Source organism: Rhinoraja longicauda, chromosome 18 (genome assembly GCF_053455715.1).
Source record: "Rhinoraja longicauda isolate Sanriku21f chromosome 18, sRhiLon1.1, whole genome shotgun sequence".
Lineage (NCBI taxonomy): Eukaryota > Metazoa > Chordata > Chondrichthyes > Rajiformes > Arhynchobatidae > Rhinoraja > Rhinoraja longicauda.
In genome coordinates, this window is record NC_135970.1 from 28,571,115 (window position 1) to 28,678,899 (window position 107,785).

At 43.1% G+C, this 107,785-nt stretch overlaps 1 protein-coding gene across 1 annotated transcript; it reads right to left on the reverse strand.

Annotated features, from left to right (window-relative positions):
* Positions 1-11,337: 11,337 nt before the first annotated feature.
* On the reverse strand, positions 11,338-98,207 carry ush1c (Usher syndrome 1C). The gene is made up of 27 exons (XM_078414904.1): positions 98,139-98,207; positions 97,753-97,820; positions 91,372-91,515; positions 88,528-88,666; positions 81,003-81,111; positions 79,681-79,705; positions 77,791-77,848; positions 75,780-75,883; positions 75,585-75,669; positions 73,174-73,233; positions 72,046-72,102; positions 71,452-71,594; positions 67,366-67,431; positions 64,141-64,277; positions 59,436-59,485; positions 52,484-52,636; positions 50,300-50,416; positions 46,845-47,381; positions 45,129-45,185; positions 43,706-43,822; positions 42,443-42,445; positions 37,976-38,038; positions 35,967-36,008; positions 29,008-29,061; positions 25,160-25,259; positions 14,606-14,715; positions 11,338-11,397 (listed from the first exon to the last, which is right to left on the reverse strand). The coding sequence occupies exons 1-27, from the start codon at positions 98,205-98,207 to the stop codon at positions 11,338-11,340; spliced, it is 2,727 nt and encodes a 908-aa protein (XP_078271030.1).
* Positions 98,208-107,785: the final 9,578 nt, after the last annotated feature.

Here is a 107,785-nt window from a genome sequence, read left to right on the forward strand (position 1 = left end):
CATGTACCTGCCCGTCTTTTACATGCTATTCATAAGTTCATAAGTCATAGGAGCATTTATAGGAATCTGAGGGGTTACTTTTTCACACAAAGGGTGGTGGATGTATGGAACAAACTGCCAGTGGAGGTAGTTGAGGCAAGGACTATCCCAACATTTAAGAAGCAGTTAGACAGGACTTTAATGGATAGGACAGGCTTGGAGGGATATAGACCAAATGCTGGAAGGTGGGACTAGTGTAGCTGGGACATGTTGGTCGGTGTGGGCAAGTTGCGCCCAAGGGCCTGTTTCCACACTGCATCACTCTATGACTCTATTAGCAGAATGAAGCCATTCGGCCCATCGAGTCTACTTCGCCATTCAATCTTGCCTGATCTATCTTTCCCTCTCAACCCCATTCTCCTATCTTCTCCCTTTGACACCCTTACTAATAAAGAACCTGTCAATCTCAGCTTTAAAAATCCCCAATGATTTGGCCTCCACAGCTGTCTATGGCAATGACATCTACAGATTCACCACCCTCTGACTCAAGAAATACCTCTTCATCTCCCTTCTGGGGTAAATTTATAAAACCCAATTAACCTACAAACCCGCGTGCCTTTGGAATGTGGGAGGAAACCGGAGCACCCGGAGAAAACCCACGCGGTCACAGAGAGAGTGTGCAAACTCCGCACAGACAGCACCCGAGGTCAGGATGGAACCCGGGTCTCTGGCGCTGTGAGGCAGCAACTCTACCGCTGTGTCCCCTGTGCTGAATGTGGACATGTGGGTGGAGGGGGGTGTCAGCTACCCTGGGTGAAAGCAGAAACAGAAGCTGGTGAGGTATTGCTGACGTGGTGAGGGGGGGAGGGAGGGGGGAGCTTCAATGGTGCTTTATTTGTCGTTTGTGCAACAGCAAAATTCCTTTTTGCATATTTGCACATGTGGGCGCCGCCATGTCCAAAGCCCGGTCCATCTGCACGCTTGGTCTACTGGACCGGCTCCCGATACAGGTAAGTCCCAGGCTCCAGTAAAGTCCTGATTAAAGATATCCGAGGGTCTCCAATGAGGTGGATGGGAGGTCAGGACTGCACTCTAGACGGTGATAGGATAGTTCAGTTGCCTGATAACAGCCGGGAAGAAACTGTCCCCCTGATGACAGAATGGTGGAGTGGTTGAGAGAGCTAGTTCTGAGGGAGAGCAAGGCGACACAGCCATGTTGAGATGCTGCCCCACCGCTCCAGGGACCCAGGTTCGACCCTGACCGCTAGTGCTGTCTGTGTGTGGAGTTTACATGTTCTCCCTGTGACCACGTGGGTTTTCTCTGGGTGCTCCGGGTTTCCTCCCACATCCCAGAGATATGCAGGTTTGTAGTTTAAACAGCCTGCGTAAAATTCCCTCTAGTGTGTCGGGAGTAGATGTGAAAGTGGGATATCATTGAGCTAGTGTGAATGGGTGATCATTGGTCACTCTGGACTCAGTGGGCTGAAAGGACTGCTTCCATACTGTTTCTCTAAACTACACTAAACGTTTGAGATATAATGTTAGGCCCTTACAAAATGCCACTAAAGTGTAACTTGTAGATCTGAAAAATAGGCTTGAGGAACCTTCTAGAGTAAAGGTAATGGATTGAAATGAGAAGATTGCTAGTTCCTTCAAGTTCATTTAAAGTGTACATTTCAACAGCATACCCTATTTAATTTACATTTATATATCTACTGCTCTTTTGAGTTGAAACTCACCTTCTACCTCCTAATTGGTACATCCTGCAAAAACCAATTTAATGACTCACTTTTGCCGGTTTCCTGAAAATGTCACCACATAACTTTTGCATTGTTATCATTATATTCTAGGTATGTAATCTTCTTTGTTTTTTTCTGCATGAGAATGATTGTCTCTTTATGCATTACTACCCTGTGGTTTAGAATAGTAAATAACCAAGCCTTTTATACGCAATACCGTTTTATTCTATTTTATTAAAAAATGTGCATGTGCAACAGGGCAATTGCACAGAATGCTGCTAAAGCTTAACGCAAGGGAAGAACGAATATAATAAATCGGTAAATTTAATATTGCGCAGTGCCAAATTTATTATTGAAAGCTTCAACAAGGGAGATCTTTAGACATGAACATACAGTTCTGGTCGCCCCACTACGGGAAGGATGTGGAGAGGATGCAGAGGAGGTTTACCAGAATGCTGTCTGGGTTAAAGGGGTTCATCTATAGGGAGATATTGGATACACTTGGATTGTTTTCACTAGAATGTTGGAGGTTGAGGGGAGACTTGATAGAGGCATATAACATTCCGTGTGGCATAGATTGGGCAGACAGTCATCCCAGGATAGAAATGTCCAACACTTCTTGGATGAGAACATACAGGGCAAGATTAGCAAGTTTGCTGATGATACAAAAGTGAGTGGTTTTGCACATCGTGAAAACGGTTGTGAAAGATTGTAGCAGGATCTGGATCGATTGGCCAGGTGGGCAGAGGAATGGTTGATGGAATTTAGTACAGAGAAATGTGAGGTGTTGCATTTTGGGACGTCGAACAAGGGCAGGACCTACACAGTAAATGGTAGGCCTGTGAGTAGTGTTGTAGGGCAGAGGGATCTAGGAGTGCAGGTGCATAGTTCCTTGAAGGTCGAGTCGCAGGTAGATAAGGTGGTCAAAAAGGCTTTTGGCACTTTGGCCTTCATCAGTCAGAGTATTGAGTATGGATGTTGGGAGGTAATGTTGCAGTTGTATAAGACGTTGGTGAGACCGCATTTAGAATATTGTGTTCAGTTCTGGGCACCATGTTATAGAAAAGATATTGTGAAGCTTGAAAGGGTTCAGAAAATATTTATGTGGATGTTGCCAGGACTAGAGGGTGTGAGCTGTAGGGAGAGGTTAAGTAGGCTGGGTCTCTATTCCATGGAGCGCAGGAAGATGAGGGGAATCTTATCCCAACGTTTAAGAAACAGTTAGACAGGTACATGGATAGGACAGGTTTGGAGGGCTATGGACCAAGCGCGGGCAAGTGGGACTAGTGGAGCTGGGACATTGTTGGCCGGTGTGGGCAAGTTGGGCCGAAGGGCCTGTTTCCACACTGTTTCACTCTGTGACGCTTATGACTCTTCTGATATTCTCAGCGTTTATACATTCATGAGTGTTATATTTGGTAGTGTTCGCAAACTAGCCTCATACCAAGAACCCTTATTACTCATGTAGCCCCTGGGGTGATATCCCTTCCCTTGATGGAGGGGCGTCTCCACCAGACCCTGGCCCCCAAAGTCCCGCTGGAAAGATGCCTCGACAGTGGTCCCCTCAACCTCCAGCATTCGTGAGAAAACAAACCACGTTTGTCCCCTTATAACTAATACCCTCTATGTCCCTCTCGCCTGAAAGCTGTGCTCTTTAGCCTTTGTTATTTCCACCTTGGGGTGGATTGGAGGAGGGGGGTTCTGAAATGTTATTTATGTTCCACACGGGGCTGCAGTTGTAAATGAGGTATGTGAATAACTCTTGGTTTCATCCCAGCTTTGACCTTTCATCATTCCACACTGCAACATCCTCGCCTCTGGACCTCCCCCTGCCTTTTTCTCATTGGGTCCAATATCTCGGTCACCGCATTAGTGTTGCTCGAAAACGTCATTTGGAGAAATAATCTTTTTTTTTTTAAAGCAGCTCAGGTTGAACTGGCACACTCCCAGACACCAATAGAGCTTTTAAATTTTAAAAAAAAATCCGGACTGTGCTTCAATTTAAAGTAGACATCTCTGCAAAAAGACGGCAGGCACAATCACGGTGAAAAACAGTGTGAAGATTCCCAACTCCGGGTAGGGGGGTGGCTGCATGTATGTGGATGCAGCTATCTGCAGCAAGCCTGCAGTCCCTGGACAGAGAGACTCTCTCCTGGCCGAGACAATGCAAGGTCAAGTCAAGTCAAGTCAATTTTATTTGTATAGCACATTTAAAAACAACCCACGTTGACCAAAGTGTGTTTCTGGACAGGCAGCGCACAGCGAAAGACATCACAAAGCATTCTTCCACACTGCAATCTACTTTGTCATTCAGATTTGCAACAACAACAAAAAAATACCTTTACTTCTTTATGCATGGGCATCATTTCCTTTGTTAATGGAGGGATTAGCTTTTAAAGACAAAGCCAAGAAGCGTTGCAAGAGAATATGAGCAATGGAGATACAAGCTGGTGAAATCTTGTCACCGTGTGTGCCCTACCTTGTCCTGGACTCAAACACCATTTATCCTCCCAAAGTCAGGTCGGCAGCGACTCTCCTTCATCCCCATTGCATCCTTCCACTGTGTTGCCATCGCTCTGAGTCTGTCTACTACACGGGATGGGGTTGGGAACCACAGGGAATCTCTCGGTGGCAGAGTCATAGGGAAGTCATTGACTCGGAAATGTTCTCTTCGGTGTGCCAGCCCGCGGGAAGTCCCCGTCTTGGTGCAGGGAGCTGCATGTTGGTTACAGTTTAATCTGATCAATAGGACGGTGGGACAAGGAGCGGGAGAGCCGTGCGATGCTCTCTCTTGGTAACTCGCAATCTGTAGCATTGAGCAAGGGTAGCGACGTTCAATCCACTACACCGGCTGAGCTGTTTACCGAATGTGAGCTCCTCTGGCTTCAGGTTTTAAACGCCCGTCTGCATTTGCGAGGAATTTGGAGGCTATTACCAGACCCAGGCCTCGGAAATGCTCAAAACACACGCAATTCTTAACCCAAGTTCACCCTCAGCGACACAAAGTGCTGGAGCAACTCAGCGGGTCAGGCAGCATCTCTGGAGGACGTGGACAGGTGAGGTTTCGCGACGGGACCCATCTTCAGGTTGAGTTCAGGTCAGGTGAAAAACCGCCCTTGTGCCTTTGGGACAAATTTGGAGTCTGCCACCAACTCCAGGTCTCGGAAATGCTCAAACTTCTATCTATATCTCCCCCCATATCTGCCGCCTGACCACGCAGAATCAGTTTAGTTTATTAGGATCAGCACGTGTACCGAGGTACGATGAAAAGCTTTTTGTTGCATGCTATCCAGTCAGCGAAAAACAAACTATACATGATTACAATAAAGCTGTCCACAGTTTACAGACACTGGATAAGGGGAATGATGTTTAGTGCAGGATAAAGTCCAATTGGAGGTAGTTCTAAGGCTTCCAATGGGGTAGATGGGAGACCAGGACTGCTCTCGAATTGTTGATAGGATGGTTCAGTTGCCTGATAACAGCTGGGAAGAAACTGTCCCTGAATCTGGAGGTATGTGTTTTTACAAATATGCTCCCTAAATTTCCCTAACTTGGGAAAAGGACTCTGCATTCACCCTACCTATTCTTCTCATAATTTTATGCACCATTATAAGATCATTTCTCAGCCTCTTACGCTCCAAGGTATAAAGATCGAGTGTGCTCAACTTCTCCCTATAGCTCAAGCCTTTAAGTCCTAGCAACATTCTTGCAAATCTCTGCACACTTTACAGTTTAACAAAATCTTTCTTGTAGCAGGGTGACCAAAAATGAACACTTCAAGTGTGACCTCACCAACATCTTGTAATATAACGTCCCAATTTATGTACTCAAGTTCCCTGACTGACGAAGGCTAATGTGTCAAAAGCCTCCTTCTCTACCTATCTACCTGCGATGCCACTTTCAGAGTACTATGCACTTGTACTCCTTGATCTCTCTGCTCTACAACACTACCCATGTACCTACAGCTCACTGTAAAGGTCCTACCCTGATTTGAGTTCCTAAAAACAGCACCTCACACTTATCTGAATTAAACTCCATTTGCCACTCTTCTGCCCACTTGCCCAACAGATTCCGTTGAAATTCTTGATAAATGTGTAAGGATTAACTGTAACATAATTGTCAATGGGCATTTCATCATCCAGTTATTAAACACTTTCAAGACATTTTTTGCTCTTAACAATAAATAGCTTTGAACCATTTTAATCAATATCTCATACTATTATTCAAGAACACCAAATATCGCTGCTTATTTTTAAGCTTAATTTTGTGGCAGATTTAGCTTCAGATAGAGGGCCAGAGTTGGGTCGAGAAGCAGGAAGGATGGGGATCGCGTGTAAAGGGTAAACTTTGATATGTGATAGTTTATGAGTGAGTAGAGTCATAGAGTATACAGTGTAGTAGTAGGGAGGCCCAGTGGTACAGCGATAGAGTTGCTGCCTTATAGCGCCAGAGACCCAGATTTGATCCTGACCACGGGTGCTGCCCGAGTGGAATATGTACTTTATTGTGGCCGTGTGCATTTTCTCCTGGTGCTCCAATTTCCTCCCACATTTCAAAGCCATACATGTTCATAGGTTAATTGGCTTTGGTAAATTTCCCCTAGCGTGCAGGATAATGTTAGTGCGCGGGTGATCGCTGTTCAGTGCAGACTCAGTGGGCCGAATGCCCTGTTTCCACACTATATTCATAAAGTCTAAAGACTTCTTCATCCTTTTATATTACTTTGCTAAAGCCTCAGTTGATCCTTATCCCTAGGCTTGCTGCTGTGTTCAAACTTTTTATATGGTTTTGAATCTAATATTATCTCTAATTTTCTTTGTAAGCCTTTCTTCGTGACTTATTCTTTTGCAGGACAGGAATGAAATACATTCATACATACGGACCAGTTTCCAACAGTGGAGTCCAGCACTATACGAAGCAATCAGATATAAACTATCTTGAGGAGAAGTAGTCAAAACTCAGGAACAGCTTCTTCCCAGTCCTCCCACGAGCTAGGGTGTAGTCCAGATCTTCCAACCTACCTCGTTGCTAATATTGGAGCTTTCTCTGTACAGATAACCCTTGTTATAATGTTCAACAGTGGGGGATTGATGTCCATTATTGCCGATTGTCTGCTATAACCAAGTAAGGGGGTAAATGCATGTAGTATTGGAAAAATATACACTAAGCAAGACGCACAATAAACAGTTGTAGGGCAGGTGAAGACAGATAAGGACAGAAAGTACATAATACTTTAAACTTTGTTGATACATTTAAACCAGTTAACATATTGTAATTTTACAGACTGAGCCAAGATTTGCTCCAATCACTCTGTGAAACAACAAACTCTGTCCTTTATTGTAGAAACAAAGAATTACAGATGCTGTTTTACACAAAATGAAGCAAAGTGCTGGAGAAACATAGCAGGTCAGGCAGCATCTCTGGAGAAAGTGGATAGGTGACATTTCTGGTCTGTTCTGTTCTGATCCAAAACGTCGCCGATCCATATTCTCCGGGAAATGCTTCCTGACCTGCATTTATTTCAGCATTTTGTGCCCTTTCAGTTCTTTGTTCCTGATATGAACGGACACCTCGGTTACATTGATTGCGTCCGCTATAACCAAAATCCATTATGAAGAGGTCCGTAATAAAGTGGGCAGATTGCAGTGTAACACTACAATGCTGTAACACTATAATCTGCACTCTGGTATTTTGATGTTGCACTTATGCATGGTTTGAATGTACTCATGTATGTTATGTTTTGACTTGACCGGATAACACGCAAACTAACGCTTTTCACTCTTATGTTGGTGTGTCATAGAGCATAGAAACAGGCCCTTTGGCCCAACTATCCCAAGCCGACCAAGATGCCCCATCTCCACTAGTCCCACCTGCCTGCACTTGACCCATATCCCTCTAAACTTATCCTATCAATGTACCTGTCCAAATGTCTTTTTAATGTCTTTTAAAAGCATAGAAAAGAACATAGAACTACGGTACAGAAACAGGCCCTTTGGCCCATAATGTCTGTGCTGAACATGCAGCCAAGTTAAACTAATCTCCTCTGCCTGCACGTGATTCATATCCCTCCATTCCCCCTGATGGTTTTCATAACACCTTTGTGGTCAAAACCATTTCCAGAAGCATTAATTCACCACGTATTTAACCTCACACATAATTACATTTTGGCAGTGGATTCAATAAAGATTTAATTCAAAAGAAATATTCCAACCAAATGATTGGACAAATTACAGCTTTAACATTAATAATATACTGTAGCACTGAATGTATTAGCAATAATTGCAACATTTGCTGAAAAACCTTGAAGATTTGTAGCATTGATTAGACATTTCAATGAAAGTTTAATAGAAATGAATGCATTTAATCATAAACAGATTAATTTACCATTAATTTATCATTATTAAATAATTAAAATCTATCCTCCTGCAATTTGTCATTGAACTAATGGCCTAGAGTACACATTGTCTAAAGGATTGCTGCATTAACGATTAACTAATGGTGTTCTTACTAAAATATAAATTACTTAATGCATTTTGCAAGTTACAGCGGCTGGAACTAATAAATACGAGTCCAAATCTGAATTCTCATCCCACAATTGAGAGTGTATAGTTTATAAAATAAGCCTTAATGTTTCAATCTTTGCAAACCCACGTGGTACGCTGATGTGCCATACTTGAAGCATGGGTTCTCAAGTATAATTGTTTGTTAAATCATCTGTAATAACACAGAGGAGTTGCAATCACAGATGATTGCATTTGTGTAAAGTCCCTCAACTCGCTGGACTTCAGTTCTACAAAGCAACAGCAGGTTATTAATCAGGCTTGGAGATGGTTTTTGGCTTTCAATACCCAATTTTACTTTTCGTACCTGGTATATTGCTTGAGGGTGAGACTGTTGCCTCGCCAACAGTCTGTCCTTTCCTTCTTTGTGTTTTAATTCTATGTGTTAAATGTATGTTTTTAGTGTTCTTTAGCTTGTTTTATGTGGGGGGTGGGGGGGGAAAACCTTTTCTAATTTCTTACCTCGACGGAGATGCAATTATTTTCCATATCGTATCTCTGTCCGCACTGTGGCCTAACATCGAGGAGTTGGCGGCCTTTACTAGAGAATGATTTTGAGAGTTCCACCGCGGTCGCCTGTGGACTTACCATCGCGGAGCCCGTGATCCCTTTGCCAGGGGTCGACCACGGAGCTCCAACCGTGGGTGCTTGCGGACTTAATGTCACGGAGCTCGCGGTCTCTGGTCAGAGACCGACTTCGGGAACTCCAAGCCGCGGGAGTTTCGACAGCCCCAACGCGGGAGTGTCAATCGCCACGACACGGGTGCTTCGACTGCCGGCTGTGGGGACTTCGACTGCCCTGACGGATGGTTCGACTGCACCGACCGCAGGAGAATAAAGAGGACGATTTTTTTGCCTTCCATCACAGTGAGGAATGTGGGGAATCCGCTGTGGTGGATGTTTATGTTAACTTTTATGTGGTTGTGTGTCTTGTTGCCTTTTTTTCCCGTATTGCTGTATGGTAATTCGCATATCACTGTACCTTAATTGGTACATGTGACAATAAAAGACCTTTGATCCTTTGAAAGCCAGATATCCCATCTTGTTTCATTCAACGTCACACCCGTTCAACAAGTTTAGTTCTTGTTTAGTTTAGACAAACAGAATGGAAACAGTCTCTTCATCCCACCAAGTCCACACCAACCATCAATCACACGTTCACTCCAGATTTGTGTTATCCCATTTTAGCTTCCATTCCCTACAGATTAAGGTCAATATGTTTTATTTTTACAGAGGCCGATTAACCTACAAACCTGTACACCTTTGGGATGTGGGAGGAAACCCACACGGTCACAGAGAGAAGGTGCAAACTCCACATGGACAGCATCTGAGGTCAGGATAGAACTGGGGTTTCTGGCACTGTGAGGCAGCAGCTTTACCAGCTGCACCACCGGGCCGACATGTTAATCGTGCAAGTTCACTCTCATCAAAGCACAGATGCGGAGCAGCTTTATGACACTATCATACGGCGTTACAACAGGTTCATGAGATTCAACGCATTTCTGTGTTAATGTAATAGTCATTTGAGCCCTTTTGTGTATTAAAATAGAGGTTCCATTGAAGAATATGACAAAAGTTGTTCCAACCATATAGTCTTCCATTCTTTGTTAAACCTACTGACATGATTTCTAACAGAAGTTAATTTGACACAGCACATGTAAGTCCATAATAATATTACTAAATAGTCCCATTAATTCCATGTAGCAAATACTACTTGTATTGATATTTACTTTGACTTGTAATTATTACCATTATAATTAATGCAGATTAATTAAGCAGATTTTTTCACTTCAATACTATTTTTGAACATTAAAACAAAGGACTTTATGATTTCATTCTTGGAGAAGTAGTCTTCATGATATCACATGTTGCTCCTTTATCAGAAGAATGTCCTATAAAAAAAAGAGTATTCAATGAATTCATGTTTTTTTACATTTTGAAACTAATAATATACTCAAAATGTTTAAGCTTTCTCAGATCTCTGGTTAAAGACTCCAATGATTTTTGTTTTAGAAAAATGGGAGTTTAATATATTATCAGGTCTCCTGCAAAGATGTTTTGTTTCATGACTCCATTTTTAGTTTACGTCTTCGCTGTCTCTGGGTCCATCTAGTATCTGTTATCAGGCTTTGGAACGGTCCTTCCACAAGCTGGGGTACTGTTCAATTCACCTCAACTGCAATGAGGACATTGAACTTTGTCTCTGGAACTGTTGCGCTACAATGCTGAAAACTACATTCTGCACTCTGTATCTTCCCCCTTGCTCTACCTATTGTACTTGAGATTAGCTTGATTATATTTATGCATTGTTTAGCATGCAAAATAAAGCTTTTCATTGTACCTCAGTGCACGTAACAATAATAAACCTAAAATAGTCGACAATCATGTATTGAAGGCTATATGTCGTTCAATGAAACATCATTTCATATCAACAAGGTGCCTCTTATATTTACACAAAATCTTGGTTAGATGAAGAACTAGAATAGCATTAATGAAGGAAGGATATAGAAATTAGGAACAAAGTTATCAATGAGGCACAAGGAAATAATGGAGGAAAACGTGTCCTTGGTTGTATGCACCAATTGTGTGCATTAATATCAGGGATCGATCATACGCATCTCTGAATAATCTGATCTATTAAAGCCTTGTGTGGGAAGTACACAGCATTAAGCACCTAGACCAATATAATGTTCTCCCCAGTATTAATGTCCAATTAAAGTATAAATTTACTAGTCAGCAAATTTGTTTTAAAGATAAACCATTTTACTCAGAAACACTTGCAAAGTTATTTGTTGTTTTTTTAATCTTAAAAATAGTATGTGTTAGAGTAACATTAAAAAGAGACAAATTATTTTAAATGTGAATCAAGAGTCAAGAGAGTAAAGAGTTTTTTTATTTGTCGTATGACCCAAAACGGAACAATGAAATTCTTACTTGCAGCAAGACTATCTAAGTGAATTTTTCAGTCATGTCTGGATGGATAATTTACAGCTTCAATTAGAAATACTGGAGTGAAGAAAGATTAAATCCCCCCCCTCCCCCCAAACACTAATTTAAACTTACACTTCATCGTCATATTCCTTTGGTGGAGACACAGCGATAACCAAATCTATCCAGTCCTGTAACAGAGATATCATAGTTATTGCTGGTGCAGCAATGCACTGGATTCAATTCGATGGATTCAATGCTACTTTATTGACGCCTGTACCTAGCTAGGTACAGTGAAATGCTTTGTTTTTATATACAATCTGGCAGTATACAAGAGTTGCCACGATTTGGCGCTGGCAAAGTTACAAAATTTCACCGAACAGTCCTTATCTACTGCCTGCAGCTGTACGTAAGAGCAGGCACCCCCTTCCCCCCCCCCTGTTGGGTTCCCCTTTGTTCTGGGCGTCCCCCTGTTAGGTCCCCCTTTTTTTTCTCGGCGTCCCTCCTGTTGAGTCCCCCTTTGTTCTGGGCGTCCCCCTGTTAGGTCCCTCTTTGTTCTCGGCGTCCCTCCTGTTGAGTCCCCCTTTGTTCTCGGTGTACCCCCTGTTAGGTCCCTCTTTGTTCTCGGCGTCCCTCCTGTTGAGTCCCCCTTTGTTCTGGGCGTCCCCCCTGTTGAGTCCCCCTTTGTTCTGGGCGTCCCCCCTGTTGGGTCCCCCTTTGTTTTCGGCGTCCCCCCTGTTAGGTCCCTCTTTGTTCTCGGTGTACCCCCTGTTAGGTCCCCCTTTTTTTTCTCAGCGTCCCTCCTGTTGAGTCCCCCTTTGTTCTGGGCGTCCCCCCTGTTGGGTCCCCCTTTGTTCTCGGCGTCCCCCCTGTTAGGTCCCTCTTTGTTCTTGGTGTACCCCCTGTTAGGTCCCCCTTTTTTCTCGGCGTCCCCCCTGTTAGGTCCCTCTTTGTTCTCGGTGTACCCCCTGTTAGGTCCCCCTTTTTTTTCTCAGCGTCCCCCCAGTTAGGTCCCCCTTTGTTCTGGGCGTCCCCCCTGTTGGGTTCCCCTTTGTTCTCAGAGCCCCCCCCCCGCCATGTCCCTCATCGTCTAATAGGTGAGAATCAACAGTGAAGTGAGAATTAACTAGAGAAAAAATAGAAATAATAGAAAAAAATATTCATTTATAAGGTTCAGGAATGAGAAGTCATTGCTTTTCTTCCAGCCTTTTCTTCACTCCTTCCATCAGAGGAAAGGGCATTATAAAAACAGACACTTCTATTATTAATTCTCACATCACTGTTGATGGTGACCTTTACAAATCAAGTTTTAGCCCTGCCTATTAAGAAAAAGGTATGAATAATACCCTTGTAATGTTTCATTTGCCCTCTCCACAGCTAAACATTTCCCGGCGGCTTAATGACAATTAAAATTAAAAAAGAATAATAATTTGAAGATTTGAACATTTTGAATTCGATAAAATATACATCACTCAGAAAAGGTTTCACCATCTGTTATTTGTTTTCTCTGTGACATTATATTCCGGTTAATGAAAATCAATATTTTATTTGCGTTCAAGGGGAAACTATGATAAAAACAATCCTTGGAACAATATCGTGCTCTATTGACAATGAGGGCAAACAGGAAAATGGATATTTTCAAAGTGTTCATTGTTTGTAATCACTCTCTAAACACTATTAACCTTAAAAAGAAATGCATATTCAGATCACCACCTATGGAACAGGTGGAGCCTATGCCCAGGATTGATGAGAATAGACAGAATATAGAAGAGTGGGGCAGGCAGAATAAACAGGATGGAAGGACTGTAAATCATCAGATCGACACAGAAACATGCTATAACAAAAAAGATGGTGACACACTGGCGCGGCTGGTAGAGCTGCTGCCTCACAGCACCAGAGACCCAGGTTCGATCCTGACCTCGGGCGCTCTCTGTGTGGTGTTTGCACATTCTCTTTCTGACCACGTGGGCTCCCTCTGGGTGCTCCAGTTTCCACCCACCTCCCAAAGACGTGCGGGTTTGTTGGTTAATTGGACTCTGTAAATCACCCCTCGTGTGTAGGGAGTGGATGCGAAAATGGGATAACATAGAACTAGTGTGGACAGGTGATCGATGATCAGCGTGGACTCGGTGGGCCAAAGGGCGTGTTTCCATGCTTTATCTTTCAGGCAATCAATCTTAATAAAAAGAGTGAGATAGAACATAACATTTACAGTGATAGAAGTCCAGAGAATATGTTAAAAACAAGGAACTGCAGATTCTGGTTAACACATAAAAGGACACAAAGTTCTGGAGTAACTCAGCGGGTCAGGTTACGTGGTAGAAATAGACAAAACATCACCTATCCATGTTTTCCAGAGATGCTGCCTGGCCCGCTGAGTTACTCCAGCACTTTGTGTCTTTTTGGAGAAGCACTGTAAATTGGATAGTGACTTCCTGCTTTCTTTATTTACCTGCCCCCTTGTGGACTCTGGATGTAATGTCCAATTTATTAGGACATAGAACATAGAACAGTACAACACAGGAACGGGCTGGATCCTTCAGCCCACAATGTTTGCGGGGAACATGATGCTAAGAGAAACTGACCTCATCTGCCTGTACATGATCCATATCTCTCTATTCCCTGCACTTCATGTGCCTATCTAAAAGCCTCTTGAACACCACAGTCATATCTCCCTCCACCATCACCCCAGGCAACGCATTCCAGGCCCCAGCACTCTCTTGTAATAAACTTGCCCCACACATCTCCATTAAACATTACCCCTCTCACCTTATAGCTACGGCCTCTAGTGTTGGACATCTCCACCCTGGTGAAAAGGTTCTGACTATCTACCCTATCACTGGCTCTCATAACATCATACCTAGCACGTTGCCAGGGGTGGTGATGGAGGTAGATACGATAGTGGCATTTAAGTGACTTTTAGATTGGCACATGGAAGTGCAGGGAATGGAGGGGATATGGATCATGTACAGGGAGTTTAACTTAGCATCATGTTCGGCACAAATATTGTGGGCCGAAGGGCCTGTTCATGTTAGGAATGGAGGGATATGGATCACGTGCAGGCAGAGCAGATTGGTTTGTCTTGGCTTCGTGACATTTGTGGGCTGAAGAGCCTGTTCCTGTGCTGTCCTGTTAAGCTAGTCCTGTTTACCCATGTTTGGCCCATATCCGTCTAAACCTTTCCGATCCACGTAGTAAACCTAAAATAATCACTGTCAACATAAAGATGACCATCTCTGAATGATACTGAAGGGGAAGCTTCTTTGATAGCGATGACACTTTAATAAATTTAGTGTCTGATGTTTGGTTTGATCTATTTTGCTCTTTTGCTGAAAATGCTGCCAATTCCCTCTTTGGGCAGGCAATAAATTAACCAACAGGATGGATAACAATACCTACTCCGCCACTGTTCCAAGACTTTGCCAACGTCGCCTGGGCCTCAGGTAGGGTGGCATCTATGAGGATCTTCCCATTGACCGCCATTATTTGATCTCCTTTCACTATTCCGCCTGGAAAAGACAAATTGTTGAAAATAACTACTGTTGCTTTCAAGGGACATAAAAAAAAATTGTTTTATGATCCAAGATCTGTATGTGCTGAGAAAAATCATTGTCACTGCCGTTTTTGCTGAGGCTTGGGGTCAGAGAATGGAAACAAGGAACAGCAGGTGCTGGTTAATACACAAAAAGACACAAGGCGCTGGAGTAATTCAGCAGGTCAGGCAACATCTCTGGAGGACATTTCGCAGCCCAGAGGGGGAGCAGTGAGAGAGGATGTTACTGAACTACACTGCAATGTCTGAAGAAGGGTCTCGACCCGAAACGTCACCCATTCCTTCTCTCCAGAGATGCTGCTTGTTCCGCTGAGCTACTCCAGCATTTTGTGTCTACCTCCTCTGGAGGACATGTTGTCCGGAGATCATAAGGCTGGAGTCATAGAGTTATACAGCGTGGAAACAGGCCCTTCAGCCCAACTCATCCATGCTGAGCAAGATGCCCCCATCTAAATTACTCCCACTAACCCGTGTTTGGCCCAAATTCCTCTAAGCCTAATGTAGGAAGTAACTGCAGATGCTGGTTTATACAGAAGATAGACACAAAGTGCTGGAGTAACTCAGCGGGTCAGGCAGCATCTCTGGAGGAAAGGAATAGGTAACATTTCGGGACGAGGCCCTTCTTTAGAAGTTCCAACGCAAAACCTCACCTATTCCTTTTTTTACCCAGAGACTTTGTATCCCATCTAAAACTTTCCTATCTATCGGGCTTGTAATATGAAAGAAATCATTAGAACTGGGTTTAACACATACAAATAATAATCTAATCAAGAAATGTAGGGTCACTTGACTTGATAGTGAAGGTAGACACAAAGTACTGGAGTAACTCAGCAGGTCAGGCAGCACCTCTGGAGATAAAGGACAAGTGATGTTTTAGGTCGGGATCTTTCTTCAGATTGAAAGTATGGGGGATGGGGGATAGTGAGGGGGGGAAAGAACTGTAGGCGAGAAAAGACCTGGGCAAATGATGAACATTTTAACTTCATGGTGCGTTTGTGAGAAGTATTGAAATGTTCTGCATTGAAACAAAAACTTAAGGAGATAACACCATACAGGAAATAGCAACAGAGCACTGAAGAGTCAGATGGTTCTGCAAACGGAAAACAATTATTTTCTGCCTCTAAATGACTATTTTATTATTAATAACTATTCATAGTCCTTACAAATTGAAGAACAAATGATTCACTGATACAGGTTTTGTTTTATTAAGAAATTCAATACTGATTGAGAATGATCAGCCATGATCACATTGAATGGCAGTGCTGGCTCGAAGGGCCGAAGGGCCTCCTCCTGCACCTATTGTCTATTGTCAATCTGCTTAATGGAACAGCAACCTAGTTTGAAGTTCAGAGAGGATTGAGTAAAGATTTACCTGCGGGTGGCAGTTCTGAATGTGTTCTATAGTCATGTCAGTGTGTTGGATGCCTCTCAAAATCATCACCATTGAAATCAATGCTATGGATTTTAAAAGCAAAGCACAGCACGCTGATACAGGATACAGCTTACTCAGTACTACGGAATGGGCTCCCAGCTGTAGTAAGTGTATTTTTGGTCTTGTGAAGAAATATGTCCGCAAACTCCCTGGTCTTGTGCGAATTCCACATACAAACAGTTCATATAGCACAGAATATGCCTTTTGGCCCAGAGCCAGAGACCAGGGTTTGATCCTCATAAGATCATAATATCATGTGATAGGTGTAGAATTAGGCCATTCAGCCCATTAAGTCTACTCCACCATTCAATCATGACTGATCTATCTTTCCCTCCTAACCCCATTCTCCTGCCTTCACCCCATAACCCCTGACACCCGTACTAATCAAGAATCTATCTATCTCTGCCTTAAATATATCCACTGAATGTCTCCACACCCTTCTGTGGCAGAGAATTCCACAGATTCACCACCCTCTGACTAAAGACATTTCTCCTCATCTCCTTCCTAAAAGAACGTCCTTTAATTCTGAGGCTATGACCTCTAGTCCTAGACTCTCCCACTAGTGGAAACATCCTCCCCATGTCCACTCTATCCAAGCCTTTCACTATTCTGTATGTTTCAATGAGGTCCCCCCTCATTCTTCTAAACTCCAGTGAATATAGGCCCAGTCCTTTCAAATGTTCATCATATGTTAGTCCTGACTACGGATACTGTCTGTATGGATTTTGTACATTCCACCTGAGACCGCGTGGGTTTCCTCCGGGTACTCTGGTTTCCTCCCACAATCCAAAATCGTGTGAGTTTGTAGGTTAATTGGCTTCTGTAAATTGCCCCTCGTGTGCAGGGAGTGGATGCGAAACTGAGATAACATAGAACTAGTGTAGAGATGATTGTTGGTCAGCGCGGACTCGATGGGCTGTATGTAGGGCCTGTTTCCACGCTGTGTCACTAAACTAAACTATAGTCTTTGTCATTTCAGCTAATCCCTTACTAATCCCATTTTATGTTCCCCACGTTCTCTTCAATTTACCACCCCCCCCCCTCCCCCCCACCCTCGACCACCCACCCGTACACTAGGGGGAATTACAGTGGCCAATGAGCCTACCAAACTGCACAATCCTGGAATGCAGGAGGAAACCGGAGCAGAATGTAGAAAAGAAGGAACTGCAGATGCTGGTTTATACCAAAGATAGACACAAAGTGTTAGAGTAACTCAGTGGGTCTGGAGAAAAAGGATGGGTGATGTTTCAGGTCAGAACCGTTCTTCAGACTGAAAGAAGGGGGTGGGGTGGTGATGAAGAGCAGGAGGCAGTGAAAAGCCCAAGACCATTCAGGATCGGCTAAAAATGACCTCAGGGAAGGCAGGTCTACTAAGCCCATTGTTGGCTAGGGAAGGTGGCATCCCAAGGGAAACTCGCGCACACACAGGGAGAACGTGCAAACTCCACACGGAGAGCATTGGAGGTCGGGATCACTGGGGCTCTGAGGCAGCAGCTCTACTAGCTGCACACCACGCCTCTCTGCATACATGTATGGGTACCTGAGAGTTTAAATCTACAATCTTCAGATGCAGAAAACGAGAAACAAAATCCAAGGCCAGAAACCTTAATCTTTCCTTCACCTGATTTCTTATAAATGATTCAAAAAGCTAACCAAATGGGCTGTAATTAAAGATCCCCTTAGCTATTTAAGCATAAATTATTCAGCCAGTCCAGCAATACAATCTATATTAAAATTGTTTGGACCATACATTAGCAGTTGCTAACTCACTGCTCTGACCTTGCAAATGCAATCTTGATTGATTGAAAGATACATCGTGGAAATAGGCACCTTTGGCCCACTGAGTCCACACTGAGCAGCGGTCACCCCTTCACACTGGTTCTATGTTATCCTACTTTCTCATTCACTCCCTGCACACGAGGGGCAACTTACAGAAGGCCAATTAACCTACAAAACCCACATGGCTTTGTGATGTGGGAGGAAACCGGAGCACCCAGAGGAAACCCAGTTGGTCACAGGGAGGACGTGTAAACTCCACGCAGACAGCACCCGAGGTTGGGATCGAACCTGGGCCTCTGGCGCTGTGAGGCACGTTCTGAGAGGAAAGACTTGAGGGAAGAGGGGGTCACCAGAGACTATTTCATTCATCATTTTGAAATAGTTGAATTGCTCACTACATGTATTAGCTTGGTGTGAGATTCATTGAAGATTCATGCTGAAGTTCTTTCTTAGTTGTATAACTTTCTCAGCTGTCCATTAATTGTTGAAAAAAAAAGTCAACTGCAATTTTAAAAGATTAAGATAATTTTTTTGACAGGCAAAGTTCAATGGAGATGAATCAAGGTTCAAAAGTGCCTTAACTGAATGTTAGAACAAGGTTGAATGATTAAATGCCTGCTTGTGTTCAAATATTTATAAAAGATGGAGACACAAGAAACTGCTGACGCTGGAATCTTGAGGAAGCACAAAGTGCTGGAGGAACTCAGTGGGTTTGGCAGCATCTCTGGAGCACATGGATCAGTAAAGTTGATGAAGTCAATGAGTTCTGCAATGACTCAGAAGTCTCAATTCTTCTCAAATTCCCTGAGTTCATGCAAGCAGGCACATTGGAAGCTACAAATATTCAGATATGCAGCGTTCATCTGAAATAGATGCTCTGCAGATGAAATAAGATAGCCTGGCACTCAGAGAACCACGATCGATAGCTGGCAACCACTGGGCACAATTTGTGCCGCACATGCACTGTCCAGATGTTCCAAGTAAGGAGCAGAGTGGAAGGACTTAAAGTGACCACCACAAGAACATAGAACAGAACAGCACAATCTTGGTATTCCAGGACAAGTTGGGCCAGAGGTTCTGTTCACATGCTGTATGACTATTAAACCTTGCGGGGAGTTGTGAAAGCAACCATGACTCAATTTCCACAACTTTTTACAACTTTGGACCACAGGCAGTAGTCCTTTAATGCACACAAATGTCAAACAAGCATTTCTAGTCAACTGCGCAGCTTACAATCCAAAGGTATTTTTGAGTTTAATTCATTGTCACGTGTACCGAGGTACAGGGAAAAGCTTTTGTTGTGTGCTAGCCAGTCAGTGGAATGATTATACATGATTGCAATCGAGCCATCCACAGTGTACAGATATATAATAAAGGGAATAACGTTTAGTGCAAGATAAACCCCTGTAAAGTCCGATCAAAGATAGTCCGAGAGTCTCCAATGAGGTAGATAATAGTTCAGGACTGCTCTCTCATTGTTGGTCGGACGGTTCAATTTTTCTATCTGAGGCAGCCTGTGTGCTGTATGCCTGGTCATTTTGCCTCTTTCCTGTTAGGGCTATCATCAGACCTCAATGAATGACCTCCAGGTTTAACTTCCACTACAGAAACTAGTGTCGCCGTTACTATATATTCACGACTGTCCCTCCTTGCACTAACTCTGATTCACATCATAATGAAACTGCAAGAGCTGTTTTATAATCTACAACTTCTCCTGCAGTCATTTTAAAGGAAGCTGAAGCTTTAAACAAAAATGATGGATTTCAACTGCTTCTGAATTAAGTAAGAATCCTTTTATAGAACTAACTTTTAACTTTTGTCCAACCATCTGGCTATAAAAAACATCCCCCTCACCTGTATCCACCGGGAAGAAGGTACAGGAGCCTGAAAACTGTAACGTTCAGGTTCAGGAATAGCTTCGTCCCTACAGCCATCAGGCTATTAAACACTACAACCTCAAATAAGGTCTGAACTACAAAAGATTATTATTGTTATTATTGCACTACTATTGTTTGTTTTTTGTGTGTATGTATGTGTGCATGTACATATATGTGTGTGTGTGTGTGTGTGAGTATGTGTACTGTATATATACACACTGGACGTTTTTTTCTCTCTCGTTTATTATATTGTTTGCAGTGTACTATGTTTACATATTCTGTTGTGCTGCAGCAAGTAAGAATTTCATTGTTCTATCTGGGACATATGACAATAAAACACTTTTGACTCTTGACCTATCATTTGCCAGGCTTTGTCCTGGTCTCACCTCTCTTCCAGCTTTCTTCCCCCCCTCCCCCACTACAAGCAGTCTGACGAAGGGACCCGACCCGAAACGTCGCCTATCCATGTTACCCAAAGATGCTGCCTGACCCGCTGAGTTACTCCAGCACTTTGTGTCTTTTATTTGGAAACCAGCTTCTGCAGTTCCTTGTGCTTCCGTTTTGTTCTCATCCCATCTATACTTACTTATTTTTATAATTGCATTCATATCTTTTTTCAGCCTGAGCATTTAACTTTTTATTGATGATTGTTTTTATGTTAAAATACCTGTCCTTTCTCTAGATTTTAACATAACTTCTGCTTATGAAAAACCTTTGGAACCATTTTGTGTAGAAACAAGGAACTGCAGATCTGGTTTACAAAAAAAAAAGACACAAAGTGCTGGAGTAACTCAGCGGGTCAGGCAGCATCTCTGGAGAACATGGACAGGTGGCGGTTCGGGTCGGGACCCTTCTTCAGACTGATTGTGTGGGGGGGGGGGGGGGAGAAAGCTGGAAGAGAGGAAGGGCAGGACAAAGCCTGGCAGGTGATAGGTTAATACAGGTGAGGGGAGTTTCTATGGACAGATAGTTAGACAAAGGTTAAAGATGAAAAGAACAAAGGTGTGAGACAAAAGGATCGAAGAGTTATGAAATGTGAAGCTAGAGGAAGGAATGTAGGTGGAAGGGGAGGGGGAGGGTAGAAATAAGTGCAAGTCGTGGTGGGGCATAGGGAGAGAGGGTGAAGGACCGGAGTCTCATATTCCGTTTGGGTAGCTTACAAGTAGGACACAAGGGAGGGGAAGGGGCATTGGAAAATTGCAAACGTTTCATAGTGTGAGCTGAGTATCCTTGATAGGTATCCCTTGAAGGGCAGCACGGTGGCGCAGTGGTAGAGTTGCTGATTTACGGTGCCAGTGACCCGGGTTCGATCCCAACTTCAGGTGCTGTCTGTACGGAGTTTGTACATTCTCCTCATGACCACATGGGTGTTGTTCGAGATCTTCAGTTTCCTCCCAGACTCCAAAGACGTACAGGTTTGTAGGTTAATTGGCTTGGTAAAAGTGTAAATTGTCCCGAGTGTGCGTAGGATAGTGTTAATGTGCGGGGATCGCTGGTCAGTTCAGACACAGTGGGCTGAAGGGCCTGTTTCCATGCTGTATCTCTAAACTAAACTAAAAGGCGGGGCTGGAGATACTAGATACTTTGGAATTCCTTTGCTTTAGACCTCATTAGTTTATCGATGAAGAGTGATAAATCTACTATCAGATTTGGGTCTAGTGAGACAGACATAATATTCAGAAGCACTGGGAGACTATATTATTTTACTTTATGCATTGTGACTTTTTACAAAGCAGTTAATTATGCAGTAATGCAACCTCTACTATTAATAACCACTAAATACGCAAAATGAATACAGTTCGTCAAGTCTGCCTGACACTTTATACGTGCTTCATTTCATTACCTGTAACACTATCACTCTCAGCTGTTACTGCATAAATGAAAGAAATTAGAAACTGATAATGTTGTAGTGTGGCCTGAAAGATGTCTCCAATTCAAGTGTCCAACATTTCAAATCAATAGCTCAAAAGGCCTGTTGGGAGCGTTTCCCTGTCAGGCATCATTGATTGGGGTTAGGGTGGCACATTGACACAGCTGGTAGAGCCATTGCCACACTGCGCCTGAGTCCCAGGTTTGATCCTGACCTCGGGTGCTGTCTGTGTGTAGTTTGCTCGTTCTCCCTATGACCACATGGGCTTTCTCAGGTTTGCTCCCACATCCCAAAGACCTGCAAGTTTGTAGATTAATTGGCCCTCTGTAAAGTGCCCCTAGAGTGTAAGGAGTGGATGAGAAAGTGGGATAACAGAGAACTAGTGTGAAAGGGTGATGGATGGTCAGTGTGGACACTGGGCTGAAGGGGCTGTTTCCTGTGCTGTTCCATTCAATTCAGTTCAGTTGAAAAATCACCTACAACGTTCAGTCATTCAAATGCAAACTGCTTTGGCATTGAGAGTTCCAATTTGTTTTTTTAACTCAGTTTAGTTTAGTTTAGAGATACACACCCGCAGGCATTGCCACTTTCATTTCACTGCACATCGAGTATGTGTATGTGACAAATAAATTTGACTTGACTTGACTTGACTTGACGGCATATAAAGAGGCCCTTCGGCCCACCAGGTGCACACTGACCATTGATCACCCGTTCACATTAGTGCTACGTTATCCCACTTTCTCCTCCACACCCTGCAAGTTAGCATCCGTGTATACAAACCTGTTCATAAGTTATTGGAGGAACATTAGGCCATTTGGCCCATCAAGTCTACTCTGACAATTAATCGTAGATGATCTATCTTTCCCTCTCAACCCCATCCTCCTGCCTTCTCCCATAGCCCCTGAAACCCTTACTAATCAATGTTATGCTGCTGCAAGAACGAATTTCATTGTTCTGTGTCGGTACACATGACAATTAAACACTCTCGACTCTTAACAATTCTACAGAGAGCAGTTAACATACAAGCCCGCTTGTCTTTGGAATGCGAGAGGAAACCGGAGCACCCAGAGGAAACCCACGCAGTCGCAGGGAGAACGTGCAAACTCCACACACAGGCAACACCCGAGGTCAGGTTTGAACCCGTGTCTCTGGCGCTGTGAAGCAGGGGCTTGACGAGATGTGCCACTGTGTTGCCCCCTGTGAATGCAAATATGTGCTATAGTCCACTTGTAATGCCCTTTGCTGTTTGTGGCTTCTACCCTCATTTTTTACCCTCTCTTCCCTGTGCCCTGCAGAGATGCACATCCATTTCTCCCATTATCCCATCCACCCTTTCCCTTTCCACCGCTCCTTTCCACCTATATCCCTGCTTCGGCCTTCACACTTCATGCCTCTGCTTTCCTTGTCTCATAGCCTTTGTGTCCATCTCAGTTGCAGATTTGGAGTGTGAATCACACTGACTGCCAATTGGGATGAGAGCCAAGGGTTGTTTTGCCAATGACCACAGCAGGTATGTGGTGCTGACAGATGGCAACGGCAATCAGCAGGTGACCCTGACGTTATTGCTGCTGCAACCAAATAGAGTTCAGTAAGGCCGCAAACACCACCTGTTCCCCTGGCAACGCTGAACACACGACCAGCGGGAGGGAGAGGCCATTCTGATTGATTGAAAGATACAGTGAGGAAACACCGGGTCCACGCCGACCATCCATCGCCCGTTCACACTAGTTCTATGCTATCTCACTTTCACGTCTACTCTGCACACACAAGGGGCAACTTACAGAGGGCCAATTAACCTGCAAACTCACCCGTCTTTGGAATGTGGGAGGAAACCGGAGGAAACACACACGGCCGCAGGGAGAACGTGCAAACTCCGCACAGACAGTATCTGAGGGCAGGATCGAACCCGGGTCTCTGCTTCCATGGGGCAGCGGCTCTTTATTACGGTATGTGCTGAGTATTGTGTTTACACCGCCGGTTGGGCTGCTGCAAATAAGAATTTAATTGTTCTGCTTCGGGATATACGACAATCCAGGTACTCCTCAGCTTACGATGGGGTTCCGTTCCGAGAAACCCATCGCAAAACGAAAATACTGTAAGTCCAAATGCATTTAATACACCTGATCACGTGGCCGGAGGCCAGCTGCGGCTCGCTACGTGTCACTGCCGATTGCACCATCGCAAAATCAAAATATCGCAAGTCGAAGCATCGTAAGCCGGGGAGCACCTGTAAAGGACACTTGGCTCTTGACTCTTTATGAAGAAGCAGGAGAGACAGAGAGGCTCTCATCATAGAAGCATAAAAACGCAGAAAATAGGTACAGGAGGAGGCCATTCGGCCCTTCGAGCCAGCACTGCCATTCATTGTGATCATGGCTGATCGTCCCCAATCAATAACCCGTGCCTGCCTTCTCCCCATATCCCTTGATTCCACTAGCCCCTAGAGCTCTATCTAACTCTCTCTTAAATCCATCCAGTGATTTGGCTTCCACTGCCCTCTGTGGCAGAGAATTCCACAAATTCACAACTCTCTGGGTGAAAACTTTTTTTCTCACCTCAGTTTTAAATGGCCTCCCCTTTATTCTAAGACTGTGGCCCCTGGTTCTGGACTCGCCCAACATTGGGAACATTTTTCCTGCATCTAGATTGTCCAGTCCTTTTATAATTGTATATGTTTCTATAAGATCCCCTCTCATCCTTCTAACCTCTTTCAAACTTTCATTCATGCGGGAGCATTTCTTGTGCCTGGAATAGTTGATTGAGTAAAGTAGATCTTGCTGAAACATGCTACAAACTCCAACCACAACTGTACAACTATACAGGGGCAGATTGCCAGCAATTTTGGGTTTGCTTCTAACCTGAAAGTGGAGATGCCTGCAACATCATAGCATGGCATTTGCAATGAAAATGGCGTTGAAACTATCAGCTCCCACTAGAGTTGGCTTATCTTGCCTCCTGCTTAAAATAATGGTTGCAGGGCGACACAAAGGCGCAGTGGTAGAGCTGCCACCTCACAGCGCCAGAGACCCGTGTTCAATCCTGACTACGGATGCTGTCTGTACGGAGTTTGCACGTCCTCCCCGTGACCGCGTGGGTTTTCTCTGGGTGCTCCGGTTTCCTCGTACTCTCCAAAAATGTGCAGGTTTGTAAGTTAATTGGCTTCTGTAAATTGTCCCGTGTGTGTAGGATAGTCCTAGTGTATGGGGTAATCGCTGGTCAGCGCAGACTCGGTGGGCCGAAAGGTTCTGTTTCCATGCTGTATCTCTTAAAAAATGATGGAATGATGCAGCATAAATGAGGCAGCACAGGTAGACAGGGTGGTGAAGAAAGCAAAAGGCAAAGAGCCGGAAGACCTCAGTGGGACAGGCAGTATCTGCGGAAGTCGACATTTTCCAAATCGGCTGGAAAGGGAAGAATTCAGAAAGAGCAGAAACAATCTCACCATGTTTGTCTGCGGCTCCTCCATCATAGATAGCAGACACAACTATCTTCCCAAGTGGAGAGCTGATGCCCCCTTCAACTGCAAGGTCCAGCGATCCATCCTGTACAACAGAATGAATTAATCCATCAGCTCAAAGATTGGGTTACGACTTCTACTGACTTTCAATGTCATAAGAAGCTTCCTTACGTGTAACTCTTGACGTGCAGGCCCTGATCCTAGCAGGAGCAACACCCGGGAAATTATCAGACACCAATAAATTATTTAACACCAGGGGCAATTTAAAGAGGCCAATTAACCCACAAACCTGCACTTCTATGGGATGTGGGAGGAAAGGAGATACAGCACGGAAATAGGCCCTTCGTCTCGCCGGGTCCACGCCGACCATCAATCACCCGTTCACACTAGGTCTTTGTTATTCCACTTCCTCATCCACTCCCTACACACCAGGGCAATTTACAGAGGGCCAATTAACCCACAAACCCACACATCTTTGGAGGAAACAGGAGGAAACACGTGCAGTCACATGGGGAGCGTGCAAACTCCACACACTGACAGCACGCCCGAGGTCAGGATCGAACCCGGGTGTCTGGCTCTACCACTGCGCCACAGTGACTCCGGCAGAATTGTGGTCCTTTCCACATTTTGTTCAACCAATACACTTTCTCTGTCAAAGTGAAATTGTGTAAAAAAACAATCACATATGAAACTTTGGAACAACTACCTTTGTGCAAGCATGCAACATAAGCGCAGCAGTAGAGTTGCTGCCTCACAGCACCTCAGACCTGGGTTCGATCCTGACTACGGGTGCTGTCTGTACAGAGTTTGTATGTTCTCGCTGTGACCAAGTGGGTTTTCTCTGGGTGCTCCGGTTTCCTCCCATATTCCAGAGATGTAGGTTAATTGGCTTCAGTAAAATTGTAAAGTGTCCTTAGTGTGTAGGATAGAACTAGTGAACAGGGTGATCGCTGGTCAGTGCGGATGGTGGGTCAAAGGGCCTGCTACCAGGCTGTATCTTTGAAGTCTAAAGATTTAATTTACTTCCATGTTTAAACACGTGTCACATTTTTGAGTAGTGCATCATTATGACGTACATCACAAAATGAATATAGACACAAAGTAGCTCAGCGGGTCAAGCAGCATCTCTGGAGGAAAAGAATAAGTGAGGTTTCGGGGCAAGACCCTTCTTCAGTCTGATACATGAAAAATATTTACAGGTACCTCGAAACGCTGCATAGGCGAGACCAGCTAACTGACAATACATTAGCTCAAGATGCAGAAACAAACAAAACAAAGTCTGAAGAAGGGTCTCGATCCAAAACTATTATTTTTCTCCAGCGATGCTGCCTTTCCCGCTGAGTTACTCCAGCATTTTGTATCTAAGAAATAGACAATAGACAATAGGTGCAGGAGTAGGCCATTCGGCCCTTCGAGCCAGCACCGCCATTCAATGTGATCATGGCTGATCATTCTCAATCAGTAACCCGTTCCTACCTTCTCCCCATACCCCCTGACTCCGCTATCCTTAAGAGCTCCATCTAGCTCTCTCTTGAATGCATTCAGATAATTGGCCTCCACTGCCTTCTGAGGCAGAGAATTCCACAGATTCACAACTCTCTGATTGAAAAAGGTTTTCCTCATCTCCGTTCTAAATGGCCTACCCCTTATTCTTAAACTGTGGCCCCTTGTTCTGGACTCCCCCAACATTGGGAACATGTTTCCTGCCTCTATCTTCAGTGTAAACCAGCATCTGCAGTTCCTTCCTACAGATACATCACAAATCCACTACTTAAATTCTTCCCCAATGCTGCCTCAGTGCAAGGTACAGATCCCACCTGAAATCAAAACCATTGTAAGTCTCAGAGCCATTTTGTATATTATTATATTACTTTGTATCCTGCTGTATTTTTGGACACTAAGGGGTTAATGCTATGCTTACGTATGGGCTGGGCGGAGCCAGAGAGCCTCCAGCTTCGACGTTGGTGGGCAGTTCAAGCCAAGAAGCGGCTGATAGAAATTCAGCCTAAAGAAGTAGCTGGTGTGAATCGTCTAAAAAAGAGCCTACTGACAAGATATCAGTAAGAAATCTGAGCTGGAGATAAGATCTGGCAGTTTGTATAAGTTACGTAGATTACGGTAGGATAATAGATTTTACCAAGCTAATCAATAACAAGTCGATGACAAGAGATATGCCAATATGTTATATTGCAACTTCAAATAAACGACTAACTGATTTAAATGACTAACGGATTTAAACATTGTGGAGATCTCTGTTGTTGTGTTGCTTGCATCAATAAAATATCGTTCCAACTAATCTACGTCGAAACAACAGCTTGGATCTAGATAAGATAGACGAGAAGCTGGCCGTAATAGCAAGGGTAGATCTACATCTTTCATTATCTTACATCTTTCATTATTGTCATGCTTATAAAAACACGAATTGAACAATAACATATTACAAAGGGTAGCACAGTGACTTTACATCTTGTTGTTTATGTGTTATATTTTCTTCTGGGTTCACAGACTGAAAGCTGGTTAAAAAAAAATCCAGCAAACATATCTTTCGAGTTGGAGTGGCACTTAAACCTGAGCCTTCAACATGCAACACTATAGCCTGGTGCCAAACATCTGACTGAACCAATTATCTAGATGATATTTCAGGGTTGTATTTATAGATGCTACGCTGGTTAAACAATGCAATGATCTTGCCAGCATGATCAGAGTCGGAGTCACATAGTACAGAAACAGAAAACTGAAGAAGGGTACCGACCCAAAACGTCACCCATCCATTTATTTCCAGAGAAGCTGCCTGACCCGCTGAGTTACTCCAGCACTTTGTGTCTACCTATGGAAACAGGCCCTTTGGCCCAACTCGTCCATGCTAACTAAGATGCTTCATCTACACTAGTCCCATTTGCCTGGGTTTTGCCCATATCCCTCTAAGCCTTTCCTATTCAAGTACTTGCCCAACTGCCTTTCAATAGACAATAGGTGCTGGAGGAGGCCATTTGGCCCTTTGAGCCAGCACCACCATTCAATGTGATCATGGCTGATCATTCTCAATCAGTACCCCGTTCCTGCCTTCTCCCCATACCCCCTTACTCCGCTATCCTTAAGAGCTCTATCTAGCTCTCTCTTGAATGCATTTAGAGAATTGGCCTCCACTGCCTTCTGAGGCAGAGAATTCCACAGATTCACAACTCTCTGACTGAAAACGTTTTTCCTCATCTCAGTTCTAAATGGCCTACCCCTTATTCTTAAACTGTGGCCCCTTGGCCTGTTTCAATGTTGTTATAGTACCTGCCTCAACTACCTCCACCGGCAGCTCATTCCATATACCCACCACCTTCTGAGCGAAAAGGTTGCCTATCAGATTTCAATTAAATATTTCCCCTCTTATGTTAAACCTATGCCCGCTTGTTTTAAATTCCCCTACCCAGGTGAAAAGACTTTGTACAACAACCCAATCTATTCCGCTCATGATTTTAAACACCTCTTTATGATCACCCCTCCATGGAATAAAGACCTCGCCTGCTCAACTTCCCCCTATAGCAGGCCCTCACGTCCGGGCAACATCCTCGTAAATCCTCTCTGCACTCTCTCCAGATTTCTGACATACTTTCTACAGCAAGGTGACCAAAGCAGAACACAATACTCCATGTGCGGCTTCACCAACATCTTAGCTGGAATTAAAAGGAATGCAGCGTGCATTTTGCCTGGAGATATTTTGTTGAAACTTGTAGATATGATCAATATAGAGGAAGAAATCAGAGCCACAGTGAATACAAAATACACATTTCACTGATAGGAGAATTGAACAGTAATCTTACTATTGCAATAAATCTTATTACCTTCTTAATTCGTAAGAGGCGAACATCTTTTCCCGCAATCTGTTCTGATGTGAACTGAAATATAATTATGTTTTTGATTAGTAATATGCCATCTCCTGTCATACTAATTATGATCTAAGCAGATAAAATTATTTCCTTAAAGTCAGGATTTACTTTTCATATAAATGATCTGAAATAAACTATGATATGACATAATACTTTAATAAAACTAGGACTTTATTTCTTGAAGTGCAGGGGGGCTGTGATTTGATCTTATTGAGGTGTATAACCTCAATGAGGGGAATAAATAGGGTGAATGCACAGAGACTTTTAATCAATGTAGAGGAATTGAAAAAAATATAACATTTGTTTCAGGTGAGTGGGGAAGGATTATATAGGAACCTGAGCGGCAACGTTTTCCACACAGAGGGTGGTGGGTATATGGAATGAGCTGCCAAATTAGGTAATTGAGATAGGTTCGAGAACAACATTTAAAAGACATTTGGACAGGTACATGGACAGGATAGGTTGAGAGAGAAATGGGCCAAATGCAGGCAGGTGGGATTAGTGTAGATGGGACATCTTGGTCAGCGTTAGCAAGTTGGGCCGAATGGCCTGTTTCCATGCTGTATGACTCTAAAACATAGAATTCTGTACACAATCCATCTCGGGATAATTTGATCTTCACTCTATGACTGATGCATCCACATTTCTCTTGTTATTTTTACATCCTGATCACCGTTGTTAAATTCTGCAAGTAACACTGTTATTAATCCTTCAATTACTCCATTTTCCTGCAGGAAAATTATGTGCTGCAGTTTTCAATTGACAGCAACAGTAGTGTGTGACTTTTGTGCTGTGTCATGGTTTGCCTTTTGCAGTTGGGAAATAAAAATGTATTCATCTGATGTGAAAGCTTTACCTAAACGCACATTTCCAATCACGTGCTTTTGTTCAGAATACGTCATTGTTAAACGGTAAACAAAGCCATCCAGGGAAAAGGAATAGGTGACCTTTCTGGTGTCTGGCTCTGTACAGCAGCAACTCCACCGCTGCACCACTGTGCCGCCATGGTTTGTAGCTCAACAGTTCCATAGACAAAGTCCAATGTCCACAATGGGGTAGAGGCGAATCGGACAGCACCATAGCTGTGCAGAGAGGAACCGCAGATGCTGGTTTATACCGAAGATAGACACAAAATTCTGGAGTAACTCAGGGGGTCACGCAGTATCTTTGGAAAAAAGGAATAGGTGACGTTTCGGGTCGGGTCTGAAGAAGGGTTCTGACCAGAAATGTCACCTATTCCCGCTGAGTTACTCCAACATTTTGTGTCCATCTGTGGTGTAAACCAGCATCTGCAGTGCCTCCCTGAACAAACCCATAATATGTATCTATTATGGTGTAGGTGTTGACCTGGCAAATTTATATGATAATAGTTTACGATACGATATAACTTTATTTATCCCAGGAGGGAAATTGATCTACCAACAGTCATGAAAAACACAAAATACATGAAACATGAAATTAAAGTGACGAGAGGGAAGGCTTGGAGGATGTGTCAGGGTTTAGATGCTTCTCTATGGACAGGCGGCCATGGGATGCCCTACAGCAGCCGGGCGAGCGAGCGGGCGGATCGAGCACAGCCTGCGGCAACTGCACGGAGTGGCGGTGGAAGGAGTCGACGGCACCTCGCTGGGCCAGACCCGCCCCTACTTCACCCATCCAGTGGCACTAGAAACACCGGGCCTTCAAGTGAGAAAATAATCGAATATCACCTTGGGCCGAGATCGTACTTTTCTGGGACTCGGAAGTTGCAAGGTGGCGCTGGAACGTGGAGACTCTCTGCGTGCTGTTCCAGATGAGGATCTCACGTATAGTTTGATTTGACTGGATAGCATGCAGACCAAGCTTCTCACAGCATCTCTGTGCACATGGCAATAAATAAACTAAACTATATCCTTTTCTGGCCAAAAAAACAAAAACGATGGATAATTAAGGGGAGTCAAGAACCAGAAGACAAAGATTTATGGTGAGAGGCAAAAGATTTAATAGGAACCTGAGGGGCAGCTTTTCACTCGGTGGGTAAATGGAACGAGTAAATGGAGGTAGTTGAGGCAGGCACTATAACATCACTTTAAATTAATTTGAACAGGCACGTGGATAGGAAAGGTTTAGAGGGATATGGGTCAAACCAGGGCAGGTGGGACTAAAGCAGATGGGATATCTTGTTAGGCATGGGTGAGTTGGGCCAAAGGGCCGGTTTCCATACTGTGTGACTCTATGACTGAATTTATTGAATGACTGACTCCGAATACAATGAATGAATGGTGTGGCACAATGGCACAGCGGTAGAGTTGCTGCCTTACAATGCCAGAGACCCGGGTTCAATCCTGACTACGGGTACAGACTGTACAGAGTTTGTATCTTCTCCCTGTGACTGTGTGGGTTTTCTCCAGATAGTCCGGTTTCCTCCCACACTCCAAAGTCACACAAGTTTGTAGGTTAATTGGCTTCTTTAAATTGTAAATTGTCCCTAGTGTGTAGGATAATGCTAGTGTATGGGGTAATCGCTGGTCGGTGGTGACACAGTGGGCCAAAGGGCCTGTTTCCACGCTGTATCTCTAATGTCTAAATTCTAAAGTCGAAAGACACTCAGTTAAAGTTGGTCAATATATTGCAATACACAAAACTGTTCTTATTGCTGAAGAAATTGTTGAGGACTTATTTTGTTAAAAATAAATTCTCATGCCCCATCACGCTGCCTGTGAATTGGCATTCACATCATTACTTTTTTAGGAGTTATCCGTGTGCAGCATTCAAAAGCACTGTTATATCTCCCCATCCATCAACCATCCTCTCTGTTCCATTAGGAAGAGATGAGTTTGAATGTGTTTTCACACCTGCTCCCCCTGCTGTGAGCAACACAGTCACCTAATGGTTGCTCCCTAACACCCTGTGGATCCAAACTTGTTTTTCCAGGCAAAGTCAGCCCATCACTCGGTCGGTCGATCGACACAGCGAGAGGCTCGGGAGATGCAAACAACACTGTCAACCTATGTGTGCGGTCCCTGAGTTTCAAATTTAGTTCAGAGATCCAGCATGGAAACAGGCCCTTCCCCCACCGAGTCCACGTCGACCATCAATCACCCAATACAATACAATATATCTTTATTGTCATTGTACAGGGGTACAACGAGATTGGGAATGCGCCTCCCATACGATGCAATAAATTAATTAGCTAGTCAGTATTAATTTAAACAACCCAATGAAACAAATTGGAACAGTTTTAAAACAGAATAAAGTGCAAGTAGATCTGTGCCGGTTCACTGTGCGATGTGACCATCCGGCTCAGCAGGACCGGTTCATAGCAGATATGGCCCTGGGGATGAAGCTGTTCCTGAGTCTGGAGGTGCGGGCGTAGAAGGCCTTGTATCGTCTGCCCGATGGTAGAAGTTCGAACAGACTGTTGCACCAGCTCCATGTTATAGACATTCTCATCCACGAGGGGCAATTTACAGATGGCAATTAACCGACAAACCTGCACGTCTTTGGGATGCGGGAGGAAATCCATGTGGGCACTGGTAGAACTAGAGAGCGGTCCCGAGCTACTATCTGCCTCATTGTACACCATTGAACTACCTATAATTGGACTTTACCTCGCACTGAACGTGATACCCTTCATCCTGTATCTGTACACTGTGGACGGTTCGATTGTAATCATGTATCGTCTTTCCGCTGACTGGTTGTTAGCAGGCAACAAATGCATTTTACTGTACCTCAGTTCACGTGACAATACACACGTCTTTGGGATGTGGGAGGAAACCGGAGCACCCAGTGGAAACCCACACAGTCATTGGGAGAATGTGCAAACTCTACATTTTGGCACCCGGCATCAGGCCCAAACCGTGTCTCTGGCGCTGTGAGGCAGCAGCTCTACCCGCTGTGAGGCAGCAGCTCTACCCGCTGCGAGGCAGCAGCTCTACCCGCTGCGCCACTATGCCGCCCTGCACTGTTGCTGATTTTTTAGTTGGAAGGGAAATTGAAAAACACTTTTAAGTGTGATTAACACCACATCATTTTGTGTTTTTTTCTCCATCTGTAGCTATTAATCATCTAATATGTACTTCTTGGTCCAAAATGCAAAAATGCCAGAATCATTTCATTGCATGATCAAGAATAAATTAGTGTTTTGAACGGACAAACATTTTAAAATTGATTGTGCTCAGATTGGCATTGTCACCTATCATTACATTTTAAATACATTAAGAAATATAGCTTGCTTCTGTTTATTTACATATTGTTGTCCCTAAACCAAAGTCTAAAGTTTGAAAGTCAGTTTAGCAACGGGAAAGTTATGGAAACCAAGTATACACGTACTGCTGAAATATGACCGTAAACACATTCTATCCACAAAAACAATGGCTAATTAACTGCAAATTCTCCGTCAGATCCATAAGGCAGATGAGCTAATTTAGTTCCATTCGGCCCATCAAATATTATCTGGACCTACCCTTTCTTTGTTAGACTTTACTTTAGACTTTAGAGATACAGTGTGGAAACAGGCCCTTCAGCCCAGCGAGTCTTTGCTGACCAGTGACCACCCTGTACACCAGCATTACCCTACACACCAGGAACAATTTACAGAGGCCAATCCATATACGAGCCCGTGCGTCTTTGAAGTGTGGAAGGAAACCGGAGCACCCGGAGAAAGCCCACGAGGTCACAGGGAGAATGTACAAACTCCGAACAGACAGCGCCCGTAGTCAGGATTGAACATAGGTCTCTGGTGCTGTAAGGCAGCAAGTCTACCACTGCGCTGCTCTTGTTGCTATACTCTTGCTCCTAATTTAGATTAAAAACAACATGGGATTTTCCTAAATCCTACTTACCAAGGACATTTTATGGCCCTTTTTAGTGTTTCCAATTACTAGATTAATTTCCTTCCTGCTTCATCTTTATTCCCCAAGGGCCACCTTTCATTTCAGTGTTGGATTATTAAATCTATCGGCGAGGTGTGACTTGATTTTAAATATTAATCATCTCTCTCATCTGGCAGTCACTCCAAACCCTGAAGAATCTAAATTGGTCACAGACAATGGTGAAAAGTGGAATATATCCAACCAATGATCTGTTGTATAGATATATATTGTTTAAAATTTTATGCAATGGAGTTAAATATTGAATTCCTGTGTAATGAGCAACAGATACAAAAGCAAATAGGAAAAATTGTACTAGATGGTTTACAAAAAAAGACACATTGTACTGCAGTAACTCAACAGGTCAGGCAGCATCTGTGGAGTACAAAAAACACAACCCCCCCCCCCCCCCCCAAAATATGACCTAAACATGATTCGGAAGGGTCCGGACCTGAAACGTCACCTGTCCATGTTCTCTAGAGATGCTGCCTGACAGGCTGAGTTACTCCAGCACTTTATATAACTGTTCTTAAAAACAAAAGCGCCTCAGTTAGGAGTTTATTTTCTTTAGCCAACTTCTCTCTTTCCAAGAAGAATAATGGTTTACTTTCAACCAGGACAATAGCTTTCTCCCAAGGTGGAAATGTTATAACTTGAGGGCATAGCCTTTAAAGCGAGGGGTGCAAAGTTTGAAGGAGATGTGCGCGCAAGTTTTTAAACACAGGGTTTAGGTTTATTATTGCCATGCGTTATTTATACAGAGAATGGTGAGTGCCTGGATTCTGCTGCCAGGGATGGTGGGGGAGACAGTGGCATTGAAGAGGCTTTTAGATAGAACTACATGGAGATGCAGGGAATGGAAGGATGTGGATCATGTGCAGGCTGAGGAGAATGGTTTATTTTGGCATCATGTTCGGCATGGACATTGAGGGCCGAAGGGCCTGTTCCTGTGCTGTTTCGATGTTCTACATTCTAGGTTCTAAAGGGCAAAAGCAGCTGTGATCAACATTAGGTGTCATTTGACCAAATTTGGTTATAGGAAGCTGAGCAAAACTGAGGTCAATGAAGAGTCAAAGGGGAAGGGCTGCTACGGTTGGTCACACCTGATGCAAGGAATGAGAGTTGCAGTTGGTGTAGATGACCCGTCACAGTCCAAAAACATGCATGCACAAGTTCCTCAGCAAAATGTACCTTGGCCCAACCATCTTCAATCACTTAAGCTGCTCGAAGCAGAACTGTTTGCTGTCAATGTCATTGTGTTTAGCTTCTGTGTTCATGAAGCACTCCATATAGCATTAATCTCATAATGTTACATACTTTTATCATGTCTCTCCGCAACCTCCAGAGAGAGCAATCCAAATCTGTCCAACCCCTCCCTGCAGCTGATAACCCTTCATCCAGGCGACATTCTGGTGAACCTCCTCTGCACCCTCACCAAGGCCTCCAAATCCATCCTGTAACGGGGTGACCAGAACTGCACACAATACTCCAAACGCAGCCTGGCCAAAGTCTTATGAACCTACATCATGACTACCTGACCAATGCCCCGACCAATGAAGGCAAGCATACCATAGGCCGTCTTTACTACTCTATCTACCCGTGCTGCCACTTTCAGGGAGTGATGGAATTGGACCCCAAGATCCCATGTACGCCAATGTTTTGGCTTTGGCTTTTACTTTAGTTTACCTTTTAGTTTAGAGATACAGTGCCGAAACAGGCCCTTTGGCCCACCGAATCCGCTCCAACCAGTGATCCCCGTACATTAACACTATTCTCCACACGAGGAACAATTTACAATTACGCCAAGCCAATTAACCTACAAACCTGTATGTCTTTGGAGTGTGGGAGGAAACCGGAGCTCACTGGAGAAAACACAGGTGGTCATGGGGAGAATGTACAAACGCCATACAGACAGCAGCCATAGTCAGGATCGAACTTGGGTCTCTGGCGCTGGAAGGCAGCAACTCTACCGCTGAGCCACCCTACTTCTTTTCCCTTTTCTCAAGGCATTTTGGCAAAGTTATTTTTGGCTCTTGTATTAACTCTCCAATATGTATTACTTACCATGGAATGAGGATCAAAGTCCTCCACATATTTCTGAAAGCCCTGGAACAACATAACAGCATGTCAGAATATTTCTTACATAACAAAGAACATTCTGGCAGGTGTGACGACTTACTGATACCACTTTGTTCACATAGTTACTCTTACAGAATACACATTTGGCATTAAACTCAAGCTTGGCAAGATGTTTTTTCCAGGTATTTATCACTTTGCATCCATCACAATAACTTCTGTAACTAATATACACACACACACAACTAATATACACACACACACATACACATATATATATATTTACTGTATATATAGTAAACCATTGATTAAGCTATATTACATACACTTATGCAATGATATTAAAGTATATCTATTTAATATCATTGTTGGTGCTCATAAGATAGCTTAATCAATATATAAATATATACATATATCTTTATGAATATATACAGATATCTTCAATATGATTGCGTAAGTGCACATAAGATAGTGCAATCAATGGTATTGTATATATATATTATATCTTTATAAGGTAAACCATTGATTAACTTATCTCATATGCACATGCAATGATATTGAAGATAACTGTATATATTCATAAAGATATATATATATATTTATATTTATACATTGATTAAGCGATCTTATGAGCACCAATGCAATGATATTAAATAAATGTATACATATCTTTAATATCGTTGCATCAGTGCATATAAGATAGATTACTCAATAGTTTATTCTACTTTTATTATTAAATATAAATTTGAAAGGAAATGGCAAAATTTCCCTAATAAATCCCACCATTAATGTTAATAATTTTGCTACTGAAAGTGATTATGCAACAATTTCTCCTTTGTAAAAATCAAACACTAATTTTCTTTACATCAGAAACAAATATTAAGAGCCGAAATAGAGACAAAGGAAACTCTCTCATAAGATTTAAAACATTCAATTTATAAGAGACAGTATTTTCCACAAATTTTACAGTAGACTATAATTCCACCTTGCAATCAAAGGAAAGATATGGTTCTATTTACCACTCCACTTCTGTATTTATTGCGATCCACATAGTTGAAAAATTTAATGTCCATATGATAAAATATGTTAGACATGCTGCTTATAGTACCCCTTGAAGTTTGCATTCTCATCCTTCAAAGGGTGCACTAAACATATATTAATATTTTGCCAATGTTCTTCCACTCTGTAGATTTTCATTTACGTCGTGCTTGCATCTTCCCCACTCCAGAAAAAGGTAACGAAGAACATCAAAAGGGTATAATAATGGGGAAAATTACTCTGATCAAATGAAGACGATAGAGGGAGGTAACCAAAAGCAGAGAGTTGTTTAGGAAGGAACTGCAGATGTTGGTTTAAACCGAAGATAGATAGAAAATGCTGGATTAACTCAGCGGGACAGGCAGCATCTCTGGATAGGAGAAATGGGTGACATTTCGGGTCCAGACCCTTCTTCAGACTGAAGGTCTGGATTGAACCCGGGTCTCTGGCGCTGTGAGGCAGCAACCCTAACAGCTGCGCCACTGTGGCACCTGCTTTTTAATTTAATTTTAATAATAATAATAATAATACATTTAATTTATATAGCGCTTTTCAGGAAACTCAAAGACGCTTTACAGAGCAAACAAGACATAAAAACAAACAAAAGATTTATCCAGACGGAGAAGCGGCGAACAAACAGCGCCAGCGTCCTCTCACGTCAGGGTCCGGCGTTAATGGTTGACAATAAACAATAAACAGTAAATGGTTGACAGTAAACAATAAAGAACACAAGACACACAATTACAATTTAACACAGACAACCATCACAGTGATTGCTCCAGGCACACCCTCACTGTGATGGAAGGCAAAGAAAAGCCTCGAAAGACTCCAATCACTTATGGAACAAGAGGACCAAAGAGATAAATGACGAACTCAAACATGCTGTACGTCTATTTCAAAATACATGCCTAAAAAAAAGGAATTAAAATAAATTAAGATAAAATGTCCTTATTATTTACGTGCTTTCCTTTAGAACGAAATGACGAATTGTAGACTACCATTCGTTTTAACATTTCTGGTTGCTGTGAAATGAGAAAAGTATTAAGAATCACAACTCCGATTTAAATTCAGCACTTTGATGCATTAACACCATCCCGAGTTATTTGACAGGAGCCTTATTATTTACCAAAGGGGATTGAAGGGTTGATGACCACAGGCTCTCTCAGTGAGTTAGACTTGGAGAAACAAGGAACTGCAGATGTTGGTTTACAAAGAACGAAGCAAAGTTCTGGAGTAACTCAACAGATCCGGCAGCATCCCTGTAGAACGTGGCTAGGCATACAAAGAATGACCCCAAAATGCTGGAGTAACCCAAGGGGTTAAGCAGCATCCCTGGAAGTCACGGCCCAGGTCGGGACCCTTATTTGAACAGAGAGTGGCTGGAAGGCGCTGCCGGGGGTGGTGGTGGAGGTAGATACGATAGTGGCATTTAAGGGGCTTTTAGATAGGCACATGGATATGGAGGGAATGGAGGGACATTGGAACATGTGAGATTAATTTAACTTGGCATCATGTTCGACACCGTCGTTGGGGGCCGAAGGGTCTATTAGTTTCTATGTTCCATGTAAGTAAGATCTGCTAATGACATTGTTAAGACTTTACTTATAGAATTGGAATAAATAATTAATTGGAAAGTGATTTAACCAATGATTTGATTATAATGGAGGAAATTGTGAAAATGACTTCATGAATTAACAGAAGATCATTAGATCGATAGACCTGGCACTTTTCATAGATCGCTATTCACCGTGCAACATTACTTAACTTATACCTCCATCAGTCAATATAAAGCTTCAAGGTTAATTCCACAATGCTAAAATCAATATGAAATGTTCTTCGTATTTAACGTCTTTGTTACAGCAGCTTTATACTCTCCAGCATTGCTCTGGTTTCATATGTACCTAATCCATCTCATCTGAGTTATTACAATGAATAATTAGAGCATGTGTGAAAAATAATTAGTACTAAGTAGAGCCTTAGGAAGTGTCGTAGAGCAGAGAGATCTAGGAGTGCAGGGACATAGTTCCCTGAAAATAACTTCACAGGTTGATTAGATGGTAAAGAAGCACTTTGGTACACTGGCCTTCATCAATCAAGATATTGCATACAGAAGATTGACACAAAATGCTGGAGTAACTCAGCGAGTTGACTGAAGAAGGGTCCCGATTCAAAATATCACCTATTCCTTTTCTCCAGAGATGCTGCCTGATCCACTGAGTTACTCTAGCATTTTGCTCGTATAAACCAGCATCTGCAGCTCCTTCCTACACAGATTGCGTATAGAAGTTGGGATGTTATGTTACAGTTGAGCAAGGCTGCATTTGGAGTATTGTGTTCAGTTTTGGACACCCTGCTATAAGGAAGGATGTTGTTAAGCTGGTAAGAGCGCAGAGAAGACTTACAAGGATGTTGCCAGGACTCGAAGGCCTGATCTTTAGGGAGAGATTGGACAAGCTAGGACTCTATTCCATGGAGTGCAAGAAGCTGAGGTGTCATGATCGCGGTGCATAAAATCATGAGAGGAATAGATAGGGTGAATGCACAGTCTTTTACCCAGACTAGCGGAATCAAGAACCAGGAGACAAAGCTTTAAGGTGAGTGGAGAAAGATTTAATAGGAACCTGAGGTTCAACTTTTTCAAAGAGGGGATGGTGGATGAATGGTACAAGCTCCAGAGGAGGTAGTTGGGGCAGGTCGTGCAAGAAATTGCAGAGTTGTGGATGTAGCCCAGGCCATCACATAGATCTGATTCCCCACCATTGACTCCATCTGCACTTTATGCTGCCTCAGGAAAGCAGTCAACACAGTCACTCCGGTCAATCATTCTTCTCTCCACTCCAGTCAGGTAGAACGTACAGAACTTTGAAAGCACGCACCACCAGAGTCAGGAACAGCTTCTTCCCCTCTGCTATGAGGCTTCTCAACGGTCCTACCATAAGCTAAGGCACAATTCAAATTCTCCAACCTACCTCATTACGGACATTGGACTTTGCCTCTGGAACTGTTGTTCTGTAATGATGAGAACTATATTCTGCACTCTGCAGCTTCCCCTTTGCTCTATTTATTGTACTTGAGTTTGACTTGATGGTGTTCATGTATAGTATTATATGAGTTGATTGGATTGCATGCAAAACAAAGCTTGTCATTGTACCTCAGTACACGTGACAATAATAAACCTAATCCTAAATGTCTCCCATCACACATGTGGCAGTGTCTGCAAATCGCACATTGGTCTTTTCATCCACCTTTGTATGCACACAAACTGAGAAGCAAACTGACCCCCGACTGAAAGATAGACACAAAAAGCTGGAGTAACTCGGTGGGACAGGCAGCATTTCTGGAGAGAAGGAATGGGAAATGTTTTGGGTCGAGACCCTTCTTCATGCTGGTTAGGGATAAGGGAAATGAGAGATATAGACGGTGAGGTGGAGAGAAAAGGAACAATGACTGAAAGAGTCAGCCTAAGAAGACAAGAGTAATAATGATGATTTGTAGTCAATAACCAGTTTTTGATGCACAGTATGATGTCTTGATACTATCCTTGACAAGGATGAATTGATTTACTCAGTGGTTTGTCGAAAATTAGATAACACAGGGAGTTTGATGAGCCAATTTTGGCATCTATCATTAGGCTAGATGATAGATTTCATAAGGTTCCTCAGTGGATGGATTAATATTAAGAATTGTTTGGCTCCTTGATATATCATCGGTACACTGAACTCATTCGTTTTTACAATGGGTGACAAAAAGTTATAATGCAGTAAATCATTTTCAGTAGGTAATGTGGTAAATCACACCAACAATAATGGGTTTTAAAAGATATGTGCTTTTGATTATGGACTCAAGATGGGAATTTGTTTAAATAGAACCAATTAATTCACTACAAATCATTCCAAGGCAAACACGTTACTGGGAAACAAAGCATATAGTAATGGTTTTGCACTTTGTGTCATCTTAATGTTACACATTGTAAGGCATGTCCTTTTGGTAGCTAAAGACATAATTCATTGATATTGTTTGTTCCACCAGAGAGGCTGAGGGGAGACGTGATAGAAGTATATAAAATTATGAAAGGCAAATATAGGGTACGCAATCAGAACCTTTTTTCCAGGGTGGAAATGTCAAAGGACATAGAGCGTGGAACAGTACACAACGTCAACAGACCCTTTGGCCCACAATGTCTGTATGATCTAAAGACCTAATGTACATCAATTCATCTACCTATTAAAAGTAACATAAAGCATTGGGATGCTACCAAAAGTGATTTATAGGTCTTTAAATGATTTGGGTAGAATGGATGAGATAGAGGGACAAAACATAATACAACATTCATTTTTTTTTTATGTCACCATGTATCATGAAATTGGTAAAGAGTGATAAAGGAGGCATATGGTATGTTTTCCTTCATAGGTCGGGGCATTGAGTTTACAGGTCAGGAAGTCATGATGCAGCTTTTCAGGACTTTGGTTAGGCGGCATTTGGAGTATTGCATACAGTTCTGGTCGCCCCATTACAGGAAGGATGTGGAGACTTTGGAGAGAGTGCAGAGAAGGTTTGCCAGAATATTGTCTGGATTATTAGTTACCGGGAGAGGTTGGATAAACTTGGATTGTATTTTCTTGAAAGCCGGAGGTTGCGGGGAGAGCTGATAGAAGGATTTAAAATGATGAGAGGCAGAGACAGTCAGAACCTTTCTCCCGGATGGGAAAATGGAATACTATATTGCAGAGCTTTAAAATGAGAGGGGCTAATTTAAACAAGATGTGAGGGACAAGTTTTTTTGACAAATAGGATGGTAAAAACCTGAAATGCGCTGACAGGGTTGGTGATGGAGGCAGATAGGATAGTGGCATTTAAGGATTTTGGATCGGCACATGGACATTACAGGGAATAGAGGGATATGGATTATGCACAGGTAGATAAGAGATGGTCTTGGCATCATATCCGGCACGGACATTGTGGGCCAAAGGGCCTGTTCTTGTGCTGTACTTTCCATGTTATATGTTCTAAATATGTTACTAGCAAATACACCTATAGCAGTCAAAACAGATGTTCCTGGGCAGGGACTTACTTCACTGAAAACGTTATGGATATTATTAAAAACAGCAAAGATAGCATAAATTGAATTATTTTGGAATTAGATGTTCTTGAGTTGAATGTTGTTGAGCAAGATGTAACAAATCAACCCCTTTTATGAAGACATGTTACTTAAGAAATAACACGTTGGGAGTACTGCAACAAGTTTAAGATTCAGTACTGCCCTTAGAATACACTGCAAACACTCACTGTTCATCCTTACTGTATTTGTATAGTAGGTGTATTAACTAATGAAAAATTCAAGAACATTAGAACAACATTTCCTTTTTTTTTGTTGCATTAAGTGTTACATTCACCCATTCCCTGGTACAACTCTGACTAAAAAACACAAGCTCAATAATTGGAGTTACAACAAACTGCAGATTCTACTTTACAATAAAAAAGGCACAAAGTGCTGGTGTTACTCAGTGGGCCAGGCAGCATCTCGAGAACATGGATGGGTGACGTTTCGGATCGGGACCCTGACCTATCCATGTTCTCCAAAGATGCTGCCTGACCTGTTCAGTTAGTCCTGCACTTTGTGTTTTTCTTCTCAATAATTAGAAATGTGTTTGAATTATCGGTTTAAAACTCATGCTGAATAGGAAGCCCATGACAACTTTCTAAAAACCTAATTCCTAAGTAGCATCCAGGACAGATCTTGAATGGCTGAAACTCTAAAATGCCATGCTATCGAACAATTGCCATCAAACTAAGCAGTTGACACCATGAGGCATGTTTTCCAAAGACTCGCCAGCAAATATATCCAGAGCTGTAGGCAATCACTGGATTTCCTTAACAGTTTAGCAATCCAAAAACAAGGAACTGCAGATGCTGGTTAATGCACAAAAGGACACAAAGTGCTGGAGTAACTCAGCGAGTCAGGCAGCATCTCGGCAGAACATGGATAAGTGATGTTTCGTGTCAGTCTGAAGAAGGGCCCCGATCTGAAACGCCGCCTATCCACGTTCTCCAGGGATGCTGCCTGACCTGCTGAGTTACTCCAGCATTGTGTTTCCTTTTCAGCTTAGGAATCGGCTTGCCTGACTTCTGATTTACCACACATTGATCCAGAAAAGCCTTCAATTCAAGGGATCTTCAATTCCACAATGTAGAGAAATTGCTTTAGTATAAAAATGATCCCAACACCAAATAGTTATTAGATCATAAGAGGAATAGATAAGGTAAATAGAATCTTTTACCTAGAGTAGGAGAACTGGAGGACATACATTTAAGGGGGGGGGGGGGGGGGGGGGGGAGAAGATTAAGAGGAACCTGAGGGGCCATTTTTTTCCCCACAAATGGATGGGTGTATGGAATGAGCTGCCAGAGGAGGTAGTTGAGGCAATGTTTAGAAGACATTTGGACAGGTACATGGCTTACGTATGACATGGGCCAAACACAGGCATAGGACTAGTGTAGATGGGGCATTTTCAGTCAGACAACACAGGAACAGATCCTTCAGCCCAACCTGCCCATGCTGACAAGTTGGTCAGCTTGGGCAATTTGTGCAGAAGGGACTGTTTCCGTGCTGCATGAATCTATGAATACAAAATACAAGTTAAGTACGGAGTACTTTTACAGGTAGATAATATGCGAGAAAACAAACTTACCAGTTCCGATTTAACCCATGTCTTTTTTATAAGGCTGGGGCTAGGAGGCAGCATGACTGGTTTGGAAACCAATGGGCCCATTGGTCGTGTTTGCATAGGTGGGCTTGGGGCAAGTTGCTGATGTCATGTGTGGTACATGATGAGCAATCATCCATGACAGAGAGAAAGGGAAAGCACAATGTATTTGTGAATAAACTAGTGGGTAATAGAAATTCCACCATCCATTTTAATAAGATACTTGCTGAAAGCCATATCGCTCTGACACAATACACGACAATAATAAACCTAGACCTAAACCTATTCAAAAATATATTCATCTGATACAACATTTCACAGTAAAATATATAATAATAATAATAATATAATATATTCCTTTATTTGTCCCACACCGGGGAAATTTGCAGTGTTACAGCAGCAAAGTGGATAGCAAGAGACATTCATTATAAATAAAAATAAAGATAAGGAAATTGTTATCATTTACTGTGTTTTTTAAAATATATTAAACTTTTTCAATTAAGCATTTCTGCCGAGGACCTTGAAATGGGAAACAGCACATAGTCTAGGTCTCTTGTAGAAACTATAGATAATTAGTCAATTAATTTTTGGAAATAAAGTAAAATTGCATTGTACCTTAAAAGACTAACATCGAGACGCAATTCAATAGGAAAGAACTATGAGGGAACAGCGGTTCTATTATAGCTCCAATTTCCCCCCACCTCCCAAACAAAATCTTCATTCTTGAGAAACATTTCCATATCCTGCCATGAGATGGATTTTTTAAAGTAATACGGTAATTACGTGGCATGTATTCAAGAGCAGTTTACTTTTAATTTAGTTTAGAGATACAGGGCGGAAACAGGCCCTTTGTACCATTGAGTCCGCTCCGACCAGTGATCCCTGTTAAACTAGCATGCACTACACATTAGGGACAATTTACGATTTTTACTGAAGCCAATTAACCTACAAACCCGCACCTCTTTGGTTTGTGGTAGGGAACCGGATCACCCGGAGTAACCCACGTTGTCATGGGAAGAATGTACCAACTCCATACAGACAGAACCCATCGTCAGGATCGAACATGGGTCTCTGGCACTATTAAGGCTGCAACTCTACCACTACGCCACTGTGTCACCAGGTCCAACATAGGAAGAGAACATGCTCCCTCTATCCAACGTTCAAAAGCAGAAAATGCAAATCAATTTACCATCCATTCTCCTATTTAAAACTGATCTATTTTCTATCATTTCTCCAAAGGTCCATCGTGCACCTTCTAATACTGGTCTTTAATGCTGCACATATTAGAACAGAGCAGTGCAGGAACAGGCCCTTCGGATCACAATGTCTGTACTGACAAAGATTTGTCTCTGATGCTAAGATTTTCCTAGGTCTCGCTGATTATTTGAGCTATTGTCTTGTCACATACCAATGGGTTATTGGATGCAGAAGAGATTTTGCTACCATGAGATGTATTCCTCATGACCTGAGACATATAAAGACAGATATTAATCATCAATCTTGGGAATATATATCACTACTATTGGTTGTAAATCACTTCAAACACATGCAGTTTTCAAAGTAAGCAACATCTGACCAGTAAATCAAAAGGTAAGGTTCAGTTAACCATTTTAAATATTAGATATTTATTCATTAATATATACATTCTAATTTTTAACTCTGTTGAGTTTTACCTTTTGTTATGCTGGTCACACACACAAAAGTTGGAAAGAAATATTCACCTCCATTGAACACAAACTTCACACTCCAACAAAGACAATCGTTATCAACAGGGAAAAGCCAAATGGCCATCTGCACTGAATTAACTGATTTACAGTTTTACCATGCCGTAAATATATCAGAAATAACACAAGTGCTTCACACAAAATGAGACGCAGGCTTTTATTCAGTGGCTTAATGGTCTGTAACATCTCCAAAAATGAAGCATCCACTCTACAGTAAATTGATTTGCTATCCAGCAGTCAGATTCTGAATTTGAGCTTTGAATTGATTGAATGCTACAGAATGGAAACAGGCCCTTCAGCCTACTGAGTCCACGCTGACCATTGGTCACCCCTTCACGCTAGTTCTATGTTTTCCCATTTTTTGCATCCAATCCCTGCACATGAGGGAACATTTACAGAGGTCCAATTAACCTACAAACCCACACGTCTTTGGGATGTGGGATGAAACCCACGCGGTCACAGCGAGAACGTGCAAACTCCACACACAGACAGCACCTAAGGTTAGGATCGAACCCGGGTGTCTGGCACTGTGAGGCAGCGGCTCTACCGGGTGTATCACTCTACTGTCCATTTGTATCCTCAGCATTCCGAATTGAAGGTGAGAATTTATTGTCAGCTGATAATTATAGCAGGTTTGTATTTTCTTTCACAAAAAAATGGCTTGTCCCATTGTGTATATATATATTTTTAAAATCTGTATATATACATGTGTATATATACATGTGTATATATACACACGTGTATATATATATATATATATATATATATATATATATACACACACACACACTCTCTTCGATTTATGGAAGGGTTACGTTTCACAGACCCTTGCATAACTTGGATATTACGCAAGTTGGAAATGGAAGTGCTGTTGCACATGTGTAAATTCTATTTGACACAGAGACTGGGGAGAAGCTCTGAGGTGGAGAGCAGGTGGAAGCTCCGAGGAGGAGATTATGGGGAGAGCTCCAAGGCAGGGACTGTGGGGAGAGCTCCCACCTGCAGACCACGGGGCAGCTCCCACGTGGAGACCACAGGGGGAGCTCCGACGTGGAGACCACGGGGGCAGCTCTAACGTGGAGACAACGGGGGCAGCTCCAATGTGGAGACCTCGGGGCAGCACCGACGTGGAGACCACAGGGGGAGCTCCGACGTGGAGACCACGGGGTGAGCTCCGACGTGGAGACTACATGGGCGTCAGTGAGCTTAAAGAATTGCTTACATTAGTGCAAGTTTCCATAAGTCGCCTGTTACCTAAGACGGGGAGTGCCTGTAGATCAGATTTACCACACGCAGATACATTTCAATATGTAGAGCAAAGGGGAGGATGCAGAGAGCAGAATATAGTTGCAGACAGGTTGACACACAGCAACCACAATAAACCTCTTGCCTTACAATACCTTGTGGCTGGTTGGATATGAACATTCGCCAGTCCGGTTGTAAATCGGACTGTACGCAGCTTTTGACCCAAAGTTCTGGGGCTCCCAGTCACGACCCGAGTCCGTGTCCGGCTGGGAGTAATAATTTGACTTGTTTTCCCTTCCATCGGGAATGGTGCCTTGGGAACGCGGGAAGGCAGTTTGATGGGCGGGCAGGGGCGGGGGGAGAGGGGTGGGTGGAAGCGGGGGCGCACGCGGCAGTGGAGGTGGCATCGGAGGCATCTTTGCGCCCGTGTGCAACGGCTTTGCGTGGTGCGGCGACGTGGTCGGGGGAGGTGGAGCGGGCTTTTTACGCGGGGTCAGGGCCGCTGGGGTCGGGAGCTTGGACGGATAAGGCGAGGGGGTAAAATGGGACGCCGGTGGAGGGGGTGGCGTCCGTTTCACCGGCGGATCAAACTGATCCAGGTTGATGTCGTCAAGATCCGTGGTGTGAAGCAGGAAACCGCCGGCAAATGTCCGCACCGATACCGGCGGAGGAGGAGGTGGTGCAGTAGACCCCTGTTTGTGGACAGCATTTCTTTTAATAACGTCACAAAATCAAACAATAAAATCCTCACTCCAATAATAACTAAAACCATTATTTTAAGACACAGTTTCTCAAACATTTACGTTGCTTTGGCAGCAATTACAGAAAGATCTCTTCTAAAATGTGAGCCTTCTTCTAGTGACTGCAGCATAGAAACACGAATTCAAGCAAATTCTGAACCCAAAATGGTCGCAAAGATGTCAACATTAAATGAATCTCTTCTGCATGCATGTGATCCATACCTCTCCATTCCCTGCACATCTAAACGCCTCTTCAATGGCCACGATTGTATCTGTCTCCACCATCACCCCTGCAGCATGTTGATACTTTATTAGGTTTCCTAACACTAGTGTTAATGGATATTTTTCATGGAAATGTTTTCCCTTCACCCTCAAGGTTATATGTTAACTTGCTAGCAGTTCTTCCCAACCAGATGCTTTATTATTGAATGTGTGAGGTAGCACCTCACTTAATTCTTTTAACATGCATGGATGCATTTCATCCTTGCCAGAGAGCTTAACCTTGTTGTGTTTGGTTAGCTAAATGCCTTCCTTATCCTAAAAACATAGTAGTTATCACAAATTCTAATCTCATCCATGACTTCCACTCATCTAATTTATCTTCCTGGCAGATACTGAAACAAAATAATTACTTAATGTCTCATCATTCCGTGATCGCTGTTGGCGATTTGAACTCTTCATTTTCTTCATGGTTCTATTCTCATCCTGATACTCAAATAGATCATTTAATTTTGTTTTTTTCCTTGACAATTTAATTCTTTTTGACTTCTCTCTTAATCTCTGAACACACCTCTGCTGTGGTCCAGATACCAAGTGCTTTAATCTCCCTTTATGATCGCATATTTTCATTCTGATTATTCATTCATATATCTCATTTTTGGTTTTAGCCATGGTTTTTATGCAGGACATATTTTCTTATAGTCCGTTGAACTTGCTTCAAATTTTTTATTTTAAAAATCTGCCAAGATCATTGGCCATTTTATTTTGTCCTCCAACTGACTTTTCTTCAACCTATCATTTTGATCTTAATTAAATTCAATAGAAAATAGGTGCAGGAGTAGGCCATTCGGCCCTTCGAGCCAGCACCACCATTCAATGTGATTTTTTTTTTAGAGATACAGGCCGGAAACAGGCCCTTCGGCCCACCGAGTCTGCGCCGCCCAGCGATCCCCGCACATTAGCACTATCCTACATACACTAGGGACAATTTTTACATTTTACCCAGTCAATTAACCTACATACCTGTATGTCTTTGGAGTGTGGGAGGAAACCGAAGATCTCGGAGAAAACCCACGCGGGTCACGGGGAGAACGTACAAACTCCGTACAGACGGCGCCCGTAGTCAGGATCAAACCTGAGTCTCAGGCGCTGCATTCGCTGTAAGGCAGCAACTCTACCGCTGCACGACTGGTGGCTGATCATTCTCAATCAGTACCCCGTTCCTGCCTTCTCCTCATACCCCCTGACTCCACTATCCTTAAGAGCTCTATCTAGCACTCTCTTGAAAGCATTCAGAGAATTGGCCTCCACTGCCTTCTGAGGAGAGAATTCCACAGATTCACAACTATATGACTGAAAAAGCTTTTCCTCATCTCCGTTCTAAATGGCCTACCCCTTATTCTTAAACTGTGGCCCCCTGGTTCTGGACTCCCCCAACATTGGGAAAATGTTTCCTGCCTCTAACGTGTCCAACCCCTTAATAATCTTATATGTTTCAATAAGATCCCCTCTCATCCTTCTAAATTCCAGTGTATACAAGTCTAGTCGCTCCAGTCTTTCAACATATGACAGTCCCGCCATTCTGGGAATTAACCAAGTGAACCCACGCTGCACGCCCTCAATAGCAAGAATATCCTTCCTCAAATTTGGAGACCAAAACTGCACACAGTATTCACGTATTCTTAATTATATCCACCCTTATTCTGATTGGTATGGTTCAGATTTGACCTAATTTACCTTGGCTATCTGCTCCTATTCAATATACCCAATCACAAGTCTGAAGAAGGGTCCCAATTCCAAATGTCCCCTGTACATTCCTTCCACAGATGCTGCCTGATCTGCTTAGTTCCTCTATGCTTTGTTTCACTCAGGATTCCAGCATCTGCAGTTCCTTGCGTCTACACATTTCCCCTTGCTGATCCTCCTACCTACTTGTTTATGAAGAAACCTGAAATTTATTGTAGAAATAAGGAACTGCAGATGCTGCTTTACAAAATCAGACACACAGTGCTGGAGTAACTCAGCAGGTTAGGCAGCACCCATCGAGAACATGGATAGGTGATGTTTTGGGTCAGTACCCTTCTTCAAATTGATTGGAGAACTTCTTGAAAGCAGGTGTATCCCCAACTCTTTCCAGCTTTCTACCCACCCAACTACAATTAGTCAGAAGAAGGGTCCTGAACCAAAAAGTCACATATCCATGTTCTCCAGAGATGCTGCCTGATCTGCTGAGTTACGCCAGCTCTTTGTGTCTGAAATATATTGTAGTAATCCTATTCCCTAATTACATTCGTACCTAACTAAACCTGGTAAACAGGGTCTGGATTCCATATATGTGACTATTTCAGGCTGAAATATTCTAAGGATAGAGAAAAAAAAAGTACATCAATGTTTATCGTATCTAAATTGTACAATCACTTTCTGCCCAAGAGTTCCAAACCAAGAGATCTTGCTAATTTGAGATTTCCAATTTTTGTCACTTGTAATAGTTTTATTGGCAAGTTATCACAATAAGATTGTCCTCATCAGCTGTTGAATTATTTCCACCCCCTCCCCTCCCCTCCCCTTCCAAGTTACTCAAAATAATAACAACAAGTGTATCACACAGTGCACAGATTTCTGAATTCTTGGATATCTCACACAACTATTACCTCAAGGGATTCATTCTCTGCTGAGGAGATTTGCTCTAACCGGGTCTGGCACAACTTCTCCACCCAGTGCTGGACTTTTGCAGATTCTTCCAAATCTTCCCGTTCTGTTTCAGAGACCTGAGGCAATGTACCGATAACTTAGCTCTCTCGACACTTCAACAGATTGCAATATATGTAAATGTTATTGCTGTTATGAGTGAGGGTGAACGTTATTAAAAAGAGATACCACATTTAGTCAACTACCCACTTCAAAATTTTCTCCTCTGTCTATTGCACTTTTCTTAATTTAGTCAGGGATTGAATGTTCAATTTTTACAGAGTCCTAGACTCTACGGTTCAAAAAACATGTGGGTTTGCAGGTTAATTGGCCCCTATAAACTGTCCCTAGTGTGTAAGATAGAACTAGTGTCAGGGTCATGGGACGAAGGCAGGAGAATGGGGTTGAGAGGGAAAGATAGATCAGCCATGATTGAACGACGGAGTAGACTTGATGGGCCGAATGGCCTGATTCTGCCTCCAGAACTCATGAACTAGTGTACAGGTGATCGATGGTCAGCATGGACTTGGTGGGCAAGGGCCTGTTTCTTGCATCACTAAACTAAACTAAACATATAGTCCTATTGGATGCAAACAAGTCCTTCGGCCCAACTTGTCCATGCCGGCCAAGGTGCCTCACCCATGCTATTCCCATTTGCCCGCATTTGGCCCATATCCCTCTAAACCTTTCATACACACCAACAACAGAACAATGAAATTCTTAGTTGTAGCAGCATAAGAGGCTTGTAAGCACAGCACCCATAAATAATATAATAAACAAAACAAAAAACCCAATAAATTAAAATAAATCCCAATATTAGTGCAAAAGGCTTGCAAACAAAACAGTTCACTGTTTAGTTAGTGTTTTGGTGTGTTCAAGAACCTAATGGTTGTTGGGAAGAAGATATTTAGTTTAATTTAGTTTAGTTTAGTTTAGTATTGAGAAGAGGAATAAACGAGGTTGTCTGATGAGTGGACTTCAGCAAGGATCAGTGTTTACCGGCTATTTACCACCTACACCTAGAATTTGGCTGAGGAGGTCTTTTGCTCCATTTCCTCCAATCAGTTTGAAAGCCCACAGAATATTCCTCAGCCGGTGCCCCCAATTACACAGTGCAGTCCTAAACTATCCTTCTCCCAACATACAGCATGTGCCGTGTTGCCCTCTCCTTGTGGGATTAATATTTGGGCATTATCAGGGAAGCTTCTCATTTGGCTGCCTGGCAGATATTGGATGCTTTATCAAGATACAGTGGGCTACAAATAATATGTTTGTTATATGATAAGTTAAAATTCTATTTCTGATTAAAAACATTACAATCTTGCCCCCAGAAGTCCTTTAAAAATGCAAACAGACTATTTATTTTCTCTGAATTCACTGACAACCATTTAAGTTTAGTTTAGTTGAGAGATACAGTGTAGAAACAGGTCCTTCGGCCCACCGAGTCCATGCCGACCAGTGATCATCCTGTACACTAGCACTACCCTACACATATATTTGTTCTATGATAAGTTAAAATGGGATTTCTAATCAATAATAATACAATTCCACCCCCCCCCCCCCCCCCCCCAAAGTCCATTCATTAGGTAATTAGACCATTTTCTTTTCTGTGAATTTGCTGACAACATTTAAGTTTGGTTTAGTTTACTTTAGAGATACAGCACAGAAACAGGCACTTTGGCCCACCGAGTCCACACCATGATCACCCCGCACATTGGTTCTATCCTACGCATTAGGGACAATTTGCAGAAACTGATTAACCTACAAACTTGTACGTCTTTGAAACCGGAGCACCTGGCGAAAACCCACGTGGTCATAGGGAGAAGGTGTACACAGTCAGCACCCGTAGTCAGGATCGAACTGGGCTGTAAGGCAACAACTACCGCTGCACCACCATGCTGGCACTATCAATGATACTTCTTATTTGACAGCCTAGCACATATTGAGTGCTTTATCAAGAAACAATGGGTTACAAATAATATGTTATATAAATTAAAATTATGTTTCTAATAAATAATATCACAATTTTGTCCCCAAAAGTCCTTGATTATACAATTAGGCCATTTCCTTTTTCTAAATTTACTGACAACTGTGTAAGTATTGCAGTCACACGGACATTCATCTGACCACTTGCAGTTCCAATGTACCTCTTGGACAAGTCGATTTATTTTCAATTGTTTTTCTTTCTCCATCATTTCCTCTTTCTCTATTGCAAGTTTCTGTTCAAATTCCAGTTCCTTCTTGTTCTTCCTCTGGTCAAATAATATCTCAGCCCTGGACTTCCTCCTCTCCTTCTCTTTCTGACAAGGTTTAATGCAGAGATTTAAAAAAAAAAGATACAAAGCGCTGGAGTGACTCAACGGTTCAGGCAGCATCTCTGGTGAACGTGGACAGGTGACATTTCGGGGTTGAGACCCTTCTTCAGACTGATTGTGGTGGGATGGAGTGGGTGGGGAAAAAGTAGGAATAGAGGTGGAGGCAGGACAAAGCCTGGTAAGTGATAGGTGGATACAGTTGAGGGGGGGACTTTGATAAATATATGGTTGGACAAAAGCCAGAGATGAAGAGGCAAAAAGTGTGAGATAAAATGGACGAGGTGCGAATTGTGAAGCAAGAGGAAGGAATATAGACGGAGGGGGAGAGGGGAGGGGCTGGGTGAGGGATAGAAATGGGTGTGAATCCAGCTGGGACAGGGAAAAGAGGGGATGGGGATGGGGAAGATGTTAGTAGGCTAGTTACCAGAAATTCAATGTTCATACCGTTCGAAATATGGAGACACATTTATGGAAAAACCGTCAGTTACAAGCACTGCAAACCACTCAAAATTGAACTCATCACAGCAACAGTAAAACAATAAAAAAATGTGCAATAACACAGAAAATTTAATTGGTGAACCCATGCAAAACCAAAAATAAAAAGCCCATTTAAAAGACAGAGGAATAGCTCAGAATATTTTAAATTTTCTACTCCTGCCTTCTTCGTCCTACTGATGAGTAATTGGTTCCATTTCAATGGAACAGAGCATCGAGCTGTAATAATTCAGGGGAAGGGATGGTCATGTGTGCCAGTTTAGGTTATAATTGCAGACATCCGGGCTTACGCAGAGTTTACTGCTCACAATTCCTCAAGTAACCAATACCATTTTATTTGACATCTTAAAGCATTGTGTTCAGTTTTGTTCACCATGTTATAGGAAAGATGTTGTCAAGTTGGAAAGGGTGGCAGCGAGGATTTACGAGGATGTTGCCAGGACTCAAGGGCCTGAGTTACAGGGAGATGTTGAGCAGGCTGGGATATGGGGTGATCTTATAGAAGAGTAGAAAACCATGAGAGGAATAGATCGGGTGCGCAATCTTTTGCCCAGAGCAGACAGCCGAGGTTTAAGGTGAGGAGGGAAAGATTTAATCGAAACCTGAGGGGTAACTTTTTCTTTTACACAAAGGGTGGTGGGTGTATGGAACGAGCTGCCAGAGGAGGTAGTTGAGGCAGATACTGTCATGCTTAAGAAACAGTTAGACAGGTACATAGGATAGGTTTAGAGGGAAATGGGCCAAATGCAGGCAGGTGGGACTAGTGTAGACGAGGCATGTTAGTCGGAGTGGGCAGGTTGGGCTGAAGGGCCTTGGTTCCAAGCTGATTCTCTGATTCTTATTGGTGATCAATACCATTTGAACATCTTTAAATCTTATGTACCAACTTCTTGCAGGAAATAACACTAACTGGGTGACCTCAATGTCCAGACCAGAAAGGTTCTGAGGAGATTGTGTAGGGAAAGTTACTTCCAATGGAGTCTTTGAGACATGCAGTAGAGACAGGGCATTATCTGCACCAAAGTTATATTGGTATAAATAGCAGAAAAAATTATTGGACTCATCTGATGTCATTGAGCCATTTTATTTTGTTGTACATTTTGTACATGTACTCTGGATCTCGATTCCCCTACTCTGGGCAAAAGATTCTGTGCATTTGCCCGATCTATTCCTCTCATGACCATACACCTTATAAGATTACCCCTCATCCTTCTGCATTCCAAGGAATAAAGTTTCAGCCTGTTCAACCTCTCGCTATAGCTCAGACCCTCGAGTCCTGGCAACAGCCTCGTAACTCTTCTCTGCACACTTTCCTGCTTGATAACATCTTTCCTAAGACATGGTGACCAAAACTGAATACAATGCTATAAATGTGGCCTCACCAATATCTTATACAACTGCAACAAGACCTCACAACTTCTATACGCAATGCCCCGACTGATCACTAAGGTTTTCAATATCTCTAAAAGAAGAAAAATAATCACATTTAGTGAAAGTTACCTGACATTTCTAAACACTGACAGCAGAGGTCAGCAGAGAGGCACTATCTCATATACTAAGCAGGGCAATTAATTAACTATTGATCTATTAAAATTTAACAGGATTGGTCAAAACTGGAGGAGCGCTCAAAGTATAGGGAAGAGTGCCATGTTTATTCATTAATAATTGAGTTTTGTAGAGTTCAAAGCAGTATTTTAATATTTTTAATTAAAAAGGGTCGCGACCTGAAACGTCGTATCTCCAGAGATGCTATCTGACCCGCTAAGTTATGCCAGCAATTTGTGTTTCATTTAAGAATTAATTACAAAGCTTTGAATATCTAGGAGAATCCATGATTGGGACCTGCTCAACTTTTCACAATGAATGAAAGAATGTGTAAAAATATGCTGCGGTTCTTTCAAAAAGACTTGGGCATAGAGTCATACACACAGAAACAGTGCCTTCAGCCCAACTTATCCATGCCAACCAAGGTGACCCATCTACGCTAGTCCATAAATGGGCCATCTTCCCCAGCCAACAATTGGCCATTTTGGGTTCCACCCTTCCTGAGGTCACCTGTTGCCAGCCCCGATTTGTTCTGGCTTTTTCTCGCCTCCAGTTTATTTCCCCCACATCTACTTTCAGTCTGAAAAGGAGGGTCCCGACCCTAAATGTTGCCTATTCTTCTTCTCAAGAGGTGCTGCCTGGCCCGCTGAGTTTCACCGGCATTTTGTGTCTATCTATGGCATAAACCAGCATCGGCAGCTCCTTCCTAAACAATAAACCTTCATTACTGTGACAAAGAAAGCTCTATGATTCTCTACGACTTACAAGAAAATTTAGCTCTCATCAAGAAATTCAGTTTCTACTTTGCAAAAGCAAATCTCATAGTTTGCATAAAAGCTTTCAAAATGATAATTTAGGTGGCTGACAATCTCATTTAGATCCCCGCCCTAGTGATATGACAATAGACAATAGACAATAGACAATAGACAATAGGTGCAGGAGTAGGCCATTCAGCCCTTCGAGCCAGCACCGCCATTCAATGCGATCATGGCTGATCACTATCAATCAGTACCCCGTTCCTGCCTTCTCCCCATACCCCCTCACTCCGCTATCCTTAAGAGCTCTATCCAGCTCTCTCTTGAAAGCATCCAACGAACTGGCCTCCACTGCCTTCTGAGGCAGAGAATTCCACACCTTCACCACCCTCTGACTGAAAAAGTTCTTCCTCATCTCCGTTCTAAATGGCCTACCCCTTATTCTCAAACTGTGGCCCCTTGTTCTGGACTCCCCCAACATTGGGAACATGTTATCTGCCTCTAATGTGTCCAATCCCCTAATTATCTTATATGTTTCAATAAGATCCCCCCTCATCCTTCTAAATTCCAGTGTATACAAGCCCAATCGCTCCAGCCTTTCAACATACGACAGTCCCGCCATTCCGGGAATTAATCTAGTGAACCTACGCTGCACGCCCTCCATAGCAAGAATATCCTTCCTCAAATTTGGAGACCAAAACTGCACACAGTACTCCAGGTGCGGTCTCACCAGGGCCCGGTACAACTGTAGAAGGACCTCTTTGCTCCTATACTCAACTCCTCTTGTTACGAAGGCCAACATTCCATTGGCTTTCTTCACTGCCTGCTGAACCTGCATGCTTCCTTTCATTGACTGATGCACTAGGACACCCAGATCTCGTTGAACTCCCCCTCCTCCTAACTTGACACCATTCAGATAATAATCTGCCTTTCTATTCTTACTTCCAAAGTGAATAACCTCACACTTATCTACATTAAACTGCATCTGCCATGTATCCGCCCACTCACACAACCTGTCCAGGTCACCCTGCAGCCTTATTGCATCTTCCTCACAATTCACACTACCCCCCAACTTAGTATCATCTGCAAATTTGCTAATGGTACTTTTAATCCCTTCGTCTAAGTCATTAATGTATATCGTAAATAGCTGGGGTCCCAGCACCGAACCTTGCGGTACCCCACTGGTCACTGCCTGCCATTCCGAAAGGGACCCATTTATCCCCACTCTTTGCTTTCTGTCTGTTAACCAATTTTCTATCCATGTCAGTACCCTACCCCCAATACCATGTGCCCTAATTTTGCCCACTAATCTCCTATGTGGGACCTTGTCGAAGGCTTTCTGAAAGTCGAGGTACACCACATCCACTGACTCTCCCTTGTCAATTTTCCTAGTTACATCCTCAAAAAATTCCAGTAGATTTGTCAAGCATGATTTCCCCTTCGTAAATCCATGCTGACTCGGAACGATCCCGTTACTGCTATCCAAATGTTCAGCAATTTCGTCTTTTATAATTGACTCCAGCATTTTCCCCACCACTGATGTCAGACTAACTGGTCTATAATTACCCGTTTTCTCTCTCCCTCCTTTCTTAAAAAGTGGGATAACATTTGCTATTCTCCAATCCACAGGAACTGATCCTGAATCTATAGAACATTGAAAAATGATCTCCAATGCTTCCACTATTTCTAGAGCCACCTCCTTAAGTACTCTGGGATGCAGACCATCAGGCCCTGGGGATTTATCAGCCTTCAGTCCCATCAGTCTACCCAAAACCATTTCCTGCCTAATGTGGATTTCCTTCAGTTCCTCCATCACCCTAGGTTCTCCAGCCCCTAGAACATTTGGGAGATTGTGTGTATCTTCCTCAGTGAAGACAGATCCAAAGTAACGGTTTAACTCGTCTGCCATTTCTTTGTTCCCCATAATAAATTCCCCTGCTTCTGTCTTCAAGGGACCCACATTTGCCTTGACTATTTTTTTCCTCTTCACGTACCTAAAAAAACTTTTGCTATCCTCCTTTATATTATTGGCTAGTTTACCCTCGTACCTCATCTTTTCTCCTCGTATTGCCTTTTTAGTTAACTTTTGTTGCTCTTTAAAAGAGTCCCAATCCTCTGTCTTCCCACTCTTCTTTGCTATGTTATACTTCCTCTCCTTAATTTTTATGCTGTCCCTGACTTCCCTTGTCAGCCACAGGTGTCTCTTACTCCCCTTAGAGTCTTTCCACCTCTTTGGAATAAATTGATCCTGCAACCTCTGCATTATTCCCAGGAATACCTGCCATTGCTGTTCTACCGTCTTCCCTGCTAGGGCCTCCTTCCAATCAATTTTGGCCAGCTCCCGCCTCATGCCTCTGTAATCCCCTTTGCTATACTGTAATACCGACACTTCCGATTTTCCCTTCTGCCTTTCCATTTGCAGAGTAAAACTTATCATGTTGTGATCACTGCCTCCTAATGGCTCTTTTACCTCTAGTCCCCTTATCAGATCAGGATCATTACACAACACTAAATCCAGAATTGCCTTCTCCCTGGTAGGCTCCAGTACAAGCTGTTCTAAGAATCCATCTCGAAGGCACTCTACAAACTCTCTTTCCTGGGGTCCGTTTCCAACCTGATTTTCCCAGTCTACCTGCATGTTGAAATCTCCCATAACCACCGTAGCATTACATTTTTGACACGCCAATTTTATCTCCTGATTTAACTTGCACCCTAAGTCGAGGCTACTGTTTGGGGGCCTATAGATAACTCCCATTAGGGTCTTTTTACCCTTACAATTTCTCATTTCTATCCATACTGATTCAACATCTCCTGATATGACTGGGATAATATGGGATGCAAGGAGGTTAAACACCAGAAAAGGGTAAAGGCAGGTGGGAGCAGGTGACTAGGGAACTGCAGGTGTTCACAAAATACAAACTGAAAGTTGACGTATTTGTCTGTATTTCTTAACAGAAAAACACTCGATTTTGACAAGCAATGATATGAGCTGAAAAGAAAGCAGAACCGAACCAAACATCGCACCAGAGTAATTCTGGTCAGAGTCACAATGTACGTGAAGTGTTGCAAAGCTGTGCTCTTGAATTAAAACACAAAGTGCTGGAGAAGCTCAGCAGGTCAGGCAGCACCTGTGGAGGGAATGGACAGGCGACGTTTTGGGTCAGGACCCTTCTTCAGGCTGAAACATTGCCTGTCCATTCCCTCCAAAGCTTCTGTCTGACCTGCTGAGTTACTTCAACACGTTGTGTCCTATTGTGCATGAACCAACATAGGCAGTTCCTTGTTCCTACAAGTTAGAAACACTATGGCTTTACTTCCCACTTTGACACTAAGTCAGCCACATCGTCTAATTGTTTTGATTATTAAACACAGGTATTCAAGCATTCAAGGGTTAACATATGATGAGCATTTGAAGACTGGGCGTGTACACACTGGAGTTTAAAAGGATGAGGGGGGACCTTATCGAAACTTACCGAATAGTGAAAGGCCTGTATAGAGTGAATGTGGAGAGGATGTTTTCACTAGTGGGAGAGTCTAGGGATAGAAGCCATAGCCTCAGATTAAAAAGACGAGGAATAAATGTTTTTAATCAGAGGAAATCCGTGGAATTCATTGCCACAGACGGCTGTGGATGCCAAGTACATGGATATTTTTAAGGCAGAGATCGACAGATTCTTAATTAGTAAGGGTGTCAGAGGTTATGGGGTGAAAGCAGAGGAATAGGGTTAAGAATGAAATCTAGGTTAGATCAGCCATGGTTAAATGGTGGATTAAACTTGATGGGCCGAATGGCCTAATTCTGCTCCTAAGACTTATGAACTTATACTTCTCTGGACATTCGATATGTCACGTCAAAGTGATGAACTAAATTTACAGGAAAAACTGCAGAGGTAAATAGCAGAATGAGGAGGATACAAACAAAAAAATAATAAATCCCAGTCCACAAAGAATAAACCAGAGCACGTTCTCACACCATTGTCACCCACTACCTTCGGTGTGTTGGGATATTTGCCTTCGTATTGATAAAACCAACCAATTGCTGAGAATAAAAGATGATAAACGCAGTTAGGATAATGAACGAGGATGCAGCGGCTCACCCACCAATATTGCTGTGATACAACTCTTCACGAGGTAGCCAGACTGACAGCAGAGAATCAGTTACTGGGAAAGAAAGTTCCCAGTTATGCAATGCTGAACACATGTTTACCTGCAATGTTTCTTGTGCATCAAAACATCTTAACATTCTCGTCAAGTCAAGTCAATTTTATTTGTATAGCACATTTAAAAACAACCCACGTTGACCAAAGTGCTGTACATCAGTGCAGGTACTAAAAAAGAACATACAATGGCACACAACCTTCTACCTGCATTCAACCTGCAAATATTTGTGCATTTTAATAACTTAACTTTTTACCTGCAATCTATTGTACATCTTTTCACTTTAACTTTTTACCTGCAATCTATTGTACATCTTTTCACTTTAACCTTTTACCTGCAACCTATTGTACATCTTTTCACTTTAACTTTTTACTTGCAATCTATTGTACATCTTTTCACTTTAGCTTTTTATCTGCAACCTATTGTGCATCTTTTCATCACTTTTCTTCATACACAGAATGTTTTAATTGTCTCACTTTTTGAAATTACTTTGAGCTAAATATCGGTGAAATTCTGCATGATAACGTCTTTACGTTGATGCCTACAACTCTCTCGGTGAGAGTTCTTTGCAATTGGAATCTTGCTTGGCGGTGGTGGATTCCATGGTGGAGATCAGTCAGGAAATCACCTGGGGAAGTGGACAACTGGCACTTTCACATACCGGCAAGCATGTGTGAGAATCCCAAGCTTGGAGGCACTTCTGTACCAGAATTCCAACATTTCTGGGTATTATGCTGGCACTTTTAAATGTAGAACTGTACAGCTCAGGAACAATGTCTGTGCCGAACATGATGCCAAGTTCAACTGATCTCATCTGCCTGTACATGATCTATGTCCATCCATTCCCTGCACTTCCGCATGCCTTTCTAAAAGCCTCTTAAATGCCACGATCGTATCTGCCTCCACCGTCACCCCTGGCAGCGTGTTCCAGGCCCCCCACCACTCTCTGTGTAAAAAACTTGCCCCACACATCTCCATTAAACCCCCCCCCCATACCTTATACTGTAGCTATGCCCTATAGTGTTGGATATTTCCACGCTGGGAAAAAGGTTCTGATTATCGACTCTCTTAGGCCTCTCATAATTTTACATTGTTCTATCAAGTCTCCCTGAACTCTGACGCTCCAGAGAAAATAATCCAAGTCTGTGCAAACTCTCCCTGTAATTAATACCCTCTAATCCAGGCATCATTCTGGTAAACCTCCTCTGTATCCTCTCCAAAGCCTCCACATCTTTCCTGCAATGGGGCGACCGGAACTGCAAATAATACTCCAAATGACCTTTTTTTGAATGTTGAGGTCCATGCTTTGAAAACTATGACGAAACTTCAGATTGCAAATTCAATTATGATTGTCACATTGTGAGAAGGTCTTATCATATTTGTAAGCAGAGAATTAATACACATTCATGGACATTTGTGATCCCTGGAAGATAGTAATGAATTTTGCCAGAGAAATTCTGTGTAAGAAAGCAGCGGGCCAGGCAGCATTTATGGAGAGAATGGATAGACGATGCTTCAGGTCGGGACCCTTCTTCAGTCTATCCAATCCCTCCACAGATGCTGCTTAACCCGCTGAGTTCCTTTGTGTTCTGATCAAGATTCCAGTGTCTGCTGCCTCTTGGGTCTCCGAATGAGAAATATTAGTTTCATACAATAGTGTTAGTAATTGAACATAACATAGAAACATAGAAAATAGGAGCAGCAGTAGACCATTCGGCCCTTCGAGACAGCACCGTCATTCAATATGATCATGGCTGATCATCCAGAATCAGTACCCTGTCATTGGTCAGGGCAAAACAGAATTGGGGGACATGAACATTGAAGTGTGGTTTGGTGAGTCTGTCACACACACCATCCCAACTTAACCTAACACTCCTTTTTGATTGCCAGGTGGAATTTATGAGTACAGCCCTCAGCTATGAAATTATCCACCAAACCTGATCCTTTATCAATTCCCCAGCTTGTTCTGTCAATTCATCCGCTGTTAATTGAGTGTGGTCGTCGGTCGTTGTGTCTTCTGGGAAAGAAAGGTAAAGGAAGGGCAAGAACAAGACTTGGTTCAGCACATACATTTCTCTCCTTCTAAGACAAAGGTGACCTGAGAAAGGTCACAGAACTGTGCATGGCAGATCACTTTGATGTTGGAGCTCATTTCTAATCCGAGAAAGCACTGATTGATCCAACACCCCATAAACCCCACTAGGGCCCAGCTGTTATCCGAGAAAGCACTGATTGATCCAACACCCCATAAACCCCACTAGGGCCCAGCTGTTATCAGGCAACTGAACCATCCTATCACCAACTACAGAGCAGTCCTGACCCTTGGAGACCACCGGACTATCTTTAATCGGACTTTTACTGGACTTTATCTTGCACTAAACATTATGCCTTATCCTGTATCTGTACATTGTGGACAGCTTGATCGTAATCATGTAGTCTTTCCGCTGACTGGATAGCGCGCAATTAAAAGCTTTTCATGTGCCTCGGTATTGTGACAAAAATAAACGAAACTAAACAATAACAATATTTCTACCCTCTATTTTCTCTGCAAGTATTAGTCCTAATGTAAGATAGAGGTCATTTTTTGAGAACTGATTATCCATCAACTAATGATTTTGAGAAACCAAGATTGGCAAAACATCTGACATGTTTCATTGTACTTATTGCAAGAAATTGAATTTAAAACGTGAATGAATGTTTAACCCTTTTTAGGTGTTTCGATAATATTTTTATCTTTAAAATGTTCAGTAAATTAAGCTCTCTGTATGTACGTAATTTCTTGTCTAGTTTTCTTTGTGTTAATGCCTATGGTTGAGAGTCAGGTACTTGAGGCGAGAAATTCTTTGCTGCAATAAAAGGCAAGTTAAATCAGGAGTCCTCAGCAGTTCAGAGGAGACCGGCTGTCAAAGATGACAAGGACAATCTACACGTGACTCCTACCGCCCTCCCCCACCCCACTGCATCCCACAACTTGAGGTGGCGCAGTGGTACGTTTGCTACCTTACAGCGCCAGAGACCTGGGTTCGATCCTGACTATGCATGCTGTCTGTATGAGTTTGCACGTTCTCCCCGTGACCACGTGGGTTTTCTCCGGGTGCTCCGGTTTCCTCCCACACTCCAAAGATGTACAGGTCTGTAGGTTAATTGGCTTCGGTAAAGATTGTAAATTGTTCTCAGTGTGTAGGATAGTGCACGGGTTTCGCTGGTTGGCATGGACTCGGTGGACCGAAGGGCATATTTCCATGCTGTATCTCTAAAGACTAAAGCCTAATTTAGTTCACAGCAAAAAATGAACACGCACCGTGAGTTTGGAAGGGAAAACAGATGCAACTTGACACCCATTCTGACCTCTCTTTGGTCAAGCTGGTTCTGCAAATTATTTTATATAATCTAAAAATACTAAGATTTATGAGCTTCAATTTGGCCTTGAAAAATACCCCAGAAACCAAACTAATCTCAGACGTGTTCAGTAACGTGATTTTTGCATTCCACTTTTTTCTTCCTTATTCCCTAGTGAAGATTGCAGACTGTTCTTCAACTGAAAGCCGTAAATTGAGGCAATCTTGTTGATTTACAGCCGTCTAATTCACTACCTGACAAGACTTCTAAATGTGTCATTCACTGTCTGAAGTCTCATAAACCAGTTGTTAGATTTTCTCCAAATTCGCAAAATCTTTCAAATTTCTTGCAACATTGGCAAATATGTAATTGAACAACTTTTAGATTGTGTTTTAGTTACTAGAAGCTGATAATGATTCATTTAATTTAATTTAGTTTAGAGATGCAGTGTGCAAACAGTCCCTTCGGCCCACCGAGCCTGTGCAGACCACCAATCACCCATACACTATATATGAACTACGGTAGTCCATAAATTCAATCTATTCGGCACACTAGGGGCAATTTACTGAAGACAATGAACTAAGAAAGCTGCACGTCTTTGGATTGAGGCAGAAAATGGGAGCACCTGGAGGAAATCCATACAGTCACAGGGAGAACGTGCAAACTCTGCATAGAAAGTACCTGTAGTCAGATCAAGCCAAGGTCTCTCTGCTGTAAGGCAGCAACTCTGCCGCTGTGTCACTGTGCCACACATCTGTGCCACTGTGCCATCTTTTACATCAGGATATAAGTTTGATTCTCCAAGTTTAAATCAATTTAAGACACATCAAAAAAATGTATTGGCGATAAACTTGTGATAAATGTAGTGTTTGTTAGTTTAATTTAGAGTAACAAAATGGAAACAGGCCCTTCGGCCCACTGTGTCCACACTGACCATCGATCGCCCGTTCACACTAGTTCTCAGTTATCCCACTTTCGCATCCTGTCCTTACACACTAAGGGCAATTTTATATTTTTCACATGTCTTTGGATTGTGGGATGAAACTGGAGAAAACCCACGTGATCACATGGAAAACGGGTAAATTCCACACATAGGCACCACCCGAGGTGAGGATTGGACCTGGGTCTCTGGCGTGCGAGGCAGCAACTCTACCAGCAGCGCCATTCCAAGTTTCTTTAAGCAACAAGGTATCTTACTTTTACTTTCCGGCGGAGGATGTGGAATTACATCAGCTCCTGTGGACATTAGACCTCTGGGTTGTTCCCGTCCCCGTTCCCGTTCTCCCCAGTCTTCATCCCATTCCTTCTTGAACTTCTGTTCTTGCACTTCAATCCTGCAGGCAACACAAATCACAATACTCCATACACAGTGGAAAAATCATTCTTGTGTTCTACACAGCCTCAAGTTTCTTCACCTTCAATGGCACGGAGAAAGATCCTGACACAAGAAATGTCAACAAATGGAATGGTTGTGACATTATCCAAGTGAATCCTTGAAATGAACCTAATGAAAGAACCCAGTGGCGTTTAAGAGGTTTTTGGACAGGCACATGGATATGCAGGGAATGGCGGGATATGGATCATGTGCAGGCAAAACAAATGGTGGAATGCCAAAGGTTTCGGGGACACCTGATAGAAGCATATAAAATTATGAGAGACATAGATAGGGTAGACAGTCGGAAACGTTATCCCCAGGGTGGAAATATCAAAATATTAAAGCTAAATCTAGCTTTAAGGTGGAAGAAGCAAAGTTTAAAGGTGACCTCGTGGGTTTCCTCTGGGTGCTCCGGTTTGCTCCCACATCCCAAAGACGTGTGGATTTGAAGGTTAATTGGCCTGTTAATTGACATGTGTCTGAAGAAGGGTCTCGACCCGAAACGTCACCCATTCCTTCTCTCCCGAGATGCTGCCTGACCTGCTGAGTTACTCCAGCATTTTGTGAATAAATGGATTTGAAGGTTAATTGGCCTGTTTAAATTGCCTCCAGTGTGTATACTCAGACAAGGCTCTAAAGGGCATTTGAGAAAATAAATACCATTCAAAAAATGGTGATGAAATTTTTTGAAGAAGAAGTGGGAAGAACCAGTAACACAACCATAACTAAATTTATTATTTTTAATTAAAATGTTGTGGCGGCTCCCAAGGGTCGGGCCATACCACTACCGACCCCTCAGCACGGGAATGGACCAGTCCAGGGGGGCGGTCCGGTACTACGTATATAAGGACAAGGTTTTGGGCGCAAAGCCATTCCAGCAGACTTGACCGGTGTGATAACTGAGGAATAATAAAACAGAACGTCCCGAAATACCCGGTTTCTCGCCTTTATTTCGGGCCTCTTCCGACGCGCCACAATGTCAAATAAAATTTTGACTCCAGACTTTAGATTTCAGAGACACAGCGCAAAAGCAGGCCCTCCGGTCCACCGAGTCAGCTGTGACCAGCGATGACTCCATACACTAACCTACATGCACCAGGGATAATTTTACAATTTACTGAAGCCAATTTACCTACAAACCTGTATGTTTTTGGAGTATAGGAGAAAACCGGAGCAGCCGTAGAAAGCTCACACGGTCAAAGGGAGAACGTGCAAACTCCGTACAGACAGCATCCGTAATCAGGATCAGACCCCGGGTCTCTGGCGCTGTAAGGCAGCAAATTTACCGTTGTGCCATTGTGCCACCCCGACTACCTGGGAGTCCACATCAAAGAGGATCTGACATGGACAACACACATTGCCGCACTGGTGGGTAAGGCAAGGCAGCGCCTTTACCACCTCAGACAGCTGAGGAAATTCAGTGTCTCTGAGGATCCTTCAATGCTTCTACTCTGGGGCGGTAGAGAGCATCCTGTCCAGCAACATCACAGTCTGGTTTGGGAACAGCACTGCCCAGGACAGGATAGCCCTGCAGAGAGTAGTGCGTTCGGCAGAACGCACCATGGGAACTACACTTGCCCCCCTGCAGGACCTATACATCAGGAGGTGCAGATCAAGAGCAAGCAAGATTATGGGGGACCCCTACCACCCCAGCAACGGACTGTTCCAGCTGCTACGATCAGGCAAACGCCTCCGTTGTCACGCTGTGAAAACGGAGAGGATGAGACGGAGTTTCTTCCCACAGGCCATCAGGACTGTTAACTATTAAATCTCCAGGAACTAAATTTTTTTCTGTATTAATTTTAATTTTTATGCTGTAATTGTAATTTTTTGCACAATCCGCAGGCATTGCCACTTTCATTTCACTGTACATCTTGTATGACTTGACTTGACTAAAAGCAAACTTGACTTGACTAAAAGCAAACATGACACAGGCCATAAAATATAGGAAGTTATTCAAAACTAAGTTGGAAGTTTTGATAATTTAAAAAGTAAAATCCAAAATAACCATAAAAATCAAATGTTGATCCTCTGCTCTAATCAGTCTGTAAGAAGGGGTCCGACCCAAAACATCGCATCCATTCCCTCCACAGTTGCTGCCTGACCCACTGAGATCCTCCAGCACCTTGTGTTTAGCTCAAGATTCCAGCATCTGCAGTACCTTGCATTTCCATCTCTCTGCCTAATCTAATGGTGTGTACCTGCAGTATTAGGTTACATGTGATTGTAGAACTGGGGTTGAGAGGGAAAGATAGATCAGCCATGATTGAATGGCGGAGTAGACTTGATGGGCAGAATGGCCTAATTCTGCTCCTATAACTTATGAACCACACAGTAACAGGTTACATAGGTCTCTGGCTTGTGAAAGACAGATCACAAATTACATCTAAACACCTTTACCATCAGCATTTTAGACTAAGAACATTTCACATGAAAGTAACACAGCTATGACAAAATATATTATTTTTAATTAAAGTGACAAATAAACTTTTGATTCTACTAAAACCAAACATGACACAGGCCTTAAATAGAGGAAATTATTTAAAACTTAGTTGGAAATGTCTATATTTTAAAAAATTAATATCCAAATGTGTCATTAATTGAAAGGATTCAACCATAATGCACAAAACACTGGGGATCTCATTGAAACTTACCGAATAGTGAATGGCCTAGAATTAGTGAATGTGGAGAGGATGTTTCCACTAGTGGGAGAGTCTAGAACTAGAGGCCACAGCCTCAGAATAAAAGAAAATTCCTTTAGAAAGGAAATGAGGAGGGATTTCTTTAATCAGAGGGTGTTGAATCTGTGGAATTCATTGCCAGTTGAATCTGTGGAATTAATTGCCAGATCTGTGGAGGCCAAATCAATGGATATTTTTTAAGTGGAGATGGATAGATTTTTGATTAGTACGGGTGTCAGGGGTTAGAAGGCAGGAGAATGGGGTTGAGTGGGAAAGACAGGTCAGCCATGATTGAACGGTGGAGTAGACTTGATGGGCCAAATGGCCTAATTCTGCTCCAGGAACTTAAGAACTATGAACACTTACTGCTCAATTTCTTTTTGAAATCTCTCTTGTTCTTCTGCAGTTTTCTGTGTTATCTCCAACTTCCTTCTAAAATACGAAAAATTGTTTTAAAAGTACAGCATTTTCAAATACAAATGCAAGATTAACAGCTGTGCTTTGTATAATCCATGCAACAGCTTCTTAAAACCTAGAGCAGTACAGTGCAGGAACAGGCCCTTCAGCCCACAATGTCAGTGCTGAGCATGATTTCAAGGCAAACTAGCCTCCTCTGCCTGTATAAGATCCATCCCTGGCCTTTCCATGTGCCCATCTAAAAGGTGCCTCTTAAACACCACTATCATATCTGCCTCCACCACTACCCCTGGCAGCACGTTCCAGGCACGTTCCATGCAAACAGGCCCTTCCCCCCCATGAGTCCATGCCGAGACATCACACTTTCTGTGTCATTCACTCCCTATACACTAGGGGAGGGCTAATTAGACCACAAAACCCCCACGTCTTTGGGATGTGGGAGTAAACCAGAGTACAGAAAGAAAACCCACGATGCACAGCGAGAACGTGCAAACTCCACACACAGACACCATCCGTAGTCAGGATCGAACCCGGGTCTCTGGTACCGTGAGGCAGCGGCCCTACCAGCTGCACCGTTGTGTTCTCTGTTCAGGATGATACAAAACCCTATGATATTAACAGTAAAAATCATTAGGCATCCCCGTTATTTTGACCAATTGGAACGACACAATGGCGCTGCTGGTAGAGTTGCTGCCTCACACGCCAGTGACTCAGATTCACTAGAACGCATTGTTGCCTATTAATCACACAGCTGTTTGTGGTATCCTGTGGCATATACTAGATTTATATAGAGAAGGGAATAGCCCAGAGTAGGGGAATCGAGAACCAGAGAACATAGGTTTAAGGTGAGGAGGTGTGGGGGGGGGGGGGGAAGGAAGATTCAATAGAAACCTGGGGTTGACTTTTTTTACACAAAGGGTGTTGGGTGTATGGAACAAGCTGCCAGAAGAGGTAGTTGAGGCAGGTAATATCACAACGTTTAAGAAATATTTGGACAGATAAATGGATTGCTTAGATTTAGAAGGGTATGGGCCAAATGCTGGCAGGTGGGACTAGTGAAGATGGGACTAGTGAAGATGGGACATGTTGTCGATGTTGCCAAGTTGGGCTGAAGGGCCTGTTTCCACGCTGTATGACTCTATGACTCTCTAAATGTCAGTGGTGTATTGTGTATAATCAGCCATGATCACATCGAATGGTGGTGCTGTCTCGAAGGGCCGAATGGCCAACTCCTGCATCCATTGTCTATTCTCTATTGTCTCGGGATTTATTGGCATCTTGTGAAATTTGGGGGCCGAGATACCACAATAAAACCTGACCTTTTCTACGATTATGAGAAACAAAACCTAAAACCCAATATAGAAATTCACTAAAGAGGGCACAAAGTGCTGGAGTAACTAAGCAGGTCAGGCAGCATCTCTGGAGAATACGGATAGGACCCTACGTCAGACTTCTTCAGGTGAAAGGGCAACTCTTCTATCATCTCACACTTTTTGTCTTTTCATCTCTGGTTTTGTCCAACAATCTGTCTATCAATCCCCTCCCCCCCCCCCTACTCCACCCCTCACCTGTATCCACCTATCACTTAGGATAGACACAAAATGCTGGAGTAACTCAGTGAGACAGGCAGCATCTCTGGAGAGAAGTGATGTTTCGGGTTGAGACCCTTCTTCAGACAGTCTGAAGAAGGATCCTGACCCAAAACGTCACCTATTCATGTTCTCCAAGGATACTGCCTGACCCACTGAGTTGCTCCAGCACCTAGCGTCAATACAGTACCATTCACCCACTACTTTTCTTCTCAGGTATGGCAAGTCTTGCGCCATGTAGGAATGATAGCAACTGTGCGACCACACACACACATCGCAGTTCTAGGGTGCACCCTGTTGGCTTTTAAACTGTTGACTTCTTCCACCGATAAATGTATCGCAAAAGCATTTTGTTGCCTCGTTGGGAATTTAAAAGAAGATGAGATTATGAAAGGTACTTTGTAAACCAAACACATTCATAGCACATTGAACAGTACAGCAGGGGAGCAGGCCCTTCGGCCCACATCTGTGCCAACCTGCACCTAATCCACATCCCTCCATTCCTCACACATCCAATTTCGATTTATAACAATATAAACAAATGAAACTGTTGTACATTCGTTGCAAAATCTTTCTTGTAGAATACAATAGCATATTGATTTGTTATTTTTTGTAGTTAGATTAGGGTAGAATGGAATTGCCTGCTGTTAGAATGAAAAATTATTGGACTGAACGCAAGTGAAAAGGAAATGAGTCATCTAGATTTTCAGACAACCTGCCATCTGGCTTAGATGAGAGTTTGTCAAGAGCCTGACATCTCTCAAAGTTATTGAAAGCCGAACAGTTTGTATAACGCACTGAGGGAAAAGTGCTCTATTAGGAAACGAATGCTGACATTTCCTCTTCTGAATACACTCTGTTACGCCTTCATGATAGAAATCTGTCACCATATCCGTGGCACAGTGATGCAGCAGGTAGAGCCAGAAACTGTGAGGAGTTTGCACCTTCTCCATGTGACTGTGTGGAGTTTGCACGTTCTCCCTGTGAATGTGTGCAGTTTGCACGTTCCCTCTGTGACTGTGTGGAGTTTGCACGTTCCCTCTGTGACTGTGTGGAGTTTGCACATTCTCTCTGTGACTGTGTGGAGTTTGCACGTTCTCCCAGTGACTGAGGAGTTTGCACGTTCTCCCAGTGACTGTGAGGAGTTTGCACGTTCTCCCAGTGACTGTGTGGAGTTTGCAAGTTCTCCCTGCGACTGTGTGGAGTTTGCACGTTCCCTCTGTGACTGTGTGGAGTTTGCACATTCTCTCTGCGACTGTGTGGAGTTTGCACCTTCTCCCTGTGACTGTGTGCAGTTTGCACGTTCCCTCTGTGACTGTGTGGAGTTTGCACGTTCCCTCTGTGACTGTGTGGAGTTTGCACATTCTCTCTGTGACTGTGTGGAGTTTGCACGTTCTCCCAGTGACTGTGAGGAGTTTGCACGTTCTCCCAGTGACTGTGAGGAGTTTGCACGTTCTCCCTGTGACTGTGTGCAGTTTGCAAGTTCTCCCTGCGACTGTGTGGAGTTTGCACGTTCCCTCTGTGACTGTGTGGAGTTTGCACATTCTCTCTGCGACTGTGTGGAGTTTGCACCTTCTCCCTGTGACTGTGTGGAGTTTGCACATTCCCTCTGTGACTGTGTGGAGTTTGCACCTTCTCCCAGTGACTGTGTGGAGTTTGCACGTTCTCTCTGTCACTGTGTGGGTTTCATTAGATATCGGCGTGGAATTCCAGCTTGGGCATTTGGATTTAGAAACAAGGAATTGCAGATGTTGCTTTACAAAAACAGAAAGTGCCAGAGTAACTCAGCGGGTCAGGCAGCATCGCTGGAGAACATGGATGGGCGACGTTTCAGGTTGGGACCCTTCTCCTGTAGACACAGTGGTGCAGCTGGTAGAGCTGCTGCCTCACAGCGCCAGAGACCCGGGTTCGATCCTGACTACGTTGCTGTCTGTGTGGAGTTTGCACATTCTCCCTGTGACTGTGTGACTTTCCTCCAGGTGCTCCATTTTCCTCCCACATCCCGAAGAGGTGCAGGTTTGTGAGTTAATTGGCCTCTGTAAGATTGCCCCTAGAGTGCAGGGAGCGGATGAGATAGTGGGATAGTGTGAACAGGCAATTGCTGTTCGGCTTGGACTCGACGGGCCAAAAGGCCCGTTTCCATGCTACATCTTTCATAGAGTCTTACAACATTAAAACAAGCCCTTTGGCCCAACTTACCCACACTGACCAACATGCCCCATTTACACTAGTCCCACCTGTCTGCATTTGGCCTACATCCCTAGCCATGTACCTGACCAAATGCTTTTTAAACGTTGTGATACGTTGCATTCAACTTGAGAAAGAGCGTGATGTAAAAATGATGCAGTTTGCTAATTATGTAGCATTCAGTTTGAAAAAGGGCATAATGTATAAAATTGCTTCTATTGTTAAAGATAAAGCAGCAAATGTAGAGGGGTCAGCTTACTGCCTCTCTTTCTCTAGTTGTTCCTTCACAATCTTGTTGGTTTCAATCGCAACCCTTTTCTGCTGCATTAACTCCTGCCGTTCCCTTTCATGGCGGTAATATTCATTCATTCGTTCTTCTTCGGACTGGAATAGTTCTTTACCCTGAATTGAACGGAGAAACGAAACGTCAACCTGGTTTTAACCTATGCGCCCGCACGTTTTTGGGATGTGGGAGGGAAGTGGAGCACCCAGAGAAGGCAGCGGATCTAACACAACACCACCGGGCCTCCCTACCATACACGACTACAATCTAGTCAAACTCAAGTGCAATAGTTGGAGCAAAGGGGAAGACACAGAGTGCAGAATATAGTTCTCAGCATTGTAACGCATCAGTTCCAGAGACAAAGTCCAATGTCCACAATGGGGTGGTGAAGCGGACAATACCCTGGCTTATGGAAGGACCGTTCAGAAGCCTGATAACAGAGGGGAAGAAACTGTTCCTGAATCTGGTGCTGGTGCTTTCAAGCTTCGGTATCTTCTGCCTTTCACTAAAACCCCAAACAAAACCTTTAAAAGCAACCATTCTCTCATTCTCAAAATGTCCAATACTTACCGCACCAGTGAGAACAACAAGCGTTAGGCTCCTGCTACTTTTCAATATTTGGACTGCCTGGAAAAGAAATAAAGATATATAAATCATTGCAAAACAAGCCTTTGCCACAAGATGAAAACCCAATGATTAATCCATCTGTTCAATATAGATCAGGTAATTTACAGGATAGCATGAGTTCCATCAGGGAGACACTGCGGATGTTTAGTTTAGTTTAGTTTAGAGATACAGCGTGGAAACAGGCCCTTCGGCCCACCAAGTCCGTGCCGACAAGCGATCCCCGTACACTAGCACTATCCTACACACGCTAGGGACAATTTACAATTTTTTTTGACCAAAGCCAATCAACCTACAATAGAATGTGGGAAGAAACTGGAGCTCCTGGGTAACACCCACGTGGTCACAGGCAGAATGAGCAGACTCCATACAGACAGCTCCCGTTGTCAGGATCCAACCCGGGTCTCTGGCGCTGTAAGGCGGCATCTCCACCGCTGCGCCACCGTGTCGCCTTCTGCTACCGTTGCAGAAAACATATAGTGAACCCTCATTATTACAGCCACAATTATAATGGATTTTGGTTGTAGCGGACGGACGGGCCGACCAAACATCACCCGCCAGGCCGGGATGCCGACACCCCCGGCTCGCACCACTACCTGCCAATGGCAATGCCATCGCTGTATTGAAACCTTGCAGCTTTGTAGCTAAGGTTTTGCTTTAATGTTTCAGCTGAATAAAAGGCACCTCTGTCACTGCAGTTCTTGCTCAGTCTAACGTTTTATTGCTGGGTCTCCACACATGAAATGATATATATTACACTGGGTTACAGCGGACAATTGGCAATAACGGACACCATTCCCCCCTATAGACCATTAGTTTTTAGTTTTAGAGGTACAGAGATATTTACAGTTATATTAACAGAGAGTATAGTTATATCGAGTGCTTACTGTATGTACTCTGCTTGTTCTCAGCAATTCAATATTGTTCCAGTATACACAGATACAGAAAGTTTCTGAACTATGGCAGTTGAACTTAATCCATGAGATTGTCTCTTAACACATTAATTTGGTGAGTTTTATGATGTAAAATGATCTGTCTGTAAACAAGGAAAAAAAAAACAGAATCGGTTTTTACCTCCTTGTGCTCCACATTCGTAAAATCAACTCCATCCACTTCAACAATTTGATCTCCAACCTGCATTAGAAAGAGAGAGACAAGACAGAACCTTTATCCCCAGGGTGGAAATGTCCAACACTAGAGGGCATAGCTATAAGGTGAGAGGGGAAAAGTTTAATGTAGATTAGACATTCCTTAATACAATTTAAAATAATACATAGATTACATTATTCGAAGACGAAATTAAATAAGATTTTTCCTAGTATCTCTCCTATTTGTGATAAATGTCAATTTCAAGAAGCTAATTTAACTCATATTTTCGTAACTTGTATAAAAATGCAAAACTTCTGGTTGGAGATTTTTAAAATAGTTTCTAAAGTTATTAACAAAAAATTGGATATGGATCCAAAATTAATTATATTAGGATTATCAGAACATACTACAAATTTTACAACAAGTCAGGTACATTTTCTTGATTACAGTCTAATAATTGCGAAAAAATTAATACTTAAATTTTGGAAAAAACCAATAACCCCCACAATTAAAATGTGGACTACGGAAATGAGAGACCCTGCATTTGGAAAAAATAAGATTTGCCTTAATTGACAAACCTGAGTTATTTTTAAAAATATGGTCTCCATTTATTGAATTTTTAGAAAAGTAAATGGGTTTGGCACAGGACTAAAATAAAAATTTAAAATTAAAAGTTGAAACTTGAGTTAGGGGTTGGATGTACAACTGTGGTTATTGTCTCCCAGATCTACTCCATCTACTCCCTTTAATTTTTATAGTTAGATCTCTTTTTTTTATTTTTTAATCCTCTTATTCTCTCTTCCCAATAGTTTATAGTTTTTTTTATTTTTACTTTCTCTCTTCAAAAATTTAAAAATTGAAGCTATGTAAGAACTCTGTAACAAATGTGTTTTTTCATTTCTATTTGTACATATGCTTTTCAAAAATTAAAAAAAATAAAATAAAATAAAATAAAAAAATAAAATAAAAAAAAAAGATTAGCGGGGCAAGTTTTTTTAACACAGAGGGTGGTGGGGTCTGGAACGTGCTGCCAGGCCTGGCGGTGAAAGCAGATCCAACAGTGGTGTTTAAGAAGCTTCTAGATAGGCACATGGGTATGCAGAAAATAGAGGGATATGGATCATGTACAGGCAGATGAAATCAGTTTCACTAGGTAGTGTAAGAAAATAACTGCAGATGCTGGTACAAATCGAAGGTATTTATTCACAAAATGCTGGAGTAACTCAGCAGGTCAGGCAGCATCTCAGGAGAGAAGGAATGGACGACGTTTCGGGTCGAGACCCTTCTTCAGTCTGAAGAAGGGTCTCGACCCGAAACGTCACCCATTCCTTCTCTCCTGAGATGCTGCCTGACCTGCTGAGTTACTCCAGCATTTTGTGAATAAATACCTTCAATTTAACTAGGTATCATGTAGAAACTGCAGATGCTGGTTTATACCAAAGATAGACACAAAGTGAGTAATTCAGCAGGTCAGGCAGCATCTCTGGAGAAAAAGGATGGGTGACATTTTGGGTCAGGACCCTTCTTTCATTCGAAGATGGGTTCCGACCTGAAATGTCACCCATCCATGTTCTCCAGAGATGCTGCCGACCAGTTGAGTTACTCCAGCACTTTGTGTTTATCTAGGCATCATGCTCAACACAAGCATTGTGGGCTGAAGGGCCCGTTTCTGTGCTGTACTGTTCTATGTTCTAATTTATAAAAGTAATCCATGCTCAAGCATTGTAAGTTGTCATTGTTTATTTAATGGAGTTTGATAATTTGATAAATTGCTGGAGATTCACACTCTCTTGTTAATCATCAGGTACAAAAATGTCGACACAAGATCACACAGAGATGACATATGCACCAATAATTCTCAATGGCCTTACACATGATCAAAGCATGACAAAGCATATAAAAATACAAAGCAAATGAAGAACAGTTTACAAGGCATTTGCATTTTGGAATGATTTAGAAGGGAGCAAAACTGTATGAGATGTTATTTCAGTATTTGCTACAACATGGAAAAAATAATTAGGCATTTTTAGCAAAGCACATAATACTAATCCTATGTAGAAGACAAATGCTGGAGTCAGGCAACAGTCAACGAGCCAGGCAACATTTCTGGAGGACAAGGAGAGGGGATATTTCAGAGTCTGAGAAAGAGTCGACCTGAAACGCACCTATCCATGTTCTCTGGAGACGTTGCCTGACCAACTGAGTCACTCCAGCACTTTGTCTTCTGAGTTGGATTAGTCTTATGTGCTTCTTGAATCTGGTGCTCACAGTTTACAGACTCCTATACTTTCTTCCCGATGGCAGGAGTGAAATGAGAGCATAGCCACGGTGGTGTGGGTCTCTGATGATGCTGGCTGCCTTTTTGAGATAAGATGGCTCATGGTAAATTCACTCACCTCTAAGCCGACCTCTGCAGAAACCGACCCTGGTTTAACATTACTGATGAAGATCCCTGGCTTCTGGGTCGGGCCACTGGATATGCTACATCGAGAGAACGGTCAGAAGAGACTTCAGTTTTGAGCATCCACTAAGTACACAAAATAGACTTTTTAAAATGAGTGAGTTGGAACACTGAGAAATGAATGGTGTACCTGCACCCCATGCCTTTTACACCAACCAAGCTAATGAAAACCTTCTTTTCCCTTATTTCCTTGTTTCCCAGTGAAGCCAATCCAGCTAAACTGATTTTCCCATCCTGCAACAAAAAACATGTTGGTGTAAATACAGCAGGCACGGTCTACGAACAAATGTCAATGTGCATTCCAGTGGAATGATCAGATGTGCTCAGAAATAGTTTTTTTTTTCTTTTTTTCTCTCTCTCTCTCTCTCTCTCTCTCTCTCTCTCTCTCTCTCTCTCTCTCTCTCTCTCTCTCTCTCTCTGTGTCTCTCTCTGTGTGTCTCTCTCTCTCTCTGTGTCTCTCTCTCTCTGTGTCTCTCTCTCTCTCTCTCTCTCTCTCTCTCTCTCTCTCTCTCTCTCTCTCTCTCTCTCTCTCTCTCTCTCTCTCTCTCTCTCTCTCTCTCAGTCTCTCTCTCTCTCTCACTCACACAGTCTTTCTCTCTCACATATTTAATTAATATGGAAAGGTGACATTTCAGGTTGGGACCCTCCAGATTGATTGAGGTGGTGGAGGGAGTGAGAAAGCTGGAAAGGAGAAGGGGCAGGATAAAGATTGGTGAGTGATAGGTGTTTACAGGTGAGGGGGGTACAGTATAGGAACAGTCTCTTCAGTCCACAATGTCTGTGCCGAGCATGATAGACAATAGACAATAGGTGCAGGAGTAGGCAATTCGGCCCTTTGAGCCAGCACCACCATTCAATATGATCATGGCTGATCATTCTCAATCAGTACCCTGTTCCTGCCTTCTCCCCATACCCCCTACATTATGTTAATATAATGTAGCCTTGTATACTTGCACATTACCGATATTCCTCAATTCCCTGCGTATCCATGTGCCTGTCTACAAGCCTCTTGAACACCGCCATTGTAGCTGCCTCCATCACCACCTCTGGTAGGGTTTCCAGGCCCCCATCACTCTCCGTGCAAAAGTACTTGCCCTGGACACCTCTTTTAAACTTTACCCCTTTCAGCTATGTCCACTTTGCATTTCCACTCTGGGAAAAAGATTCTGATTGTCGGTCCTATCTATGCCTCTTATTATTTTATATACTTGTATCAGATCTCCCCTCAACCTCCGGTAATCCAGAGAAATCAATACATGTTAAATCCACATAATTTAGTCAATTCTATTTGTTATCCTTGTTCTCCTGTTCAAATGCGCAACGGTCCTGGACTAATTTAAGTGACAGCCTTCATCTTCCCACTGGGAAGGTTACCATGGGTCTTACCAATTTTTCAGAATGACTCTTGTATGTATTGCTATAGGCGATGTAGCGGCCAGTTTCTCGTCTATCTCAAACTACAGCAGAATACAAGGTAGTGATATTAATAAGCAAAAATAACTAATAACTGCAAAATGGCTCCTACAGGGAAGATCTAATATAAAAGGCTGGCAGTACAATGGCACAGCTGATAGAGCTGCTACCTCACAACGCCGGAGACCCAGGTTCAATCCTGACCTCGGATGCTGTCTGTGTGGAGTTTGCTGTTCTCCCTGTGACCACGTTGGTTTCCTCCGGGTGCTCTGGTTTCCTCCCACATCCCGAAGAAGTGCGGATTTGTAAGTTAATTGGCCCTCTGCAAATTGCCCCTAGTGTGTAGGGAGTGGATGCGAAAGAGGGATAACAGAATTGGTGAGAATGGGTGATGGATGGTCGGCGTGGACTCTGTGGGTTGAAGGCCCCGTTTCCATGCTGTATCTTTCAATCAATCAATCAATCAATCAATCAATCAATCAATCAATCAAAATTCAACAGAAATTGCTTGTAATAGGTTGCAGTGATTGGGAATAGAAAGGAAGGTATTATTTACATATATATTAGAAATACTTATCATGTATCTATACACTGTAAATGGCTTGATTGTAATCACGTATTGACTTTCTACTAACTGGTTAGCACGCGGCAAAAAGCTTTTCACTGCACCTCGGTTCACCAGACAATAAACGAAACTGAACTGATTTCTGAAGAAATCTACATCTTACCCCTGCATCCGACACGAACTGGTCCACAAACTGCCACTTCAAGGATTCCTCGGAAGAACTAAAGAGAATGATAAATGACACTTAACAGGCCACGTCTGTAACATTGGGGCGGTGTGATTTTCCAACACGACTCAAAATCACCCAGTCAATCAGTCAGTGTTTGAAGCTCATGTTATTTATGCACCGCCACATCCATGATTTATGAGAAAACCTATTGCTTTTTTCTTGCGCAGGTGAAAAAGCACAATTCACTGGATATATTGTCAAATTCCCAGAGATCGAAAGAAAAATAAGAAAATCAATTTGAAGAAAAGACACAAAAAGTGCTGAAGTAATTCAGCAGTTCAAGCAGCATCTCGGGAGAACATGGATAGGAAACATTTTGGAGCGGGGCCCTCTTTATTGATTGAAAGATACAGCATGGAAACAGGCCTCTCGGCCCACCAAGTCCACACCGACCATCGATCAACCATTCAACTAGTTCTGTTATCCCACTTTCTCATTCACACCTTACACAATAGAGGGACTTTGGAGAGGCTGATTAACCTATGAACCTGCACACCTTGAGGATGTGGGCGGAAACCAAAGCACCCAGAGGAAACCACAGGGAGAGTGTGCAAACTCCACACAGACAGCACCCGACATCAGGAGTGAACCTGGGTCTCTGTCACTGTGAGGCACCTACGCCACTGTGCCGCCCTGTTTCAGACTCGTTGGAGAAGAGGGGGAGAAAGCTGGAAGAGAGATGGGGGTGGGACAAACTTTGGCAAGTGATAGTTGGATACAGGTGGGATACAGGTTGGATACAGATCCGATTGCCAGATGGGTGGACAAAGGCCAGAGATGTGATGACAAAAGGCCGGGAGATAAGGAGAGAAGAGGCATGAAAATGAAAATCAGAGGATGGGATTATAGGTGGAAGGGGAAGGGGAAGGGGAGGAGGGGAAAGAAGGGGCGGGACTGTGGGAAAAGTCACACATCCAGGCGGGCCACAGGGAAGAGAGGGGCGTGGGGGGGGGGGGTAACGTGAGAGGACGGAGGTCTTTGTTGATTAGTTACCATAAATTCCCATATCCATATACCAAAACTCTCATTTTTTTGTTTGTTTGTTCCTGAACTACAGCCAAAACTGTACAGGATAGCGTGACAATTTTAGGCCCACCTTACTCACCGTCGTCCCTTTGGTGCTAATGGAAGAAGTTTCATTGAAATCGGTGTTATATTTTTAAAGTTGTTCACAGTTTTTAAAGTTTAAATCTATCTCCTAGGGAGGGAGGGGGGAGGCAGGGGGGGGAGGCAGGGAGGGAAGGGGGGTGGAGGGAGGGGGGGGGAGGGAGGGGCAATCGGATCTGTATCCAACCTGTATCCCACCTGGATCCTACGCACTAGGGACAATTTAGAAAAGCCAGTTAACCTACAACTCTGCATGTCTTTGGAATGTGGGAGGAAACCAGAGCACGGAGAAAACCCACGTGGTCACAGGGAGAACGTGCAAACTCCGTACATACAGTCTCTGGCCTGCAAGGCAGCAACTCTACCACTGTGCACGCCCTGGAGAACATAGATAGGTGACGTTTCGGGGTCGGGACACTTCTTCGGACTGATTGCAGGGTGGAGCGGCAAGAGAAAACGGGGAGAGAAGAGGAGGCCGGACAAATCACGGCCGGCAACAGATAACCTCAAACAACGGAATTCCCCGACTGGCAGATTGTTGTACACTTTCTTGATAGACTAGAACTTCTTCACCTGTGGTCCAGGCTTTGTCCAGTGGGCTTGGTTATCTGGGCGGCTATTCAGCATATGATGGAGACATATACAGCTTACTCTGGATAGTATGGTCTGATATTCACCAGATTCTGAGATCTAAAAAGAAAAAAATTATACCCTCACCTTTTGACCGGAATCATTCCAACATCTGCAAAATAAAATAGCAAACACATTATCAGTAGGTCCCCAAGTGCCACAAGTAACTATTTTCGATCAGCCAGTCTGTCTGAACATAAACACAACCCATCCTTTTCCTCCAGAGATGCTGCCTGACCCGCTATGTTACTGTAGCATTTTATGTCTATCTTCGGTATAAACCAGCATCTGCAGTTCCTTTGTACACACTATTTTCGATGATATGGGCAGAAATATAAAACAATTTGATTTGATGACGTGAGTGATCTTGGTGTCCAGGTTCATAACACACTGAATTTGGCACATAAGTAGATACAATGACAAAGAAGGCATATCTTGCTTAGCTTCATTGGTCAGGGCATCGAGTATAAAAGTCAGGAAGTCACGATGCAGTTTTATAGGACTTAGGTCACGGATTAGATTTTTGGAAAAGGCATTCAGGAATATAGGCTTTGTAGAGGAAAGCAACACGTGTATGAAGAGATACTTACAATTGAAGAATTTAATGTTCATATCAAAGATAGACACAAAGTGCAAGGGTAACCCAGCGGGTCAAGCAGCATCTCTGTAGAAAATGGATAGGCGATCTTTCGGGTTGAAACCCTTCTTCAGGCATGTTAATGGTCATACCGTTGGGTTATAAGGTACCCAAGGCATAATGAGATCTGAAGAAGGGCATGAGACCCGAAACGTCACCTGTTCACGTTCTCCAGAGATGTTGCCTGACCCACGGAGTTACTCCAGCACTTTGTGTCCTTTTGTACAAACCAGCTTCTGCAGTTTCTCGTTTCCACATAATATGAGGTGCTGTTCCTCCAGCTTGCATTTGGCTTCCCTCTGGCAATGGAGGAGGCCCAGGGCAGAAAGGTTGGGGATGCAAGGAACTGCAGATGCCGCTTTACAAAAACAAATACACAAAGTGCTGGAGTAACTCAGCGGGTCAGGCAGCACCCCTAGAGAACATAGACCCCTTCAGGGTGCTGACCCAAAATGTCACCTATTTATGTTCTCCAGAGATGCTGGCTGACCCGCTGAGTTACAGATAGGGTGGGTTTGGGAATGGGAAAGCGAGTTAAAATAGTCAGCGACCGGGAGATCCAGCAGGTCTTGGTGGAACAAGTCCATTTATTGGCTATGTTCTGGGAACTTTTGTTGCAAAATCATCAAGAATCTATTTTTAATATGGATTCCCAAATCCACATCTTATAAAGAATACAAAACTTAATATATCACATGTGCTGTATTAACTGAATAAGCCAGATCTGTAAGGTACGCACTTACGTTTCACTATCTGTGAGGTATACACTTACGTCTAACTTTCAGCGAAACGGTCTTTTTGGTGCGGATGAGATTTATCACTTCCCCATGTGTGCAGGATTCAATCGAGTAGCCATTGATCCGAACAATCTCATCACCCAGCTGAAAAACATGTCAAGAAGAAATCACAGGACCTTTTACAATTAGACAGGCACATGGATAGGACAGGTCGAGAGGGATGTGGGCCAAATGCAGGCAGCTGGGACTGGCGTATAAAATTATCAGGGGGCGATAGATAGGGTGAACACACACACAGTCACTTACCCAGAGTAGGGGAATCAAGAACCAGAGGACACAGGTTTAAGGTGAGGGGGGAAAGTTTTAACAGGAACCTGAAGGGCAACATTTTCACACAGAGGGTTGTGGGTTAGCTGCCAGAGGAGGTAGTTGAGGCAGGTAGGATAACAACTTGGACAGGTACATGGTTAGGAACTGTTGAGAAGAATATGGACCAAACGTGGGGAGATGGGACTAGCTTAGAGGGGGCATCTTGTTTCGCATGGACCAGTGGACTGAAGGGCCTATTTTCATGCTGTATGACTCTAAGACTCTACCACTCTCGACCACAGCTCACTATTTTTATCCACATCTCAATTGTTTCTGGAATTTCTGGTTCAAATTTTGTAATCCTAACAATAACTTACTCTACAGATATCTGGGTAATTTTCTGATATAATTAATCATAATTGACTATAGCAATCGGGATGTCATGTTGCAGTTATATAAGACGTTGGTGAGTTGCATTTAGAGTATTGTGTTCAGTTTTGGGCACCTTTTTACAGGAAAGATGTTGTCAAATTGGAAAGGGTGCAGAGAAGATTTACGAAGATGTTGCCAGGACTCGAGGGTCTGAGCAATAGTGAGAGGTTGAGCAGGCTGGGTCTCTATTTCTTGGAGCACAGGAGGATGAGGGGTGATCTTATAGAGGTGTATAAAATCATGACAGGATTAGCTCAGGTAGACTCACAGAGTGTCTTGCCCAGAGCAGGGGAGTCGAGAACAAGAGGACATAGGTATAAGGTGAAGGGGAGAAAGGTTTAATGGGAATCTGAGGCATAACTAAAACTAAATATAGACACAAAGTGCTGGAGCAACTCAATAGACAATAGACAATAGGTGCAGGAGTAGGCCATTCGGCCCTTCGAGCCAGCACCACCATTCAATGTGATTATGGCTGATCATTCATAATCAGTACCCCGTTCCTGCCTTCCCCCATACCCCCTGACTCCGCTATCTTTAAGAGCTCTATCTAGCTCTCTCTTGAAAGCATCCAGAGAATTGACCTCCACTACCTTCTGAGGCAGAGAATTTCACAGATTTACAACTCTCTGACTGAAAAAGTTATTCCTCATCTCCGTTCTAAATGGTCTACCCCTTATTCTTAAACTGTGGCCCCTGGTTCTGGACTCCCCCAACATTGGGAACCTGTTTCCTGCCTCTAATTGTCCAATCCTTTAATAATCTTATATATTTCAATGATCCCCTCTCATCCTTCTAAATTCCAGCGTATACAAGCCTAGTCGCTCCAGTCTTTCAACATACGACAGTCCCGCCATTCCGGGAATTAACCTAGTGAACCTAGGCTGCACGCCCTCAATAGCAAGAATATCCTTCCTCAAATTTTACTCAGCAGGTCAGGCAACATCTCTGGAGAAAAAGGATGGGTGACGTTTCGGTGCAGGGCCCGTCTGCAGGTGATATGGTCTTCAGACTAAAACTAAAGTGGTATTGCATATTTACATACAAAACCCAGCAGCTGGTGTCATTTTTTCTGCTTCCCGTTATTTCAGGTAACAACTACAGAAAGAATATGGTTAAATAAAAATAGACACCAAGTGCTGGAGTCATTCAGCAGGTCAGACAGCATCCCTGAAGGTGGTGGATAGGGGACATTTCAGATTGAGACTCGACTTCAGACTGATGTCACCTAACACCGTGAAACTTGGGTTACTATGCCATCTACTGGAATAACAAAACTTAAACCGATAAACCTTGAAATGACATAATCTGAGACAAAATACAGAACACAGTTAAAAATTGGGAACCTACACTATATGGACAATTTACCGAAGCCAATTAACGTACAATGCTGCCGTCTTTGGAGTGTGGGAGGAAACCAGAGCACCCGGAGAAAACCCACATGATCACAGGGAGAACGTACAAACTCCGTACAGACAACACCCGCAGTCAGGATCGAACCTGGGTCTCTGGTGCTGTAAGGCAGTGACTCTACTGCTGCACCACGATGTCGCCCAATGGCTCGTGTATCATAAAACTCTGTCTTATAGCGATGACATTGTAATTGGCGTCCAATATTCAGTTCCATTATAGAGCTACATTTTTGACAAAACTGTACAATGCACAACCATTATTTATATCATGTGGTCAGTGCTATAGACCAATAACACTTTCCATATCGATGTCTTCAGATATTTTTCTTTGATTGAAAGATACAGCTGGAAACGGGCCCGTCAGCACACTGTGCCCATGCCGACCATCAATCGCCCATTCACACTATTCTATGTTATCCCACTTTCCATCCGCTTGGGACAATTTACAGAGGCACATTAACCTAATCCACATGTCTTTGGGATTGATGATTGACTGAAATATACAGCATGGAAACAGGCCCTTACCACCACTGAGTCCATGCCGACCATCAATCACCCATTCACACTAGTTCTATGTTATCACACTTTCTCATCCACTCCCTACACATTTGTGGCAATTTACAGATGGTCTGTAAATGTCTTTGGGATGTGGGAAGAAACCGGAGCACCCAGAGGAAACCCACACGGTCACAGGGAGAACGTGCAAATTCTACACTCACAGCACCCGAGGTCAGGATCGAACCGGGGTCTCCAGTGCCGTGAAGCAGTGGCTCTACGACCAGCGCCACTGTGCCCAATGCCCACTGATCGTTTCCAGCTTTTGATATTTTTATAATCAGATTTCCAGCATCTGGAGTTTTTTTCTTTCTTACTCATCCAAAAATCTTCGGCAGATGCATTACATCTTGAATATATATTTTGAACTAAAATTCATCCAATAATGTTTTTTCAAACAAACTCATACTCCTGATGTATTAGTCCATGATAAGAGAGAGACATACTCATGACATTTAGAGCACATTATTACTACATTGAAACCTTTTTAATTCAAAGCAGTATGTTGACAACTGACAAGATGTAATCTTGCAGTCCATGCAACAAGGATGTTAAAGCACAATGTAAATTCACCCACGTCTTTCTTAGAAAAGCAGTGGAAAAAATAATGCCCTTAGAAAGAATGGAATTTCAGACAGTATCTACTAGACAATGAGACCGAAGTTTGGAACAATAAGCTTTCTATGCTCCATACTCTCTGACTAATTGGTTAAATCCCCTTCAGCGAGATATACTAACGCTGTATTTGGCATTCAGACTCTGTGCCTACTTAATTTATTGAAAGTTATGACCAACAATTTGAAAGCATCAGCCTGTTTGAGTATTAAATTACTTCAGGCACATTAAATACATTCCATGATAAATCTTCCAAATATTTCTGAAAGGTCAGCAAGGACATTTTCATTGTAATTGTTTTCACTGGAGACAAGATAACCAATAAAATTAACATTGCAAAAGTCAAACACAACATATTTGCCAATCTTCCAAATAGACCAATTTTAAGAACTGCAGGAAAGACCTTTGATAAAAATTGCAGAATGTAAAATAATTTTTATGAATTCTCCAATTCTGCGGAGATATTGCTGTAGTAGGGGGATATCATCTGCAGGGAAAGATTGGTCAAACCTGGGTTGTTTTCTCTGAAACATCAGAGTTTGAGGGGAGAGGGGAGTTTGAGGGGAGAGGGGAGTTTGAGACGGACGGACGGACAGACAGACAGACATTAGGCAGTCAGAACCCTTTACCCCCAGGATGGAAATGTTCAATGCGAGAGGGTACAGCTTTAAGGTGAGAGGGGCAAAATTTAAAGGAAATGTGCAGGGTAAGATTTTTTTAATACGGAGAGTGGTAGAACATGTTGTCAGGAGTGGTGGTGTTCAGTGTTTTATGAAACAGAAATGGGTAGTAGAAAATTCATGTGTTTTCATAAGTGCAAGCTATAAGTGGACTTCTGGGCAGACAAACCATTGTAAATATAAACACTGTGCCACTCCTGTTGAATGGGAGCCAATCAAGTGTAAAACAGTACAGCACATGAACAGGCCCTTCAGTACACAGTGCCTGTGCTCAACATGATGCCAAGTTAAAGAAATCCCCTCTGCCTGCACGTGATCCACACGCCTCCATTCCCTGCATGTCAATGTGCCAAAATGTTGCCTATGGACAGTCATTTGTAGCATTATTTCCAACGCCCTTGACCTTCAACTTTAATCTGTCTGTGGCATCATTCCGTTTGCCTTTGTTGTGGGGATCGTGTTGACTGAGCTGCCAGAGAGGCGATAAGTTCATAAATCATTGGAGCAGAATTAGGCCATTTAGTCCATCGAGTCCATTCTGCCATTCAATCATGGCTGATCTATCTTTCCCTCTCAACCCCATTCTTCAGCCTTTCACCCCATAACCTATGACACCCTCACTAATCAAGATAGTTGTACATTGCAGTAAAAAGCAGCATTCTTGCTGAAATTCAGTTTTAATTATGTTATGGACCTAATCCAGTTCTACAGGGGGGAATTAATGAAGGTCAAATTAATGGAGCCCATCACAGAACTTTGTAAACTCCCATAACCTTCTGCAACTGATTTCCATCATTGATCTGAAACTATTCAGTGGTTTATAGTCCATGCATGGCAAGATTAACGACTCGAGGATTTGCTCTTTTGCTTTTGTAAGTTTAAGAGAACACCTGATGCACTTTATACCTGGCAAGGTACAAGGTTTCCTGTTCATTTCCTCAAGGACGTCAGAAAGTGCGTACGCAAGGTCACACTTCACTTCACCAAAAACAAGGGTTCACTGACAGCAGTGTCTTTGATGGCAAGTGCAAGACAATCTCCTCAAGCAGAACCAAAAAAAGAGGAAATTACAGGTTGATTCTTATTAGTTTTAGGATGTGTTGCCGTGTAACCACGGTGTCACAACAAAATGGTTTCCACTTCACAGCAACCCAGATGGTCCATTACAAAGCAATTGATAAGACAGAATCTGTTTAAGTTCCCATGAAGAAATAGTCTCGTGTTTAGGTCATAATACCTTGGGGGGGGGGGGAGAAAGGAGAGGGAGAGGGAGGAGGGAGGAAGGGGTGGGAGGGGAGAGAGGGAGGGAGGGAGGGAGGGAGGCAGGGAGACACGGAGACGGAGACAGAGACAGAGACAGAGACAGAGACAGAGACAGAGAAACTATAACAATGTAGTTTTATTAACCTCCTCAAAATGGTAATGTCACACAAATATGAGTTTATATGAACTTGTAATGTTGCTAATTACTTTCAAAGCTGTTGAAATGAAAATATTTATCTGTATACAATTTTACTGAAACTCCTGGAGAAGGAATTACTTCAAAAGTCTCAGCAACAGCTGGAAAGGGTGCAGAGAAAATTTACATGGGCTCTGCCAGGACCCGGGGAGGTAAGCTATAGGAGAAGTTGAGCAGGCTTGGACTCTTTTCCTTGCAGTGCAGGACGATGAGGGGTGATCTTATAGAAGTGCACAAAATCATGCGAGGAATATATCAGGTAGACACACAGAGTCTCTTGCCCAGAGTAGGGAAATCGACAACCAGAAGACATAGATTTAAGGTGAGGGGGGTGGGGAAGATTTAATAGGAATCTTTTTTCACACAAAGGGTGGTGGGTGCATGGAACGAGCTGCCAGAGGAGGTAGTTGAGGCAGGTATTATCGCAACGTTAAAGAAACAATTAAACAGGTACATGGATAGGACAGGTTTCGAGGGATGTGGACCTCTAAAGCAGGCAGGTGGGACTAGTGTAGATGTGGCATGTTGGTCAGTGTGGGCAAGTTGGGCCGAAAGGCCTGTTTTCATGCTGTATGACTCTATGACTTTAATACTATGATTTCAAACAGGAAACATGATTCGGCAAAGAAAGTTTTCTTTCCCAATGCAACTGGTCTTGGAGTAACATTTGATTTTGTAATTTAAACTGTAGCATTTATGCCTGAAATGATTTAATCAGGTGTAGACAATAATGTCTTTGTGTAAACACGAAGATGTCGGTCGTTTCTCAGTTATTCAGAGAACAACGTTATTGTAAATGATAAAGGATATATTTGTTTCAATGATTTACAGTTTGATAGTTCTATATGTTTAATTTTAATTAAAATTTCCCAAATAAGCAATACAACAGCATAAAACAAATGTATTAACATGTTTCTGAAAGAGCTTCCTAGAAAACATTTAGCATTTAAAATTCAGAGACTCTTAGTAAAGATAGGAAATTGAGAATAGAGGGGTGGTGGGGAGCAAGGGATAAAGATGGGGCGATTGTCTTTGGTCAAAAATTCAGATATAAGTCATAGGAGTAGAATTAGGCCATTCGGCCCATCAATTCTACTCCACCATTCAATCATGGCCGATCTATCTTTCCCTCTCTACCCCATTTTCCTGCCTTCTCCACATAACCTTTGACGCCCTCACTAATCAAGAATATGTCTATCTCCACTTTAAAAATGCCCAATGACTTGGCCTCCACAGCTGCCTGTGGCAATGGATTCCACACTCTGGCTAAAGAAATTCCTCCTCATCTCCATTCTAAAGGAAGTCCTTCTATTCTGAGGCTGGGCCCTCTGGTCCTAGACTCTCCCGCTAGTAGAAATGTGGGCTAGAATTTTCTCTGTACAACATTTTTTGTTCCAAAAGGAAATCGGAGTTCCCACTAAAGTAACCCAAATGGGTGATTGATGGTCGGACTGGACTCAGTGGGCTGAAGGGCCTGTTTCCATGCTGTAACATTCAATGGAATCAAAGCGGCACAGTGTCGCAGCGGTAGAGCTGCTGCCTTACAGTGCCAGAGACCTGGGTTTGTTCCTGACCACGCTGCTGTCTGTATGTTTGTACGTTCTACCTGTGACCACGTGGGTTTTCTCCGGGTGCTCCGGTTTCCTCCCACAATGCAAAGATGTGTGGGTTTGCAGGTTAATTGGCTGCTGCAAATTGTAAGTTGTCCCTAGTGTGTATGATAGTGTTGGTGTACAGGGAGATTGCCGGTTGGTGCGGACCTGGTAGATTGGAAGGCCTGTTTTCATGCTGCTTCTCTCAAATAAATGTGAAAAAGTCTAAAATTTGAACAGTCCAGTAAAGGAAGGTTTGTGCTTAGTTTATTGTCACGCGTACCGAGGTACAGTGAAAAGCTTTTGTTGCGTGCTAACCAGTCAGCCGAAAGACAATGCATGATTACAATCGAGCCATCCACAATATCATCCACACATGATAAAGGGAATAACGTGAAAAACGTTTAGCGATTCAATAAATTATATGCATTGAAGAAATTTGTGCTCATTTTCACACTTTGGCTAAAACGCCCACTTTTCCTCTTACTTTCAATGGTAATCCTTACCTGCAAGCCAACATTGTCTGCTTGTCCCCCATTCACCAACTGGGAGATGAAGAGGCCACAGCTAAACTCCAGTCCACCGCGTATGCTCAACCCTAGTCCTTCAGGGTGTGTCCGGTCCAAACGCACCTCTTTTAGTTTCCTACAGGGGTCAAAAAATACATATATGGTATCATTTAAAAGGCAGTCCAAAGAAAATAACTCCAACCTTCCAAAGCATTTCACTTATGGAATCATAGTCATAAAGCAGAGAAACTGGCCTTTCAGCCCAACTCATCCATGCTGACCAAATATCCCATCTAAATTAGTACATTTGCCCATGTTTGGCACATTCCCTATAAACTTTCCTATCTGTGTACCTGTCAAAGTCTCTTGAATGCTATTATAATACCTGCATCAACGACCCCCTCTGGCAGCTCAATCCATCTACCCACAAAACGTTGCTCTTGGGTTCCCATTATATCTTGCCCCTTTCATCTTAAACCTCTGTCCCCCTTGCTTTTGATTCCCCGACCAGGATCTTGATCAATTGGCCATGTGGGCTGAGGAATGGTTGATGCAATTTAATGCAGAAAAATGTGAGGTGTTACACTGTGGGAAATCTAACATGGGCATGACCTACACAGTGAATGGTAGGGCACTAAGTAGTGTTGTAGAGCAGAGGGATCTAGGAGTGCAGGTGCATAGTTCCTGAAGGTGGTCGCAGGTAGATCAAGTGGTCAAAAAGGCTTTTAGCACATTGGCCTTCATCAGCCAGAGTATTGAGTATAGAAGTTGGGAGGTCATGTTACAGTTGTACAAGATGTTGGTGAGGCCTCATTTAGAGTATTGTGTTCAGTTCTGGGCACCAAGATGTTGTCAAGTTGGAAAGGGTACAGAGAAGATTTACGAGGTTGTTGCCAGGACTAGAGGGTCTGAGCTATAGACAGTTTGAGTAGGCTAGGATTCTATTCCTTGGAGTGTAGGAGGAACAGGAATGATCTTACAGAGGTAGATAAGATCATGAGAGGAAAAGATCAGATAGATACACAGAGTCTATTGCCCAGAGTAGGTGAATTGAGGACCAGATGACATAGGTTTAAGGTAAAGGGGAAAAGATTTAATAGGAATCTGAGGGGTAACTTTTTCACACAAAGGGTGGTGGGTGTATGGAACAAGCTGCCAGAGGAGGTAGTTGAGGCTGGGACTATCCCAACATTTAAGAAGCATTTGGACAGGCACATGGATGGGACAGGTTTGGGGGGATATGGAACAAATGCTAGTGTAGCTGGGACATGTTGGCCGGTGAGGGCAAGTTGGGCCGAAGGGTCTGTTTCCACAATGTAACACTCTATGACTACCCGAGGCAAAAGACTGAACATTCAACCTATCTATGCCCCTCATAATCTTATGCACTTCTATAAGATCACCCCTTAGCTTTCTACGTATTCTTACACTTCTTCATTATTGCAATTAGTATTCATTCCCTTGAATATTTTCTTGAATATCAGTTGGAAGAAGCATCCCAACCCAAAATGTCACCTATCCATGTTCTCCTGAGATCTTGTCAGACCTGCTGCGTTACTCCAGCACTTTGTATCTATTTTACAAACCAGCATCTGCAGTTCCTCGTTTCTACAGAGAAACAATTGTTTATTACTTTACTTTAGTTTATTGTCACGTGTACCGAGGTACAGTGAAAAGCTTTTTGTTGCGTGCTAGCCAGTCAGCGAAAAGACTATGCATGGTTACAATCAAGCCGCCCACAGTGTAGAAATACAGGGTTAAGGGAATAATGTTTAGTGCAAGATGAAGTCCAGTAAAGTACAATTAAAGATAACCCGGGTGTCTCTGGTGAGATAGATGTTCACTCAGGACTGCTCTCTGGTTGCTGTCTACATTCTCCCTTTTTAAATGCCTTCCTTCTCTGCAACTGAACCATAATCATGGGTTGCAGGAGTTCAGTTTACCAGATGGAAAATTTCACCACACAGGGATGTTGTTTTAGTTAATTTCTGCTTTCATGAATGTTTCATTTCTCTTTCAAAGCCTGAAAAGGAAATTAAAGCCATGATATACACAAGTTCCCGTTACATAATTAAAATGTTTCCGAATTCCAAGTGCGGTGTGGACATTCAAGTGGCCCACAGCGCAAGAAAGTACAAACCATTCATCAATTTGACCGTGGTTCCCTTCATAAAAAGCATCCTATCGCTGGATCAAGCTAATCCTGGGTGACCACATTATTGCATAAAACACAAAGTGCTGGAGGAACTCAGCGGGCCAGGCAGCATCTGTGGAGGGAGTGGACAGACAGGGTTTCAGGTCGGGACCTTTCTTCAGACTGGTAATAATTACTTACTGATTTCCAATGGGAGGGAAGCTTTGACTTTCTAATATAAATGTCATCTTTCATCTTTCCTTTAGAAAGTGCACAAAACCATACAAGATTGGACCTTCTGGTGAACCAGTGAAATTCATTGCCACAGCCGGTTGTGGAGGCCAAGTCAATGGATATTTTTAAGGTGGAGATTGACAGATAGATTCTTGATTAGTACGGGTGTCAAGGGTCATGGGGCGAAGGCAGGAGAATGGGATTGAGAGGGAAAGATGGATCAGCCATGATTGAATGGCGGAGTAGACCTGATGGGCCGAATGGCCTAATTCTGCTCCTCGAACTTATGAACTTGAGATCGTATCTCCTCTGATCTAAATACGGAGGAATAAATTTAACATGATAGTCCAATCAATGATCAGTAAATGAATTTCCCTGCAACCGTGAAAATCAATGGACTTCCGAGCAAGCAATGGACTGCTGTCCCTTCTATTCAATATGTTGTGATTTTCTATTTACAATCGGCATCTCACCGAGATCGTTTTGGTGTCAGGCTGTCGTATTCTACTTGGTGCTTCAAGGGAATAAGTGGCCGGATTGCTTCAAACATTGGCAGGCGACTTGGCTCATTTATCACCAGCTTCAGATCTCCCACCAGGACGGGGAGATCCATCGATCTGAAAGAGAGGTATAAATATGAATTACAGAGACACCGGAGCATTTTTCTTGAGTTTGGAGTTTGTTCGTTCTCCTTGTGATCGCGTGGGTTTTCTCCAGGTGCTCCGGTTTGCCCCCCATTCCAAAGGGTTGCGGGTGTGTAGGTTAATTGGCTCTCTGTAAATTGCTCCCAGTGTGCAGGGAGTGGATGAGAAAGTGGGATGACATAGAGTGAGAGTGAACGGGTAATTGATGGTCAGCATGGACTCGAGGGACTGAAGGGCCTGTTTCCATGCTGTTTCTTTCAATCAATTAAATAAAATCACTGGAAAGTTCCCAGACCACGTGTTGGGTGACAGATTAGGTGCATACACAGGTGGAACATTTAAGTACACCTGAGCTCACTTTCACCCAAGCAGGAAATGAATGGAGATGATATTCTAGACGATGAAGGGTTTTGATTAGGTAGGGTTACGGGAAGTAGTGGGGTACAGAGACCAAATCGCTGTTGCCTAATGTATGAGGTGATCGCAGAGCACAGTTTTCATTGGAAACTAGGTCACCTGGAAGTTCACAATAAGCGGCTGTAACAGTGGCACTGCTGTTAGAGCCACTGCCTCACTACGCCAGAGACCCCGGTTCGATCCTGACCTCGGGTACTGTTTATGTTGTGTTTGCATGTTCTCGCTGTGACCAGGTGGGTTTTCTCGGGTACTCCACATCCCAAAGACGCAAGGGTTTGTAGGTTAATTGGCCTCAGTAAATTGCCCCCTAGTGTGTAGGGGGGGAATGAGAAAGTGGGATAACATAGAACTAGTACGAATGGGTGATTGATGGATGGCATAGTTTCGATGGGCCGAAGGGCCTGTTTCTTCGGTTGCTGTATCTTTCAATCTATTAATCTATCAAAATACTGTGATATGAGGAACTACAGATGCTGGTTTACCAAAAAAAAAGGCACAAAGTGCTGGAGTAACTGACTGGATCAGTTAGCAGCTCTGGAGAACAGGGATTGGTGGCGTATCGGGTCGGAACCCTTCTTCAAGCTGATTGTTGGGTTGGGAGGAGGGGAGCACATGGATAGGTGGCGTTTTGGGTCAAGGCTCTTTTTCAGACCTATTATAGTGGGGGGAGGGGGGGGGAGAGAAGCGTGTTTTTGTAGATATTTGAAAGAATGCTTCATGTCTTGTTGCAAACTAGGTGATGCAGAAAATAATAAATAAATAAGCTGGAGGACATGGCTATTATGGTGCCATTGCAGTGAAATTCTTTTAACCAGCGCAGGCAGTAAATTATTGAGAACTGTCGATTCACAGATGACCCAAACATTGAAGGGGTTTGCTTTATGAATGGCAAAAGCAATTAGGCAAACCTCAATGAAACTGAACAGGAAAAGCCCGCTGGGAAACAAAACCGGCCCTCTTTACAAAGATCACATGGAAACTTTGCCAACGTCTACATTTCAGCTTTCTTTGTGCTCCGTTGATTCAAGTGATGAATGGGGAACAATATCTCCCTCACAACAGTGCTGCTGCAATAGCAAAATAAGAATAAAATAATGATTGTTTCCAGAATAAAATTCCACTGTTCTTTCTACAATTTTGTCGTAGTGCAGTTTAAACATTGAATTACTAATACATTCAGCTGGACATGGGTTTTATGATATTTTAATTTAATTTTCAAATATGGTAATTTGTCATAGTTTACAATCATTAAAGACACCGGCATATAGTTGCAATGTATTTGACATGAAATAACTCCTCAGCAAAATAGAAACATAGAACATAGAAAATAGGTGCAGGCATAGGCCATTCGGCCCTTCAAGCCAGCACCACCATTCAATATGATCATGGCTGGTCATCCAGAATCAGTAACCCCGTTCCTGCTTTCTCTCCATATCCCTTGATTCCATTAGACCGAAGAGCTATATCCAACTCTCTCTTGAATACATCCAGTGAATTGGTCTCCACTGCCTTCTGTGGCAGAGAATTCCACAGATTCACAACTCAGTTTTTCCTCATCTCAGTCCTAAATGGTCTACCCTTTATTCTTAAACTGCGACCCCTGGTTCTGGACTCCCCCAACATTGGGAAAAAATTTCATGCATCTAGCCTCTCCAATCCCTTAATAATTCTATATGTTTCTATAAGATCCCCTCTCATCCTTCTAAATATGGGCAAGTCAAGAGACGAGAATGTTTTATTGTCATAGGTCCCAGAACAATGAAATTCTTACTTGCAGCAGCACAACAGAATATGTAAAGATAGTACACTGTAAGCAATTTAATAAACGAGAGAAAGAAACAAAAATCTACATCAGGGTTAAGGTTGGGATACTTTCTTGATTAGTAAGGGTGTCAAAGGTTACGGGGAGAAGGCAGGAGAATAGGGTTGAGAGGGAATGATAGATCAGCCACCATAGAATGGTGGAGCAGATCCGATGGGCTGAATGGTCTAATTCTGCTCCTATTTCTAAAACTTTAAACTGAATTCAAAACTTCAAAATGCCACAGGATTTGACCTTTGAAATTTTACGCCAAAGATCTATATTACAATTCCAACAACAACACCATTGCATTATCAAGACCCCACAAATGCAAATTAACTCACTGAAAAGACTAAAATACACCCTGTGACAAATATATTTATCAAATGTTTAAACCACTATTTTATTATTGCTTAGTGGATTTCCATTGTCAATACCTACTGCAAACTATAATTCTTCAATTCAAAAATGTAACTTCTGTTTGTAAAATAACATGCAGAACAAAGAATTGTGATAGTCATAGATAATACCCATTGAGGCAGGTACTATACCAACATTTAAAGAGATTTGGGCAGGTACATGGATAGGAAAGGTTTAGAGGGATATGGGTCAAATGCAGGCGGGTGGGACCAGCGTAGTCAGCAAGAGCAAGTTGGGCTGAAGGGCCTGTTTCCGTGCTGTATGACTGTTAAAATATAACTAGGTTTGTGATATTTTAAAGTAGAATTTTCAGCATGAGTAAAGAGATGAAAAGATTAATCTGACGAATCAGTGCATGTACCAATAATTAGACAGTACTTGTACAAATTCTGACAATCAACATTGATTGAACTGATTGAAAGATACAGCATAGAAAATGAATATGTTTCAAATACTAATTAGCTCAAAATTTTAGTTTTAGTTCAGAGATACAGCATGGAAATAGCCCTTTCAGCCCACCGAGTCCATGCTGACCATCGATCACCTGTTCACACTGGTTCTATGTTATCCCACTTTCCCATCCACTCCCTACACACTAGGGGCAATTTACAGAGGCCAATTAACCTACAAACCCGCACGTCTTTGGGATGTGCGCGGAATTTCGAGCCCCCTATAGGAAACCCACTCAGGGAGAACGTGCAAACTCGACTTAGACAGCACCTGAGATCAGGATCAAACCTGGGTCTCTGGCGCTGTGAGGAGCAGCTCCACCAGTTGTGCCATCTTTAAGCAAACACTATGATTCATCCTCCACCGGTCAACATCAATTAAAGCCAACTCAATGTTCAGTTTGGCGAAGAAATATTCAGACCAGCAAAGGTCTAAGATTGTTCATCATTGTTCATCAAATCATTTGACAACTTTGCAGGTGGGATGGACAAAACCTCCCATTGTTGCTAGTCTAGAATACCCTTGTGGACTTTGCACTCGAACATAGAACAGTACATCACAGGAGCACGTCCTTTGGCCCACAATATCTGTGCTCAACATGATTCCAAGACAAACTAATTTCCTCTGCCTGCATATGATCCATTCCCTGCCTTTACTGACAATGGATCAAATAAATTCTTACTTCCAACAGCATTACGGGCCCATAACTTCCACGCACAGATAACATATAATATATATTTTTAAATTCAATAAACTAATATTGCGGCACAGTGGCACACCGGTAGAGCTGCTGCCTTACAGCGCCAGAGTCCCAGGCTCGATCCTGACTAAGGATACTGTCAGTGCGGAATTTGTACATAATCCCTGTGACTGCGTGGGTTTTCCCCAGGTGCTCCGGTTTCTTCTCACACTCCAAAGATGTACAGGTTGGTAGGTTAATTAGCTTCGGTAAAATTGTAACTTGTCCCTAGTGTGTAGAATAGTGCTAGTGTGTGGGGTGATCGCTAGTCGGCTCAGACTCGGTGCGCTGAAGGGCCAGTTCCTGAAGGGTTGATGGAGTGACCGCAGGCAGTGAGAATGGGCCCGCACCTGTCCTCCACTATCACCCTGAGTACCGGCACACCACAGGGCTGTGTTTTGAGCCCCATGCTCTACTCCCTATTCACACACGACTGTGTTCCTGCATTCGACACCAACACCATTGTCAAGTTTGCAGATGACACAACGGTGATCGGGCTGATCACCAATGGTGATGAAACACACTACAAAGCGGAGGTGCAGAACCTGGTGGACTAGTGCTCAGAAAACAACCTGTCCCTAAACACCTCCAAGACCAAGGAGCTGATCATCAACTTCCGAAGGTCACATAATGGGGAATACGCTCCGATCTTTATCAACGGGGACAGTATGGAGAGAGTGTCCAGCTTCAAGTTTCTGGGCACTCACATTTCGGAGGACCTAACATGGTCCAATAACACTGTTGCGCTGGTCAAGAAGGTGCAGCAACGACTGTTCTACCTGAGAACACCGAAAAGGTCTGGTCTGCCCCAACAGCTGCTGACGACCTTCTACCGCTGCACCATAGAGAGCATCCTAACGCATGGCATCCCTGTGTGGTATCTCAGCTGCACAGAGGCAGAGAGGAGAGCTCTTCAGCGGGTAGTCTATAGAGCTCAGAAGATTATTGGAACACAGCTAACAGCCTTGGAGGGCATCTACAACACACGATGCCTCAAGAAAGCCACCAGCATTCACAAAGACTCTTCACACCCCTGCAATAGTCTGTTCGAACTTCTACCATCGGGCAGACGATACAAGGCCTTCTACGCCCGCACCTCCAGACTCAGGAACAGCTTCATCCCCAGGACCATAGCTGCTATGAACCGGTCCTGCTGAGCCGGATGGTCACATCGCACAGCGACCCGGCACAGACCTATTTGCACTTTATTCTGTTTTAAAACTGTTTCTAATTTTGTTTCACTGGGTTGTATAAATGAATGCTGATTAGCTAATTAATTTATTGCATTCCCAATCTCGTTGTACCTCTGTACAATGACAATAAAGATATATTGTATTGTATTGTATTGTATTGTATTGTATTGTATTTCTGCGCTGTACCTCTAAAGTGTAAAATTGATTACATAGAACTTAAAAAGAAGTTAATCAGATTTAAACCAAAAACTGTAAATAAACACTAAACATTAAGCCATACATGCTTGTTGAGGTAAAAGGAAATAAGAGTCAACATTATAGTACTCACCCAAAACAAGTACTGAATTCTCAACATATCAAAAGCTTTTGAGTCATATTAATATTTACTACATCAGTAGTAATGGCAATATTTAGTTCAATCTGGGAAGTTCATTCACATTACATTTTAAACAAACTAAAAAGAAAATCAATAATTTTTCATTCAATTATGATTTACTTTAGTTTATGATTCTCACATGTACTGAGGTACAGTGTAAAGCTTTTGTTGTGGGCTTTCCAGTCAGAGAAATGAATACAATCGAGCCGTCCACAGTGCACAGGAAAAGAATAAAGGGTACAACATTTATGCAACATCGATGTCCAATAAAGTCTGCTTAAAGATTAAGGATAGCTCAAAGGTCTCCAATAGGGTGGGAGGTCAGGAACGCACTCTCGCTGAAGAGAGGTCCACTCAGTTGCCTGATCACAGCTGGGAAGAAACTGTCCCTGAATTTGGAGGTATGTGTTTTCAAACTTCTGTACCTCTTGCCTGATGGGAGAGGGGAGAAGAGGGAGTGACCGGGGTTAGACTGGTCCTTGATTATGCTGGTGGCCTTGTTGAGGCAACATTTAATCCTCTATGGAGCACTTTGGGATAAGTTTATTATTAATGTTTTCTTTATTAGTTCCCGGGAGCACAACATACTCTCAAATTTTACATTTAACTACATTTTCAAATCAAATATTAAATTGCCACCTTAAATCAAAATCTGCTTCACAAAACTTTAACAAGTTAAATAACTCTGGTTTTGCTCGCTTATACACAAGGTTTCCCACTTGGGGCAATGTAAATACAGCTGGAAAGAAGACATGTAATTTACAAATATAAATACCTCATAACATGGAAGTATATTGGTAAGAAATCTACTTACTGGTGGTACATGCGTAGAACGTCATACAGATAGTCTTTTTCTGCATCACTGTCAATTAATATGTCCACCTGAGGAAAAAAGTCGTTTAGATGATACATTTACCACAAAATATGTGTTTACATTTGCCACAAATATATGTTAACTACCAATCAGGATAGGCACAATAACAGAATCTTTAATAAAATTGCAAAACAATATTATCACTTCAATGAAACAGCCTTGCTTGCAGCAATTCAATTGAAAGTCCAGGAGTCAAAGTTGAGTAGCTTGTTAGATACAAGTTGACAATCTTTCCCTAGAGGCAGCTTAATGTTGATTTTATTAATGGCCAGAACAATACAAAGAAAATAATCTGAGAAACATTTCTCGATAAAAATCTCTTGTACCTGATGATCACTCAGCTGCTCAACAAATATGTTTAAGAACCTCTTGGGCCATTCATTAATGGAACGCATTCTTGCCCAGCAGAATTGACACAAAAATCCTAACATAAAGTGATCGTTGCCTCAAAGAACATAATATCAGCCTCCAAACAGCAAGCAATGATGGATCACAGATGTATCAGATTCCTAACAAAGCTGCCTTCAAATTGTCAGTATCTCCGCTCGCCGACGAAACGTCCTCTTTAAGCTGGTGTCATTTTACAATGTATTCGCAATCACTTAAAATTATAATTTTCTCTTTTACAAAATAAATTTCATTTTCCTAATTGAATTCCTTAATTTGTCTTCTGCAGTGGATATGAACCAGAACTTTTTTTGCTGCATCTTGTTTGCTGCATCTTTCCGGGCACACTAAACACAACAAAAATAAATATCCGGTAGAAACAAGGAACTGCAGGTGCTAGTTTGCAGAAAAGGACACAAAGTGCCGGAGTAACTGAGTGGGTTAAGCATGAAGAACATGGATAGGTGACCGGAACTTCAATTTGAAGTAAGGAATCGACCCGAAACGACATATATATCCATGTTCTCTAGAGATGCTGTCTGACCTGTTGAGTTACTCCAGCACTTTTATGTCCTTAAAACGAAATCCAATTAATTGTTACTTAAATTAGATTAGACCATGAAAATACAAAAATCACAGTACATTGAGTTGATGGCAGTACTGCAAAGTTCATAGAACAGTACAGCACGGGAACAGGCCATTCGACCCATAATGTCCATGCCGAACATGACGCCAACTTGAACTAATCTCCTCTGCTGCACATGATCCATATCCCTCCATCAACAGCATATCCACGTGCCTATCAAAAAACCTCTTAAACACCATTATTGTATCTGTGCCCCTGGCACCGCATTCTAGGCTCCCACCACCCTCCGTGTAAAAAAACTTACTCCCCACGTCTCCTAAATCTTTGCCCCTCTCCACTTAAGACTACGCTCTCTGTTCTGTGATATTTCCACCCTGGGGAAACGGTTCTGACTGTATACCCTATCTGTGTCTCTCATAATTTAATATATACTTCTTTTAGGCCTCCCATCAACTTCCGGCGTTCCAGGGAAAATCATCCAAGTCTGTCCAACCTCTCCTTATAGTTAATACCCTCTAATCCAGACAGCATTGTGGTGATTAGTAAAGGTGTCATTGATTAGTAAGGGCATCAGGGGTTATGGGGAAGTGAATGGGGTTGAGAGGGAAAGGTAGATCAGCCATGATTGAATGGCTGAGTAGACTTAATGAGCTGAATGGCCTAATTTCTGGTCCTTCAACTTATGACCTGAACTAAACCTCTTTAGGAATAGCTTCTTTCCACAAACATTATACTCTTAAATACTGCACAACACTATCCTCATCAACCGTGAACTTCTATGGACTGTCTTTGGTTGTGCTAAAACAAGTTTGGGTTTTACACAAAGATTACGCATATTAGTTTAGTTTAGTTTAGAGATACAGTGTGGAAACAGGCCCTTCAAGTGCTATCCACTTTGCTGCTGTAACACTGTAAATTTCCCCCGGTGTGGGACGAATAAAGGAATATATATATTATTATTCAACCTACTGAGACCGTGTCGACCAGCAATCCCCGCACGCAAACAGTATCCTACACACACTAGGGACAATATACAATTACCGAGGCCCCATTAAGCTACAAGCCTGTACGTCTTTGGAATTTGGGAGGAAACCGGAGCACCCAGAGAAAACCCACGCGGTCACATGGAGAACGTACAATCTCCATGCAGTCAGCACCCATAGTCAGGATCGAACATGTGTCTCTGGCTGAAAAGCAGCACTCTACCACTGCACCACTGTGCTGCAATATTAGTTTTATATGTTATCTGTGTGTGCTTGGAGTTTATGGACCTACAATGGGCAAGTACGAACTTAATTGATCCATTGATGGTACATATGACAATCAAACACTCTTTCCTCTGCTGTCACTGAGTTCAATAGTGAATCAGAGTCTATGGAATCCAACCCCAATTTGTCTTGGTCTTTCATGCTTGCTCAAGCATACTGCCCATCTGACAGCTACATTTGCCCTTTACACAGATCAGGAAGAACTTTTACATTATGAATTTCTAAAACAAATTGCTAAGATCACTGTTAAACCGCGTAGCTGAAGACATTAGTTAAAGGGCATTTGTGATTACTGGCTACAAGAATGATAGACCATGTTCATAGAGTCATGGAGTCGTACAGCGTGGAAACAGGTCCTTCGGCCCAAATTGCCCACACTGACCAACATGGCCCATTTACACTAGTCCTACCTGCCTGCCTTTTGCCTATATCCCTCTAAACCTATCCTATCCATGTACCTGTCTAAATGTTTCTCAATCGTCGCGATAGTATCTGCCTCAACTACCTCCTCCAGTAGGAAAATAACTGCAGATGCTGGTACAAATCGAAGGTATTTATTCATAAAATGCTGGAGTAACTCAGCAGGTCAGGCAGCATCTCAGGAGAGAAGGAATGGGTGACGTTTCGGGTCGAGACCCTTCTTCAGACTCCTCCCGTAGCTCGTTCCATAAATCCAGCATCCTTTGTGCAAAAAACGATACCCTCAGGTTCCTATTCAATCTTTCCCCCCCCCCCCTCACCTTAAACCTATGTCCTCTAGTTCTCGATTCCCCATCTCCGTGCTTTTATATGAACTATTCCTAACATGATCTTGTGCACTGTTCTTTATTTCAAAACATCGCAGTGCCAACACTTGACATATGATGCGTCACTATGATTAATGTTGTTACTTTATCATTTTCTTATACAGTACAAGGGAGGGAGGTGGTCATAAAAATTTGAGACTGTGCAAACAAATGTTCAATTAGCATCTCAAGGCTGACAAGACTGTACTGTAACATGTAGTAATGATACAGCAATAAAAAAAAGAGTATTCAAACATTCTGCTGTTATATTTTTAAAGTCAAACATATTTTTTAAGCCAAACATGCAGAGCCAGAACCAAAATATTATAGATATTAATAGCGAATGCAGAAGATACAACTCAAGGACAAGTGGTTCAAATTGTTTTTGGCTACAATATAAAATCAATGAGGGTTTGCAAAAGCCATAAAACTTAGTGTCTGAAACCTATAGTCAATTTATGCTTCCAATTTGGTGAATATATGGCATTCTATAGCTTCTCAGTAGGACATAACAGTAAAGTATTGTAACTAACTGTGATGAGAAAAATAATTTGGAAACAAACTGATAAAAATGCAGGAATCATAGGAAGAAACCGTAAAGTGAAGAATGTTAATCTCTCAAAAAGAAAGTGTTCCACAAATGACCAGTTCGCTGTAAATACCTATTAACATCCATCTTTCTTTCATCTCCCTTCCATAAACATAAAATAAATTGATACTGAAGTCGTAAAAATCCTTTCAATTTACACTAGAGTAAAAACAACCTTTTAAGTATGTATAGCTTTTTATAACATCGTGTGACAGTACATGGAATATTACACACACTGACACACTCAGACAGTTTGGTCTAATATGCTGTCTCTCATACATGCGAATATTCATTTTGATAAAACACTGAGCTGGTATAAAGCTCTACATAAGTATCTTATAAAAGGAATGTTTTTACCAATGCAATTCCTATTTGTGAGAGATGGGGGGAGGGGTGGGGAGTGGTGTACGCAGTAAAACTTCTGGATGAAATGAGTGGTTCTTGTGTCACGGAGCCACGCAAGTAACAAAGGTCAATCATAAAGCAATAAAACCGATCAATAAAATTGTAATTCTTGCAGTGTGTTGGTACCAGCTGTTATCAGGCAACTGAATCATCCTATCAACAACTAGAGCGCGGTCCTGACCTCCCATCTACCTTACTGGAGACCTCAGGCTATCCTTAATCGGACTATCTTGCACAATACGTTATTCCCTTTATCCCTTATCGGTACACTGTGGACGGCTTGATTGTAATGATGTATGGTCTTTTTGCTGACTGGCTAGCACGCAACATAAAATCTTTTCACTGTACCTCGGTACACATAACAATAATAAACGAAGCTGAACTAAGCAGTTGATAAAACAGCTGTGAGCTGAAAACTTTTCGAATACAACCACGTTAAAAGTATGTTTAAATTAAATGTTTTGCTTCATTTTTAAATACAGCCTAATTCTATGCTGAATGGGGCTGTGCAGTAGGCTAATGGGCAGCACAGTGGTGCAGCGGTAGAGTTGTTGCCTTACGGTGCCAAAGTCCCGGGTTCGAATCCTGACTACGGGTGCTGTCTGCACGGAGTTAGTGCGTTCTCCTTGTGACCAGGTGGGTTTTCACCGGGCGCTCCGGGTTTCGTCCCACATTCCACAGACGTGCAGGTTTGTAGGTTAATTGGTTTCTGCAAGTTGTCCCCAGTGTGTAGGATAGAACTAGTGTATGGGCATCGCTGGTTGGCGGGGAAGGGCCTGCTTGCACACTGTACCTCCAAACTAAACTAAATCTGAGAATGACAACTGCAACAGTAAGTCTAGCAGTCACAAATATTTTTCAAATCAAAGAGGTTATTGAAGTGGAATCAAAACAAAGTGAACAATGAACAGCACATATGTGTTTTGAAAATGAAATTACAAAGATATATATTTTCTTATTATCATTATCATGATCCCTGATGCAATTTGCAAGAAATAAATACCACCGAGAGAATTGATTCAAGCCACTGGTTGAAGAATCAATATGTAGACTACATTTATTGTCGTGAATACTATTTTTAATGAAATATTAACTGAGAATGATATTGTCATTCAGTACGGAAAACAGCACTTCGAGGTAACTCATCCATGCTGACCAAGATGCCTCATCTAAGCTAGTCCCATTTGCCAGCTTCTGGCCCATATCTCTCGAATCCTTTCTTATCCATGTACCTAAACAAATTACTTTTTTTTATGCAGACTAACAAATAACTGCAAATCTTAGCCCCTATGCAAAAAAATGATATATCTTTGGACTCTGGACAGCTCCATTGTATTCATGTATAGTCTTTTTTTTTACTGGATAGGACACAAACTAAAGCTTTTCACCATTTCTCGGTACACGTGAGAATAATAAACAAAAAAACCGATTCAAATATAAAACATTCTGTCGCCTCTGACTCTGTGCCTTTTTCTATGGGAAGGTCCCCACCACCCAGTGATGACCCCTTCTCCCATCCCCACCAGTCCCTCTCCTCTCAGACCCCCCCCCCCCCCCTCTCCCAGGCAGCCTTCCACCTTCTTTAAGACCTTTTCATGAAGACTCGGGTCCCGACCCAAAACATCACCCACCCTTTTTCTCTAGAGATGCTGCCTGACACGCTGAGTTACTCCAGCACTTTGTGTCTACCGTGAACATAGAACAAACAGTACAGCACACAAACAGGCCCTTCTGCCCACAATTTATGTGCCAAATCTCCCAAGACCAACTCTTATCTACCTGCACATGATCCATATCCCTCCATTCCCTGCACATCCATGTGCCTACCTAAAAATCTATTTAATGCCCCTATTGTATCTGCCTCCATCACCTCCTGATTGCACCTGTCATGTGGAATGAATAAAATACAAAGTTGTGTAGAACATTGGAGCGGGTGGACAATGATAAGGGCAGCACAGTGGCGCAGCGGTAGAGTTGCTGCCTTACAGCGCCAGTGAGCCGGGTTCGATCCTGTCTGCGGGCGATGTCTGTATGGAGTTTGTCCGTTCTCCCTGTGACTGCCTGGGTTTTCTCCGGGTGCTCTGGTTTCCTCCCACATTCCAAAGATGTATAGATTTGTCGGTTAATTGGCTTCTGCGAATCATCCCTAGTGTGTATGATAGAACTAGTGTACGGATGATTGCTGGCCGGCGCGGACTCGGTGGGACGAAGGGCCTGTTGCCATGTTGTATCTCTAAACTGAACCAAATTATTGGGGACATTTTATTGAGGAAACCCTGAAGATCGATATAGAGAGTGAGAATAGAGAGTCAGTCTGAAGAAGGGTCTTGACCCGAGGAGGCACCCATTCCCTCTCTCCTAGGTGCTGCCTGACCTGCTGAGTTACTCCAGCATTTTGTGATACCTTTGATTTGTACCAGCATCTGCAGTTATTTTTCTACACTAGAGAGTGAGAATGGTTACTTGGAAAGTAAATTTCCACAGATTAAATATATTATGGTGCAAGAAATGGACATTTCTGACCCAAAGCTCTATAAATTGGATAGTACCAACTTTGTTTTTCAGAAACTAATTCTTGCTTTCCTGGGATTGGAAGGAAATTATAAACATCTTGAGCCAGTTGATTGTAAACAATTGTCCTACTTGGAAATTTACTTTCCTTCCAAACCCACGAAAGCAAGAATTAGTTCCTGAAAAACAAAGTTGGTACTATCCAATTTATGGAACTTTGGGTCAGAAATGTCAATTTCTTGCAACATAATATATTTTATCTATTTAGTCCTTGCTAAGTTTCCTGTACTCTACACCTTCTCACTGAAAGTACCCCAGTACTTCTCAGGGGAGACTATTGCGACTTGCACCAATTCAATGGGCATAAGTGGTCTGAGTAAGAAACACGATATACAAAAATGTAATGTTGAGTGTAAAAGTGCACTAAAGACCAACCTGGCAACAGTTAGGTGGCACTTTAAAGACATATTACATGGTATAAACATGTAATAGATACCAGAGAGATTAAATATATCTTATGCAGGAAACAGATAAAAATCAGTCATCTACTAACTCAGTAAAAGCTTCTGACCCAAATATTCAGAAACCCAATGACACTAAGCCCATTTTGCAGATACAGAGCAGCTGCTTAAACGGCAGGGTGCCCGGTACATCGGTCATATGTAGAAAATGAGTTTATTGACACATTAGTAAAGGGAGCAAAAGAAGGGGAAGCAATACTCATGCCCACCAATGTCTCTACTTCCTTAGAAGATTGAAGAGATTCATTATGTACACAGCTACTGTCTATTTGGTTAGTTTTAGAACTTTAGCCAGCTGCCACCACAGTACGTTTGGTTGGTTAATTGAATTTAGAACCTTGTACTCAGCTGAAAGCAGTACCCAAGACCAGAAGATCATGTCTGTGTGTGGAGTTTGCACGTTCTCCCTGTGACTGCGTGGGTTTCCTCCGGGTGCTCCGGTTTCCTTCCACAACCCAAAGGGGTTGTAGGTTAATTGGCCCTTTCTAAATTGCCCCCAGTGTGTAGGGGGTGGATGAAAAAGTGGGAAAACATAGAACTAGTGTGAACGGGTGATCAGTAGCTAGCATGGACTCAGTGGGCCGAAGAGCCTGCTTCCATGCTGTATCTCTAAAAAACGAAGAAAAAAACATAAGGCAGAAGAGCAGAATCGGGCCATTGTACGAATATTGTGTTTGCAGGCCCAGTCGTTACAAGTAGGAATTTAATTGTTCTCTTGTCTGTAAATATGACAATAAACACTCTTGATTTTCCATTTTTCTGTGCAATTTAAAGTGCTTGATCACCCTGCATTACCAAACGAGGCTCCAAATCTATATACAAAAACTCTCGTTTGTTATCTTGTTTGGGACTGAACTTCAGCCAAATCGGTACACGATAGCGCCACAATTTTAGGCCCACCTTACTCACTTTAGTGATAATGCAAGTAGTTTTATTGAAATTGGTCTTATATTTTTAAAGTTATTCACATTTTAAAAGGAGGGGAGGGGAGGGGGGTGTGTAGAGTGGGAGAGAAGGGTTGAGGAGAGAGGGGCTGAGGAGAGAGGGGTTGAGGGGAGAGGGGTTGAGGGGAGAGGGGATGAGGGGAGAGGGGCTGAGGAGAGAGGGGTTGAGGAGAGAGGGGTTGAGGGGAGAGGGGTTGAGGGGAGAGGGGTTGAGGGGAGAGGGGTTGAGGGGAGAGGGGTTGAGGGGAGAGGGGAGAGGGGTTGAGGGGAGAGGGGTTGAGGGGAGAGGGGAGAGGGGTTGAGGGGAGAGGGGTTGAGGGGAGAGGGGTTGAGGGGAGAGGGGTTGAGGGGAGAGGGGTTGAGGGGAGAGGGGTTGAGGGGAGAGGGGAGAGGGGTAGAGGGGTTGAGGGGGAGAGGGGTAGAGGGGAGAGGGGTAGAGGGGTAGAGGGGTTGAGGGAGAGGGGTAGAGGGGTTGAGGGGATGAGGGGAGAGGGGTTGAGGGGAGAGGGGTTGAGGGGTTGAGGGGGAGAGGGGTTGAGGGGAGAGGGGTTGAGGAGAGAGGGGTTGAGGGGAGAGGGGTTGAGGGGAGAGGGGTTGAGGGGGAGAGGGGTTGAGGGGTTGAGGGGAGAGGGGTTGAGGGGAGAGGGGTTGAGGGGAGAGGGTTGAGGGGAGAGGGGTTGAGGGGTTGAGGGGAGAGGGGTTGAGGGAGAGGGGTTGAGGGGAGAGGGGTTGAGGGGTTGAGGGGAGAGGGGTTGAGGGGAGAGGGGTTGAGGGGAGAGGGGTTGAGGGGAGAGGGGTTGAGGGGAGAGGGGTTGAGGGGAGAGGGGTTGAGGGGAGAGGGGTTGAGGGGAGAGGGGTTGAGGGGAGAGGGGTTGAGGGGAGAGGGGTTGAGGGGAGAGGGGTTGAGGGGAGAGGGGTTGAGGGGAGAGGGGTTGAGGGGAGAGGGGTTGAGGGAGAGGGGTTGAGGGGAGAGGGGTTGAGGGGAGAGGGGTTGAGGGGTTGAGGGGAGAGGGGTTGAGGAGAGAGGGGAGAGGGGTTGAGGAGAGAGGGGAGAGGGGAGAGGGGTTGAGGGGAGAGGGGTTGAGGGGAGAGGGGTTGAGGGGAGAGGGGTTGAGGGGAGAGGGGTTGAGGGGAGAGGGGTTGAGGGGCTGTGGGGAGAGGGGTTGAGGGGAGAGGGGCTGAGGAGAGAGGGGTTGAGGGGAGAGGGGCTGAGGGGCTGAGGGGAGAGGGGCTGAGGGGAGAGCGGTTGAGGAGAGAGGGGATGAGGAGAGAGGGCAGGGGAGGGGAGAGGGGTTGAGGGGAGAGGGGTTGAGGAGAGAGGGGCTGAGGGGAGAGGGGCTGAGGGGAGAGGGGCTGAGGGGAGAGGGGCTGAGGGGAGAGGGGTTGAGGGGAGAGGGGTTGAGGGGAGAGGGGCTGAGGGGAGAGGGGCTGAGGAGAGAGGGAGAGGGGCTGAGGGGAGAGGGGTTGAGGGGAGAGGGGCTGAGGGGAGAGGGATTGAGGGGAGAGGGGCTGAGGGGAGAGGGGTTGAGGAGAGAGGGGAGAGGGGGCTGAGGGGAGAGGGGTTGAGGAGAGAGGGGAGAGGGGCTGAGGGGAGAGGGGTTGAGGGGAGAGGGGTTGAGGGGCTGAGGAGAGAGGGGTTGAGGGGAGAGGGGTTGAGGGGAGAGGGGTTGAGGGGAGAGGGGCTGAGGGGAGAGGGGTTGAGGGGAGAGGGGTTGAGGAGAGAGGGCAGGGGAGGGGAGGACAGGGTGCTGCACCAATGCAGAAGAGGTTTGGGGCCAACGGGTCCACTTGGTCTAGTTAACCATTATAATTTCCATTAAAAGAGAGCCATTTGTCACTATTTCTGAACCAAACATTTAAAAGTCAAGACTCCATAAATTTCTAGGTAATGCATCCGTTTATGTGCGACCTCATCCAGGACATGTCCCTTTAAGATTCCAGTCCGGGATAATGTTACCAATTTAGGTTGGAGCTCAG

What these genes read in the sequence shown, in the direction of transcription:
- ush1c (XM_078414904.1), bottom strand. Translation starts at nt 98,207, where the DNA reads ATGCGTTCCATTAATGAATGGCCCAAGAGGTTCTTAAACATATTTGTT. An exon ending in TTTCAAAAAGAAATTGAGCA is followed by an intron (nt 64,278 to 67,365) that starts GTAAGTGTTCAT and finishes TGTTGCCTGCAG; the next exon opens with GATTGAAGTGCAAGAACAGA. An exon ending in AGTCTTGGAACAGTGGCGGA is followed by an intron (nt 11,398 to 14,605) that starts GTAGGTATTGTT and finishes TCTCTGTTACAG; the next exon opens with GACTGGATAGATTTGGTTAT.